Source organism: Eptesicus fuscus, chromosome 15 (genome assembly GCF_027574615.1).
Source record: "Eptesicus fuscus isolate TK198812 chromosome 15, DD_ASM_mEF_20220401, whole genome shotgun sequence".
NCBI lineage: Eukaryota > Metazoa > Chordata > Mammalia > Chiroptera > Vespertilionidae > Eptesicus > Eptesicus fuscus.
The window spans coordinates 39,366,633-39,499,097 of NC_072487.1; the positions used below are offsets into that span (position 1 = coordinate 39,366,633).

The following is a 132,465-nucleotide window of genomic DNA, read 5'->3' on the forward strand; positions in this document are numbered from 1 at the left end:
TCACATTAGCATTTGCATGCAAGCAAACCCACAGTGAGCAGTTCATCTTTTTAAATGTTATTCTGGTGATTTTTCTTATTTTAAAAGAAAAGAAAAAAGCACAACACAAAAATTTGAAATCAAAATGTATTTGTTTTCAAGTTCCATTCCAGGTAACAAACAGCTAACCATTGAATCAATGTCTTTACTTTGGCCCTTGGACAGGCAAGCTGACTCTTTCCATAGTTGAACACAGCACTGAACTGAGTACCAATAGATCCCTGTTGATTTGCAGAATAGGATAAAGCAGTTAAGCCCTGAAAAGGGCATTAACATTTTATCCCCATTGCCAATCAAGAAACCACCCAATTTCCTGCCTCCCACCACCCCCAAGATAAAAATAAAATGGATATAAATTAGCCCTTGTGCAACTCACACTTACAAGAATCAGACATGATCCTTGGCAAACTAAATCCTTGGCTTTACATCCCCCTATGCCTAGGCAAGGTTTCTCCTGAAGGATAACCTAAGAATGCAGGAGTGTTGATCTAAAAAGCAAGCTGGCCAATGTAAGGCCTAATGATTAAGGTGAATTTTCTCAAACTGAGGTTTGTTGCTGGTTGGTTGGAACACTCTATATAAAGGAAAAGGAGATGCAGGGGGGAGAAGAGAGAGGATCCTAGCCTTCGTCTCCTCCTTGTGTGAAAGGCTCATGCTTGTTCTGAGGTAGGGCAACCCTGACAGTGCAGAAGGGAAATGACTGATCCCCCAAATGTGCTATAAGGTGTAGCTTCTAAGGACCCCTCCCTCAGGCCTCCAAAATGATACGTTCTCAGGCCAGCCTTAAAAATATACCCAGCACTCATTAAGCCACAGGAACTCTACACTGGAGCGAAGCAAACACCTCAAAGCGTATTTTCAATCAGAAAACCATCTTTCCTCATAGGATTTTTCCCCATAGGAAACCCATCTTTCCCCATAATGGAGAGTAAGTTAACCTTTAATATTGTACATACAGCTTTAGAAAAGGGAGTGGTGTTTTAGAGGCTGGCTTAGTCAATTCTCTAACTAATAGTACCCCTGAGCTTAAGGGAAGGGAAAACATTTCTTAATAATATCTAGTTTTGCATATCCCATTCCCCTTTTAAAAAAAGAAAGAAGATGCAAGGGCATTTGTTTATTTCCCTTTCCCCTTCTTTCAGAGAAACCTGAAATGCCCAGGCATCATATATGATTCCCTGACAATATTTCCACCCATCAAGACTTCACCAGAACACTAACTTTTTGCTGGTTGGGCAGTGCAGGAGTGTGCTTCAATCTGTGCAAATACACCCTCATTCCATGGTGTTCCTTATTGTTGTTGTTCAAAGCCCCACACTGCGGGAGAGGAGAAGGGAGGAAGTCCAATAACTTTTTTATGTACATCTATCTACAGAAATACAATATGTTGGTGAGGTGATGAACAGCAGTGGGGGTTACAGTGTGCACACATAGTGAGAAAATAAATTAAATTCATCTCCCTGACTCTTTACTGCCAGCATTCTGCTCCAAGGGATCTTCGAGACCAGCTAAAGCAATGCGGTGTGAAGGAGCAGTAATCCCAGCTGGCTCCGCCAGGTGTCTTCCCATGGAATCTGAGGATGACAGACGCAGCACCCTGCACGCAGGTCAACATCTAGGAGGACCCATTCTTCCCACACAAATGAGGTCTTTAGGCAAAAGGAGGCATGTCCCTCAGGGCAAGGCCATCCTGACAGCTCTGACGTAATCAGTGTTCTGTCAATCAACCTCTGTTACCATAGAGTCGTTACCACAGGAGGGAGGGCAGGGGCGTCATCTTCTTACTTCTCCCCTTTTTACAATCGAGTGAGGTCTTCCGAAGGATTACCACCCCTTTCCCTTGCTGGAGGCCCCTCACCTGGTTCTACTTTGCTTTCAAGTCCAAAGGTGGGATTTATCCTTCCAGGGGAATAGTCGTTCCTTTTTAAATCTGCAAGGCAGACAATTAAGATGGTCATGTGGATCCTCAAAAGCATGGTGCTCACACACGTCAACTGAAATGGAAGCTTTCCTCAGTACTCAGCACAGAGCTTCCTCAGGCCACCAGTATGTGAAATTCAAACCATCGGCCACGTCCAAACCACCTGCCCCGTGCCCACGTGTGACTCGAACCCCCCAATGCTGTTCTGGGCTTGTGCTCACTGGGGCCAGGGAGGAAAGGTTTGGTTGCTTGATGCAATGAAATGCCCTCTAAGGCCTGGCTAGAGTTCAGTGAGGCCAAACTGGAAACAGGGCATTGCACCGTTGAACAAGGGGCAAGGAGTTCAGCCCAAACGGTGATCTCAAGATTTCAGTAGTCAGCTTTCTACAACAAAGCTGTGCTCGGGGTGACGCTGGCTCTGAAAGCTTCATCCAGTTATTGGATCCTGTGCTTCCTAAAGCCTCCTTCTTCCATTTGAAAAGGAAACATCAATAGGGGGTAATCTTTGGGAGGAAATGTAAGGAAGAAAATGGGCTTTCAATGTCTATGTACCATTTTGTGTTATATTAAATCTGTTAGCTTTAAACATATATTCTGTGTATTTTTAATTAAATAGGGATTATTTGGCCCAGCCAGAATGGCTCAGTTGGTTGAGCGTCATCCCAAAAGGCTGCCCATTCAATTCCCACGGGGCACGTATGTAAGATAACCGATCAATATTTCTCTCTCTCTCTCTCTCTCTCTCTCTCTCTCTCTTTCTCTCTCTCTCGCCCTTTTTCTCTATCTCTTCCTCTCTCTAAGTATGTCCTCAGGTCAGGGTTTTTAAAAATGGGGATTATATGGACATAAAAATAGTTATAGTTTAATAATAACCGAAAGTTATTGACATATCCATATATTACCTCATTCCTCACACCAACTTTATGAGATTGGTGCTATTATCCCCAGTGTACGGATGAGGAAACTGAATCCCAAGGTCACATCCTTGTAAGAAGCAGAACTGGAATGTGAGCTCAAACTAGCCAGCCCGCATTCTTATACACTATCCTAAACTCTGTCTTTAAAAATAAGTAGATATGTAGCTAGATAAAACGTTATAGAGCAAAAAGAAAAACCATCCCTAATCCTGTATTCCAGACTAAACTTTTTTAATTCAAATAACCAAATAATTCAGTAACTGAAGATGTTCTTTATATTCACTTAAAATGTGCTAACTAAGGTTTTTAAAAGAACCATGGATAAAGTCTAGAGATGGAGGAATTGAGTTACTCAAAACTCGCCAGTGTAGGTTTTTAAGAAATGATCTCCACCTTAATCACACAGAACAGCTAACTGGGCTCAGGGGGGGAAGCGGTGAGTGATGCCTCAGGTCTCCCTTTTCCTGGCTGATCAGATGTAGCCGCTATGTCTCCAAGAATGAGAGGCACCTGGTCCAGGGTACAACGAATCAGACCTGGGAAGAGGCCAGCGCCTGAGGTACTGACTTAATGGGCCAGACTCCAGCCTGCAATCATGGGCGACTCAGAATCATGTCAGCACCTGCCTCCCAGACTCCGGCCTGCAATCATGGAGGACTCAGATACATGTCAGCACCTGCCTCCCACAGGACCCTCAGTCCAGCCCAGATCGTTCCTGGGTTCCTTCTGACCAGAGAGGATGCCAGCGGGCAGCTCAGCCAACGTGCTGGGGACTGATCTCTTTGCCCAGGTCTGCTGTGTAGTTTGTGAGAGCAAGTCCTGGGCAGCTAGACGATGAGCGTGACCGCCGTCCCCGCTTTGCTGCTCCCGTCTGACCTCCCCACCCCATGTACAGCCCTGACCACCACCTCTGTCTGACAGGCTACTTCTCACCGAACCGGAAGCCTGCTCCCAATCCCAGGCCTTTGCTATGTCTTGCCCAAAAGAGCATCTCGACAATGTTCTACTTCTAACACTAAGAAGATTAGAAATTGCCCTTTTTTGTTGTAAATTTACACCCACTCCATCCCAAGTTATAATGGGCGATGATCTTTTACTGATTTCCAATTCAGGATATGACCATTTATTAGCAGGCAGGAAGGGATACTCTGCTTAAAATATGTGAAATTCCATTTTAAGGGCGAGTTTGGTCTGATCTAAGGAAAACAGTGAGCAAGCTGAGACAGACATCAAGTGTCCCTTCTGAGATAAAAGGAAAGAATGAAACAGAGCTGAGGCTGCCCACGTGGGGAGCACAGACCTCCAGCTGCTGGCTTTTATGTGAGGCATACTTTCTGTGGTGACTATACTGGTTTCAGAAAAAGTGTGTTATATTAGCAAATCATTTAAAATATAGACATGTGTGTTTAAAGTGGCAGGTTTTTGTAGTGAAAGGCACTATTTTAATTGACAGCTGTGTTTCCCTCCATTCCCCACCCTCCCAGCGTCCGATGAGTAAGTAAAAATAGAACAGAAATCCTGTGGGCGCCACCCAGGACCCACGGGTGGGGAGTGGTGCAAAGACCTGCCTCAGTCCACTTCTTCCCCAATTTGTCTGTAGAACTCCCCCCTTGGACAGACCATGACAAATGTTGGGCCCAGTGTTTTATCGCATTTTGGCAGAACCTGAAGTAAATCCCTGTCCTTTTAATCCCTTTAGAGACTTGAAAAAAAAATCTACAGTCAGAAAGTCAGGCCTCAAGGAGATAAAAATGTGATTAAGATTTTCTACTCTATCCCTGGTTACAATGGCCGCTGTTCTATGAGAGCTCTCCTTAGAAAGAAGTAGAATTGTCTGGGGCATACCCGGGAGTTTGAGCTTCCGGCAGCAGGCGTTGCAACGATGTTTTGCAATGAAGTTTCTAATTGCATCTTCCCCTAAGTTGGCTGGTCCAAACACCATTCCTCTGGATCTGGAGGAAATAATCAGAATATCAATGAGATCACAGCTAAGAAAAAGGGGCCCAGCTAGGATTCTCGGAGGTACCGAACAGTATCCCCTAGTAACCCGGCAAACTTGAGGGAGCCCACAAAGAACAGCGCACTTGGAGGAAACAACAACGTTAGGTTTGCAAATTTAAAATTCAAATGCACTTAAATCTGTGTACTCAACCCCAAGGCCTACTGTGAAATTCATTTTAGCACTAATCTGATAGAAGAGTGAATTTTTCCACGTACCACGCCAAACCAAAATACCCCGAGACTCCTTTTAATGCGTATGGGGTGACGGAATGACAGTGACTGCCCCATGTTCTACTAGAATACCAAAAGGTAAGGTATAAAGTTTATTTGCTATTGAAACACACCTTCTAAAAGGATTCATATATATTCTTTCAAACCCAAATACCTTTCTAAATATGACCACGTCCTGGAAAACAAATGCCAGACAAAAACCCTACGTCAGTGCAACTGGCTCTTTCGGCATCTGCTTCCTACCCTGCAAACCGCTGTGTCTGGGCTCTTTGTGGAAAGACAAGATTGCTGTGGTTTTGTGGAAGCAAACGACATATGCTTCAGGTAGGTGACAAAAGTCACAAACAGAATCAGCACATATGTGGCACATTTTGAATGCTCTAATTATAATAGATCCTCCGCAGGTCCCAGGACCAGCAGCGTTCATCCATTGTCAGATCACCACACCCATCATTCCTCAGGCTGACAGTCGGCACGCCACGGAACACAGCACACAGAAACACTTCCAAAGGAACTTTACGAAAGCTAATATTTTATTTTAATGACATGCAGAGTGGAAAGAGCACATGTTAAAATCTGAACTTAATTACCGCTCTTAAATACCACGTCTTAAGAAGAAATAAAAGCAAACTATCACAAAAGGAAACAATAAACTTTGCTTCTAAGGAATGCGGTTTTTCAAAAAGGGACGTGGTGTAAAAATGGACTTTTTTCCCCCATCCAAGTATTGAAACATTTATCTCAATTTCCACTTCCTTTTGGCAGAATAACAGTAGCTGCTCTGAAGATGTGCCAAGCTCAGAATGAGGGCTGATGTCAGTTTGATCTCGGATTGCCTCTTTGCTCTGAGGCGAGAAGGTGGAGGAAATCTCTTGGGAAGACAAAGTGAACAGGCACCCAGGATTAATTTTCCTGGTCGCTCAATCGCCCTCACAAAGGACCGCTCTGGTGGCATTTACCCGGCTGCATAAGCTGCCTCTTGTTAACTATTCTTCTTTTTCAGTCCTTTTATTTTTGGTAAAAAATAAAAAATAAACACTTCAAATAAGGTGAAACCAAATGTGGCAACAAAAAGTAGAATCACTCGATATTTAGTGCCAGAACTCTGTGAAGCCGATAAAGTGAAAAATGATGGTGGTTTCTTTCAATCATTAAAATGGAAGAATTCCTTTCATCGTCTCTCCGGCAGGACCCTGTTGGGATATTTCACTCTTGCACATTCCATACCTGCTACTGCTTTCCTCCCAGAAAAACAGGAAACCCCCCAGCTTCGACATGCAACCCTGGTTCTCAGATAAAAATTACAAACTAAATCATTTTCCTCTATGAGCTCTGCGAAAGGTAAGGCAAAAGAATCAAAATTACCATACATGTATCTATCAGGAATTGGCTCCCTGTGCTGGCGAGGGGGGTCCTGAAGGAGGGTTGTTAGAACATTCATTTCGTCTACACCCTAAAGCATATTTATAACCTTGTAATCTCAGATAATGGAAGGGTTTTTTTTTTAATATATTTGTATTGATTTCAGAGAGGAAGGGGAGAGAGAGAGATAGAAACATCAATGATGAGAATCATTGATCGGCTGCACTGAGCCCGCAACCCAGGCACGTGTCCTTGACCGGAATCGAACCTGGGACCCTTCAGTCCCCAGGCCGACATTCTATCCACTGAGCCAAACCAGCTAGGGCTCAGATAATGGAGTTTTAAAAATAAAAATAAATACAGCTGCTTTCCAGATTTTTCACAGCACAGGAAAAGCAGGTGGTGGCCTGGTTCCACGTGTGAGGAAACGCTAATTAGTGCCATGTACGCACAGATTTACATTGTCAAATGCCCAAATGCATCAAGGCAGTAAGTGAAAAGATGCAGTCCCAAACTACCAATACCTGAGGCAGCCTTCACTGCAGCTCATGACCTGAGAAACCAAGAGAAGTGGCTAGAGAGGATTGGGGGTACGAGGGGAGTGGAGGAGGCCTGATGAGCTTGTCTTCACGTGCAAAAGGTTGGGGACAGTTAAGAGGCAGCAAAGACAGTATCAGAATCTGCACAAGAACATCTTCTCTTTCATGGACCCTCCTCCTGGTGGGCAAGGTGGCATCTTCACTGAGCTTCAGTGAACTGGGATTGAAGCTGCTGACCTCCGACCATGTTGTTAAGGGTAAAATGAACAACACGTGAAAGCACTTGCTTACACTGGGGCTTCCCAAACTCTAATTGCAGTAAATCAGAGCAGCTCCCTATTGCTGGAGAAGAAAAGTGCCCCGGATGCTTTCAGGATTAATTTATTCAAAAAGGAAGTAATAGAAAAATACTCAACATACAAAAGTCTTGTGAAGAAAATGAAGGAAAACCACCGAACATGCCAAAGGCCGGGGAAGACCACCCTTCAGAAGATGCGCACAGGAGGCAGAAGGAAAGCCTCCGCCTTCCGAAGGAGGTGTAAGCCAGGAGGCAGAAGGAAACCTCGGAAGCGGGCTGACGTGGCAGGCACTGAAAGAGGACACTCCTGCTAGGCATTTGGACCCTGAGGAAGTGCTAAGAGGAGGAGAGGAGATGGAAAGGCTTCGGGAAGAAATAAGAAGAGTAAGAAACAAGTTTGTGATGATGCACTGGAAGCAAAGACATTCACGCAGACGACCTTATCCTGTGTGCTTGAGGCCTTGAGTTCTTTTTTTTATCTGATAGTAAAACCTGGCCCCTGCTTTCTGTTAGCATATTCTGATGTATCTTTTATCTCCCTTTTCCTTTATTTTTTTATCGATTTCAGAGAGGAAGGGAGAGGTAAAGAGAGAGAGAAACATCAATGATGATAGAGAACCATTGATCGGCTGCCTCCTGCATGCCCCACACTGGAGATGGATCCCGCAATCCAGGCATGAGCTCTTGACCGGAATCAAACCCGGGACCCCTCAGTCTGCAGGTCAACGCTCTATCCACTGAGCCAAACCAGCTAGGTGACCTTCATTTTACTTTTAATCATCTGGTAGAATTTTGTTTTAGCTAATTTCCTTGTTAACCAGCACCTTCTTGGATTTTGTATTTTGACCTATTCTCCAGGTCTATTTTTCATATGTATACACAAATGCATGAAAATATGTTCATTCCATATTGTAAAGCAACGTAAGTTGCAAAGCATAATTAGTATCAGCTCACATATGTACAACAAAAATCCCAAATTGTGTGTGTGTGCGTGCCTGTGTGTATACATACATACATAAAAAAATTAACTGTGCTCATTTCTGTGTGGTATGAGTTTTCTTTTTGCTTATATGTATTTTTTAATGAACTTGTGTCACAATTAAAAATAAGAACGAAATAATTTGCAATCAGCTTATAAGGGTAATGGGGGCACTCAAACTCTTGATGAAATAACTATTAAAATGTAAATCTCAAATCACCTCTGGATCTCATAGCCAGAGGCATAAAACTGGCAATTATTACAGAAAAACAAACAAACAAATAAATAAGTAAATAACAACAAAGCAGCTTAGGATCTTGTGAAAATTCAGATTCGGATTCAGGAGCTCTAGGGAGGGCCTTGAGATTCTGCATTTCTCACAATGTCCCAGGTGATGCGGACATGATTGGTCCATGGCCCATGCTTGGTGCAGCCAAGGTTTATTAACACACCGAAGGCATCTGAAATGTGAGCCTCACTGAACTAGTTCAGTGCAATCTGCCACCGTTGCAAAAAAATAGCACTTCTAGTTACCTCCGCCATGAGGACCAACTGCACCCAAAGTTAGGTGACCCCACAAAACCAGGCATGCTACCAGGATGCTGTCCCATCAGGTTCCAGAGTTTCTATCCTCAAGTCACAAAAAATAAAGTCTGCCATAGAGAGAGGTTCCCAACCCTGACTGTCCATTAGAATCACATGAGGAACTTTTAAAGCATACAGACATCAGGGCTCTCTCTTCAGAGATTCTGATTTGATGCCAATGCTGAGCAGCTTATTTTTTAAATTTTCCCAGGTGACCTTAATAGAAATTGAGACCCACTGGCCTATAGAATGCAATTAAGTACTCGACTGTCAAGTGGGATAATATAATCTTAGCATTCTAAAAGATAGAACTATTCAGGTCATATTAAATGACATATCCAAAGGTCAAAATTTAATAAATGACAGAGTATACAAAAACTTGGTTCATTATATGCGCAACTTTTTTTTTCACTGCAAAATTATAAAGTACTTGTGGTACCAGGTTCCTACTACAAACCCTTGAGCACACAGAGCTGCTGAAGAAATAATATTCTTCGCTAAAAACACTTTCACTCTGCTAAAGCCTTTATCTGTACCCTAAAGGTCACAATATGGACGGCATGGTCAGACAGCGTAGGAATTGGATGCAGCAGAGCAGCAGGTTCACCTTTATTGTCTCCAGCTCCCACCTCATACACAAAAAGAGCTAATACTTTTAGATGGGCCTCTGCATGGAAGCTTACAGATCAGACCATAATTAAATATACTTTTTTACTTATTTTAGAGAGGAAGGGGGAGAGAGAGAGAGAGAGAGAAACATCAATGATTGAAGAGAATCGATCATTGACGTCCCATACTGGGGATCAAGCCCAAAATCCAGGCATGTGCCCAGATAGAAATCAAACCGTGACCTCCTGGTTCATGGGTCGACGCTCAACCACTGAGCCACGCTAGCGGGGTGAGACCATATTTAGATTAGGTCACTCCATAAAAGAACAGAACATAAAGCAATAAATATTTACAGTATGAGGCCTATGGGAGGGAAAGTAAAATGTTCAGATCTTATTTTATAAGATTTCCCACTTACGCAATTTTATATAAATATATTACAATCCAGAGCCAAGTATAGACCCTTGGGACAACTAAGAAATAACAATGTTGTATGTTAGCCGTTCTCCAGTGTGGTCTGGGGTCAGCTGCACCACCAGAATCATCTGGGAATTTGTTAAAATTTTTTGGCCCCACCACAAACCCACTGAATCAGAGAATGGGCTGGGGAGGCCGGAGGCTCCAATCTGTGTTTTAACAAGTTCTCCTGGTGATTATGATGCAATCTCATGTTTGAGAACCACTGTCGCCCGCCATATTGATCAGTCCTTAATCAACACCATCACTTCTTTCTTCCTCCTCCGCCTTTAACAGAAGAACAAAGCCTCCGATCCTCTACTGCCAAGTCTTCCCAAAAGTCTGGTTAGGCGGTAAAATACCACAGAAATTCAAAGGACAGGCAGATGACTCATCCCTCCATATAATTTAAACTTAGCCTTTCGTTAACAGATGCTCCATATTTAAGCCCTAGTGTTCTGACCCCTCACAGACTTGCCATTACTGAGTAGCGCACTTTATGCCCCAACCTTCGTTTTACAGGCTTGCGATGGAAGACGCTGCCCATGAGAAGATGCAATGGCTCCGTTGTGCGGACAACAAAGGAAACAGTGCTTCTCCTATGACATTCATTGTTTTCATGTCAAAGCCTAGAAAGGCTGCACTAGCCTGTATTTCTCTTTTGTCTGGGTCACTGGAAAACTCAGAGTCAAATCTGCAACAAAGTTCTGCCTACTGCATTGGTCTTTATAATTTCCACTTATGTGTACTAACTTAACTCCAGATTTAATCTTACGTTATTTCCATACTGTCTTTTTGCCCCCATTTCCTAATCTATGCTTTCTTTAAAATCTTGTTGTATTTTAAATCTTATTGTATTTTATTGTAGTTAATATACTAGTATATACAATTATATACATACACATATATAATATAGAGAATAAAGACATGGATATGGATAAAGATATATAGATAAAAGCAGCCCCAAAATCCTTCTAGGATCTAGGCAAGAAATATAAATGTTTAAAAATTATTTTTGAAAACCATGCACATTGTTAAATGCAATTTTCTAAAAGACAACATAATAAATTAACTTACTGTTTGTCTTCAGGTTTTATAACAGATGGATCTGTCAGATTTTCTCCAACACCTCCAAGGAAGAAAGAAAATTCACTTAGCAAATGGGAATTTCATTTTCTCAGATTTCCAGAAAATAATAATCAAATTTTAATTCTTTCTTTAAACCTCTATCTATCCTGTAATAAATCAAACAACATGTGAATTAACCGTACTATAAAAATTTTCTAGGCATGTGGGAAAATTTTAGTTAATGCTGTCTCCCCAAACTTCCTCTTAGGCTATTGTAAACTTTTAGGTCCCAAGTGAATGTTTTAGGAGTGTGTTCAAAGTTACTGATAGTAACACCCATCACTCATTTACTATTTACATGTACCAGACATTCTAATTTTATTTTCTCTAATTCTTAGCAATCATGAAAGAAAAGTATTAGCATCCTCATATCCTTATTTTACCAATGAGTATGTTGATGTTCAAAGAGAATAAGCAATGTGACCGAGGTTACAGTGTCCACATGTGGTGCCAACAGGATTGAAGCTGAGCCAGAGCTTGTGCCCTCCCACCCGTGCATGGTCTCCTGAAGGAGTCCATCAGTGCTCGGCAAGGTGCAGGGTGCTGTGGGGTTCTGCAGGTACAACCTCTGCTGCATCAAAGACACCCATCAAATGCCACATGTAACATTTAAAAACAGTAGGATCCAAATGCTTGATTTGGGCTGCTGGTTACACCTGTGTTCAGTTGTTAAAATTCTTTGGGATGTATGCTTAATACTGTGGGCATGTTCCTGAATATAGTTTGTTATTCTTTTTTTTCTTTTTCTTTTTTTAATCCTCACCAGAGGATATTTTTCCATTGATCTTTAGAGGGAGTGGAAAAGAGAGGGAAGACAGAGAAATATCGATGTGAAAGAAACACATCGATTGGTTGCCTACTGCACGCACCCCGACCAGGGCCCGGGCTGGGGAAGAGCCTGCAACCGAGGTACATGCCCTTGACTGGAATCGAACCTGGGACCCTTCAGTCCACAGGCCGAAGCTCTATCCACTCAGCAAAACCAGCTCAGACGGTATGTTATTCTTCAATAAAATTCACCTTTTAAAAAATGACACCAATGCATAAAATAATAACGTATGTAACTTAAAGCTAATATTTATCAAAAGAGATCGATCAACACCCAAAGCGAATCTCTGTTATGAAAAGGGAGTGGTGAGGAAACTGATTTCCAACACAATGATGTGTCACAGGCAAGCTGATCAGACAGACAGGTGAATGCACCTTGTGGGCACAACTCAGCGATTTCTGAGATCCTCCTTTGTGGGAAAACTATTTTTTAAATATTATAAAATCTATAACTATTTTTTAAAAGTTTTGCTACATTCTGTATGTTTTAGCCTATTCTAAAGCTTTCACAAGAGAACATAATCCTTACAGTTTAGTGACCTTTCCCTAAAACACCGACTTCCTTAGGAAAATAACCTATGTAAGTACGGGGTTTTAACCCTTTTTCATCATAACCCTTCTCCCCCCTCCTTTGTTAGTCTGATGAAGCTAAGGGACTCTTTTCTCAGTATAATGGTTTTTTTTGTTTGTTTGTTTGTTTTTAAATATATTTTATTGGTTTTTTACAGAGAGGAATTGAGAGGGATAGAGAGTTAGAAACATCAATGAGAGAGAAACATCAATCAGCTGCCTCCTGCACACCTCCCACTGGGGATGTGCCCACAACCAAGGTACGTGCCCCTGACCGGAATTGAACCTGGGACCTTCCAGTCTGCAGGCCGACACTCTATCCACTGAGCCAAACCGGTTTTGGCAAGTATAATGTTTTAAAATGCATAATTTAAATCTATAGGACTACAAAAGAAACCAATGATACTGAAATATAGTTACCAAAATATTTTTAAATTATTGTATTGAATACATGTGCTTCTTTATTAATATGTTAAGTAACAGAATCTAGCACAAGTCTAATAACTGTTAGACCATCCAACAATAAATATGAACAGTTGTTTCGAGATATCTGCCAACACATGTGCCATGTTAATATCTGTAATTGTTCATGCTAATACCACCATTATAATGAAAGGAAATTATGAATTTCAGCTACCGGATAGTGAAAATAAGGGTGCAATTTTGTTTCCCATCAGAGTTCACAGACCTTCTGAATTCTATACAGGGATGTTTTAGAACCCCTAGCATAGAGTCTCTCTCTACACTGATTTTGATTAGGGAAAGAGACACTAAGGGTGCAACACAGGCTGAAGGGCAAGTGCTTTGGTGATATGAAGAGCCCAGCCTCTTCCTAAGTGCTTTTCTTTGAAAAGTCATAGGAAGAGGCTGGGCTCTTTATACTTCTCTTATTCAGGTATAGAAAGGAACAGCCTAGAGGACCCTGCTTTTTGAACTATGTGGTAAATAAACAGAAAGACAAACAGACTGATATCACACGTGCCACCAGTAGAGAGACTAAAGGCTACAGGTCCTTTCCATGTTAAACTCAGACCTAACTTTGAGCCTGAAAATTCCAGAGCTGATGAAAGCTTTAGACTGATATCTGAGTAAACTATAAATTTAAGCTGGGAATACTCACAGTGCCTAAAGAGGCATATCAACTGGGGGGAAACGGAAGCTTTATAGGGAAAAATTGTCTACCAAAATCCCATCAGTTCCTGTTTACTTTAAATCTTGTTGCTTGTTACATAGGCGGGAGGTCAAAGGATCTGGTTCCACTCACAGCCCCATCACTTTCTAGTTGGTGACCTGGTCACCCTGGTTAATGTCTCTGAATCGCAGTTTTGTCATCTGAAGTGTGAACAATATCGCGCCTTATCTTATAGGGTTACTGAAAAGATTAAATGAACTATTATACACAAACTGCTTAGCAAAGTGTCTGACCCAGAGAGTGCTAAAAACTGTCAACTGCTATTTTTATTATCTTAATTCTATAAAGACATTTTGTGACGTAAAATTCTATTTCTTTTATCACTGCCATGTTCAAATTATCCCATTTCCCTAACGTACTGTGTTTTCTAATGAATACATTCCCCTGTAAGAATGAGGGTTCTATACCCACAAAACTTTATATCCCTACACTCAATCTGACAGTTCAAAGCTTGACAATAATATATTTGGGGGCCCCCAAATGGCAGAAAGGGCATTGCAACGTGTGACAAATAGAGAGCAGCCCAGGGAACCACTCACGCCGCACCACCTGCACCACCACCACCCACCCTGCCTCTCCTAATACACAGGAATTGCCCCAAAGGCAAATTTTAACATCGGTGCCAATCCTACCCACATAGTCTCCTAGATATTTGAAAACATGGGAGAAAATAAGACATTTTCATATTTTAAAATCCAAATGATACATCTTTACCGGCTTTAATAAATACCCGCGTATAAGGTAATATGCAGCATGCCCTCATGAGAAACCCAGAAACTTACATTCTGATGCCAACCACCTTGGGATACATCAGCGAACCTCTATATCTGTGGAAAGAAGTTACCGTCTTTGTAGCAGCGGAATTTCATCATGATGATGTTGATGCTAATGTGGACTTATTCCAGAAACTGCTTTGTTCAATTAAAAGAAAAAAAATCTAGTATCTCCAAAAGTTCTTTGAAAAATACAATGAGTTTTTTAAAAAATGTTCCGGACAACTATAATTTGAAATGCAATTGTATTTCATTCCCATTGCAGGGAAAGAAAAGTTGGATTTCAAGTGTAATGATGATGATTCAGGCCCTCACATGTAGGATTTTTAAATGGAAAGAGAAGAGCCGACTACAGTATAATTACATGACTGGAAATCGATCAAGCCTCTCCTTAGAATTCAGCTTCCTGGTCTGGTGCGGCAGCTCCTGGGTTAATGATTGGTCATCCCTTGGAAGGAAGTAGGGGGAAGGGGGGAATAAACTGCCATAGTTGTTCCTCATTCCTTCTTTCCCTCAAAGCAATCATAGGAAGGCACAGCAAGCTGACCAGGGCTTCGTAAGCATGTCAAACTCACGGCTAGGTCTCTCTGCAGTACCACTGGGATCACATCGCTAAGGGCAGACTATTCACAACTGAAGATTCACTTCCATTTTAAAGAGCACACACAGATCAATACTAACACAACAACAATACTTACAGAGGGCTTACTGTGTGTCAGGAACTTGTCTCATTTCAACCCCTTAACAATCCTATGAGTTAAGTGCATATTATTTCCTTCAATTAAATGAAGGAAGTTGGGACTCAAAGAGGTCCCCCTCTAGTCATGCAGCTGGCTTGTGGGAAAGCCAGGTGTCAGATGCTAGCACTGCGGTGACTCCAAGCTCCTCCTAACTGCTGCCATCGGCCTCTCCATCTCCCGTCCCCACCGCCCAGATGATGCACATCATCTCTCCAATGACTGGAAATACTCATCAACCCAACGAAACCCAAAACCATTATGACAGTTTAAGAAAATATTATGCTCTTCCCATTTTTCCTTTCCATTAGAACAAAATAAGTACTTAGTAAATGTTAGCTAGTAGTACAGGTATTATAACTGCTTATAATTACTGTTTTAGGATTTGTGTTCTTCCATAAGTTCAGGCCGAACCAATTGACCAAAACTCTCCAGTAAGTATCTCAATTTCTTCACATTCAATCTACGATGTCCTCTCTTCCCTTCTTTGAAGGTCAGTGTTTTGACATAGTTTATTTGGAGTGGCCTGTTTCTGCAATTCACATAATTGCCCAGTAAAAGAATAAAGTTAATTCCCTTCTCCCCCCAACACGACCAATGAGACATTTGTTCTGTTTAATGTCACTGTGGATTACTAAGAGACATAAAAATCCCCAAACATAAACATCATTAAACAAAAGCCTATTCAAGTGGAATACAAAACACACTAAAGAGTCATCATTAATTCCTTAAAGTTTTTCTTTGGTTGTTTTTTGTTTGTTTCTTTCTTTTCTTTTTTTCTTTTAAAAACTCCACCCAAAACTCAAAGCACAGACACTTAAGTGCAGATGAAAAACATCAACCTCTCCCAAACATGAGCTACCAAAGCAGATGCCTTGGGGATGAGCATGCTGGGCTTACATGGATCATGGACTTGCTGGTTTAAAAGATGAATCATCTTGACTGTTTTAACTTTGTTTATACTGCTTCCTAAAATATTGTGTTTGAGGGTTAGAAATATAACCTGTGAAAAGCATAGATCTGAAAGGACAGAAGAACTTATATAGTTTAAAAAGTAGATACACACCCTTGAGCACATGGCACAATTTTAATCAAAATGGCTTTGCAGTCTTACTAGACATTGCTCACAATGCCCAGGGTTGCCCATTTCAACTGTCCCGTCTCCAAGCCTGGCTTTCAGCACAGAATCCCAGGACTGAACAGGTGGGAAAGTGAGAGAACAAGAAAAACGCCCAACCTGCTTAAATGAACCATAGCACGATTAAGGATAGAAGAGATGGTCAAAACAGCTTAAGTCTGCATCCTGGCTCCACCATTAAGTAGCTGTGCAACCTCGGGCAAGTTATTTAAACTTTCTGTGCTTAAATTCCCCATAATATCTACCTTGAGGTGCTGCTTCTGGGATTAAATGAGATAACTTCTATGAACGTTCCTGGTCTAAATCCCTTATTTAAAACCAAAGCCCCAGTGAGCCAAGGGACTAAACTTTGACCTTAATTCATATTTCGTCCTGTCCCTGCAAGGAAAGCCTGCCCGAGACTCTCTGTTTCATGCTGCAGGATTATAGGTCACGTGTGAGGTGTTGATAGTGGGGAGATGCGCTGATCAAAGGCTTCTTTCCATTCAATAAGAGTGCCTTACGCCTTCTCAGACTGAGTCTGTACTTTTGTGAACTGTCATATCAAGGCACACAGCAAAGAGAGCAAGCTAAATTATAAATTGCTAAAGCAATGAGATCAAAATCATGAAAAATGCAGGGAAATTAAACTTTCCTATGTGTATAAATGCATACTTAAGTGTTCTTGTGAATGTAAGTCCAAGATAAAGCCATAAACCTAGAAAATTTGGTGCATAAGTCAATCTCCCTTTAGATCAAAGTTTTAGCTGTTTATGTTAGGCATCTAATTATCTGCCTATATTTTTCCCTAGATCTCGGTGGGAAACAACATATTAAGTGCTCATGGTCATCATTGTGCAATGTCTGAAATAAATGGCCCCACCTCCCTTCAAAACTAAATAGAACAACTCCATTCATTACCCATCCCAGTTCTTGCAAGATCTCTTAGGACACCTGTCTGGTTATTGCCACTTAGAACAGTTTCACAAATAATAAATAAAATCAGAAAAAAATAATCATCTTTCCGTTTTCAAGTTAAAAAAAAAAAAAAAAAAGGAATGCCATGGAGTATCTCCATTGAAAGATCTTCACCATGGCTTTGAGTAAAGAAAGAGCTGAGGTCAAATGTAGGTAACCATGACACGGAGAAAGCAATCCCTAGTCAGTGTTTCCTGAACTTGGCCTCATGCTTGTTATATGAAGTTCTAGGCTATCAATCACCTTGCAAATCTAAAACCAGCAGTTCTCCCCGCGTATACTCATAGGTCCAGTGAGAGAAAGCCAACATCAGCTCCTCCAAGGTGTTGCTGGGGGCAATTTCATCGCCATTGTTGTTGTTGTACTTCTGGAACTCCCCCATCATATACTTCTCAATGGTGAACCACTGGTTGGCGGAATAGCAGTAGATTAAGAAAACTTCTAGGAACCTACGAGGAGGCAGCAAAGGTGTGACTTACATTACTGAACAGTCAGCAGCAGGAGAGGTCCCCTAACTCTGGTCTGGTGCAGCCTCAGTGCACACGCCCTTGCCTTTCTATGGAATGCAATGATTGAGGGGTTTTCCCACCTCCCTTTCTTTCAGGAAATGTCCCAACTCCTATATGAGTACTAAACTCAACTTTCCCTACCATGTGCTATAATATTCCTTGTAAATTAAGCAATAAAACTTGGCTATAAGTCCTCAGCACTGAATTACGATCTGTCTTGCTAAATGAATGCAAGTGTATGGAGACACTCAAGTGAACATAATAACGGTTCATTCTTTAAAAGTTTTTAATTTCTATAAGATGTTAGTGAAAGAAACTATGCTTAAAACAGAATTTTTTTTTATGCCATAATGTTCCTGAACATTAGTAACTACACCCGGGATCTGCCTGTTTCACACAGAGAGGTCAATCCTGGCCTCTGCGTGAACTTCTCACCTCCACTCACATGAGTTCAGTGATTTCTGTATCCCTGGGATGGCTAGTTCTCTTTTACCAGTCTCCAGAACTCTGGAAAGAAGAGCTCAACAATGAAGCCTTGGAGAACTTCTCTGTGGGCCTTATATTTCTCAGAAGAGGCTGAGAAGAATTGATAGAAATTCCTACTTAACATGAAGGGCCGGGGTGCCAATTATTTCCTCACCTTGGTGTATAGGGAATGGTTTGTGGTTTCACTTGGTTGAAGGTATAGATTAGTTTTTGAGCAGCTCTTTGTTGTTGAATTTCCTACAAAATAAAGAGCATTAATCAAAATATTGGTTTACTATCACTAATGATCACAGAATTACTAGAGGCCCAGCAAGTGTAATTTTCAGCCGTATTCAACTCCTATCACTCCCCACTCCAAAAGCAAAAGCTCTATAAAACAAAATTAACAAAATACCACCACCTCCAAGAAAGAATAGGCCGCCTGGTTGGTGTGGTCCAGTGGTTGAGTGTCAACCTATGAACCAGGAGGTCATAGTTCAATTCCTGGTCAGGGCACATGCCCAGGTTGCAGGCTCCATCCCCAGTAGGGGGTGTGCAGAAGGCAGCCAATCAATGATTCTCTGTCAACATTGATGTTTCTATCTCTCTTTCCCCCCTTCCTTCCCTCTCTGAAATCAATAAAAATATATTAAAAAACAAAACAAACTAGGCTATCCTTTGGGTTGAAGATAACAGCCTTTGAAGTGTAGCCAGGTCTTCTTTCTTTGGCCATTCCTTCTGGGCTCTGGGTGTCTAACTTACCCTGAGGCAGAGATGCAGTACAGTGCTCTCCTGGAAGATTTTGTGCCATGTCTGCACAACCTCAGGAAGGAAGGACTTCACAATGAAAACCTGTCCCGGCTTGAGAACGTCATCCTCAGACCAAGTGCTGATGACTCTCATGGCTTTGCGGAGGCCGCCGTCCATCTCCTCTCGGGACAACACCTGGATCATTGCAGTCCTCCCGCGTTTGGACCAGGAGGACATGCTTTTATCGAGATTTAAAGGGGAACTCTCCTCCAGCCTGTAGACAGTTACTTCTTCCCCGGCTGCAAAGAGAAGTGTAGGTGAGGCATTCAGTGAGATCTCAGGCCTGTGATATGAAGGACATCCTAAAGATCAATTCAGAATCAGTTCGGTTTCCCAAATGATCAGAGGAGAATGAGAATTTCACCTATACAGGAACTGCTAGAAAATAAAGACATGGATTTGGCCATGTTGTTATGTTATTTATTGTCCAATAAAGAGGGAGAGGGGGAGAAGGGACAAAGCATCAGATGATACACAAGAATTAAGTTGTTCTTATTATAGACTATATATAGCTGGACAAAATCAAAGTAGTTAAGACAAATACTTCTAAAGAGATAGTTTAACCCCATGTTTTTCATTATCTCCCTTATAAACATTTTTTTCTAATTGCCCCTCCCATGACATTTTAATACCAAAGATATACTGTGTATCTGTGCTTTATACATAAAAAGAAAAGGATGTTTTTGCGCTCTAGGGGATGATATCACCCCTGTTGAGAATGCAGAGTCTAACCCAGCTGAGTTAGACGGAGTCAAGGTCATACCAAACTAGCCAAAATGATGGTCTACAGCTGAGCTGAAAGACACAGTTATAAGGCCTGGAATGTGGAGTCTGGAATCCATACCCCAGAGACACTCCCTCCTACCTTTGTTACTTGAAGCCTTACTTCCTTTATCAGTAAAATGGGAGTGAATGTAGCGTTCATCTCTTTGGGTTATAAAGATTAACTATGTTCATCTGTCTAATGTAAGCTAGAACCTCAGATACAACTCAATCCCACTTAAAAAAATTTAGACACAAAATGCTCTTTAACTGCTATATAGCTTCCACTTTCAGGCTGTTGAACAGGTAACCAGTCTTACGCAGTCTAGAGCCCATCTAACTGCAGTATTTAATGCTTCATAACAGAAGTAATATATCCTATACACAACTTCTGCCCAGCCTGTGTTCCATTTTCTCCTTTCACCTCTGCCACAAATGGCTGTGTGTGTGTGTGTGTGTGTGTGTGTGTGTGTGAACACTGTAACTAGTTTACCAAGAAAGGAATCTATTTGTTCATTCTTGCACTAAACTGCTAACTAAAAAACATGTCTAGTAAATGCTTAGTAACGTATTTTCAATTATTTATCCTTAGTGCCCAGATAAATGCCACTTGAATATTTCTCTGGAGTTCTAAATATTGAGATGATTTAGAACAGAGTCACTGGATTGCAAAGCCAGCCGTGGAGCCAAGGGGAAGGAGAAGGCCTCTGTATCCACCATCAGAAGCCACCTGACCTCTCCCCGCGTGGGGACTGTGGGGAGAATCAGCGTCCAGGACAGCGTGGGGACCCTTGCTGTATTGTCGATTGGCCGGACAGAGAAACTCTGGTAGCCTTGGCTAACGTGAGCTTGTTTTTCTTTACTCCTCCAGCCTTTAAAAATGATGTTTGCTCTCTGACCTAAGAGCAATTAGTCTCCACAAAATAAAACAAGTAAAAAACAATATACAAAGCGTTTCTCTTCAGATGCCTGTCAGCTTTCACTGTATTGACATGTATCGCTTTCTTCCCTGTTTATTACACATGGTTCGTTGGCTCTTTTCTTCCCCACTTGCTTCCAGCCTTAAATCAGTGAGTGCCAGGTGCAGCACTGCTGCTGTTTTCCCAACTGCTGCTCATTAGAGGTCCCATCCCCATGGTATTAGACATTGATCCTAGGTGCCAGCCAGTGGTTAACAAGAGTTTCCATTTTAGAAAATTAATCTCACTAAACTACAACCACTGGCAAAACAAACTTTTCAACTAAAGTGATGCAAGTGGTTTCCCCTTTGATTTCCTCGTGTATTATGCCTCTGCCCTTGGCATAGCCTCAAGAAGGTAGAAATGCACTCACCAAACAGTTGGATGGGTGTAAATGGTATAGTCTGAGAAAGCCTCATTAAATTGTTCCTTTCAATGGCTGCAAACAAAGACAGAGTAACTGTTTTTAGTATGCATCGGTGGGCTGAATCCACAGCAAGCCTCCACGCATCAATATATTCATATAATGCCAAAGTATTTCATTTCCAAGACCCCTAATATTTACCTTTATCAAAAATATTATATAGTACTTCAAGTATGCCTTAAACAGGATATCCCCATCTTAGGAACAAATGATAGGATATTATATAACATGGTCTGTGGTAGGGCTATCACCTCGACTCTCCTGAACACCAAATCACATACTAGTTCAGACATATATGAAACTTCCTTTTAAAGCGTATTCTAATCTGCGGTCTTCAATCCCTGCTTTTTCTTTTCCGGAGCAAATCTAATGCACAGTGGACTGTGGGGACATCTACTGTTGGCTTTGCACAGTTCACCTTCTTTTCCCAGAGAGAGCTGGAGAGACCAATTTTAATTAGAAGCAAGTGATCTGCATTTTCCTGTTAAGAGCCGTATCCTAACAGATCAGAGTCAATAGGAGTTACCAGTACAGTATTCCTCACCAGAGACTTTCTTAAGTTGACAACTAGCCAAAATGATGGTCTACAGCTGAGCTGAAAGACCCAGTTATAAGGCCTGGAATGTGGAGTCTGGAATCCATCAAAGCACTCTTCACCAAGTAGGGGAATTCGGGAAAAGGCAGTCTAGTACTGGACCCCAAACATAAGGCCTTGACATCATAATAATAATGGTAATTATCACACCATTACACTCTCATTCATGTACCAAGCTTTAGACTGTGTAAAAAGCTGGCCCATTATTATCTCACCGAGTGCTGCAAGCAATGATGCCCAAAAGACCACCCAATGGCACGAGTCCTGTTGATTGTTAACACTGCTTTGCATTTTTAGTGTTTCCCTCTTAATTCTCAACTAGCCCATTGGCAGATTTTTTTCCCCAGGAAGGTCAAGTACAATGATTCCCACTTTGAAAGAAAGACAACTGAAGCACTGTGAAGTTATGTTGCTTAAGAGAGTCAAGAGCCTTGACCCCTTACTTAATAACAGCCTTGTAAGGTGTCTCTGTTGAACTTACTCTGCAGCGTTGGCATTCATTCAGCGGTTACGTTCACTGAGGGCCCAGTGAAGGTACAAAACCCTCCCTCAAAGAGCTAGTCTCAGGCCTGTCTCTTTCCTAATCCAAAATTTGGAGAGCTCTGCCTCTGGGCTGGCTTTGAGCTTATAAGGAATTTGTCATTCTCAAGGTCATCTTTCCCCTTCACAATATAAGCTTGCCAATACAAAAATTTTTTTTTTTCAAAAATTTTTTAAAAATCCAAATTCTCTTAAATCTTGTTTTCCCAAGTCAATGGCAAGGTAAGAAATCTAAATGTTCTCATCAGAGCGAACAACTCTTTGAGTTGGGAACCATATTGATGCTACAAATTTGTCAACACTTCTGTGTACAAATGCAGAATCACAGATGTTTAGCTCAGTTGACATGTGGCTGTGCATGTGCATCCTACCTGAATAATGATGGTGAGGCTCTTGAGGGCTTTTTAAGGAGGCTGAGATTTCTGAAATCATAGAGAAGATTGGCATTTTAATTACTTGGCTGGAGATAAATACATGCTCCTGAATATATTGCCTTCAAAGTTATTATTGAACAAGTTAATCAGAATGGCTTCTCAGTATTCGAAAAAGATTGCCTAAGACCCTTTAACCACATTATTGTGCATGGTATCCTGACAGCTTCCAATCATCAATGCAATATCTCCAAACATATTTATATAGGGAATTGAAGAAAGACAGGTAATATTAGCCTCAAAGATCTATTTCCTCTGAACCAATTATACCTCTGGGTTGCAGAAGGCACTCAGCTGCCCATCACACTTCACGACATCCCAGAAGCACAATTCTCTGAGCTCCCTACCAAGATGCAGTGCCCATATAAAGACATTATTAATATCAAGTTATTAGCAGACTACTTCCATGACCTAAAATGACAACAAAATGATGAAAACACATTATGAGGTATAAGCAGAAACAAAGGAGTGGGTGGAGAATATGACACCAGGGATCTGTTTGGTTACAGAAGGACTGTGTGTTGGGAACACCTCCTGCAAGTTTAACTGGTCTCTATTATGTGCTCAAGTCCTAAATTACAAGCCTCCAGAGAAATCCTTTGCAACAGTTTTGCCATTTCATAAAATCAAAATTAAAGTGGAGAACTTCAGTCTCATGGTGATAACTGCTTTATACCTAGTAGAGTATGCAGCATAATGAGCCCAATTTCATAGATCTCTCCGGCTCCTTGTTGCTGGAGAAGGAAAGGAACAAAAATCCCTTCCTTTGGGGGTGCTTGGTAAAAAGTAGAATCAGCAGAAAAGACTCTTCCTTTCCAATCTCATGTAATAATAATAATAATAATAATAATAATAATAGTATTTAGCTCCCACCGTATGTAATGCTAGGTGTGAGAAATGTGAATAAGATGTGTCTTTCACCCTAGAGAAAAGCAAATATGAAATAGTGGGAGAGAAAGACATGTGAAACATAATCACAATACAGTTTGCTAAGTTATATAATAGAGGTGTCTACAGAAGCTTATGGAAACTTCACAGACAAATAATATGAAATACTTTAAAGAGTATGGGCATCTAAGTGTGATAAAGCTGAGTTTCAATCCTGGCTTTACCTCTGAAGGAGCTATGATATCTTGACTCAGTACATATTTTTTGAACACCTACTATGTACCAAACACTGGTCTATGCTCAAGAGGAATTATATTAATGAACACAGATGAAGACTTTGGCTACATTCTAGTAAAGGGAAGTAGAAAATAAACTAAATATATAATCTATATAGTGTATTACATATACACTGAGTGGCCAGATTATTATGATCTCTGAACGCATAATAATCTGGCCACTCAGTGTGTGTGTGTGTGTGTGTGTGTGTGTGTGTGTGTGTGTGTGTAGATAGATAGATAGATAGATAGATAGATAGATAGATAGATAGATAGATTAGAGGCCCGGTGCATGAATTTGTGCATGGGTGGGGTCCGGCCAGCCTGGCCACGGGGAGGGGACATGGGCAGTTGGCCGGCCTGCCTGCTGGTCGAACTCCTGGTTGAGGGGACAATTTGCATATTAGCCTTTTATTATATAGGATATACACTGAGTGGCCAGATTATTATGCGTTCAGAAATCATAATAATCTGGCCACTCAGTGTATATCAAGTTAAAGGTTTAGGAAGTATGGGGGATAGGGAGTTTACTATTTTACACAAGGTGGCTAGGCTAGACCTCTTTGATAAGGTGAAATTTGAACAAAGGCCTAAAGAAAGAGAGGGGGAGAATCATATGGATAAATGTAAAGCATTCGAGGCAGAGGTAACAGCAAGTGCAAACGCCCCGAGGCAGGGCCATGCTTGCTGTGTTAAGGAAGAGAAGTGTGGCCCCAGTGGACTATGCTGAGAGGAAATGAGGCTGGAGCATTGGAAGAGGAGGAGCAGATCAATAGGCCCTTGTAGACTGGATTTTGCTTTTACAGAGTGAGATGAAACACTATTTCAACAAAAGAGTGACTCAACTTGACTTGCAGGTTAGAAGGGTTATTCTGGCTGCTCTCTGGAAACAGACCAGAGAGCCGTAGTTTGGAGGCCATCCTGTAAACCAGGGAAGAGATGAAGAGTGCTGTGTGGAGGTAGCAAAGTGATCAGATTCTTTGAAGGACTTATTGATGGGTTAGACACGGAGATGTGAGAAAATGGGAGATAAGTAGGATGACAACACTTTGGCCTCAGCAACCAGATGGATGGAGTTACTATTTCCTCAGATGGAGGAGAAGATAGGTGGAGCATTTTGTTTGCAGCGCCTTCTAGATACCATGTGGAGGTGTTAATAGGTGGGTGGTCATATTCCCCATGGCAGAAATACTGAATGAAAGGGCTCATGAACATGAGCCTGGAAACTGGGACTGGAACCAGGCTGTCAAGATCACAAGGAAGACTATGCAATTTGCAGCCTATCCTGTAGGAGGTAAAGGAAAGCATAGAAGCGATGATTTATGGCTCAGAAAGGTATTTCCAGTCGGAATGTGGGCAAGTTTAAAGGGAGAGAAAACAACCACGATACTAACACAATATCAAGGGCAAAATGAAGTACATGCTTTTTATTTAGGAAAATAAACGTTGGAGGCTTGAAGGCAGGAGCAGTGGGGTAGAGCAAAACAGACAGCTTCTACAGATGGAGGTGGAGGTAACAGAGTTAGAAGACAGCTGAAAGCTAAGAGCAGTGGTGTGGAAGGGCACAGCAAACGCTGAGGTTTCCAGCTTTGGTGAAGGAAGAGGAGGCTATCAGAGAGACCAAAAGTCAGTCAACAAAGAAAACGAAGAAATGTAAGAACAGCCAGGGAAGAGTAGCCTCAAGGAAACTTAGGAGATGGATAAAACGGTCCACATAAATGCCACTGTTTTGATGAGGACTAAAAAGAGGTCATGTGGCTTAGCAGTTAGCACTGGACAGCAGTAGCGTGGTGGAGACAGACGCCATGGGCTGATGAGCAAATGTTAATACTGTTTCAACCCATCTGGAGAGGAGGAAAAGGAGTGGCAGCTTGAAAGCTATGTAAAATCAAGGACATGATTATTTTCTTCTTTTGTATAGAAAATGGCTTAAATTTGTTTGTAGGCAGAGGAGAAGGAATCGACTGTAAAGGGGCAGTGAAAACCCAATAAGTAGAGTGAAACAGACCATAGAAGAGAAAGAGACCCAATCTGCATCAAGGGGTCAAGAATATGGAAAAGAGCTCATACAGTGTGGTGACGTTTAAAGTTAGCTACTGAGAGTGGCTTTACCAGGGAGTTTTCTCACATGACAGCCCTACTTAGCCAGTTGGGTAAGAGTCCTACTGAAAACATGTAGGAAAGGTATCCACATAAAATCTTATGAATAGCTCTTAATGAGTAACACGTAAAAAAGTAACAGTGGTTGAGCAGTCTAAATGAGCTCCGTGGTTTTACCCTCACTCACAGAGAAAACTGGAAAATCACAGTTAAAAACAGGTGATTCAAAACTAGACATCAGTCCTGATGTACCTGGAGAAAGACATTCAACTTTCTACTTTTATGCTGAACTTTCTACTTTGCATATTAGGCAAGTCATAGATAGAATTTCAAGAACTACAAAAATCTCAAAAGAAGAGTAAATCTCATCATTGATAAGACAAAAAAATAAAATATTTAAATACAAAAACTTACTGCCAACTCCATTTGAACTTCTCAACCTGTTGAAAAATTAAAAGTTGTTTAGACAATGCTTTACATTTTTCAGTGATCAAAGGAAGGAGATGTGAAACAGTAACAATATAGTCTATACATATATATGTACTAGAGGCCTGATGCACGAAATTCGTGCACTCAGGGGGGGGTCCCTCAGCCCGGCCTGCGCCCTCTCACAGTCTGGGAGCCCTCTGGGGATTTCCGACTGATGGCCTACTAAGTTGTCAGTCGGACATCCTTAGCACTGCTGCGGAGACAGAAGAGGCTCCCGCCACCGCTGCTGTGATCGCCAGCTGTGAGCCCAGCTTCTGGCTGAGCAGCACTCCCACTGTGGAAGGGTACTGACCACCAGGGGGCAGCTCCTGCATTGAGTGTCCCCTGGTGGTCAGTGCATGTCATAGCAACCAGTCGTTCTGCCGTCGGGCCGAAACTGGCTCTCTAACATCCCCCGAGGGGTTCCGGGTTGTGAAAGGGCACAGGCCAGGCCAAGGTACCCCACCAGTGCACAATTAGGCCTGGGGAGGGATGCTGGAGGTTGGCCAGCTGAGGAGGGACCACAGAGGGCTCCAGGGCATGTTCAGCCCATCTCGTTCAGTCCCGATCAGCTGGACCTCAGCAGCAAGCTAGTCTGCCCCCTGGTGGTCATGCACGTCATAGCAACTGGTTGACCGGTCAACTGTCTGCCCCCTGATGGTCAATGCACATCATAGCGACTGGTCGACTGGTTTACTGTCTGCCCCCTGGTGGTCAGTGCACATCATAGCGATCAGTTGAGCATCCTTAGCATATCATTAGCATATTATGCTTTGATTGGTTGAATGGCCAACCAGACAACTGGACACTTAGCATATTAGGCTTTTATTATATAGGATGTATATGTGTATATATTTCATTGACAGAAAAGTACAGTTACCTTTGACTCCTATCATTATCAACAGAGAAATAGTTCAAATATTCATGTAATTCATCTACTATGTAGGACCTAAGCTAACTGAAAAGCAGTTGTTGGTTTTTGGTTTTAATTAGCTATGATCACACAACATATATAAGATTAACTGTGTTTGTGTTGTTCTGGATCAATTGAACTAAAAGGTCCCTGAACTATGCAAAGCAGATGCCTACAAATGAGTCTGTGAATATCTCCAGACAAACCTACAAATCAGTTTCATTAGCCCACGCGGCCCCTAAATGTTCACAGGCTGAAATTAGCTTTAAATTGTTACTTGCCCTGCTCAAGTGCACAAGTGGCCATGGGCAAGTCTGAGTAAATGCATTTAAAGAATATCTCCAGTATGTAAAGTCCTTGGGGGGAAAAGTACAATTACAATTATTGTTTAATTTCATGCTGCAATAACCCACTACTCTGCATGTGCACAAACTATTGAACCTCTGGGAGAAGAAAGTCACGTGCGCTTTACGTCTGGAGGCAGGCTTGCACAAAGACCTTGATAGGAGCTCCAGCAGAAAAGGTAATCTCTGATGGAGCTGGCTACTCCCTGAAAGTCACATTCCACCTGCTTGGTAGCAGCTGGCCCTGTGTAGAATAGATGGTTTTGAATTCTGCTTCTATGGCTGTATGGATAGTGACTTTGATGATATATCTGGAAAAGTCCAGAAAATACTACAAATAAAATAGAATAATCTTTGCTCGTTTCATTTTAAAATTTTATTTCTCTGACTAAATAAAATTCCAGGATTCTCAAGTCAACAACCAGGTGTCTATCACCTCCCCCCCCCCCCCCCGCCCCCGGCCCCCCGATCTTTCTTCCTCTCTCTGTATTTCTCAAATTTGCTACCTTGACAAACACTTAAGATTTTAATGAGAAGCCAAATATTAAAAAAGATCAACCTCATAAGCAAAAAAGAAAAAAATGTTTAAACAAGAATTATTTTTAAAACTAAAGAAAAAAAACACATAATCAGTTCTTTAGTCTCAGTCTTTTTCTTTAGGCAAGACAGCTTCATTTCTACTCTTTAATGTAAATCCCACAATCTTACCTATCAGAAAAGATGTGGTACTCATTATTCCATGTGTGCTTTTTGACATGAAAAAGACAAATGGTTAATTTGCTGTAGTACCAGGTGCTACATTATCATCTTAAGAGGCACTGAGATGAGACCTTGTTGCCAGAAATGGGAAAACATGGAGAATAAATCATTTTCATTTGTTGCTATCAAAAGAAAAATACTGTCATTGGACAAACACTATTTTTCTCCTTTTCTGACCAAATTAAGCCTGTGTTCCCAATACGGTTAAAAATAAAAACAGAAGCCAAAGATGCTAAAGACAGACATTTAGAAATACTCACAGGGAGTTCCTATTGAGGTTGGTGCTCCAGGAATTCCACAAAGAGTTTTTACTCAGATCCTGAGCAGAAGGGAAAGGTTATTATATGTTCACCCAACATTTTCTTACCCCACGCTTCCAGGAACATGCTTGCAAAACACACTGCTTGAAAAGTATAGTCCTCCCCCCTTCCTATAGCTCATTATTTCTCTTTTACTTAACATACTAGACCTCGGCTAGAAAGATGCATAATGTTAGCACAAAATCTGAGTAACTCAATCTGCTGATGGACTTCAACAGAATGAAATTACTTTTATGGTGACAGCCAAGAGAAAATGTAATATATAAAGGTTTTTACAGAAATGAGAGTGAAGCACAGCTGGTGTGGGGTCAGTGGTTGAATGTCAATCTATGAACCATGTGGTCACAGTTCGATTCCCTATCAGGACACATGCCAGGGTTGCAAGCTCGATCGCCAGTCAGGGGCGAGCAGGAGTTAGCCGACCAATGATTCTCTCTCATCATTGATATTTCTATCTCTCTCCCCCTCTCCTTTCCTCTCTGAAATCAATAAAAATATATTTTAAAAGAAACTAATATTATTTTTTAAAAAAGAAAAGAGAAATGAGAGCGAACATATAAAATCAAGAAGAAATGAAGGTCAACATTGACAGGAAACATCAATCATTACATCATTATGTCCTATCATCAGTAGACTTTTGTTTCAGTTGATTATTTAGAATAACCTTACCCTGAAATTATCTCATTCTTTTTCCTATTCTGATTCAACTATTATTTCTTGAAATTTAGGACACTCCAGTCATTACTCTAGGCATTTCCATTAGTGTTATTTTTGTCATCCACTATCAATAATCTCATTAGCCCCATTTTAGAGATTCAGCTCCTGAAGCTCAGAGGTTAACAGATGTATATAGCTTTGAAACCTAGGAAGTGGCAGAACCAGGATTGGACAGGGCAGGCAGATCCCTGCCTCCAATTACCTATCAAAACCTTTTACTATCAAAACCTTTCACAGCCTGGCCATGGCTCAGTGGTTGAGCATCTACCTATGAACCAGGAGGTCATGGTTGGATTCCTGGTCAAGGCACATGCCTAGGTTGCAGGCTCGATCCCCAGTGTGGGGCATGCAGGAGGCAGCCAACCAATGATTCTCTCTCATCATTGATGTTTCTATCTCTCTCTCTCCCTCTCCCTTCCTCTCTGAAATCAATAAAAATATATTTAAAAATAAAACCTTTCACAGGTTACATTCCTTTAAGAACATCTCAGCTGTTAGTATACATTCATACAGGTAATGTGTACATAGTTCCCACATTAGAGATAATATGCAAACCAAACCAAAATTAGATTTCTTGGTTTAGCTAACTAGATCATACTTCCCACATGGGAAGTAAAGCAGGCACGTGTTTGTGGATGGTAAAGAAAACAGACCACAAATGAGGAGAGCCTCAGTGTTGCAGAAACACTGAGGGCCCTTTACCCTGCAATGCCCAAATCCCCTCCAGCACATCTGCAGAGGTTTGCCTCAGCCTGTCTGACTAACCACACGGAGTGAGGAAGCTAGGACTTCCAGAAATAAACCATTCCATCCTTGGAAAGCTCCACTTGCTAAAAATTCTTCCTCGAATTGGGCTGAACTTTGTCTCCCAGTAGCTTCTATATGTTGATTCTAGATGTACCTGGTAAAAGTGTATTGAAAAGAGTTTGAAAAATTCCTAAGTTCTTTCTCTTTCATGCCAAAAATACACAGGATAAATTATTGGGTGAATAGGCAAATTACATAAAGAAGAACAAGCAAAGCATAAAATGTGGGGGCGGGAGAAAAAACTGAGCAAATATTCAAAGCAAAGATTTCAGTGTAATACACAGAAGCCAATAAAGGGACATAAAGATAAAACAGACACACAGTCAAGGAGTTATGTTGTGTACATGAATGTTTTCTTACAAAGTATCACGGGAGAGGTTTTACCTCTGGAGACTGCTTTAGATAATCACTGACTTGTACAGCATGCCGCTCCATTCCTTTAGTTTTTGTTTTCTGGTATATGTTAGGTTCTAGACCTTGTTAAAAAGAAGAAAAAAAATTAGAGAATACATGAAAATGTGTTGCTTTCAAATAGAAAGATCTGAACAGAGTGTATTCATCTAAATGTGAATACAGCTTTTTTCCCTTTTGAACAAGTTTTAGAAAGATTCTTTTGTCCTTATTTTTCTCAAGTGGTTGAAAGCAATATATCCTATTTCTATTCTTCAATAGTTACCTTGACATTTATAACATTTATACTTGTCTATTAAGTCAAAAACTTAAATTATCCATAACCTGTCCTATAAAACATGCCTTCTGTATATTCTTTACACTCGCTTTCCCCTGCACCCTACCATCCATGCTTTATTTTAAATATGTGAAATTTTAGTTCTAAATTGTTGGGAATCCTTCCTTAACAACTGTATCAAGCATCATAGTGGGCTACGTAAAAAAAAAAAAAGAAAAAAATGCCAGCAAATGGATTTAATTTTTAGACTTTTCTTTAAAAAGATGATGAGAATTAGTAGTAGTAGTAGTTATACCTGATACCTACAGAGTCAATGGCATATAGCAGTTGGATTAAATCTGAGCATAATACTTATTAAGAGTCCCTGACTAAACATAGGAAATAATAGTTGTATTTTTTTTTCTAATGATTTTGTGCTGAAAGAAGTACATAAGACATACAGAAAATCTATTAGAAAAATCACAAAATTTCATATATATTTGTCAAAATATCTAATCTAATAATAGACAAATATGCAAATTACCCATACCTCCGACACACCCACAAGCCACGCCCACAAGCCACGCCCACCACCCAATCAGAGCGAGTATGAAAATTAACCCAAACCAAGATGGCTACAGCCACAGAGAGCAAGGGTTCCTAGCTAACAGAGGAAGCCAAGCTTTCTGCCAGCTGTTGCAGGCCTAAGCCTCCACTCAAGCTACAAAGTTTCAATTATAGAAGGTAAACAAATTCAAACAAATGGCGGCAGAATGGAGCTTGAGAGAGCAGGCCAGGGTTGCCGCCGGCAACAGGGGAAGCAAAGCTTTCCACACACCCTGGCCAGGCCCACCCGCTTAAGGCAACAAAGTTTCAATTATAACCCCAACACAAATGGCTTCGGGCCTCGGACGGAGCCCCAGGCTTGGCTCTGCTCCAGGCTACAAAGTTTCAATTGTAGAAGGAAAATAAATTCCAGATACCAGGGCCTTTGCTTGCGTTGCCAGGGGGCGTGGCCAACCTGCAAACCACCACAGGCCCCTCACTCAGGCCGCCCCACACCCCAAGGGAACCCCCACCTGATCAGGGACACCCTTCAGGGCAAACCAGCTGGCCCCCACCCCTGTACCAGGCCTCTATCCTATCTAATAAAAGAGTAATATGCAGATTGATCATCACTGCAACACACAATATAGCTGCCCCCATGTGGTCAAAGATCCTGCCCCCATGTGGACACAAGATGGCCACCACAAGATGGCCAGCAGGAGAGGGCAGTTGGGAGGAACCCGGCCTGCAAGGGAGGGCAGTTGAGAGGGACCAAGCCTGCAAGGGAGGGCAGTTGGAGGTGATCAACCCTGCAGGAGAGGGCAGTTAGGGGTGACCAGGCTGGCAGAGGAGGGAAGTTGGGGGCAAACAGGCTGGCAGCAGAGTGGTTAGGGGGTGATCAGGCTGGCAGGCAGAAGCGGTTAGGGGCAATCAGGAAGGCAGGCAGGCAAACAGTTGTGAGCCAGCAGTCCTGGATTGTGAGAGGGATGTCCGACTGCCCCAGGGATCGGGCCTAAACGGGCAGTTGGACATCCCTTGAGGGGTCCCATATTGGACAGGGTACAGGCTGGGCTAAGGGACAACCTCCCTCCGTGCACGAATTTCGTGCACCGGGCCTCTAGTAAAATTATAATTATGGTTGCAATTGTAACAGAGTATTACAATTAAAATAAAATACCTATAGGAAAAGCTAAAAAGTATACTTTTCCTTTTCATTGTTAATTTCCTCAGAACTTTTATTTAAAGAGAGCTAACTGACAGAGCACCTCCTTACCCTCACTTATTTATTTTTAAATTATTTTTAAATTAACTCAATTTGGGCAGGTTCCAAAAAATGAAGATTCTCAACTCACGATATGCTTCAAATCACTATGTTGTATACCTAAAACTAATACAATGTTATATGTCAACTAGAGGCCCGGTGCACAAAATTCATGCGCTGGGGGGAAGGGGTGTCCCTCAGCCCAGTCTGCACCCTCCCCAATCTGGGACCCCTCGGGGGATGTTTGACTGCTGGTTTAGGCCAGATCCCCCAACTGCCCTCCCCTGCCGACCTGGTCGCCTCCAAATGCCCTCCTCTGCAGGCCTGGTCGCCCCCAACTGCCCTCCCCTTCTGGCCTGGTCGCCCCTAAATGCTCTCCCCTGCCAGCCTGGTAGCCCCTAACTGCCCTCCCCTGCTGGCCTGATTGCCCACAACTGTCCTCCCCTGCTGGCCATCTTGTGGCGGCCACCTTGTGATCACATGGGGGCGGCCATCTTGTGTGAGGGCATGATGGTCAATTTGCATATTACCTCTTTATTATATAGGATTATATTTCAATTTAAAAAAGAACTTAAATAAGGATGATATATAATAACCTAAATATCAGATAACTGATTAAAATATGTAATAGATACTAAATATACATTAATAAATAAAATGAATACATTTATAGTTAGTCCTAGAATCATATATTTAGGTATGAGATTTGATTTATTCAAAATTATGGGCTCTAGTAAACTGTGTGATTTAAGGCAAGATAATTAAGCTCTCAAGCCATGTCTGTAAATTGAGGTTGTTCTGAATAATTTAATTTCTAATGTCTCTTTCCACTTAGAGCCCTCTTGATTCACAGTGATTTAACAGACAATTGAGTATTTTTTAAAATATAAATCAGAGTTTCTCAACTTTGACATTGACATTTTGGGCCAGATAATTACTTGTTAGGGGTGGGGCTGCCCATTGTAGGATGTTTAGCAGCATCCCTGGCCACTACCCCTTGGTTAAAAACCACCCTGTATAATAAAAGGCTAATATGCAAATTGTCCCCTCAACCGGGAGCTCAACCGGGAGTTCGACCAGGGGGCAGGGCCAGCCTGCCAGCTGCCCGAGGCCCCACCCCCTGACCAGCCTGAATTCGTGCACCGGGCCTCTAGTCAACTATAAAAGCAAGCTTAAAGAAGCATAATAACATAGATTTCAAATACAATGTCTATTTATACCTTAAGTTTGGTATATTTCAAATAATTTTAAATCTTCATGAGTTCTTACATAGTCCCTTCTATTTAAAAATTAGTAAATTCTCTTGTTATCTAATGCAAGAAGTTCAAAGTTCTGATCACTGCTCTCAATTCTGTTCATAGTCTGTCCTCATCTTACCTATCTAGGTTTATTTCACATTGTATGCCTGGATCATAGTCTTCATTCCTAGCTGGCTGACCATCTTCTATCCTCACACACAACACGCTTATTAAACTTAAGGGATCCTTGCCCATGGAATGAACATTATTTGTGGGCAGTTGTAAATAACCAAGTACAACTCAATCCACTGAGCTCTGTGTAAGTGTCCAAATCAATGTCACATGAGCCTTAACCCTTTGCACTCGCTTGCTTTTTTCTCGATTCCTTTATTCTACTCGGGATTTAATTTTTTAAATACCCCAGATTTTACAAAGCGCGGCAGTAGAATAAAAAACTGGAGTTTCTTTTCATACAAACTTATTTATTTGGATTGTTTTATATTTCAAATTATTGATACATTCAAAGAGTAATTTTAATCTCGATGCTAACCGTGTGGAGTCACACTCGACATCCGAGTGCAAAAGGTTAAGACTATAAAATTAGACAACCCCTCCCCATAAATCAGACTAAATGAACACTGAATAAAACAACTATTCAAATCCTAATTTTTCTTTTCTAGGTTCATTAAACACATAGAAATTTTGTTCCTTTCGTAACAATTAAAAACAGAAAAGAGCCTTTTTCCCCAAAAGGGTGTTACCACTCTTTCATTCCCTCATCTCCACTTGAAAGAACATCAAGGGCCACCCGTGGTCTATAGATCACAGCTTGAGGAGACTCTACCAGAGGTTTGGGGATCCAAGAGGGCAGACAGTTACATACTCAACTGACTAAACTTGGACACTGTCAGCCAGTTCCTGTTGCACGCCTCTTCTTTGGAGATGTTACTTTCTCCTGGTTCTGAATTTGATTGGTCACCTTGAAAACAGGCATCGATTGTTATGACCTGGAGAGAAAGATACTCATTGGAACACAGTGACATTAATCTGAAAACACGGAGTCACATTAATAGAGGGACCCTGGTGAAGCGCCTGGTTGTTAACGTTGGCTGCACATCAGAATAACCGGGAAGCTCTGCGCTCCCATCACTCATGCTGACAGTTCATGAGCATCAGGTGACTCTCCTAATGGCAGTCATGAATGAGAACGAGGGTGGGAAGCAAGGCTTCTCAAATGTAAGTGTGCATCAGAATCGCCCAGGACTGTGTTAAACCACAGATCATTGGGTCCCACGCCCTGGAACTGTGATTCAATGAGGGGAGGGAGAATGTGAATTTCTAGTAAATTTCCATGCTGCTAGGAGACCACAATTTGAGAACCACTGGTATAGAGGAAAAATAAACAAACAAGGCTGGGATCCAAAAGAACGTGTGTTGAAATTCTAGCTCTGCCACTTAGAAACTACATAAACTTCGGCAAATTATTTAATGTCTATGAGCCCCATCCCCTTTACCATTAAAATAACAGGTAGCCAATAATAATGGTGCTCTATGTATTTCTCAAGGGCAGAGAAGAAATGGAGAAAACTGATAAACTACAAAGCAATAAGCAAATGCATGTTATTAGTACTTAAACTCAGTTACAATTCCTAGTTGAAATCTAGCCATTTTTAACTTTTTCAAAAAATAAACCTACTTAAATTATTATGTCATGGGATTTCAGCAACTCATAGCATTTTCCCAGAGTCTTTTTAGCAAGTCAATTTCTCCCCCTAAGAGGTAATTTCACATCATTTTCTCAATATTTGTATTTTTGCTTCTGATTCCCAAAAGAACAGAAGTGCTTTAAAAAATGCATTAAGCCCAAGCCGGTTTGGCTCAGTGGCTAGTGCATTGGCCTGCAGATTGAAGGGTCCCGGGTTCAATTCTGGTCAAGGGCAGGTACCTTGGTTTCAGGTTCCTCCTAGCCCCGACTCTGGTCTGGTCTCGTGCAGGAGGCAACCAATCGATGTGTTTCTCTCACATCAATATCTCTCTGTCTTTCCCTCTCTCTTTCACTCTCTCTAAAAATCAATGAAAAAATATCCTTGGGTGAGGATTTAAAAAATGCATCAAAATCACGGGGATATAAAGTACACCTAAGAGATATAGTCAATAATACTTTAAAAACTATATACGGTGCACAGTGGGTACCGAAAATATCAGGGAGAAATATATGATTGTCTAACCATTATGCAGTACACAAATACAAAATAATACTGAATGTAAACTGTACTTGAAAATAAAATGTTAAAAAATAAAAGTTATACATAATACTTAAAATGCATTGAGATTATTATTTTAAAAAATATATGTAGAATAGAAAAGTAAAGTAAGACATTAAAACCATGAAAGGTGAAGTCCTATAGAATAGCTAACTCAGATCTAAGGCTTCCAAATAATAAATAAGAAGATTCACTAAATGAAAATAAAGAATTTGTAGGATAGCTAAAACACTTATTGTAGGAAATTTTATAGCACTAACTGCCTATATTAGAAAAGAAGTCTCAAATCAATAACCAAAGTTTCTCCCTTAACAAACTACAAAAAAAGAGCAAATTAAACCCAAAGTAAACAGAACAGAGGAAATAATAAAGATAAGAGCAGAAACCAATGAACTAGAATCCAGAGAAAAATCAGTGAAAATAAGAGTTGGTTCTTTAAAAGATCAATAAAACATAAACTGTAGCCAAACTGATCATAAGACAAAAAAGGAAAACTCAAATTTAAAATATCAGGAATGAGACAAGTGGTGTCACTACAGATCCCATAGACAGTAAAGGATAATAATATTATAAACACTTTATGTCAATAAATTCAACAAGTTAGGTGAAATGGACAGATTCCTTGAAAGATACAAAGTAAATCTTACAACTTAATAACAACCCAACTTTTTTAAATGGACAAAAGATCTGAACAAGCATGTCACCATAAAAAATATATGGATGGTCAATAAGCCCATGAAAAGATACCTAGCGCTACATCACTATGGAATGCAGATGAAACCACTATTAGATGCCACTACACACCCACTGATAAAGCTAAAATTGAAAGGACTGAGCTCACTAAGGATTGGTGAAGATGTGGATTGCTGGGATGCTCATAAAGTATTACTCAGACGGGTGGGAATGTAAAATGATGCAACCACTTTAGAAAGCAGTTTGGAAGTATCTTCTACAACAACTGCTTACCATATGACTCTGACATTCCACTCCTAAATGTTTATGGGAGAGAAACTGAAGCACATACCCTCACAAAGATTTGTGTGCAAATGTTCCCAACAGCTTTGTGTGGAACAGCCAAAAACTAAAAATGAGACAAATGTCAACATGTGAGCTAATGAATTATGGCTCATCCACTCAAATGACTCTTACATTTATATCTTCACAGTGTTATTTTGTGTGTATGACACTTTAGACAAAAGAGAAAACAAGCTAAGATTGGCTGCTATCTCAATTGCCAAAAACATAGACTGAGTGGCCAGATTATTATGATCTCTGAACTCATAATAATCTGGCCACTCAGTGTGTGTGTGTGTGTGTGTGTAGATAGATAGATAGATAGATAGATAGATAGATAGATAGATAGATAGATAGATAGATTAGAGGCCTGGTGCATGAATTCATGCATGGGTGGGGTCCGGCCAGCCTGGCCACGGGGAGGGGACATGGGCAGTTGGCCGGCCTGCCTGCTGGTTGAACTCCTGGTCGAGGGGACAATTTGCATATTAGCCTTTTATTATATAGGACATACACTGAGTGGCCAGATTATTATGCGTTCAGAGATCGTAATAATCTGGCCACTCAGTGTACAAGGCACTTACGGGCACCTGGAGTCCTTGTGTTTTCTTCTTTTTCTTTGACGATCTCCTCTCCTTGGTTAGCATTTTTGCTTTGATCCATGCTGACTGTCCCATCGCTGAAGATCTTGAACAATCTGTGAGGGAAACGGTTTACACGACAAAGTTGAAGATGGTATGGGAACTATTTTGTCTTACTGGAAGGATGAGAGAATGGAGAGAATGAGAATGCAGCCAGAAGTCATAGACTTTTTAAAAATAGTAGCAAAGTGCCCGGCTAGCTCAGTCGGTAGAGCATGAGACTCTTAAAAATAGTAGCAATGCAAAGAATTTACACTGGGTTTTTTTAAGTGTTTATGTCTTACTTGTAGCCTTACAGGTCTTCAGTTTCTCCTCCTTGTGTGTTCTCAAACTCTGACTCCGAAAGAAGGGCCTGTCTCTGCGGAGAGGATTGATCCAAAAGGATGTGTTTGGCTGGAGTCTTGGTCCCACCTCTGGGCAATCACTATGATGGGCCCAGCCTGTTGAGGTATCAGGGAGGGATCTGCCCCAGATCTGCCTCTGGCATTGTCCACTCTCATTAGAGTTACTGTTACAAGTGGAAGCCAACCAGGTTTGCCATTTTTTATTGATGCTAAACACACCAGTTTCATCACCTTCCGAAAATGCCCAGTTCACATATCCACCTCCACTTTGCACACTCTCGGCTTTCGTGGGTGCAGGGGTGCAAATCAAAGTGGTTAGGACTTTCTCTCCCCTGCCTTGTCTGGCTGGTATTTGAACAACTGGCTCATACGGATGCTCCTTGTGTTCAGCCACTGAGCTCTGGGCTGAGACAACTGGGGTCTGCCAAGTCAGATGAACAGGGACTCCATTCTGGGTGACCTGTTCAGGTGCCAGCACACCTGTACCCACTTCCACAGGTGATCTGGACAGAAGCAAGTCAGTTTCTGCAGAAAAAGGAACTTGCCTTAGATGAGAAGGGACCAGAAGAAAGTGGCCATACTTTGGGTGGGCTTGCCTGTCAAGGCAAGAAGCAACTATACTATTTTCTGTTTCTTGCTCTTCCTGGTCATTTCTTACATTTGAAGTCTCTCTGTGACGGTCTGGAATCTCAGCAAGGGGTCCCCTCTGCACTCTTGAGGGATGCTGGCCTCTGGCCAGGCTGCGCAGCAAAGAAGGCGGCATGCTGTAATACTGGTATTTCTTTTGCCCAGACATCTCCATGTTGCCTAGAACCTCTGCACAGATGACATTGCTCCAGCTGTGGGGAAGTTTTCTGCAAGTAGGAAGCTTTCTGTTGGCCAGGAGAGCCTCATCCTCTTGTAAAGTGTCAACCGCAGAAAGGACATTTAGGGTGTCCACTGTCAGGGCAGAGAGGTCCTGCAGGTGTCCCACCTGGCTGTCCAAAGACAGTAAGGAGTCCTTTATAAAAGATACCTTTTCATTCATTTCTTTCAGTTGGAAGTACATCTCTGTAACCCTAATGGTGAAGGGAGGAAGAAAGCCAATAAACACATTAAGCCAAAGGGAATTTGCCTTATTCTCTTCGTGTCCTTCCATCCTTAGGTAGCTCCTCAGCCTAAGCTGCTTCCCAAAGTTAGGTGTGTCTTCTGCCATCTTCCATCTCCAATATATACTCTCATTGCAGGGGATCTCACCTACTCTTATAGTTCCCACTATCACCCCAATACAGAAAAATTACAAATCTACATTGGCCATTATTTCTATTATTTCAGAACCATATGTTCAGCTTCCTATTAGTTATCCCTTCAATCATCTCGCCAATCAGCCCATTTGTAATAATTTATATATTCATTAATTTATATAACAAACATTTGGATGTCTCCTATTGGCAAGCACTATGCTATTTTGGTAAGGAAAGGATATCCTGAGGAAGAAATCAGAATGATAGGAACAGCATCAATAATCAAATATGCAGTTAGAAAAAAAATGTTTTATAGATTTTTTTTTAAAAAATTAAAATCTATATCTCAAATTGGTTTCCCAGGTTTCAAACAAACCCTACTTTAAAAGACCTACATCAGCGAAAACCTGAGGCAATTTTTAAAAAAATTACTTTGGCCGAAACCAGTTTGGCTCAATGGACAGAGCGTCGGCCTGCGGACTGAAGGGTCCCAGGTTCAATTCCAGTCAAGGGCATGTACCTTGGTTGCGGGCACATCCCCAGTAGGGTGTGTGCAAGAGGCAGCTGATCGATGTTTCTCTCTCATCAATGTTTCTAATTCTCTTTCCCTCTCTCTTCCTCTCTGTAAAAAATCAATAAAATATACATATTTTTTAAAATTACTTTGAATACTTAAACCCAACATCATGATGTACAGCCAATGATTCATGTCAAAGCAACACAAGACAGCTTCAGCTATGCAAGTATAAAAGTAAATTGCAAGTAGAGTCTAATTAAATGTAACAACTGATTTTATTTAGAGAGAAAGAGAGAAAATGTTGGTTAATATTTATCTATATATATCTCGGTGTGGGGATGGGTTTTGTTTTGTGTCCCCCCGAAAGAGAGATGTTGAGTTCTAACCCCCAGTACTCCCAGAGTGTGACCTTATTTGGAAATAGGGTCTTTATGGAGGTAATCAAGTTAAAATGAGACCATTAGGATGGGCCCTAAGTCAATATGACCGGGGGAAAAGGAGAAATTTGGACACAGAGGGGAGATGATGTAAAGATACACGGGGAAGACTGCCCTGTGGCTGGGATGATGCATCTACAAAACCAAACCAAGGACACCAAGGGTTCCCAGCAAACCTGCAGCTAGAAGAGGTAAGGAAGGACTCTCCCTGGAGCCTTCAGAAAAAGCATGGCCCTGCCGGCGTCTTGATTTTGGACTTCTAACTTCCAGAACTGTGAGACAATAAATTTCTGTTCTTGTGAGACCCCCCGGTTTTGGAACTTTGTTATGGCAACCTTGGAAAACTAACATGGTTTCTAAGCTTAACAAGGAATATCATAAATTATAAAATATATCATATTTGGTTACATAAACTCAGAGATAAAAATACAAAATTTTAAAACAAAAAATAAGTTAGAGATTATTCTAACAAATATGATGAGGTGTCTGTATTCCTTAATAAATCAAAACTTTTACAAATTGTTGCAGAAAAAAATTTTACAAGGACTCCAAAGAACATGAACAGACAATTCACAAAAGATAAAAAATAAGGAAACATAGTAAAAATATTCAACTGCATTAGGTAAGCAAACAAGGATGCAACATTGGGCATTCAATTAGGCAACATATATAAAGAAGTTCACTATGCTAAAGTACACAGATATGCTTTACATTGTGAGATAAAGTATTCTGAAGCCATTAAAAATCAAACTTATATTGTTGATAGTTTCTTTTGGCTATTTCTAACAGCAGGGGTGGGGATATAAAAGTTAGTTATGTTCTGCAATATATACTTTTAACCTTTTGCACTCGGATGTGGAGTGTGACTCGACACAGTTAGCATTAGAATAAAGGAATCAAGAAAAAAGCAAGCGAGTGCAAAGGGTTAAATGTGGTATGAAAAACTTTGTAAGTAGAGAAAATAAAAGTTAAAATATGTTTACAAAGACTGGTTAGCCATTTCAAGAAATGTTTTTGATGTATAAGGTTGAAGCGAGGGACACAATACAAATGTATAATTTTAATTAAAAGTATAGAGAAGACGAAATGGAAAGAGACCAAAATTTTCACAGTGGACTCTGGCTTATGACATTGTTCTTTCTCCCCCTCCCTCCCATTTTATTATTTTATTTGGAGAAGGGAGTAAGCTTTACAATTTCTCAATAATGAAAACCTTTGAGAAATAGGAATAAAGTAAAAACAGCAAGACAGGGAATCTAACCAACAGTGTCACGGCGGATATGACCCTATGCAGAAATACAAAATGGCCCCCAGTTTTATTTGGAGACTGGAAGAAGCAGTGATTAGACCATGAAGAGTTGTATCAAGTACTTCCCAAAATAGTATTACACATTCCCTCTCGAGAGCCTCTCAAGTCACATGGTTGAGAAATCTCCCACTTCTTCTCTCTGGTAGCTTTGCACAGAAGAAATAAATAATAACGGGGAGAGGGGGCGTATTTTCCATTTTTATTATCGTCTACGCGGGTGGCACCTTCTCTTTCTTGTGTCTGCCATAGAATTCAACTTCTATAACTCAATAGAGGCTTAATAAATGCTTCCTGACCTTCTGGAACCTGCAAAACTAGAATTGGCAAGGCTGATGAAGGAGAAAGTACGAAATATATGTATATTCCCCCTCCAAATATGCTTAATTAGAGCTTCTCATCCAGTGCACTGTTTCATCTCATTCAAAACCAGTACAGTCTGAACAGCAGTAATGGAGACTCATTAAGTGCCATTAGCAGCAGCCACATCGCATGGACACAATAGAAACCAGCAACCATTCACAGCAACAGGTAACGTGCTACAATGCAGACCTATTAGACAAATAACCTGGTCACCCTCAAATCGGGTCCTCTGGCTTTTACAGGCACTTATTTTCTAAAGCATTATGTCCTGTGAACCATATTTTAATTATGTTCCTCAACCGCAAACTACATTAACTTAATCTATCCTTTCAGTCATTCTGACACATGAAGCACATTCTTACCATTTTCATTTCCCCTGTGCAAGGTTTGAGGATGGAGGGGAGACCAGGATGGTTCTTGTTTTACGGTGGGCCTTTGGACAGGATATTTTAAAATGATATTATAACAGGTATAATTATAGTCATCGTGACAATTGTAATATTCAGTGAGTGGTCACTACGTGCCAGGCATTTTCCAAAGGCTCTACACTATTCTTTTATTTAAGCCACATGCCAACCCTATAAGATAGGCATTACTATTATCCCTTTCATGAAAAGAGGAGAGGTCACATGGCCAGTCACATGACCGGTGACAGAGTGAGGCTCAGACCCAGATAGTCCGACTTCATATTCAATGGCATGAACCACTGTGCCCCTGCACCTCTCGGCAACTCAGCTGGGATCTAGGCAAAGTTCTCTGGGGGCTCCTGGAGTGCCATGAAGTGCTAAGTGAATTATACCAATGTTCCCCATGCTGGGAGGCCTTTGGTCACAAACGTTCCTCAATAAGGTTTCACAGCCAAATAATGACAGACCTGCTCAGCCTGTAACTCTACTGGGTCACAATGCACTTTAGGTTAGCGTTTGAACTTTCTAAAAAATGCAGCATTTCCCAAATACAATAGACCAAGCATGCTTCCTATGGAGAAATACCTAATGAACACCTTACTTCACAGCGCAGAGAGGGAAATGCTCACTTATACCACTACGTCAAAAGGCAGCCAGCATTCCACATACAGAAAGTAAGACATAAAACAGACCTAATATGTCCTCCTTGTCCACCTTCACAGCTCACTTCATTCTGTAAGGACAGGTCTGATCTCTGCTCTCGAGGCAGGCAAACAAGCAGATAGCCTCCTGATCTCCTTGCCCTCCCTCTACAAATGTCTGTTCAGCTACCTGAGAAAAACATTCTTCCCTCCCTCCCACACCTCATTTTTGAGCTCCCCGAAATGACCTCAACAAAAATAACCATGTACAAGCAGGGCTGGTAAAACAGCACTATCAAGAGGGAACACTGATTAGGTGTTGAAGTTAAATTAGAGCTTCATAATTACATTGTAGAACCCTTGAAAGCATCTAGAGTATTTTCCAGAAGCTACATATCCATCTACCTTCTAATCCTTCTCTATTTGATCCCAAGGGAAAAAAAAGAAATCAAGAACCCTGGCTGGGTGGCTCAGATGGTTGGAGCGTTGTCCCATACACAGAAAGGCTGCGGTTGGATACCTGGTCGTAGCACATATGGGAGGCAACCAATGACACCTCTCTCTCTCTCTCTCTCTCTCTCTCTCTCTCTCTCTCACTCTCTCTCTCTCTCTCACTCTCTCTTTCTCTCTCGTATCCCCCACTTGCTCCCTCCCTTCCACCCTCCCTTCTACTCTCTCTAAAAATCTGGCCAGTGTTGTTCAGTAGTTGAGTGTCGACCTATGAACCAGGAAGTCACGATTCAATTCCTGATCAGGGCACATGCCCTGGTTGCTGTCTCGATCCCTAATAGGGGGTGTGCAGGAGACAGCTGATTAATGATTCTCTCTCATCATTGATGTTTCTATTCCTCCCTCCATCTCCCTTCCTCTCAGAAATCAGTAAAAACATATTTTTTTAAAAAAATGCATGCCAATGCATGCCATCCTCCCTATTTTAACCCACCGCTGGGTACCCACAATTAGCAGTACATCCACAATAGTTTGGATCCTGCTACAGTTTCTGAATGTGTTCACTCTCTCCAACACATCTTCTCCTCTCTCCTCAAACCTCTGAATGGACTCCCTGCACTGTCCCCGCAAAAGCGCACATGCCCACAGGCGCTCTCGGCCGGTCACTTTGCTATGAGATCCGTGTTCCTAACCCGTGCGTCCCCTTCACACTGGCCACGATCTCTCCTGCCTGCTGCTCCATGAACCCCCTTCTCCAGGATTCCATGTTAGCAAATCACCTCCTCCCTCCTCCTGCTCCCGCAGCTTCTCCTTGCTGGTGGATCATTCCCAAGACCATCCACACTTCTGTTATCACCACATGAAACAAAAGAAAAGAAGCTTACGGTGTCCCCAAATCCCTCCTTGCTTCCCTTCACAGTAAACCTTTCCACAAAAGCTGTCATTGCTGTCTCCACTTCTTTTCAATTCACTGCACAACTAACTACTGGTCAGGCGCCCTGAGATCCTCATGACTCTCCATGCCACCAGCATGGTACACTGGACCTCCTCCGGACCTGCCTGCAGCCCCCACGCCCTTGCTGCTGCCTCAGGCGCCTGCATTTGCTGCTCCTTCGGCCAGGCGCGCCATGCCACCAGCTGTCTCTGCCTAGCCCACCGCCCTCAGTCTCCCCCCTCACCCACCTCAGAGTGACCTGCCTGCACCAGGCTACCGAAAACTGCCCAACCCATCCCTCAGCTCTGGCAGACCCCTTGCCACCATTGTTTTCCATTCTTTTATAATAGTACTTTAATTTTCTTCATGGCTCTTTTACTGCTGAACATTAAATTACATATTTCTCTTATGCGTTTCCTTTATTTTTTTTCTCCTTCACCTCCCTTACTCCTCCGTATGCACACACTAGAATGTAAGTCCTATGGAGGTAGCGATTCTTGTCTCTTATTCACCATTCACATCCAAGTAGCTAGATTTAATAAACATGCATTAATTACATAAACACTATATGTTACTAGAGAACATTTTAGAGAATCCAAACCTCTGTGTTTCGAAAGTAGACCTTTGTACCCTTGTAGACATTCTAGTAGAATCAGGTTTGGGTGGTCGTTTAGGGATGGAAAATACGTTCATCTTTTACCTTTCTGCTGTCACTCGGATTCGTTCCTCACAACTACAATTCAGACCTTCCATCTTCTCATGGAAATACTTTTCCACACACTGTTCTTCGAAATCATGAAGTTTTTTCAGATCCTCCTCACTCAGGTAGAGTTCTGTGGAAATAAGTATGTTATACAAAAATAACCATGATTCACCTTGAATAGGAATCAGATACAGGGTATGAGTGGCTTTTCTTCTACTTGTGCTGTAATTTGATAAACTGCAGCTTGTATGGTAAAACTCGGCTGCCTTGTCGGACTGTATTCCTTTGTTAATGGGGATGCAGGATATAGGAACAGCTGGAAACGTATGTCTGGGGCTTTCCTGTTTGTCCTATTAACAGGCATGGGAATCTGAAGATGACTCATGGAGAGCAGACACTTCCTCTTCAATCTTTTAGTAGGTTAGAATGTTTTTACACATCAACAAAAATCCACTTCCGCTCAGTCGAAAATCCATGTATAACTTTTGACTTTCCCCAAACGGATGGTCTTTTTCTTCCCTGCCAACTGTTTTATCATTCAAAAGGACAATAAGTAAGCTACAGGTTAAAATCAAGGCTGGAAGACAAAGTCTTCTGAAATTAATCTGGTAAGTGTAAGAAAGCTTGACCTTCTTAGACCGACTGTGCATATACTAAATTCTACTGGAAAAAGATACATTATTATCTGTCAATCACCAATGGAGGCTAGCCCCCTTCCCTGACAGAATTATAATTCAACTCATCAAAAGACGCAGACAGCATTTGGTGATGCAACTCTACGTCAAACTTCAACGGTCATTCAGTCTACAAACTTGGCTGTCATTCTGACCTAACTGGAAAATACACCTTTTGAGCAAGTTTCCAGTACTTAGAAAATATAAAAATGGTGTTGAAAGGGGTAAAAGTGGAAGGTTCTCTTCCTTCAATCATTTCACTTAAACTAGGGAAACAAAGAATCATTAGAGTTCTCCAGGATTTATTAGAAGTGAAAGTGTTCCATTATTTTCCCATAAAATAAGAGACGAACATATGAACTTTAAATTGAAAAACACAGCTAACAGAAAACAATATCCAAGTGCATAATGTTTTCTGATTTCATGGTGTGGAAGACTCAAATACTAAAAAAAAAAAAAATCCATTATTCCCCCAACTCTCAATATATGTTTGCATTAAAGACTCTCTCCTATGAATAAGAACCTTTACAATTGTCATGACTTGAAACTCCTGTGCATTCCTGAGAGCAAACAATCCACAGAACAATTCCAGTGACTGGTGGCAATGGTGGCATGTGGCGCGTTCTTGGAACTGTCCGCCAGGTGGCACTGCTGCCCTATATGCACACATCTTGCTCCTCAATACAGAGGAGTGGAAGCAATCTCACAAAATTCAGGACTTTGCCAGAGCTTGGAGTGAACAGAAAATTTACTTGAGTTTTATACCAGAATCATCTGATAATCCCAGACCCAGCTGAACCCAGGTATGGTGCTAAGAAATCTGATCAAATCCTATTATTCCAGCATCTCTCAAGTGGTTCACAATCTATTAGGTTGTGATAGTTCTGCAGCCAATGACTGGGATGGAGCTCTATGTAAAGCCTAAGAATTACAGTATAATTATAAGCCTTTAAATGCACTTCAATTGTCTTTGACTTCCTTGCAAAGATTGAATCTCTGGTAGGGAAATGGAAAAGAAAAATCTCCAACGTGACTCGAGAGGAAAAATACTTCACATAACCAACCACCAGGAACAAAAGAATATCACCCTGTCAACCTTGCAGTTACACCTGTCCCCCTGAGGACTCACTGAAATGAGCAACCTCCTATCTAAAACTTCTGGAACCAGGTATGTGTTAGTATTTATAATTCCGTTTATAGTTTTAGGAAAGTAAAAAAGGCGTATATACCACAAATGAGTAAAACCCTTAGTTAGAGCAGTACCTACAATCAAACACATGACTATTTTTGCAGCAAAATCGATGAATATTCACACTACATGGGGTAAAGAGAATAAGTGGGCTCACATTAGTCTTCTAAGCAACTTTTATCCAAATGAGTCTTCCCACAACCTACGAAGAAAAAGGACCTTCCATTTTCAGGGGTACTTTGGATTTGCAATTTGTGATAAAGGATTGTGGATTTACACCACCTATTTCCTCTACAGAATTATATAGAAATGGACCTGGTATCAATTGTGGGATTGCTTGTGAGGAACTATAGAAGATCTGTAAAATCACAACAAGGAATGTTCTCTTGTGACAATTAGTATGACAGTCATAGCATGCAGCCAAGATATGGTTAAGCAAAATGACCTAGGGAAATCTCAAAATATGTAGACTTAAGCTTTGGAGAGAGAGAGAGAGAGAGAGAGAGAGAGAGAGAGAGCCCATTCTGTATCTCCATGCTCAGAAGAACGAGAGAACTGACTGGTTAATAACTTAAACAAAATGTCTTGTTTATCGATTTTCCTTAGACCATGAATTTCCAGGTCAGCATAGAAAGCACAGGTATTCCATAAATACCTGCGTAAAAACATAAAGCCTTTACACATTCAAACAGATTCTGTTCCTACCTATTCCGTTCTTTCAAAGTATCAGTTAATCAAAAGGCACTATGATCACACAATGACAATGTGTTTCCCTAGACCCAGCTCTTCAGCTGACACTCTGGTGTCAGTGAATCCCCAGAACCTTCCATCCTGTGCCCTGAATCTAACTGGCAATGCTCTGGTGTGCCTACACCTTGGATCTCCACTCCCTACTCTCCTCCTTCTGTCTCATCAATAAAAACTTACTTAATCCAACATCACCCTCTTCTTGGTCACTTGGAGCTTGATGGTGGCAAAGACAGCGAAGGAAGAGGCCAACATGGCTCAGCAGGATGAAAGGTGGGGGCAGCCATGGCTTCTCGTGGTAGGTCATGATGTAGCGATAGCGATTGTATTTCCACAGTTTATTTGAAATGGATTTCATATCTACATAAACATTACTGTAAATTTTAGAAGGAGAGGGACAATTTTAGAAAGAGAATCCTGAAATAGAACAGATTTTTTTTCTTTATTTTCAATCAAATTTCATGATTGATTCACCTGACATTACCAGCAGCTAGCCAATGAAAATAATATCCACTGCATTTCTAATTCTTCTTACACCCAACAAAATACATTAATCACCTTCTACAATAAAGCATGCTAGTAAGAATCAAAAACAAAGGTAGAAAATACAATCAAAACGAAGAAAATGCTAACATCGTAAATGCAATAAAAAGAAACGGCCTTCTGGAACTTAACACTATTCATGGTTCCCATCTCTTCTCACATAAGCTCTTTTCAGTCCAAAATTCAACATTCATGGTAAACAGCTGTAATGTTCCTATATAAGCAACTTTATGAAGAGATTCTCCTAAAGTCAAATGTAAGAACTGCTAGAATAATCCTATTTAAGACACCCAAACAACACAATATTAAAAAGAGTCAGAGAAAAAGCATCAATTCATCCTAAAATAAATCAATAAGTCTGTATTTAGAAGCTAGATATATTATTTAGATGAACTTTATAATAAAAGTAATTGCTTACTGGTAGGTCACCTTGGATTTTCCCTTTAATTAAATCAATTTTAATATGCAGGCAGCGCAATAAATATATTGATATTACATAACTTTCAATGAATGTTGTAGTGGGTAGTAGTTATTCAGTTATTCTAGATAATATATCATCTTTAACTGCTTGGCTTTAAGTCTATAATGTTAGGAGGCTGTAGCACAACAGAATGTCCATCTTAACACTGCACTTAGGCTAATATAAAATTGAGTCTCTTGGGAGAAAGATGGCAGAGAAGTACTTGTGGGGCAGCCAAATTAAGTTTAAAAAAATATATATATATATATATATATATATATATATATATATATATATATATAAAAATATATATATAGAGAGAGAGAGAGAAAGAGAGAGAGAGAGAGATGCAACTCTCAACTGGAGTAATAATAAAGAAAAGGAGAAAACCAGCTTAGGATAAGAGGATGGGGACATTTCATAAAGTTGAGTCCATAAAGTAGATGAAGAAAACGGACGACTGGGTTTTAATAGTTCTCAAAGTGTGGTCCCTGAACCTGAAGCAACGGTGTCACCTAAAAACTTGTCAAAAATGTAAATTCATGGGCCCTATTCCAGAACTATGGAATTGGGAACTCTAGCGTGAGCATCACAGCAACTTGCAGCTCAGCAAGCCCTTCTTCAGGTGATTCTCCGGCATGATCAAGTCTGAGAACCACCAGATTACATGCTACTGCCATTCCAGGTTTGACTACGGTCTGCCCAGCAGCAGGTAAAGATAGCCACAGTGTATTTCAGATTCTTGGTAATTAATTATAGGTACAAAGAATCTGGGAAGGGCTCCTAGACAAGTAGTCAGATCTTGGCTTTCTCAGCATACGTGGTCCTCAATTGTGTTCATCTCTAAAGTGAGAAAATTGGTTCATGTGAGGATTCTCAACCTCTCTCAACACCTGATGTTTTTGAGAAATAAAAATCTAATGCCCTTCTCTTAATATTATTTGATATATCAAAATATAGCAATAATTACTAAACACCAATAAATTTTAAAGTTCATAAAATGCTGGAGCTACAAGTGATCATAGCTATCATATAATCTTGTAAAAAGCAGGAAGGTATGTCCTCCCCATTACATGCAAGTCATTTTTTCTCATTTATTTTACCTCCCTCTAGCCTTTATCTTCTCTACTTTCTTTACTTAGATTCCATACATTGATTTCCCTTTTCTCATATTTTCAGTACTTGGGATAAATTCATAAGCACACAAAAACACCAACTCGTCCTTGAGGAGCTTTATGTCTATCTGAGAAGACAGACATAAAAATACAATATATAAATTATAAAATATGTATAAGTGGGTAAAAGAACGAAGAGTAAGGAGGAGCAGGCGTGCCAAGGAGACAACTGAAGGAAAAGGGGCTGCACTTGTAAACATCATCCTTAGATTAGACCTAATTTAAAAGGGGACATTTGAGCAAAGGCTTGAGAAGGGGTGAGGGAATGAACCACACTGATGCCTGGGAAGAGCATTCCAAACAGAGGGAGCAGCAAATGTAGACACACCTGTGTTGACTGAGGAGCCAATGTGGTTGGAGAGAAATGGATGAGGGGAAGACAGTGTGATGCGTGATTTGAAAGGTGGAAGGGAAATCAAATCACATGGAGTCCTCTAGGTCGTGGTAGGAACTTCAGCTTTTACCCAGAGGGAAATGGGGAGATGTTAAAGAATTTGGAGCAGAGGAGTGACATCATTTGACGTATGTCTGTAAAGGGTGATTGTGTTGATAACAGAATATAGGGCCACCAAAGCAGCAGATAAATAAATTAGGAGACTCTACAATAGCAGTGGGTAGTGAGAGGTGGCTGGATTGATTATCTATTTGAAGGTAGAGTCAACAGGCATTCCTGGCAGGTTACAGTTGCAAGTACTAGAAGCATTGAGAATGAATCCAAGGTTTTTGGTCTGAACAACTGAAACGATGAAAGAGAACTACCTGTGGTCTTCCTCATAAATTTGGGAAAGACTACAAGTAAAATAGGTGCATGCTGGGAAAGAGGGAGATCAAGAATTGGAACATTAAAATTTTTAGAAATCTATCATATACTTGCCTGGCCATGAAAGGGGCAGTTGGATCTACAGGACTGAAGTTCAAGGGGGGGAAATGGGGCTAGAGATATAAATGAGGATTTGTCAGCATATGCAGGAAACTGATCAAGATCACCAAACAAAGTGTAAACAAAAGACAAGCAAGGTCTGCCCCCAGGGACCTTCTAATGTTAAAAGGTTAAGGAGAAGATGACCCAGAAAAGGAGACTGTAAGTGACAAGTGACAGAAGAAAACAGAATGAGACACATTGGGAGCCAAGTGAAAAAGGACATCAAGTACTCCTTAGCCATCTGTCAACCTCACCAACTGTGATTCTTCCCTGATTCTAATTATTACTTCATTACAATGCACAATTCCTTTCACTCCACTTTCATTTACTTCCATTTATTGTTTTTCTCTTCTCATGCTCTACTGCCTTCCTAAGAGTAGTTTCATGCCCGTATTTTAAAATATGGGACACACAAAAACCAAAGGCTACACACTCAAAATACATGTGAATCTACCCAAAATACCTGCTCCCATTTTTATTTCAACAAAATAACCATATTTAATTAAAATAACCTACTTGAAGAAAGCAATTAACAGGTTCACCATGATGATATATTGCACAAAGAGGTAGACAGCTTGGAGAAACGGAGTAAGAAAAGAACCAGGAGGGCAGGACGGCTTGCTTGAACAAACTACAAAAAAAAAAAAAAAAAGAATTTAAAGAAGGAGGTAAGATGAATCACAGTCCCATGATTCTAAGTAAATATTTAGCACATTAACTTAGCAGAATACCATACTTTTTTTTTATATTTTTTAAGATTCAGGTGATTACTTTCCAGATTTTTATTTTACTCTGAGCATCTACAGAAGTTCAATTCTGCTGCTGATGAACTCTCCCACGCACCATCTATGTCTGATGCGTAGACTTCTCCGTACATCATCCAGTATGGCTCAAACACAATGTCCCGTGCGAGGCTCCAGGAGGGGGGCTCCTTGGGCGAAAGAATGGCCTTGCGTGCCACTCCGAAGCTCAGCAGGACTATGGCCATTATGATCACAATGTAGAACATGTTTGCTGTCTGCAAAATAGTATCGCACAACAAGAATTTTACCACAGATTTGAAATTTAAAACAAATAAAACACTAGCAACCATCATTTTTATACCTGCCAATAATAGGACTGTCTAGGCATTGACCAAAATGCCCTCGTCCACGCACAGCTGGCTTTCCTTTGGCTAAACCACTTTGTTTTTCCTGCACAGTTATGTGTTTCATGTCAATGTGGCCTATGGAGTAGCATAAATTTGCTAGTGGTAGAGAATCGTGCTTCTTTTGTTAAGAAGTAATGAAATGTGAAAAGCTTGTGATTAGCTAATATCCAACTTTTCACCAATTGGGCCAGAAGTTAGAAAAAAAAAATAGAGATACTCAAATTAGTAAAATATGTTTTTTATTCCCACAATTCTCCAAGGATATTTGTTAAATACAGGTGTGGACAAAAGTAGGTTTATAGGAGTTCATATAGAAAATAATACAATAATTAACAAATAATAATACAAGGATAAATTCTGTGTATCGTGTACTCATAACTGTAAACCCACTTTTGCCCCATCCTGTATGAGTTTGTGGTTATTAAGAAAGCAGTGATGAAATGATCTTATTTTCTGTGCCTCCATAAGTAATTTCAAAACTTCAACTATTGAATGTGAACCATGAGAGCAGGCAAAAAGCATTGACAAGTGCACCAGAACGCACAAGCAGGCAGTACTCACCATCTTTGCAATCATGGTCACATACGGACCTGCATGTTGGTTCACAGCAAAGAAGTCCAGGAGTCGTGAGAACCAGAATATGATGTCAATGCAGTAGATGAGCCTTCCCGCTGTGTGCAGAGGAGGGTCCCCCCACCGCAGGCCGAAACCAACCAAAAACAGGCCGGTAGCCACAGTTTCCATGAGGTTCCAGTACTCACTAATCCATACCTTTACCTTCTGAGTAAACTTTTCAGGTTCTGAACTACAGACCTAAAAGGAGAACAAACGGGGGAAACTTAGTGCATGGTATAATTCAAGACTCTCATCAATATCATCTTCTTTAATGTATCAGGTGCTTCATGTAGACAGTGATTTAAATCCTTGGCCAAGAAACAGATCACAAGGGGATTTTGGAGACTTTAAGTTAGCCTTGGGTAATTATTTAAACAATTTTATAAATATACTTTAATGTCACTGTTAGAGTTAGCCAGCTATTTGAAACCTCAAACAGAAGGTTTTTTGTTTTTGGGTTTTTTTTAAAAAAGGTAGTGTTTCTAGCTTTCATTAATCCTAAACTAACACAGGGAAACACCTAGACATTTTAGAACTTAACACTGCAATGGATCTATATAGCTGCAATTCCATTTCATGAGGTATAGTCGAGTGCAAAGAAGACTGGTTTGAAACCAAGGAATTCTGTAATCTGGTCCTACTACCGCTCTCTAGTGAGTTGCTGAAAAATTACTCAGAATGTGATATTAGAACTCACTATTATAAGAAGTTACCCTGCAACAGAAGAGCAGACAAACTGAAATGTAAAATAGAAAACTTATTTTCCCTGAAGCATAAAAATGGTAGAATTTAGATAACGTTTTTCTCCTGAATTGTTTTCTATAACCTATAAGCCCAATAGTAACTAGCAGACAATATAAGTATAATTACTCAGAATATATTTTCTTAGTATATAACGTTGGTCACATTAGCTCTAGGAGAAAATCAATGTATGTAAATGCATAGGCATAGAGGTACATATACACCGATATCTAAAACAGCCTGAGTCATAGCTCTATGTGATTGCAGTTATAACTGAATGGGAATATTCTCTCTCTTTTTTTAAGTGACTCATTGCAAACTACAAACAAAAAAGAATTTATCTTGTTTTGTTTCTTGGACTACTTACCCCAGAAGGATTTTCAGCTTCAATTTTCAAAGGTATTTAGCAAAATCTTTCGAAAACTATAAATTAATTCTTTACCTATTGTTCAACTTTGACCATTTGTGTGCCACTCTGAAATGAACTGATAATAAGCAAGTAATGCTAGGCTATGAACAATCAATCTTACCAAAAAAAAAAAACACAACACATTTTCAGGAAATCAAAAAGTTGGAGGGTCTAATAAAAATTAGATAACATCAAAAAAAATTAGATAACATCGCTCTAGGGCTGATAAACACACTAGGATATCCTTGAAAACAACTACTTTCAAAGAACAGCAACCAAAAGAAAGTATTTGGCTAGGACAGTGGTCGGCAAACTCATTAGTCAACAGAGCCCAATATCAACAGTACAACGATTGAAATTTCTTTTGAGAGCCGAAAACCGACTTCTGCGCATGGGCCACGAAGTTTCAATCGCACTGTACGTACGCGCCCGCACGTGGTATTTTGTGGAAGAGCCACACTCAAGGGGCCAAAGAGCCGCATGTGGCTCGCGAGCCGCAGTTTGCCGACCACCGGGCTAGGACAAAGGTTTGCGATCAGAGATTTTTCCCTAAATACCCTCCCTGCAGCACACAAACCAGAATCAGTACTGTCGGTCCGCCCTTCACCCCTGACCTGTCCATGTTCATCACCAGAGCCCATAACACCTCTTGCAGAGGGATGCAGAAGGGGAGAAGGGGCAGCTCACCTCCCTGACTTTCTCGATGGCGTTGGTAAAGATGTAAATGATAACGAGCCACTCCTGCACGCTGGGCTGAGGCTGCATCTCCACCAACACGGTGAAAGTGAACAGCATGAGGAACGCCAGATACACCATCTGTGAGGGGGACACACATTCCCTGGACGTGAGTCATGTGAGGAGGCCGAGCAGACATGGGCTAAGCTGGGCAGGTACACACATGTGACCTTCCATGAGATAACGTGAAAATACAACTGGGACCACCCTCTGGTTACGGATGACCTAATATCGAGAAAAACACAAGAATCCAGTTTTCTATTCTAGGATTGAGCGACAGGCGTGAAAGTCATTGTTCTCAAATGCATGGGAAGGGGTCACTGTCTTGTCCTGTGAGCTTCTGACCAGAACTTCGGGAACACTGCACATTCCAGAATGGGCATTTTCAGGCTAACAGCAAGCCAAGACCGACGCACACACCTTCCCCTCCATTTAAATATAGAAAACGTGTGAGTGCCAACCACGCCAGACGAGTACCGTCAGTAGGTGCCGATTTCCAAATATAAATAAACCATGGCATTGACTACTGCTGGGAGTTCTACTTTATGTTGATTAAAACATTCTGGTTGGTGGGAAAGTATTGTCCAGCTTTAAATACATTAAAGATTGTTGATGTTTTGATTTCAGCACTTGGCCTGACACATGGTAGATATTCAAATACATATTTAATCACTAACTGGGTCTATTAAACATAGATTTCCAAACTCTTCAAAGAATTAAAATACAGTAAACACACACATACATATGTACTAGTGATAATAGCTTTGTAATCTTTTCCCACATTTTACCTTCTTAATATATATTCCCAGAAGTAAAAGAGCTGAGCACACACATTTAAAACTGGCACATGTTACCAAATTGCCCACCAGAAAATTGCCATGATCACCAACAATGAGATGGGGCAGCCCTTTATATAGCTTCAGAGACAATACACAATGCTAACTGATCAACACTTATATTAAAAATCCCAGATAAGTAGAGAGAAAAATGGGTGTATGTGGGTTTTTGTTCATCTTATTTTTAACTTACATCCCTGTTTCTCATATCTTTTTTAGCTCCACCTATGTTTTATCAGTCTTCTAAGTTTAGTTCTACATAAAGAACAGTTGAAACCACTTCGGATTTACAATGGTGATAGTATATACAATAGGTGGTATTTTTAGGCAGTCATGGTGGATATTACTGCCTATGAGCTAAAGAGCTGCAATAGAAAAGCATGTAAGAAAGTTAAGGTAAAGTCTATTAATTCCATACTTCCCTGGGTCTCTGTCTCCAAGTCTGAATATGTTTGATGACCCCTTAGGGATGTAAGATAATAAATTTGTTCTATCTAGCAGTTATTTTTTACATTTTAGTCATTATTTCATGGTGGTCAGACACTGTTGATTGTTATATTGGTGGTATTGCTTCTGACTCTTTTTCATCCCAGTTTTTAAAAAAGATCTGAAAATGTTTACATTTTTCATCATAACATTTATAACAAGACAGTGTTTTAATGAAGCACACAGGCTGTAATCTAGCATAGCAATGTGACAGCCAAGACTAAAATGCCCGAGCTCACCATCAGTTATGGTGGGAGGATGTGGCTGGCTTATTTGTTCTATTGGTTAGCAGTTTTTGTTGTTATTGTATTTGCTTTCTCCTGTCTCTAAGAGTTCGTAAGCTGTGAATTTCTAAGGAAAGAAATACCTGAATACTCTTTCTCCAGTGAAGTGACTATGGTTAAAATTCTCTCAGAACTACTATCAGAGTCTCTGGGATATTTTATTTCATATTCACAAAAATGATGAAATATCATTTGAAAGGAGATTTGACTTCTGAAAACAGAAGAAAGTCATTCAGAGCTATGTCCTTACTCAATCTAATCTAATAATAGACAAATATGCAAATTGACCACACCTCTGACACACCCACAAGCCACGCCCACCATCCAATCAGAGCGAGTATGCAAATTAACCCAAACCAAGATGGCTACAGCCACAGAGAGCAAGGTTTCCTAGGTAACAGAGGAGGCCAAGCGTTCCACCTGCCCTTTCCAGGCCTAAGCCTCCACTCAAGCTACAAAGTTTCAATTATAGAAGGTAAACAAATTCAAACAAATGACAGCAGAATGGAGCTTGAGAGAGCAGGCCAGGGTTGCCGCTGGCAACAGGGGAAGCAAAGCTTTCCACACACCCTGGCTGGGCTCACCTGCTTAAGGCAACAAAGTTTCAATTATAACCACAACACAAATGGCTTCGGGCCTCGGAGGGAGCCCCAGGCTTGGCTTGGCTCCACTCCAGGCTACAAAGTTTCAATTGTAGAAGGAAAATAAATTCCAGATACCAGGGCCTCCGCGTGGGTTACCAGGGGGCGTGGCCGGCCTGCAAACCTCCACAGGCCCCTCGCTCAGGCTGCCCCACGCCCCCAGGGTACCCCACCCTGATCAGGGACATCCTTCAGGGCAAACCAGCTGGCCCCCACCCCTGTACCAGGCCTTTATCCTATCTAATAAAAGAGTACTATGCAGATTGATCATCACTGCAACACACAATATAGCTGCCCCCATGTGGTCAAAGATCCTGCCCCCATGTGGACACAAGATGGCCACCACAAGATGGCCAGCAGGAGAGGGCAGTTGGGAGGCACCCGGCCTGCAAGGGAGGGCAGTTGTGAGGGATCAGCCCTGCAAGGGAGGGCAGTTGAGAGGGACCAGGTCTGCAAGAAATGGCAGTTGGAGGTGATCAACCCTGCAGGAGAGGGCAGTTAGGAGTGACCAGGCCAGCAGAGGAGGGAAGTTGGGAGCAAACAGGCTGGCAGGGGAGCTGTTAGGCATCAATCAGGCTGGCAGTGGAGTGGTTAGGGGGTGATCAGGTTGGCAGGCAGAAGCGGTTAGGGCTAATCAGGAAGGCAGGCAGGCAAGCAGTTGGGAGCCAGCAGTCCTGGATTGTGAGAGGGATGTCCGACTGCCCGTTTAGACCCGATCCCACTGGGATCGGGCCTAAACGGGCAGTCGGACATCACTCGAGGGGTCTCATATTGGAGAGGGTACAGGCTGGGCTGAGGGAGAACCACCCTCCGTGCACGAATTTCGTGTACCGGGCCTCTAGTAATTATATAAAATCCATGTGCAGTTGAGCAAGTAAATATTTTGAAATATAACACATTCAGACAAATATCCTTTTATAGTCCCATTTCAAATGTTTTAGAAACACAAAAATGTTGGCCATGAGCAATTTACGTATAAATAAGCATTAGAAAAATAATGCTATTAAGTAAAAGTTAAAAGCAATCAATACATTTAAAGTACAGATACAAATCTCTTATGGATGGCAGAGATACAGAGAAAGCCTATGAGCTAAAGAGCTGCAATAGAAAAGCATGTAAGATTTTGTGGTATTTTGTGGAAGAGCCATACTCAAGGGGCCAAAGAGCCGCATGTGGAGGTATGTGTGTGTGTGTGTGTGTGTGTGTGAGTGAGAGAGAGAGAGAGAGAGGAGAGAGAGAGAGAGAGAGAGAGAGAGAGATGAGCCTAGTCTTAGACATATTGCTGAATCTGTATCTCTGCCATCCATAAGAGATTTGTATCTGTTCATACAATTAACCTTCTACACTTTTACTGTTCTCTATATATTTATAAACATGTCTTGAAGGGGAAAAAAAAACACTTGCATTTTGTAGATTACACACTATTCCTACAGGGAAAAAATTTACTGAACTGCTGACTTTTTGCTCCAGTTAGGGAAAAGAATCCACCTCACCACTGTTTCTTGTTAATCTTATTGTGCCACAAAGCTTGACACGCTCAGTTCCAGCCTGCTAATGGGACGCACTCAGCACTCGAGAAAGAAGAACATGCTTGTTCCCTCACTCCCAAAGTGGGAGAGCTCTGTGCTACCTTTTACTCACCTCCCTCCAGTCTTCTTTTCTACTCTTTGGTACTTCCCCCCTCCCTCCTTGCCCCCCCCCCTTTTTTTTCACTGCAATTCTAGATTTTGTCACAATTTGACAAATCAGGCATATCACCAATGTTATCATTAGCGATTAACCATCAGAAATTGTTACGACAAAACCAACCGTATAAAACCAAAACTTGACGATTGGAGCGCTGTAGAACTCATAGACCTTCCTGGTCAAGGGGAGGGTCTGGGGACCACTCCTAGCAACAAAGTGATGGTTTTCATCTAGCTTCTCATCAGGGCCCCTCTCCATATCACAGTCTTTCTGTAAAATAAACAAATAATTTATTGTCAGGGGCTTATCTAAAATATGGGAATACCCAAGCATCCAAAAAATATCATAAACATATGTAATAGACATATCAGAAATTAATTGGGCACCCACCTGCCAAATTATAATTTTAATCTTCAAAGGAAAGAAAAGTACATGTATTAGATAAGTCTTTGACCAGGTAAGGAACACAGGGTATTCCAGAAATGCAATCTGAGTCTCTAATAATCAAACCTACTCAAACTTAGGGTAGCAGCAAGGATTTTTAAATGGTCCCTGATCCTGTTCCATTTTGACTCCTTTACCAGTATTTGGATATTCATAAAATTCCCACAAAATCAATAACCAATAATATAATTATTTTCATCCTATAGGAGGGCAAAATGGATACTCATTGATAACACATCTGTGCCAATTCCTAAGAAAGTTGGATGCTGAGTTAGTTTTGGGACTCTGGCTTCGAGAGTTTCTCTACTCCTTTACAGCAAAGGTTCTTTCTTTCCCTGAAGATCATGGACCCTATGAACTTCATGCAAGTATTTGTGTTGTACATGCATTTTTCTAGGGAAAGCATCAAATCTTTCATCATTTTCTCAAAAGATATTTGTCAGCCCAAAGGGATTAGCCCTGCAGGTGATGAGAAATATGTGTCTGTGTGGCGGAGAAGTGTTTGCGTGAAAAGTGACTACATAGGTGCCCACACAGGAGAGCCTTTAGAAATAGGGGCAAAAAGAAATAAAAAGAAAAAAGCACCTGCAGCCTGGTTGCTTTTAAAAAGAGAAAATTCAGGGATAATGAAAAAGAAGCCAATGAGATTTCACCCCCAATTCTATAGAGTTTTGTGTGGTTTTAACATTTAAGCAGAAAATGCATTACTTTTGTGATTTTTAAAAAATTAAATAAAAAGAAATACTATCTAATGCTTCTCAGACCAGTACATTTCTTCAATCCATCCCCAAAAGATCTCTCTCTAGCGTTAGATCCGCAAGATCAGCAAGAATTTTTCAAGCTAAGAAATAAATCACGTTTTGCATGTTGTCCATATAGTTGCAGGAAAATGTAATTTTGAGGCTTCAGCATCTAGAAGGGTTACGTCAATGCCTGATGTGAGTGTCATTCACGTCACTTTGGGCAGTAGAAGTAGGGTTGTGACTTAGAGGTGCAGGAGGACCTGGTTCCTACAGGTCTGAACCGGCCCACAGTTAAAATGGCTTAGAACAGATTACAAAGTCATCATTTACTATGATTTTAATGACATCACTACCACTGCAGAAAGACCCCAGAAAGCAATTTAAATAATGACCTTGTCATTAACTTCCCTTACTGTTTTTTCCAGGAGTGTGTCATTAGGTCTTTATTTATTCTTGGCATTTTTATTACTATGAAGTACTAATTGATCCTAAGTCTGAGCTGAATTCTAAGATGTCATCTTCTATAACAACAACAAAAACAAAAACATGGGAGTATAAATTTGAATTCAGGACCTTTTTTCCCTTAGAATAAGGTAAACACCAGGATATTTTTCTTACCTTTTATTCTACTCAAATCTCTCTCTCTCTCTCTCTCTCTCTCTCTCTCTCTCTCTCTCTCTCTCTCTCTCACACACACACACACACACACACACACACACGCACACCTCCCCATCTTCTCTCCCTCCTCTTCTTCTCTCTCAAACAGGAATCTGATACCAGCAAATACACAGAATAAATTTATAACTACAAAAATAAGCTCCACTACAATTCGTGCCTAATTTCTACTACTAGTATATTACAGTCACCATCCCCACTTAATGATGCTCTGATAAAAGAAATTATTATTCAATTTTTAAAAATACTTTTGTGATTCAGCAATATGTCTAAGACTAGGCTCATCTTTCCTCTTAAAAACCTGCTCTTTTTCCAGTCATCTCTAGATCCCTTTAAAGATGGTCTTGTTTTAACCATCAACATCTCAGTAATATTTGCTATCTCCCTCTTGCCCAGGTCCCATGTTCAGGCCCTATTTGACCCTTTGTTTAAAATCTGTCTTTTCTTCTCCATGCCCATTTTATCCACTAACCCTGGATAAAAACCCTTATTGCTTCTCACCTGGATGGTCACACTATCTTGTTCTCTCCCTGCATCCAGGAGTCTTCTTGCTGCATCATCCTATACACTGGAGGCAGAATAATTTTCCTAATAGATCACCTTGCCACTCTGGTCATATATGTTCACTGGCTCATCATTACCTACAGAATAAAAACCATATTCCTTCATAGGATATGCAAGAGTCTCCACGATCTAGCCTCATGCTTTCCCAGCCACACCTGCTGGGAAATATTCCCTCCTTGATCCATGTCCATCATAACCTGGACACTAGCCACACCATACAACTTACGATGCTTGACATACGCCTTCCACTTCCTGCCTCTGGGCCCCTACTTGCAGTCTCCCTCCACTGAAATGCTTTTTTTTTTTTTTTAAATTCCCCATGCTTTATTTTTTTTTTTTAATATGTATTTTATTGATTTTTTACAGAGAGGAAGGGAGAGGGATAGAGAGCCAGAAACATCGATGAGAGAGAAACATCGATCAGCTGCCTCCTGCACACCCCCCGCTGGGGATGTGCCCGCAACCCAGGTACATGCCCCTGACCGGAATCGAACCCGGGACCCTTGAGTCCGCAGGCCGACGCTCTATCCACTGAGCCACACCGGCCAGGGCCCTGAAATGCTTTTTTCCCTCTCCCTATCCTCAAGTCACAGTTCAAACACTACCTCAATCATGAGGCAGTCTGCAGAAATGGGATATTTTGCTTAATTATATATGGGAGTTAATTCAATTTATCATACAGATTATATTTGGCCATTCTGTAATGTGATTGTGAAATCAATGTTAAATAAATAACCTTTGTGCATGTGTGCACTGTGTGCAGTCAATGCCATGAAAACTCAGTTTACTACGACAGTGCACTAACCATAGAAGCATTCTCCTTGGTACTGCTGGGGTTCTGGTCACCATTATGCCACGCAAACTGGAAATCCTGGGACTGGGGAACATGGGACATCTCCGCTTTGCTTTTAAATTCCAATGTCAAAATGGTGGGTGGTAAAAGAATACTTATGATGATCTTTAAAAGAAAACAAAGCAAAATAAGTAGTAGGGGTTTAAAAGGGCACAATATTATTCACATAACAAAATTAAGATTTTAGTGTATATAAAATGTCAGACCCATGACCAATTCAATTGATATCCTGATTCTATACATACTTTTTAACTCAACAATTCCAATTCTAGAAGCATCTCCTTAGAAATACTCATGAATGCATATATGGATAGGGATGTTCGTGGTAGCGTTATTTGTGATAGGAAAAAACTGGTGTCAACATAAATGTACACCTATAGAGGGACAGCTGGTGTGGGACAACCTAACAGTGAAACACCATGTAACCATTAAAAAGACAAGAGCAATTTTGAGTATGATGAAAAGGTATCCAAGTTATATTAGGTGAAAAAAGCAAGTTAGAGAACAATGTAGCATGATTCCATTTTTGTAAAAAAATAAAATAAAAGACAAAATACATATGCATATACATATATTCATTTAAAGGTTTTAAAATACATACATAATGATCCCCCTTACCCACAGTTCCACTTTCAGTTACCCACAGCTAACCATGGTTGAAAATATTAAATGAAAAATTCCAAAAATAAACAATTTATAAGTTTTAAATAGCACACCATTCTGAGTAGTGTGATGAAACCTCGAAATATCCCACTTTGTCCCACCAGGGACACGAATCATCCCTTTTTCCACATAGAATAGATATGGAATAATTTATGAGTGACTTTTATCTTATTTCTGCAATCTCATTAGTGGAATTAAAATGTGCAAGCTCTTTTACATATTTTATATCTTATATCTTTTATTTCTTTGTGTTTTCTATAGTGTGTCCACCAAAAATATATTTTTAAGAACAGACATTCTATTTGGGACACACCGTATTTTTAAGATCTGTAGGAAGAATAAAATTAAAATATAAATTATAGTCTTACAGCATTCTTAATGCTCATGCTTTATCCCTTTTTTTTTTCAGTTTCATAAGCACATGCATTTCTTTTTTAAAAAGCATATATTTTTATTGATTTCAGAAAGGAAGGGAGGAGAGAGAGATAGAAACATCAATGAGAATCATTGATCGACTGCTTCCTGCATGCCCCCTAGTGGGGATCAATCCCAAAACCAGGCATGACCAGGAATCAAACCATGACCTCCTGGTTCATAGATGGGACACTGAACCACTGAGCCATACCGATGGGCAGCACATGCACTTCTTAAGCTTAACCATAATCTAAAGCTGTAGGCTAAGGTTTAATGTCAAAAGTTAAATGTCTTTAGTAGTTAAGTCATTACTCTTGATAATTCAAGATGAGAGATGAGGCCAAACTGTAATGGAACGGAAGAATTTGGAGATAGTGGTGTGAACAAGTGTATTTGAGGGCAACTTTATAAAACAGCCATTTATTCCCTGAAAGATCACATTGAATGAGCAGAATAACAGAAATTGCTAATTTTATTTAGTTTGTTATCAGTTACTATTCTTAAGCTGAGCAAAATTTCACTAAAAAAAAAATCTCATTTATTTCTGTTGTAATTATCAGCAACAGCAAAGTTTGCTACTAATGTAATTTTGCATGTGTTTGCATGTTTTTAACGTCTTCTAGCCACCTTCGTGAGTATGCCTTTGTGATGGGACAGAGCTGGTACGATTATCCCACTTTTTAAAAGAAACTGTGGTCATAGGAGACAAAGTAGTTGTCAGGTCTCAGCTCATCTTCAAGAATCAATGCTATTAATTGGTTTTCTGAAGATATTCTTCTGGAACCAGGGAAAAAATGAACCCAAGAGTACAGACCGTCAGACGAAACTAATACTAAGCTCTATAAAGCAAGTGAAGGTACCTTTAACCAAGAGATCTTCCTCATTTTCAGGCGCCCCATCCACATGTCCGTCAGTAGCATTTGGGTACAAGTATGCGAAACAAAGGGCCGTAGCCCTCCGGACACGGCCAGTTTCAAACAAGTAGAATTGCTCCAGTTCTTGAGTTCGTAGGTCAGCAGCTTCATGGCCATTCTCTCATTCTGCTTGAATGCCTTTTCCAGCACGTCCAAGGCAAGCTGGCCAAACTGCCTGGAAGGACACAGTGGTGAGTGACCAAAACAGATGCAGGCGGGAAGCCCGGAAACATTCGAAAAGATAAGATCGGAGACTCAGAAAAGACCGACAGGAAAGAGCAGACAGCAATTTAATGATCTCAGTTTGCAGAAGCGATTGTAAAGGGATCGCCGCTCAGGAAATGGATTGTTGTCCCTTTCCTGAAGGAACAGAACTGGAGGGCTTACTTCCCTGTGGCAGGGAATCTGTCCACACCAGGAGTGCCTGAGCTATGCCTGGAAGAAGCCACTTCACACCACGAAACAGGCAACACAGAGCTTGGTGAGGGCTCCCTGATAAGACCTACTAAAGAATTTTTTACGGAAAATACTGTTCAAAACTGGCTAGCAATTAAGGGAAACTGTAGAGCTACTTTTTAAAAAAGATTTTATAAAATATATAGATGATTTGAGGAAGAAATCAGACCTAGAGCCATTTTTTTCTGGAATTTTCTGGAAGGTTGTTTTCGCTGAAAAGTAGACACTGTCATTCTCTGGAACTTTTTAAATCAAAATTATAAATGTGTTTCTATTAACTTCAGCTTCCATTTTTCCTCACTACTATAATGCTTTCATAATAAATAAAAATATCAAAAGACATTTCTAACTTTTCTATCTTCCAACATCACACTCTGGTTCTTTAATATGTAATACACTTATTTGTTTTTCTGCCTGAGAGATACTTAAAGTAAACCACAAGTTTGAATTTAACTTAGTATCCAAGAGTTTGAGAGTTGAGAGGGACTTTCTAAATCATTAACTGGACATTTTGCAATGAGGAAACTAAGGTCCCAAAATCTACTCAACTGACTTGCCCAATTAGTAGACAGCTGCCCTAGAATTAGAACCCAAGGCTCCTGAGTTGAAGTTCCATCTCTCTTCCCTTTATTCCACAAAGCTCCTTAAAATACCTAAAAACCTTATTTAAAGGTTAGTGCGCGAAATGCCAGGGCAACAGGTCCACTCATCTCACAAGTTCTAAGGTGAGGGAGATAAAAGTGTCTAACCGTTCTAAAAACTGTTGATGTTTAGTATGTAGTGAAGAGAGAACTCCTACTTTGAATAATTTTTCATCTCTTCCGAGGCATCATCCACCATGTTGCTCTCCTTAGCCTCACGGGCCATGGCTCGGTAGAGTATATAAGCAATCACTGCCTTGACCATGGCCTCCTCTCCGTGCTGCCAAAAGAACATGGCCATCTTCTGCCTTTTCATCAGCACAGCCCAAACCAGCAGGTCATTGTAAGGGTAAATAAAGCCAGTAGACTCAGGGTCATCAGATAAATTTTGTTCTTTTGACTTCTTCCTTGATTTATGAAGGACTATAGGCTTTTCCTGTTGGGAAATAAAATAGGAAAGGTTTCCAAATACTCAGGTACATGATGTTCTACCTAATGAAACAAGTCAAGTATCCTAGAGATGGAAATAATAATAATAGAACTTTAGATCCCACACATAAGTGAAATCGTATGGTATTCTAAAGAACAATATAAACAAACAACAGAAACAGGCTCACAGATACAGAAAACAGAAAGATGGTTGCCAGAGGGGAGGGAGAGCTGGGGGACTAGGCAAAAAAAGGTGAAGGGATTAAGAGGTGCAAATTGGTAGGTATAAAACACTCAAGAAGATGTAAAGTACAGCATAGGGAATATAGTCAATAATACTGTGATGTGTGGGGCCAGGTGTACTGGAAATATCAGGGAGGAATGCTTTGTAAAGTGGTTGTCTGACCACTATGCTGTACACCTGAAACTAATACAAAGTAATATTGAATGTAAACTGTAATTTAATTAATTAATTGTCAAGAGCAGTTAAAAAAAATAATAGAACTTTATAAACCAGAAACCAAAACTTTGGCCTCTAAAGTAATCTATTGCTTGTTGTATCTAGGGTCCCTAAGCTGAGATACGCTAAGTTCATTTAGTACAACTTAAAACACTACACCTTTGGAACAGAGCCATTGAATATGTGATGACTTTTAATTTCCCAAGGAAATGGGTTGAAATAACAAACTGGATAAGTGGCAACTATTAAAAAAAACAACAACACTTTAGCTCGAACTGGTTTGGCTCAGTGGTTAGAGCGTCGGCCTGAGGACTGAAGAGTCCCAGGTTTGATTCCGGTCAAGGGCATGTACCTTGGTTGCGGGCACATCCCCAGTAGGGGGTGTGCAGGAGGCAGCTGATTAATGTTTCTCTCTCATTGATGTTTCTAACTCTCTATCCCTCTCCCTCTCTGTAAAAAATCAATAAAATATATTTTCTAAAAAAAAAAACACCTCTAATCTCACCTTACAAATGATTCATATCCCCTTAGAAATATATCATTAGTGTTGCCAACATGCATCCAAATAGATTGGTTTTAGGTTTTCTTTCTTTATTCTGATTATATTCCTCTAGTGAGGGGAATGGGTAATGATGAAATACTATTCTCCACCTGGTAAACCCATCCTTTAAAGCTCATCTCAAATGTTGCTCTCTAACCTGCCATGTTCATCTGTAACACTGTGTATGTGTCTCAAACAATGTCCATCCTACTGCACTATGGATATTACTTTGGGGAGGGGAGGACCATTTCTCAATCATTATATTTTCCCTAACCCACTTGCAATCCAAATTCAATCAAGCACCCAACATAGTGCCTGGAAACTAATAAGATTCAATAATTCTTTTTTATTAAATGGGAGGGGGGTGGTAATAGCAAAAATTATAACAAGCTTCCTCTATTTCTATAAATAAAGCAAGTTTGTATTCATTGATGATAAGTGAGGGTAATTTTATTTTAAAAGATTTTCATTCTAGGAGCTGTGGACAGCAAATCTCTTTCAGCCAATAGAGGAACCATTTATTTATATGGAAACTCTTGAGCAACGCATTCATCCCCAGAGGCAAGTGGGACTGAGGTTGTATAGCAAGAGGGAGAATAACCAAAAAAAGAGGGAGGGGGATAACAACGTTGTGTACATGCATGTGGGCGCACACATTATCATTTTCATACTGTAACAGTAAGCTAAAATTAACTTTAAGAAAGCCTCAAAGGGCGGAAATTAAGATGCAAAAGAATAATCAAAGAGAGAAGTAAAGGAGAAGGAAGTGGTCATATCCAATTAGCCGCAGGGAAAGGGTCTGAGGGTTTGGTGTTGGGTTAACAATTACATTTTTCATACCATCCCATGGACCGCCTTCCTGAGTCACCTTCTGGACCAGGTGGCAGTAGGAACAAGGAAGACAGGCTGATGTGCCAAGCCTGGGTATTACTTAGTTCCCAGGGCTCTGTCCGAGGCCTTTGCTCATTGTTACAAGGCAGTTCTGTTATGCTTTCATTTGCACCATCTGTTTATGGTAGCTGTAAATGGGTCCTCTATTTGTATCTCCCTTTCTCTAATTTTAAATGAAGAAAACCTAAAAATAAGTAACAGTACCTTGAGTTTGTAAGGCTGGGCGGTTCTAATGAACTGGGAATGCAGTGTGCTTTCTGCAGATTCCTTTCTATTTCCTGAGGCGCATCTCCGGGGAGCAGGGGGCTGGGAAAGGCTCTGAGCAAAGCTGGTCACTCTCTGGCATGTAGTATTTTATTTTTAAAATAAAACAAAAAGGGAAAAAGAAGATTATAATGATGACAATTAACACTGTATTTCTAGACAGTAATAAAAAACACATATAGTAATGTGTCCTACCAAATATCCATGGCATTCTCTCATCCGTGATTAATAAGTAATCATTAATCAGATTAATTACTCACTGACCCAAAAAGAGCCTCCCATGATCTCCTTCTTATTAAGGGCACTGTTATTTCCACTAACACCTTAGAAAACGTGCTCTTTTGTTCCCTATTCTGGATCTGCATTCCTCCTCAGTGTGGAAATTCCATTAGAAATCAATGGATGTTCCATACCTGGAACACGCTCAGAATAGGCAATAAAGATACACAGTTCTGATAAGGAAAAGTCCCCACTCACAAACAGCTGCAAGGTTAAGGTTAAGTTAGAAAGTTATGGAATTTCTCCACGTGTTATGTAAGATCACCACTGGAATTCCAGTGACTAGGCACAACAACATAACTCATTGCGTGAACCTTTAATCAATGAGAAAGAAAAACAAAGAGAAGCATTGGTAAAGGGACAAATATAAAATTTATGATACAAACCCTAGGCTTTGAACTATTTTATTTTAGTTTTTGTTTTATGGATATAAATTACACATAAAAGTGATGGGGTGAAGACTTTTTAAAGATAATACTGAACTTATTATTATTGTGATAGACAATTATTTAGTATCATCCATGATAATCATGAGAATTATTATTAAGTTACTCGATACCCTCTATGAAAAAAAAAACCTAAAATACGTTTTTTTCAGATATTACTTTATTTAGTCCTTTTGATAAATTTACAAAAGGAATATTGTTATTCCCCTTTTATAGATAAGGAAACTGGCACACAGAGAAGTTGTTTCTTGCTCAAGATTACTCAGCTACTAATGAGCAAAACAAAGATTCAATTCCAGATCTTTCTGACTCCAAATCATGTATTTGTAACTCCATGAGCTAATTTATGAGGCAACACAATAAACTCAGTACTTCTTCACTAGAAAATAATCAGAGAAATGGGTCATTTCTAGAAAGGGCACTAGGACATGTGCCTAGCCTGCTCCCCCCGGGACTGCACTGAGGCCACAGTCAGTCCTGGTGCCGGCCACTGGTAGCCACACAGCAAACTGTATTTTGTTTAAACGAAGAAGCTGACCCCTCAAGTGTATCCCTATGCTTTTAAAATTTCAATAAAGAACACTTTCTCTGTGCACATTGGGTTTCTTTTAGTTTTGTTATTTCACTTCCTAAAGCCAAGTTGGGCTTTCATGTCACCTAATTCTTTATGAATAAAGGTCAAAAGAAACCTTGGGCAGCTTGATATTCACGTGACCTTAGTCCCAACTCACCTTTCCAGTCTCATCCCTCACCACCTCCTGGCACTTCCCCAATGACAAAGGTCTCCTTACCACTACAAAAACATCCCCTGACATCCACATCATTGTGCCTTTCACTGTCTCTGTTCTTCTCAAAAATGCCCTTTTCCTAACATTTCAATTATCCTCTAATAAAAATTAAGTCTCTTCAGTTTACTGCTCTGTAAAGGCAGTTTTAAGAAACAAGCAATGTTTTCTCTGTTAGCCAGTCTGATTTCACATTCCTAGACTTTTAAAACTATGATGAAAAATAAAGTAAGTATTTTTAAGTACATTCTGCATGCATCTTTCAGTATAATCCCCACATTGGTCCCAAGTTTGTCACCTCCAGACTATGGACTACTGTGAGTTTATAAATCAAATTCTATTAAGTTTTAGACTTCTGGATTTTCAAAAGAAACAGAAAGGAAAGAACTGGTCATCCCTCCCCCTAATCTTTTTCATCACATTACTTCTATGTCAGTATAGCACATATTATAATCTGTGCTGTATCATGGCCAGTTATCCATAAATCTTTTCCCTCTATGAGTTTCTAAACTCCTAATCGTATGTCCATCCCAGGCCAACATACCAGCACAGTACCTCACATACAGCAAATACTCAAAAAATGTTGACGCACAGAATGCCCATTTTAGCAGCTCTTCCCATCTGAACTTCCCAAGCCACTTTCATGAGCTATCCTTAATTTTAGGGTCTTTTCAATTGTGCTACCTTGTGTTTTCTGTAGAGATTGTAGAGGGCTCTGAAATTTTTTCTAGTGTAGCTGCTGCGATACGCTCCACCAATGAGGTACTCTATTACCAATCCAATGTCAATCAGTGTTATTCTGTAGCCTGAAAGAAGGGTATGCTGAAACAAAAACATGTAATCAGTTATAACTTTCAGTTCTCTTTCTCTACTTTTTCATGCCATTAGAGCATAACCAAATCAACTGCAAAGAGATAGAGCCATACTTGTCAATCATCTTTACAAACTCATCAATTAATATGACCAGCTACTGATACAAACTCCTTGTTGAGATGGGAAAGGGAACTTAGCTTTAATATGGTTTTAGTTTTGTAGGCAGTGAATGTCTGCTTATATGTGCTCCTTCACTCTCTTTTTCTCTCTCTCATGCACGCACATACTTTAGAATAAAATACATTTAAGTATAGTATTAAAAGTTGTTTTTAACTGGAAATTACATAATGACTACAACAGAAGTAATATTACTGGGAGATATATTGAATGTATGTGATCAAAAATTAACAATAGGTTAAATCTTCAGCCTCTCTCTTTATGAAAATGGCTATAACACTTTGCATTGTGTTGGCATCATCATACGCAAAACAAGAATACGGAAGGAAGTAGAACACATAGAAATAAGAAACATGAAATGGCAGAACCAAATGAGATGTCCAAATATGAGGCTGTGCCAAGACAAATGTTATGGTTGGTAGGAGAGCCTAGCAACAGATTTCTAAGTACCTGGATCTTAGTCTAAATGAAACTTAGTTCAGCCCCTAAAAGCCCACCGTACTACCTCTTCAAAAATGTTATTTCTGAAGGGTAATTCACAGGATATTTTTAAAGGCACACAGCGCACTGAACAAGCTCTCTGTAAATAACGTTCATGAGGCATTGAACAAGAAATAAGGTGATGTATATATATTTATGTAAATGTGTGAATGATTTAATTTCCCTTATTCACATTCATAATTTATGTTTTTCAAGAAACGATAAAAATTATGCTCTTATTTGCTGCTAGGTTAGAGCCAATTTAACCTGTTCCACTCCTTTTTCTTTAGTTTACTGTGATAGAATCCGAGTTTAAGTAAATAATCCAAGGAAAAGCATTTTGATCTATCACAAATCAATGCAAACTGCATTTACATCGGCCCAGACACTTTTGCTTGCTACTAATTTGACAGCTAAATGTCTTCTTCTGCATGCTTCCCTCTGGCTCTCCCACCACGTCAATATAACCAGAAAGCCCATACTCTCTCCCTCAAGGTATTAGACCTCAGAAAAATGTGGAAAGAACTTTCAAACTCATCATGGATGGATATTAATCATGGTGACAAATAAAAGGCACTCCCAGTGTTCTGCACATGTGAATAAAAGTTCCTAGTAATTAAAAGAGAAATAATTAAGGCGTAAACATCTGTTAAAGTTGAGAAGTTTTGGTAAGTAATGGGACAGACTATTTTAAATCTGACTTCACTCAAAGTTCAATAAAAATACAATCAGCAGCCCTAACTGGTTTGGCTCAGTGGATAGAGCATCAGCCTGCAGACGGAAGGGTCCCAGGTTCGATTCCAGTCAAGGGTATGTACCTTGGTTTTGGGCACATCTCCAGTAGGGAGTGTGCAGGAGACAGCTGATCGATGTTTCCCTCTCATCGATGTTTCTAACTCTCTATCCCTCTCCCTTCCTCTCTGTAAAAAAATCAATAAACTATATATTTTTTAAAAATACAATCAGCAAATTATGAGGAAGGGTACAGAGCAATGGGGTTCATCCTAGACCCCTAGAACAATGCTTAGACTAAAAAAAGAAGTGAGGGCCTCCAAGCTATCAACCAAGGTATCATTAATAGTCAAAACAATAATAACAAAAACAATGGAAATCACATGTCCAAGAAGTGTATCTTTAACAGATATTATCATCATCTTTGTCAATACTGCTGTACCACACTGAGCTCTAGTTCTGATTAGAAGTTTTTGTGTCTCTGATTGATATTTTATGAGAAAATAATTATTAGCTTATGATACTTACTTGGTGGATCAAATCTTTTATTTTATTATTTTTATTTTTTTAAAAAATATATTTTATTGATTTTTTACAGAGAGGAAGGGAGAGGGATAGAGAGTTAGAAACATCGATGAGAGAGAAACATCAATCAGCTGCCTCTTGCACACCCCCTACTGGGGATGTGCCCGCAACCAAGGTACATGCCCTTGACCGGAATCGAACCTGGGACCCTTGAGTCCGCAGGCCGACGCTCTATCCACTGAGCCAAACCGGTTTCGGCTACTTGGTGGGTCAAATCTTTTAAAACACAGAGTAAATTTATAAAAGTATGCTTTGGTGATGAAATTGTTCAGTCACTAGCAAAGAGGGTAGGGGTAGGTGATTCACTAGAAGATCCAAATCTACATTTTACAGAGCAATATCTGGTGGAACCTCCATCAAAACCTAAGGCAATGCTTAAAGAAATGTGCACAACTTCGTAACTAGGTTACCTGTTTTACATCTCGGACAAGATGATGCAAGAGCATATTAGTAGGTCCTTGTTTCTGTAATAAAGAACAAAAGGAAGAATTTTAATTGCCTTTTAATTACCAGGGGGCGGGGAAACCTTATTTCAGAATGCATGAATACTCCAGAATACTGAAAATTTTCTTTAACATCTTTAGGAATGCAGCTTAAGCCACATTAATTCTAAGGAAGATGTTTCCCAAGAGAAGATGTAATTAGATTGAAATACTTTTAAAAACAAGATGTATGTGTATAGGTAGGTAGTAAGGACTTACTTTTGTGACAAGTCAGAAATTAATTTTAACTAATTTGTAACTACCCTTTAACATATATAAACCACACAATCACAAATCCCATCACATAATTCCTTTCTACCAACAAATATTTATTGAACACTTACTATGTTCAAACAAGCTTCTGAGAGAGTCAATGAAGAATATAAGTACCGTATTTTCCGGCGTATAAGACGACTGGGCGTATAAGACGACCCCCAACTTTTCCAGTTAAAATATAGAGTTTGGGATATACCAGCCCTATAAGATGACACCCGGCGTATAAGACGAGCCCCGACTTTTGAGAAGATTTTCCTGGGTTAAAAAGTCGTCTTATACGCCAGAAAATACGGTACTTTCTCTGCAGAGTTTTTACAGTCGAATAGAAAAGAATGAGTACTGCCCTAGCCAGTTTGCTCAGTGGCTAGAGCGTCAGCCTGCCGACTGAAGGATCCCGGGTTCAATTCCGGTCAAGGGCACAGGCCCAAGTTGCGGGCTCGACACCCAGTAGGGTATGTGCAGGAGGCAACCGATCAATGATTCTCTCTCTCTTCCTCTCCCTTCCTCTCTGATATCAATAAAAATGTTGTTGTTGTTTTTAAAAAAGAAAAGAATGAGTACTTACACAGAAAAATAACCAACAATATGAATATGGGTGTGCTCAAGAGTTGAAAATAATGTGTTCTATAGGGACAGGTCAAAAAGACAGGGCTTGAATAGGGCTTTAAAGAAAGGCTAAGATTCAAAGGACAAGGAAGGACATTTCAAGAAAGGTGCATGACTCAAGCAATTGGTGTTTTTACAATGAGTCAGCCAGTTTCGTTACAATAAGGGGTGCATAGAAAAGTTACAGGAACAGAATTTTAACAGTGGCCTTAAAATGCTTTGAGTAATCCAATTAAACTAATTTATTCTTATTCACATCTGTGGCATTAATTATGGTCTTACTACAATATTTTCTTGAGTTAGATTACATCTCTATTCTGTGTAGTTAATGATGGGAAATACAAAAATATCCCTAGGATCAAATGGAATCGGTAAGACTAGTTCTTTGGTTGAAAAGTCTGTCTCTCTATAAGCTATATTTACACATGAACGTTCAAGAAGACTTGAACATTCAAGCTAAATCTTAAGGTAAATTTTAAAGGAGGAGACTGATGAAATGTTCCAATACTCACTGTGTTATAGAGCTCCTCCAGTCGAGGGATGGTGAGAAAGCGATGGAGGTTCACTCCGTATTCTATTAAGAGCCTCACAAAATCCACCCGATCCATCACTAAAGCATCTAGCATTGCTTGCTCCAGTGAGCCAGGCTTCAGAGGGTAGGAATAAATAAAAGATATACAGACAATTAAGAAAGTAGAAATAACTAAAAGATTACATGTATCTGAGCTCAAAACTACACCAACAGAGTAAATACAAAATACAATCTTATTTCAGCACCCAAATGAAGAAATACTGTAATGAAAAGTGAACCTGAAGACATAAAGGACATCTTGAGTAAATTTGCTCTTGGATGGGAAAACTGACTATTACAAAGATCTCAATACTTCCCAAATAAAAGTATAGGTTTCATGCAGTTCTAATAAAAATCCACTCTGTGGGACTTTTTTTATTTTTTTGTAACTTGGCACGTTTCCATTTAAACTGCACCTGCCTTTTGGGTATAAATGATACCCAAAAGTATAAATGGCAATTTAAACACATCCTACCTAAACTTCATTAAAACTACAATAAAGGAATTTTTTTAAAGAAATGAATCCACTAATATAAGTCGAGAGTGCAACATTCTGAAAGTTGGAAAGCAGATAGTCAAGTGGTAATTGACTTAGCAGTCTCCAGAAAGCCAGAAAGTGGAAGTCCCCAGAAATTGAAACAAAAAAGTCCACAACCAAACAAGCCTATGCCACAGAATTCTGGCAGCACTAGGCTGAAACAAACACACCGATGCTGAATTTCTCATGTTGGGACCTTCCCAGTCCTCTTCCTCCACTTGACTTCCATAACACTAGCAACAAGGCTTTACCTTGGAGGCAGGGGATTGCAGGATTCTTTTCTGTTATTGTGACTAATACAAGAGAAAAGATATGAATGTGCTGACTGCTCAGGTCCACCAACAAATGGCAGCCAGATCACCCCGCTGTGAAGCTTAAACCTAAAGGCTTAGAATTTCTCAAGAGCTTTCTGTCTTCCACTCTTAAGTAAAAAGTCCAGAACAAACAGACCACAAAACATCAACTAAGAGGAATCAGGCAATGAGGAAGAAGAAAACTTCTAAAGAACCATCATTAATATCCTCAGAAATAAAAGAAGATAGTTGTATTCAGGGTGCCATTTAAAAAAAAAAAAAAAAAAAAAGACAAGGAACAATTTGCTCTTAGAAGTTAATGGCCTGCTACCAGAAACGAACAAAAAAAGCTACCTGCAAGGCATGAAAATTAAAGCTGAAGAAACATACCAAAGAAAATGCACATTAGATAAGAGAAATAAGATTAGAGAAGCCATGGTCCAACATTTAATTAATAGGAATTCCAGAAAGAGAACAGAGAAAACAGGGGAGGAAATTCCCCAGAATAGAAACACATGATTGCCAAATTGAAAGCACATGGTCAGCATAATGGACCTAAAGACTCAAAATAACACATATATTTGTGAAATCTCAGAACACTGGAAAAACGGAAGATTTTTTTTTAAACTTCCAGAGGAGGGAAAAATGGTCACAAAGGATCAGAAAATAGAAAGATTTTTACTTCTCAACAGCAATGCTGAGTATTAGAAGCAACACATTCAAAATTCCCTAGGAGAGTTACTTCCAATCTAGAATTAAAATATATTAAAACATGTCAGTCCTCAAAATCTTCTATACTCCCTTTCTCAGGAAGTTACTGAGTTTGGTGAATGATGCACATCACCAACATAAAGGAGTAAATTAAGAAAGAGGAAGATAAGAAATACAGAAAACAGGTGCTTGACAAAGAGGGATTCCCAAGACAATAAAGGATGACAGTCCAGCACCAGGAACCGCAGGCAACGAGTCCAGACAGCAGCAATGAGGACCACAGGCAGAAGTGCTGAGCTGTCTCTAAAACTGATGAATCAGAAGACAGCAATATGACTCACTGTAGTAGGCAGTTAGGCATGAGCAGAGCAAGGACAGTGGACCAAGTATGGAAGGTCACCAGGGAGGAAAGTCCCAGGTGCCTAGCAACAGACTGTTATAGGGTGGGATCTCATCCCCCAGGTAACCTTTTCTCCCCTTTCCATTTCACTGGTAATATGGGGTTCGGACCCTCCCCTGACCTTTCTTCTCCTTGCATGTCGCTAGTCAGGTGGTCCACCCCCTTAGAAGAGGAACAAGGGGGCCAGAGCATAGCCTCATCTGACCACCATACAAGCTCTTGCATGACCACTCCCTTAAGCATTAAGACCTCAGGACAGCCCTGGTCGGGTGGCTCAGTTGGCTGGAGCACCATCCCATATACCAAGAGGTTTCGGGTTCGATAACCGTTCATAGCACATACCTAGGTTGTGGTTTCAATCCCTGGTTGGGGCATGTATGAGAGGCAACTGATTAATGTTTCTCTCTCACATCAATATTTCTCTCCCCCGACCCCCTTCCTCTCTCTCCAAAAGAAATCAGTAAGAACATATTGTGTGAGGGTTAAAAAAAAAAAAAGACCTCAGAACAATGAAGTTCTGACCCACATCAAATAATCTTAGGAACAAAGCCTTAGGTTTACCGACCACAGAGACCGAATTTTGGTCAAACTAGAGATAACATCTAGGCTTCAGTTGTATTTCAGCTCCAGGCCCAGAAAAGCAGCAAGACCAGGTGGAGTAATACCATGGCTTATCTCAGGACCAGTTGTGATGACTAATGACTCCCTTCCCTGGCGCTGACCAATCAGTGGAGACCACAACCCTGAAGGGACACACCTGGAAAGCTGATGAATATTCTACTGAGATCCTCCCCTGGGAACTCCCCTAAAATGCCTACCCTTAAAAGTCCTTAGAACAGAGAACCCAGCTCAGCTCTCTCTTGAGCATGCCTACGCCTTTTCCCACTCCCTTATTTCCCCAGCACACTCAAATCTTTCCCCCCTTTTCTTCCCTCAGGTACATGTATCCTTGCTTTTCTACTAAGTTCCAAGGGCCCTTCTTTTGTCGCTGTAGTTTGTTTCCTGAGCCCATTTCGTCTACAACTCACATCTACCTCTGTGACTTTCTAAATAAATTTTCTCTTAAAGTTTGAGTCTTGACTGAATTCTTTCTTAGCCAGAACTCAAGTACCAAGGTTGCTGAGCCAAGGTCCGATCTGACTCAACCAGTCTAACACCTGATGCCATTTCGCCAACATTATTATTTAGAAACTAGAGACCCGATGCACGAAAATTCATGCAAGAGTAGGCCTTCCTTCCCCTGGCCGGCACCGGCTTCCCTCCTGCACCCGGGTCCTGGGCTTCCCTCCTCTGGCCGCTATCAGGCACCCAGGACCTGGCCGGTTTCCCTCCGGCCCCGGCTTCATCAGGAAGGACATCTGGAATGACATTCGGAAGATGCCTGGTCTAATTAGCATATTACCCTTTTATTATTATAGATATGGAGGTTTATAAGTATCAGAACAGTAAAAAATGTTAAAAGTACTTGGCTCTGATCTAACTTCTGGAGGAACCAAGATGGCGGCATAGTTAAGCAGCTAATCTGCTGCCTCACACAACAATTTCGAGAGTACAACTAAGGGACAGAGCGTCTACCACCCAGAACCACGGGAAAGCTGGCTGAGTGGAAGATTTACAACTAGGAAGAGAAAGGAGCACAAACGCTGGGGAGCTGAGGTACGGAGGCGCGCGAATCAGGCTGGCAGCGGGCGACTGGGTGCGCGGTTTTTCTTCAACCCGCAGGGAGACAAGCTCCAGATCACTGTGAAATCCAGTTTCTGGGGACACGCGGGGGACCCAGACACCTACGGGGAGAAGCTGGATTCTCGGCAATCGGGTCGGAAAGTGAGAGTGACTTTTTTGCGGTGGTGCGCCCAGCAATCATTGTTTACTGCGCTGGAGCACGGGGCGCAGGGACTTGGAAACGGGAAAGGCAGAGACGGCTGACGCCAGCCATCGCCGTTGGCCACGCCCCAGCCTAGTGACGCCCTGAGACCCCGCCCCGCCCTGAGACCCCGCCCCGCACATTCTACAAACCCGCCCAGGCTCCACACAGCGGCTTTTGCATATAAATGGCCTGTTCTGTGGCAGCTCAACCAAATTAACTGCAGCTCCAGTCAGACTGCTCCAAAACCGCCCAAGCAAAGGAGGAGAAAACTAGTTCTTGCTATAGCTCCTGCTGGGGGACACACAGTACACAAGGGTACACCAAGAGTTTCCACCTCAGGTAACTGGGAGGCTGACCCATTGAACCAATAGGACACCTAGTACACAAAGCTACCCTACCAACTCAGGGAAGCAGAGAATATGAGAAGGCAAGGAAACAGATCACAAACCAAAGAAATGGAGGAGAACAAGCGACTGGACATAGAGTTCAAAACCACAGTTATAAGGTTTTTCAAGAATTTCATGGAAAAGGCCGATAAATTCAATGAGACCATCGAGGATATGAAAAAGGACCAACTAGAAACTAAACATACACTGACTGAGATAAAAAATATTATACAGAGACCCAAAAGCAGACTAGAGGATTGCAAGAATCAACTCAAAGATTTGGAATACAAAGAGGCCAAGGACACTCCTCCAGAGAAGCATGAAGAGAAGAGAATTCAGAAAGTTGAAGATAGTGTAAGAAGCCTCTGGGACAACTTCAAGCGAATCAACATCAGAATTATGGGGGTACCAGAAGAAGAGAGAGAGCAAGATGCTGAAAACCTATTTGAAGAAATAATGAACGAAAACTTCCCCCACCTGATGAAAGAAATAGACTTACAAGTCCAGGAAGCGCACAGAACCCCAAACAAAAGGAATCCAAAGAGGACCACACCAAGACACATCATAATTAAAATGCCAAGGGCAAAAGACAAAGAGAGAATCTTACAAGCAGCAAGAGAAAAACAGTTCGTTACCTACAAGGGAGCTCCCATACGATTATCAGCTAATTTCTCAACAGAAACCATGCAGGCCAGACGGGAGTGGCAAGAAATATTCAAAGTGATGAATAGCAGGAACCTACAACCAAGACTACTCTACCCAGCAAAGTTATCATTCAGAATTGAAGGGCAGATAAAGAGCTTCACAGATAAGAAAAAGCTAAAGGAGTTCATCACCACCAAACCAGTATTATATGAAATGCTGAAAGGTATTCTTTAAAAAGAGGAAAAAGAAGAAGAAAGATAAAAATTATGAACAACAAATACATATCTATCAACAAGTGAATCTAAAAGTCAAGTGAATTAAAAATCTGAGGAACAGAGTAAACTGGTGAACTTAATAGAATCAGAGGCATAGAATGGGAGTGGATTGATAATTCTCAGGGGGAAAGGGGTGTCTGTGTGGAGAGTATGGGAAGAGACTGGACAAAAATCATACACCTATGGATAAGGACAGCGGGGGGGAGGTAGGGGCAGAGGGGGGTGGGAACTGGGTGGTGGGGAGATATGTGGGGAAAAAGGAGAAACAATTGTAATCTGAACAATAAAGATTCATTAAAAAAATAAATAAATAAAGTTATCTAACTTCTGACCAAAAAAAAAAGTACTTGGCTCTTGGGATTAGCAGGGGAAAGAACTACTGTGTGTTTTTTAGCAGACTTTTGGTACCATTTGATGTTTTAAATAATATGTATGATTGGTTTGACCCCAAAATAATCTGCCTGTCATATGGTAACAACTGTAAACTTTAAAAAATGAAATGTTAATAGTAATTTTTATTACCACTATAGGTAATTTTTCTTCTGTTTACTATTCTGTTTTCATTAATTTCTACTATGAGCAATTATTACAATTTAATGCAAAAATATATAAAATAAATTTAAACCTTTAAATCCTATATAATAAAAGCATAGTATGCAAATTGTCCCCTCAACCAGAGTTCTTCCGGGAGTTCGACCAGGGGGCGGGCCATCCTGGGAAAGGGAGGGAGGCCCTTGCCCTTGCAGGTGGCCAGGGGAAAGGAGGGAGTACCCGGCTGGCAGCCGGCAGCCGCTAGGGACTCTACCAGTGCATGAATTTTGTGCACTGGGCCTTTAGTAATAATATAAAAATCTGCCCATTCAAAAAAGAAAAAAATCCTTCTAATCTGTGTTCCCCCAAACTTTGTCAGCTTCAATTAGGATGTAGGAGCCAATGAGGGAGGGCAATATTATCAGGAAGGCAGAGTAGATGAAAGAAATGTTTTTTCGATCCCTGAGCACCTAACTACAGAGATGCTACCCCCACACCCCTCTGAAGTCAATGAATCTCCCCTCCAATTTCCTCTTTCACCCCTACCTAACAAACCAACACAAAATATTTTTTCCAAATAACTTCATTCTCATTATACCTTCCAATGTTGTCCATGTATTAGGATATGTTTCTTGGCAATGTCCATTCTATTCCAAGCCATTGCCAGATTTAATTGTTCAGATGCTGATAAATTTGTGCCTAGAGTAACAGAAAGGAACAATCATATATTATATTTAAAATGTCAACATATAAAGCACAAAGTGTCATTGAATATGAAAACAGGAAGTGAGAAACAGATGTAACCCTGTCAGACACTCACCTTTTAGCAGAGCTGTTAGGATTGCTAGGTCAAGGTCTTGCAACTCCTCAGAATCAGCCTCAAATATGATAATCTATAACAGTTGAAAAACAGATAGCCATACATTTTGGAAACTAGCAAAGAAATGCTTTCAAGAGTACCCACAAAATTCATGCTCGAGCTAATGAATTGAAGAAAACAATCTTCATTAATCCCTCAGTTTATAATATATATATATATATATATATATATATATATATATTTTTTTACTTATATAAGAGAAAATTTCTATGTAGGGTAATGGAGAATTGTGGACATACAGGGGAAAAGAACAACTAAAAAAAAACATCATGTATCCTAGAGGAAACTTACATAAAAGAACATTACTACATTAATTTACTGTATACATGCTATAAAGAAAAGAAACTCAGTTCAGTTCCTTGAGTAAAGGAAATCATTCCTCATTTTAAAGGAATACCAAGTGAGATCCTTCTGTTCACCTTGCCTTAGAAACTAAGACTTTTGCTCTTTAATGACAAGTGAATCCTAAAAGATTTGTCATAAAATAAGTGAGTCAATTACAATGCACTCAATGAGCAAGTACAGTGGACAGCACAGGCTGCCATCATAATGTCAAAGTGTCCTATGCATCCCGGCATGTGACTAATGTTTTTAAGACAAATAAGGACATTATTTATTACTATAAAAGGTCTCCTGATGGTAATGAATGTATCTCAGTCTTTTCAAATGAAAATATATTTTATATAGTAGAAAGGGCTGTTCAACAAAAACAGAGCCTAGATTGGCAAGTTCTAGGCCTACATATGCCACTAACTAGTCAAACTTGGGTCAACATCTTATGACCCTGAATCTGAGGTTCCTCACCCACATAATGAGAGGCACCTTAACCTCCAAGGTCTCATGAAGACAGAAAAACTATGCTTCTACAATTCAGACACTGGTTCCCTCCACCTTACAGCCCCTCTGTGTACATGAGTAAAGTCCAACTTCAATTACAAAGGACCTGAGAACCTAGTTCCTGTAATGTGCAAATCCTTAGTTGCCTCCTCTAGTTCCCTCTTGGTATTACATCACCACTCACTGGTAATTTTCCTTGATGACAGGAAGAGGCAAATATAAGGGTGATCTCTTTAGCATGTCCTTTTCTTAAAAAGTGTATAAAATTTCAACTCTGAGCTCAAGTTTCAACTCTACTATTTCATAACTTCATACTTGGGGTAAATCACTTAATTTCTGTAGGCTTCAGCTCCGTCTTCTCTGAAACTGAGATAAACAATCACCGCCATAGTGAACTCACTCATGGGGCTATTTGGGGTGAAATACATATCTGAAAGCACACTGCTAATTATAGTCATGGTGTTACTTTTGCTGTTATTAGGTCAACTAAGACCCCAAGGCTTTTTCACTTATGTTTAGCCACGCTTTGTCTAGCCAGAACTTGCTCAATTGGTTTTTTTAAGGCCAGATGCTTAAAGATGATCAAAATCTTGTATAATTGAGCCCAGCCTTCAAATTCTGGAAAGATCACTGTAAACCATAATATATCTGCATATTTACCGTAATTATCATCTTCATATTATTCAATCATTGATAACAATTTTCATCAAAGTACCCTAAAACACTAAAATATTTTCCTGACTCCACATTATGTTTGCAGCTCATAGCGTATAGACTCCGTTTTCTATCCCAAAGTATCCGGTCACATTTCCCATTGCCAGTGGGGTCCTTAGATTTCCCGCAGGATTTACTCAGGATGCCTGATGAAGTCCTCTGGCCCAGCACACTGGAGATCACTTAAGACAGGAAGCTGTTCCTTTAACCACTGAAAAGACGTATGTGTAATTTCCTCTACATTGATCACTTTTATGTACTATTGCTGTGCTAAGTGCTTTTTCCTAAATTCCTTGGAAATTTGAGAAAGGGGGTGCGGGGTTAAGAAGCCAGGTTACTCAACTAAGGGTCAAGTTCTGTAGAGTTACATACAAAGTTAAAAGTGAAAAAACTTCATACTTTAAAAAATTATAAAAATAAACAGTACAATTGTTAAAAATTAGCATTTTTTAAGTCGATTGAGTCATCACTTCATCATACTCACAGAATCCCTGTGTACCATGCACTCCATTAGAATTTGAAAAAGGTGCTTGGTCTGTTTAAGACTGAAGTTGAAAGTGTTCTGAATCATGCAGGTGATCTCCTCCTTCACCTGAGGACGGAGGGTCCTGGGAGAGAGAGAAATGGCTGGGACTTGACACAATACAGAGAAGGGAACAGTCAGCAACATCAGTACAAGAAAACCAGCCGTCTGCCCGACCTGACTGAGAGGTTTCTATGCACAGTTCTGCCCAGGAAGAAAATGAGCAGGAAGCAAAGAGAGGCAGGGGCACCAGAAATCTGAATTTGAAAGTGAGAATAGACTGATCGGCCATGATCCTGGAAAGACTAAACTTGGGCAAGGTTCTCGAGCTGGTAGATTTCCAGGAGGCTATCAATCTTCCGAAGTTATGGACATAGAATTCTCAAAAGGATCTGAAACCCCAAAAAGTACAAGAGCCACTCATAGAGGGAAAGGGAAAGGCGTGAAAGGATAAGGAAGAGGGTGGAGGGTGAAAGCAGAGAGCCGAGGGCTGAAAAGGAGAAAACCGGTAAGGAAATAATCGTCAGAAAGCAGTTACAGCATAAGCATGAGTGTTTATTAAGTAAATTAGCAGGATCAATATTTTAGTTCATTAGCACTTTAAAACGGGAATGCTTTTGAAATGGGAAGAACCATAGTGGATATAGGGATGGCTAGACAAAAATCACCTTATTTAAAAGTGGGGAAAGAGCCAGGCCGGCGTGGCTCAGTGGTTGAGTGTCAACCTATAAACCAGATTACAGTTCAATTCCCAGTCAGGGGCACATGCTTGAGTTATGGCTCAATCTCCAGTGTGGGGCATACAGGAAGCAGCCGATCAATGATTCTTTCTCATCACTGATGTTTCTATCTCTCTCTCCTTTTCCCTTCCTCTATGAAATCAATAAAAATATATTTTAAAAATAATAAATAAATAAATAAATAAATAGGGGGAAAGAATTAAAAACTAAAATGAACACAAAATACGTTATATAAACGTCAGAATGTTAATTTCTCCAATTCCTGCTATTTTCTTTGAAGGTGATCTTGTCACAATGGTTTCCTCACTCACTGCAGAATTTTTCAGCCTTAATGGCCATTTGCAGAAGCATCTCCTCCCTCACTCTCCCTGCAATGCTTTTCCCAGGAGCTCAGACACGCCTCAAGCGTACCTCAGAGGCAGGCCATTCTTCAGTTCGGGGAAACAGCAACTTGCATCACTGGTGAGCATTTTAGTTGATAAATACAAAAACCACTGAAAAATGAATTCCAGTCTCCACCTATGCCAAAAAAAACCACCAACGAATCTATAATAATAAAAGCATAATATGCTAATTAGACTGGATGACCTTCCAGACAAAGCCTTGGCGGCGGGGGCCAAGGCAGAGGCAGCCACCGGGACAACGAGAGGCCGAGCCCCTTGCCCAAGGATATCCGGCCCACATGAAAACAGAGCTTAAAGAACTAAAATGAAGGGACAGTCACGGCAGTTTCTGAAGTGAGAGCCAACCACTTACCCTTCATCTGCCAAGTGTTTGTGGGTGAAGGCCAGGAGGTCGGCCGCCCTGCCAGTGCCCTCACACACCACCACTGGGTGTTTGTCTTTCACAGTCTCCCACACCGAGAGGATGACATTGGGACCTCCTTCCACCACCAGCCCCACCATGGGCACGCCTTGTCTTGAGCCTATTTCAGATGACAAACAATACAAAAATGTTACAAAGCAACCTATCTTGGCCGACCAGCCATTCTATTTCCGGACACAACTGGAAATGTCACCACAGACATTTGTTACCTGGTCTACCCCCTCTCTCTTTTTGACTCAGGCTGGCGAAGTCCAAGACAAGCAGAAGCTTGGACTTTAAATAAACATAGTATCTTCAAACTTTCTCTGGTTTAAAAAGATAGCTAAAGGCTTTCAGTCATTTTTTTTTTTAAATAAGTAGTCTTCAAGAAATTTTTAACTTTTTATAGTAGAAAATTTCAAACCTATATGAAAGAAGGCAAAATAATATAATGGATCCCAATATACCCATCATTCTTCTTCAAAAATTATCAACATTTTGCCAATTCAATCAACTTTTAATGGTGATTATTTCTATAAACAAGATGGAAAGGGTAACACTCAAAGACTTACATTTCAATTTATTACATTTTTCACTGCTTGAATTTCTTATCATGACTATATATTACTTTACTAAAGTAAGGAAGACAAAAAAAGACTTTGGAGTCATTCTTTTTTGAAAATATTAAGTCAACAAAAGTTATGAAATAAAATGCATAGTATGATCCTATTTATATTTTTAGAACCATATACATGGGTATATACTGGGTATCCCCAAAAATGTAACACACTTTTACATTTTGAAAATGAAACGTATTTTAATAAACACTGCCTTTATAATTATTCAAAGTGTGTATACATTTTTGGGGACACCCAAATACAATATTTCACCTCAAATTAAAAACTCCTGGAACAGCCATCCCAGAAAAGGGCCCCCTCACATCATCGACGGTTGGATGGTGAAGAGATGCCAAGGCATGTGATCTGTCCTAGAAGCTTGCAAAACAGGAACTGATATTAGCCACATTTCAAATGGCTGAACCCAGAGATTCCTATAGCAACTTTTTACTTCAGTAAATCTTATTTATTTATTTGTTTGTTTGTTTGTTTGTTTACTAGAGGCCCCATGCACGAAATTTGTGCAAGGGGCTCGGCCCCCGCTATCTCGGAGGCCGCCTCTGCCTTGGCCCCCGCCACCAAGGCTTTGTCTGGAAGGTCATCTGGTCGAATTAGCATATTATGCTTTATTATTATAGATTTGTTGTGTGTTTTTTGGTAAGTACTTTCTGCCAATGTCAAAGATTTAGCATGGACGCCAAGAAGCCCAGCTTTAAAATAAGATTAAGAAATCACCCAAATATTTAAGTATTTTCATTATATCCAAGTAAATCCCTTTTTAATCACATCAATGACAAATATAAACATAATAGCCTTCTAGTGATCATGGTAGGTATAAAAATCAGCTTTGATAACTAAGAATGTGGGGTTTGTTAAGGGCTTTTACCTCCTTCCTTTCTTCCATGCACGTGTGTGTGTGTGTGTGTGTGTGTGTGTGTATGTTTGTGTGTGTGTATGTTTATATGTGTGTGTATATGTTTGGGGGGTGTGTATGTGTGTGTGCGTGTGTGCTGGTGGCTTACTATTTTTGCTGTTTTAATATTGGTTCTCCATAGAATTTATAAATGTTAACAGTCCACTGATATTGACTCCACATTCTTCCTGCACAAGCACTGAAACCCTCCTAATAAATGTGAAGTTTCAAGGTCTTTGAAAGCAGGAATGTTCCTTGCCAGTATTGGTAAGTGGCTGCTTTCACTCATCCGCAAATGGGAAATCGGTAGGAAATAAGAAAGACAAAGACTTTGCTCTCCTGGGGCACACATTATAGTGCTGTACAGACCCCTGAACAATTTCTGTGGTGAACACAGGTCAACAGTGGCAACAGGACATTCCAGGTAACTGATATTTCAGATCCCTTCAGGGCAATCCCTGACCTGTCCTCGTCTCTGTGGCTCTCCCTTCCCCTATCCACCCCCAACCCACAGAGGGCCCCACACCTGATCCTCTCTCCCCTTTCCTGACCTAAAGGTAAAGGAGCCTCCAACCTTCATTCACACTAAGCTCTAAGTGGGCACAATTCCCAGAGTCCAGTGCACGCCCCCCAACCCAACTAGGAGATGATCCCTGTACCAAAGAAAAAGGAAAGAAAGAAACAGACACTGGCCTCAGGTGTGTAGTTCCAAGTGAAAACTCCTGTGCTCTTGGTTTAGAGATTAAAACAGAAAAAGAAAGGAGAGAGGGGGGAAGGAAGGAAGGAAGGAAGGAAGGAAGGAAGGAAGGAAGGAAGGAAGGAAGGAAGGAAGGAAGGAAGGAAGGAAGGGAGGAAGAGACATTTATTGAGGACATACTATGTATCCAGCACCATTCCAGGTACATCTAACACATTTTATCTCCATTAACATTCCCCACAAAAGGTAGAAGTGGAGAGTTCCTTGCATTTTATATTAAGAACACAATTTGACAGTTGTTAACTCTATTGTCCAAGGTTTCAGGGAATAAATGACAGAGCTTTGATCTGTCTGACCTCACTAAATTCTGCTGCCTCAGGGGATCAAGACCCCAAATTCAAAAGATGTGCAGCCTTTCCCAGCCGAAAGTCAAAGGCTGAAGATGACTTATGCCCACCGAGGCCTTCCTGCTCCCTGGCCCTCTGCCCCAAAAGGTGGAATGTTTTGTGGAAGATTTAACTCATCAAAGAGGCAGCATCCCACCTCCTGCTGCCTTGAACAAAAAGTCTCCATTTCTCCAGGCAGCACCCAGCCCTCCTCCTCCCTACAAGGATTCCCACCTCTCCACTCAAGGATGCTCACCGAAAGTGGCCCTCGCTCACCTCTCCCTCCTGTAGATACTACCAAATGGCCATCTCAAAGCACCACTGTGAGCAGGGCACAGCATGGATACCTTCTATGGTTCCTATTTCTAAAAGCTCTGTCTGATTTCAACCTCTTCCCTGTCTGGGGCAACCCTACCCACATATAAAACGTCATCTCCCCTGAGTATCAAAGGTCACACCCCTGGTCTTCTCAGGCCAGTCTCCTTCCTGCTCTTCAACCAATCCCATCCCCTCCTTTCTTCCTCCATGCATCCAATCCTAAAAACTCCTAGACGCTCTGCTAAAGTCCCCACTCTTCCACAAAACCTCCCCGGTCTATACTGTCCCTCATAAAATACTATATATTTTTCCTTTCTCCCAACTGTCACTCACAGCTCCGTACCACCGCACATCCTGTTTCCTTCTGGTTGTGGGCTCACACACATTAAGGCAGGGGCTACCTTGGACCTCTCCCCTCTATACAGATGGCAATGGAGCAGCCAGCTCCACAGCAGGACCTGCTGGCTGGACCCCTGTGGTACTCACAGCTGTGTATTTTCTGCAGAGAAAGGTACTTTTCCAGGTTCCTCCTGAGCTTCATCTCATTCCCATACTTGCCCACAGTCCCGTCATCGGACAGGATGAAGTAGGAATGCATGCTGTTGAGTGTAGTGAGCTTGCTGAGGGGGTTTCCCAGGGTCTGGTACAGGCACACCACCTGCAAGGACAAGGGAGGGTCAGAGCTCAAGGTCCTTCCCTCAGTTCCGCTGCTCCAAAGGCCTGTCTCTATGCACTACAGAGGTTTGTTCTTGTTGAGGTTGAAAAGCACAACTTGCTAGCAAGAACAGTGCTTTTCAAGCTATCTGTGGGGAAGGATCAATTTGTGTGTTTTTTAAATTTCCCATTTTTTATGGACCGATATGTCCTACTATGTGTGACTAGTATGCAGTTCTGCTCCTGAGACTCAATGATGCAAGTTCAATAGCAAGGGCACACCCCTTGCTCAGCAAGATAAGCTTGGATGTCACAGCACTGCCACATTGCTAAAAATGGTTCTGAGTACTTCTTTTCAATTTCAGTACTTACCTTGCTTCAGAAGATTGAAAAACAGTTCAAGAATCTGCATCTTTACACAGATTACATCATTGTCCAGAAAACATGCCTTTAGAAGATCTATTCCAGAATAATATTTTGACAGTGATTTTTTTTCTAGTATTCCAAATGAGATGAGTAGCAGCAGACAACCAAATGGCAATTCATTCTATATAAAACATCCAGATCGTTAACATTTACTGACTCTTCCTTATGCTCTTCCCATTCTTAATTGTTTTTCAAGATGAGAGGACAGGATTTGGAATTGGAGAGCCCAAATTTAAGTCCAGACTCTTCTAACTACTTCTAGGTAATCTCTACCTCCTTTCTGAGACTAATTTTCTTCATGTATAAATGAAGATGGCAAGAATTTCTACATCAGAGACTTAAAAAGAAATAATGAATATAAAAAGCACTATAAGCTTTACAAACATTATTCCTAAATAATGGTCAGTAGGCTTATCTTGCTGAGCAAGGGGTGTGCCCGTGCTATTGAACTTGCATTATTCTTAAAAAGTTACCTTTATAATTTCAAAAGGTAACACTGAGGCCAGAAACAAAGAGCAAATGATTGACAGATTTAATATATATATTTTTATTTATGGAATGATCATAAATGATATTTTAAAAAACTGGAGGAAACTCAGCATACATGACAAACAGAAATGTGAACAGACACAATATAAAAGGTCTTTCAAAAACAATAACCATGCTTGAAAACGCTCAGAAATGCCGAAACTGGTTTGGCTCAGTGGATAGAGCGTCAGCCTGCGGACTCAAGGGTCCCAGGTTCGATTCCGGTCAAGGGCATGTACCTCGGTTGCGGGCACATCTGTGCAGGAGGCAGCTGATCAATGTTTCTCTCACATCAATGTTTCTAACTCTCTATCTCTCTCCCTTCCTCTCTGTAAAAAATCAATAAAATACATTAAAAAAAAAAGAAAATGCTCAGAAACAACATTAGTGTTCAAAAGACATGTAAGTAAGAACAAGTAGGTGTTATTTCATACCGATCAAGATGGCAAAGTTTTTCAAAGGCCAGAATACCCAGAGCTAGCAATGGAACAGAGGATTGGACACCCTCACACCCTATTGGTAGAAATGTCAATTGTTACTACCTTTCTGGAAGCCAATGAGTAACATTTTGAAAGGTGGATGCCAACTAGCCAAAACACTCTACTTTGAGAATTACTTTGAAGGAAATAAAGCCAGCTAACTTCAAAGATTTATATATCTTATGCATAGCCCATGGACACAGACAATAGTGTCCTGGGGTGGGGCAGGGGCTAGGTAGAGGGGAGTAAATGGGGGGTGGGGATGGGGACATCTGTAATACTGTCAACAATTTTTTTTAAAAATAAGGATTCTGTAAAAGTTGGTTTCAACAGAAGCTACTCATCTGTAAATACAATGAAGTACTATTAAAATTGCAAGAGAAGATTTATATATCTTATTACAACATTAATATCATTTTTGCAATAGTGAAAAACAGGAAATCATTTAAATGAATAATACTAGAGGAGTAGTTAAATAAATTTATAGTACTTTAATACAGTGGAATACTATGAGGCACAAAAAATCAAAATGGACTCCTAGCCCTCCAGAATTTGGTCTGTTAGTACTATTTCCCACTAAAAGCACACATCCATTTCTCCAGAAGCAAAAAATATATACAATGAGCCTGGAACATTTTTTATACCAAAACGCCAGGAAGCTATGAAAAATGACTAGAATTATTTTTGTTAAAAGAACTGCAGAGACAACTCAAAAAGGCTCCACTGGGCAAAAGGAGACAATGTGAGCACGACTAAGAATAATAACTGTAATGGATTCAAATATATTAAATATGTTTAAATTCATGAATTAAAAAAATATATCTATATCTATATATGGCTCACCTTGGAGGATGGTAGATAACAAACTTATTGTTTCATAAACTGGTAAATAAAGAGAAAGAGTCAAGCATTTATTCTACCCTCTTCTATACAAGTGTACCACAAGGTAAATTATGGCTAATAATAAAATGTTTTCCTCTATGGAGTGTTCAATCTAATAAATGAAGAAAGAAAGAACACTATAATATATATAAGCATTTTGCAACCCTATTGAAATAATGAATGTAGGCAATGACATCATAAAATGAGATATCATATGCTACCAGGGAAGGACACATCTCCTCTTGTGGTGTAAACTTGCACAAATAGAACCTGAATCTGATCATATCTTTGGATCAAACTACCAATTTATAGGAGACAGAGAAACAGACTAAACCCTTCTATAAGAGGTTAAATCTGCAAAGTCCAAATTGTGGGAAACTCTTTAGGACAGATGACCCAGTGTCTTCAACAAATAAATTGACCAAAAAAAAAAAAAGGAGATGGAGGGAAAAATCTATAGATTAAAGGTGATTTAAAGTGACTCAATTAAACAAATAAGTGACTCAAAGTCTTATCAACCCATCACAATGCAGGGAACTTTTTTGGATAATGAAATCAAACAACTAAAAAATTATAAAACAATCAGAAACTTGAACACAGACTGGATATTTTATGATATTCAGGAATTATTGTTAATTTTTAGGTATGATCATGGCAATGTGACTACTACATTTCTAATTGTCCACATATTTTAGAAATACCTATTAAAATATTTACCAATGAAATTATTTAATGTCAGGAATTTGCTTCAAAATAACAGAGGAAGGAGGTGTGGAGCAGATAAGGAAATAGATGAAATAAAATTGACTGTAAGTTCATAATTTGAAGCCAGGAGATGGGAATATAGGAGTACATTATTCTAATCTATATACTCTTTAATATGTTTAAATTTTCCAAAATGGAAGTTAAAATAAACCATAAGCATGTCTATATTAATTGACATAGAAAAATAACTATGCTAAACAGTTAAGCTAAAAAACAGATTCATAGTAGTGGGTTTCTATTATTACGGTACCTGACACTCTATTCATGAGAGAGACTTGGGTGAAAAGCCTATTTACTATTACCGTATTGTCCGGCGTATTAAGACGACCTTTTAACCCAGGAAAATCTTATACGCCCAGTCGTCTTATACGCCGGAAAATACGGTACTTATTTTACATACAAACTTTTTTTACTGTACATATGCACATTTATACATATGGAATAATACACACCAAGGCATTAACAGGAGTTATCTTTCTTCTTCAGACCTTTTGTAATATCTGAGATTCTTACCAAAAATATTCATTAGTCATAAACCTAATTAGACAAGTCTATTCCCTTTAGAAAAACAAACTAATGGAACCAGAGAATCAATACACAGGAATGAATGAAGCAGAGAATAGTATGAGATGAGAGAAGAGAAGGGCCAAATCATGATGTCCCTTATTTCACTACATGCACGCCACAGCAAGAAGCTTGGCTATTAATCTGCGTGAGACTGGATCCACTGAAGGATTTTTCACAGAGTAGCATGATCTAGTTTATATTTTAGAAGAATCATCCTGGCTACTGTGTTCAGAATAGACTGTAATAAGAGACAAGAAGGAAAGTAGAGAAGGCTTTAATATTCATCCAGGTGACAGAAAATGGTAGCTTGGACCTGCTCAGTAACAGAAGAGGTCAGATTCTGGATATATTTTTAAACTAAAGCTGAGATAATTTAGTGATCGATCAGGTCTGAGGCATGAAACAGAGATCATTCCAGGATGAGTCCAAGGTTTTTTCCTTGAACAACTGCAGGGATGGGCTTGTCATTTTCGAAGGTAGGGAAAGGGAGGCAGTAGGAGGCCAGGAGTTGGTTTTGAATATATTACATTCCAGATGTCCTTTAGATATACAGGTATAGCGCTAAGTTGGCAATTGGATACATGTCCGTTTCCTTTTGTTGTGAAAGGATTGTCTACTTACATCTTTTCCAATAAGATCTCTCTGGTTCTCAATGACACCCCACGGAGGGATTCCAACTGTCCAGATTTTTCTCAAGCACTGGGAGAAATGTGCTTTCAAGGCATCCCCAACATGTTTGGACACTCCTATGAACAACCAGTTTAGAAGTTAAGCTTTAACTCACAAATCATGAAAAAAAATACCATGAGTCCCAGAAAAAGACAAATTGTACAAAAGGCCATTTTAGGAAAAGTTGTTGACACAGTGGAATTAGGTTCTGTATCTTGGCTTCCTCTACTCCCTCTTGACACCTCTTATTCCTCTCACTGACCTCTTTACCTGAACAATTCTCCTCTCCTACCACCTCAGTGATGTTATGGCCCCCACACTTGTCTGACCAGAATGTCCTGCAAAGCCCAGCCCTGAAATCATAAATGCTCTAAGGATTTTTTCTTCTCTAACCTTCTGCAATGTCCCAGGAAAACATTCTTCAGATTTGTCCTGTGCTTCATTGAGGCAAATTATTTTAATAGTTTTATATACACAAAGATTCCAGAGCTAATCTATAATAATAAAAGCATAATATGCTAATTAGACAGGATGTCCTTCTGGATGACCTTCCAGACAAAGCCAGGGCTGTGAGGGAATCCTGGGTCCCAGGTGCCAGAGGGAAGCCGGTGCCGGCAGCCAGGGGAAGGAAGGCCTACGCTTGCACGAATTTCGTGCATCGGGCCTCTAGTACATTAATGTTTGCCCTTCTGGGATTACTAGTAGCAATAATCATAACAGCCAACTCTTACTATGCACCAGATGTTCTTTTTAAGTGTTTTACATGTATTTACACTTTAAGTAGAAACTTTCTTTGTACATTAGTCAATTTTATAGATAAAAATTAAGGCACAAAGAAGTTAAGTTAACTAGTTCAAGGTTATAAAGCTTGCAATTGTAGATCTTGGATTCCAAACCAGGAAATCTGATTTTTCTTAAGAGAGAGAACTACTTGTTGTAACCACTTATTTATGTATTCATTGGTTGATTCTTACATGTGTCCTGACCAGAGATTGAACCCAAAACCTTGGCATATCAGGATGACTAGCCAACTGACGATCAAGCTAGGGGGAACCTAGTTATTGTTTAAGGAAGCTCCAAGCATGTCTCATTTCTCATTTCTTTGTTCATACAACCTATTTCAATAGTCTTCCCACTCTTATATTTGTGTTCCTTAATTGATCCTAACCTAAAATGTTAAAAAAAAAAAAAAAGGCAATAACTAAAATAAAGCACATAATGCATGATGCAGTTAGTTAGCCTTGCCCAAGCCTACCTTTTTCTGAACTCTGCAAAACTTCCCAAACCACCCCTTTTGTACTGGAAATAAAATAAGTACTGGACTAAGAACTCAGCCACATTCACTGTCTTCCAAGAATCTGAAACAATAATTACCTCAATAAAATGTACACGAGAAACAAGCAGATTACCCATTAATGACAAGCCAAATCCCTTGGTTATATTTTGCTTTGTTTTCAACCATTTGCTTCCTTCATTCCTTTCAGTCAGAAGAAATGATTTGTTAAATCAGCATGTGTTGCTCAATGCCCAGCAGAATTATAGGCCCTGGCCTCTAGCTCAAAACCAGGAAGAGAGCTAATACACAGACTCATCCATACCTATACAGAAAAGCATAGAATGTTACAAGTGGTATAGGCAGTAAACGCTATGGAGATTAAGAGGCAAAAGTGAGTTGAGATAGAGAATGCTTCATGGTTATGTTGGCATCCAATGTAGCTCTTAAAGGATGGGCTGAAATTAATAGGAGACAATGGCTAGGACCAATCAAAATTAAAAGAGAGAGAAATAAAAGAAAAATGAAAAACCATGCTGTGATACTGTGATGCATAATAAGAAATATATTCCTGACACAGAGCTCCTTAAACCCTTGGAAATTCTTAAGTGATGAGAGTAACAAAGGTACCTATGTTAATGAGGTGACTTTTGGACTGCACCAAAGGATGGGGCTGTTTGCCAGGACAACCAACCAAGCGTTTTGAGGGCTGGAACTCTCAGTTCCACCCCCTGACCTCCAGGGATGGTAGACTGCTGAGATTAATTCAATCAGCACTGGCCAATGACTTGATCAATCATGCCAATGTGATGAAGCCTCCATAAAAACCAAATGGCCAGGGTTTAAAGAGCTTCCAGTGGGTGAACATGTGGAGAAGAGGGGAGGGCATGGAAGCTCTGTGCCCCTCCCCCCCACATAACTTGCCCTATGCATCTCTTCCAACTTTTGTCTCTTAATCTTCATAGTGTTTACTGCCTATACCACTTGTAACATTCTATGCTTTTCTGTATAGGTATGGATGAGTCTGTGTATTAGCTCTCTTCCTGGTTTTGAGCTAGAGGCCAGGGCCTATAATTCTGCTGGTCATTGAGCTACACATGCTGATTTAACAAATCATTTCTTCTGACTGAAAGGAATGAAGGAAGCAAATGGTTGAAAACAAAGCAAAATAAAACCAAGGGATTTGGCTTGTCATTAATGGGTAATCTGCTTGTTTCTCGTGTACATTTTATTGCGATAATTATTGTTTCAGATTCTTGGAAGACAGTGAATGTGGCTGAGTTCTTAGTGCAGGATCGTCAGGACTAAAATATATATTTTAGTACACATCTTATGATTCCATTTATATAAAATATAAAACCAAGAAAAACTAATCATGGTGTTAGAAGTCAGCATAGTGGTTAACTTTGGAGGGGGCAGAGACTGGGAGGGATTCTGAGTTATATTTTTTAATAATAAACTGGTAATCTAGTGAGTAAACTGGTTTCCTAAATTCTGTGATCCACTCTAGCAAATTAAGTGAACCAAAGAAGTGTGCTTTGGGGACCTCTGATTTCTAGCCAGTTGGTCAGAACTACAGGTAACAACCTGGACTTATGATTGGCATCTGAAGGGGGGACAGGCTTGTGGGCCTGAGCCTTTAACCCGTGGAATCTAGTGCCGTTTCCAGATAGAGTGTCAGAATTGAGTTGAATTATGGGACACCCAGCTGGTGTCAAAGAATGTGTTGAGAAAGAATCCAGACCTCAGAACTGGTGCCAGAATCATAACAAGAGATTGTTAACAGAGGAGGTTAGTAAAGTTGCAAGTTCTCAACCCTGGCTGCACATTAGACACACTTAAAAAGCTCCACCCTGAAAAACTCTAATCTGGGGTCAAGTCTGTACATCTGTATTTTTTTGAAGCCCCCAAGTAAGTCTCTAATGTGAAGACAGTTCACAAATACTGATGCGAAGGAGTAGCGTTAGAGGTTCAGAGACGACTATATAAAGTCCTTGAATGTCAGATTTCAAGGAATATGAAAGAATCAGTGATGGAGACAATGAGTGAAATGACAATCGTGAAGTTAATTATCTCCACATGACCAATACACTCAATGCAATTGCTGCATGCCTCACTGATTTCCATTGCCTTGGAACTTAACCATGGTGAGTTTAGCTCATGTCCATGCCCACATACTACATACTTGCGTGGATTCCATGTCCTTTTTAACCTCACCATAGTCTGAAGCACATTTTCCTTTTACCAGAAACTCTTACCCAACGTTATATAAAAATAGCGTATTTTAACAATAGTAAAAACACATTCCAGGAAAGGTCTAGGGTTCTTCTGGGTTACTTTGCCAGTCACTATGCTTTTCATCTTTCTTCCTCATGCCACCACATCCTGGGAGCACTGCAGAGTGGACATGAGCTGTCATACTGCTTGATTCACAGTTAGAAAGAGGGAATTGAAAAAAGATGTGTAACGAGGGAGTGTACTTTACCAGAATTAATGCCTTCAGTTATTATCCACGCTCCCGTTGTCTCCGCAGCCTTGACCAGACCCTGGCTGAAGATCTCTTTGAGTTTGGAGGGCATCTTGAAGTTCTGGATGCCCCCGTGGACAGAGATCACCAGCTTTGGCAATTCCATCTTCCACTCTTTCAACATCAAATGTAACAGGTGATCCAACTTTGTATCATAAGAAGTTCTAATATACTGGAAGATAAGCACATACACATGTGTATAAAATAGTGAGAAACACATGCCAGGTAATAATAAACACATAGAAAGGCAATTAAAATAACCAAAACTTGAAAGGCAAGGTCTGAGATCTCTTCAAAAGTTCATCTTCACATAATGGAAATATTTACTCTGAACGGAGCCCACACGCCCTTTCAGTTCCTTCTGGGAATTACAAGTCACAGTGGGAAGCCTTCCTCTGGTTTCCAAGGTTGGCCCACCAATGTTCTCAGAAGGTCTCAGGTGAGGCAGAAACACTTCAAAGTGGCAAAAATCACTACTCCAGCAAACCCGCTTAAAAAAGTTTTTAGAGTCATGGCTGGTGTTGCTAAGTGGTTAGAGCATCAGCCTGCACACCCAAGGGTCACGGGTTCAATCCCCAGCCCTGGTCAGGGCGTGTTCGGAAGGCATCCAATCAATGTATCTCTCTCACCTCGATGTTTCTCTCTCCTCCTCCTCCCTCCCTCCTTCCCTTCCACTCTCTCTAAAAATCAATGGAAAAAATATCCTCTGGTGAGGATTAACAAAAACGAAACAAAACAATAAAGTTTTTAGAAATAAGTGAAACAGGATTTTTCATAGATGCTATGGCTTGTAATTTACTTGACTATTTCATATATTTGCATAATTTAAATTAAGATCCACGAGCATGCACATTTAATTTCTTTTTTTTTAAGTTGTTTTTTAACATTTTTTATTTATTTATTTCAGAGAGGAATGGAGAGGGAGAGAGAGATAGAGAAACATCAATGATGAGAGAATCATTGATTGGCTGCCTCCTGCACGCCCCCTACCAGGGATCGAACCCAAAACCTGGGCATGTGCCCTTGACCAGAATCGAACCCAGTACCTTTCAGTCGGCAGGCCACCGCTATATCCACTGAGCCAAACCAGCTAGGGCCACATTTAACTTCTTATAAATTTTACATTCTAACCATTTCCTTTATGTATAATTATCCCAAAATAAATACTTTTTACAAAAGGGTCATATTTTTTATTAGCCAATATAACTGAAAGAAGAGGAAGATCCACACCAGTGGTAGCCCCAGAAGCATTCTGCACTTTGCCCAAGGTTACAGTGTCTGACTGGCTTTCTTTCTCCAGCAGAAGCAGCCACATACGGACCACTAAAATCACATTAAGACAAGTTGCCTTCCTCAAGCATAAGCCAACCAACAGCAAGAATAAGTCAAATTTACAGGAAGAAAGCGGGGCAATAAAAAAAAACATAAATTAGCCCAGCTGGTGTGGCTCAGTGTTTGAACATTAACCTATGAACCAGGAGGTCACAGTTCCATTTCCTGTCAGGGCACATGCCCAGGTTGTGGGCTCAATCCCTAGTAGGGCGCATGCAGGAGCCAGCTGATTAATGATTCTCTCTCATCATTGATATTTCTTTCTCTCTCTCTCTCTCTCTTCTCCTCTGAAATTAATAAAAACGTATTTTAAAAAAACATAAATTATAAAATTATACCAAAAATAACCACAGGTGGATACACAAATCAGAATTATCATGTTATCCTCCAGAATGTGATAGCAATTTAAAACAATTTTCCATTTACCTTAGAAATTCATAAAACATAATCCTATTATGTCATAATTAAAATATTGTAATTTGTGAACATCATGATGGTGCAGCCACCACAGAATGTGGGTCGTAGAAAGAATCTAAGGACAACTAGGATTCAATTTACAAGTGAGAAGACTGAATTGTCATGGCTTTATTATATAATCAAGTAATAGGAAAAAGGTACAAGTTGGCCTTCATGAAATGAGTTATGTTTCTCCAAATAATGAATAAGGGCAGAGGGGGCAGCTCTGGTTTAGTTCACCTTTTTTCTACCCCAACTTTCTCCCAGATGCCCCTTCCTTTCCACTATAAGTCCTAGAAGATATTTCTCCTTAAGATTTCAGGATAAACAACCTTGATTAACTAAATTATCAGCCACCAGAGTCTTTCTCCCCAAGGCTAACCAAAGACTGTGCTAAAGGTTAATGACTCTTTCCCCACCTCCTCCTTTATAACTAACTCCTTTCCTAGGTTAGGTAGACGCAGCCTGGCCAAGATTCACCGCCAGTTCTTTGTGGAATGTGGTGGTAGGGAGAAACAACTGGGAAGGCCAATGCAGTAGAGGAAGATGAAAACCCAGCTCTCCAAGCTTCCCTGCTGCTCACGGTAAACTTGAAGGGCAACTCTGGGCTTAAATATAAAGAACAGACACTTCTCTTCTGGAGATCAAATAACACTCACTCAGCTGCCATAGGATGGAACAGGAGCCAAATGCTAAGTGTGAAATGTATTTGTGATCAGGGGGTCTGTCTAACCATATTTTCAGTTCTCCCAAATGTACCTTGGCCTTTGCACAAGGTATTGCTTTTGCCTGGAGTTTTCTTACCCATGAGCCTCACCACACACCCAACATCTACTCATCTTTCTGGTCTCAGTGTAGCTGTCCCTACTTTCAGATGACTTCCTTGCCACAGCCTCAGAAAAGCAGGAGTTAACCTTTTTATTCCCTCAAATAACCTGTATTCCCTTTGCAGAGCATCCCCACCCTCTGTGGTAATTGTATATTTATTTCCTGTTTCCTTCACTAGACTGGGGTTCAGATTGGCCACCCCAAGATGTGCCTCCGTGGTATGCAGATTACTTTGAGCTAAAGGCAATTTTAGCTTCAGGCTCAAGAGAAACTTCAGCCCCTCCGTTTAACTGCTATCTATAGGGCAGGACAAACTTCTATTTACTAAATGTCTGTTCTTCTTATCACCCTGCAATGATCTGTTGAAGTCCCCAGATGCATTACCTCATCCCTAGCTCAGGATGTCTTATATACCAAGATCCACCTTTCTACTCTGAGCCATTCCTGCTTGTGGGGCTCTGACTCTCTCACATATGCAGGGTTCCTATACATAAGTATGTATTAAATTTGATTATTTTCTCTTACTGATTTGTCTCATATTTATTTGACTATTAGACCAGCCAGAGAACCTTGAAAGTAGAGGAAAGTTTGTTCCTCCCCAACAAAACCAATGTTAGTACATGGAACACATGCTGTTTGGGGCATAGTAAAATATGTGCACCCAATAAATATTTGTCAAATAGATGAAAAAAAATTATATATATACAGTGTAATTACATACATATTAAGCATCAGCTTCCAAAAAGGATTAGAGAGGAGAATGAAGGCAGTTTTCCTGCCAGCTAAAGAAAACGCACAAAGTTAAATGCAAGAGTGTTAATAACTGGAAATGAAGGTTACTATAGAACTATATGGTGAAACTATATTATGATTGCAGTATGAAGAACTGTTGTTTCAAACCCATCAAACTGATGGTCACACTCCAGAATCTAGCTGATTCTGAGCTTTCCACCCAGCTTTTCCCCTGGGAAAACTGCCTCTAATAAATCAGCATGTGGTTAACAAGCTCAAGAGAAAACATCTGGGAGATAGCTAACCTGTCAATACTATGCAAATCGCATGCAAATTTACCATATTAGGAACACTAGAAAAATTGGCCTGGAGAGCCCAGTACTAGAATTCAGGGCAGAAAGAAATTCCCCCATTTTCTTCCTGAGAAGAGGCTCTCACGAGGACACAGCAGGCATGACTAGCCACACGTTAGTAATAATTGCTAGAATCATGCTTCAGCTAATGCCTGCTGTTTGGTAGTAACTTTCTGCATTCCATAAGAGCAGCCCTTTGGCAACTGTCTCAAGAGCAATAAGCCCTCTTCCACAGAGGGCACAAGCTTGCTGAGAGAGCTCAATCCAAAAAAGAGCTGGCCATACCACACTTGGGAAAGGAAGAATGCCTCTCAGACATAAAGGAAATCAGGTCAAGAGGCTAATAACATGGATCTACTTTGCAATAAAACCTGGTCATCTGATCCTCTAGACTTGGTGATATAATTAGGAGATAAACTGTGGAGGTTATATCCTCTGTGAGAAACTAGTAATATAATGTGGGTTATGAACCAACCTTGGCATGGTGGATGTGCTCGCCATCTTGGAAATTAATAGTACCAAAGGTATCTGTAGGGCTCTTTGTTGTGTGCTTTTCAACAGACCATTGTTCTTTTCCACCACCACTGGCAGCTGACATGGTCCAGCTATAATCCATCCCAAGATGGTCTCCAATCAATCGCCCACAGTAACACCTGAAATTTGGGGTAAAAAAAACATTTCAAAATAGAAAGAACACAATTTCAGAATAGAAAATAGATATAATGTTTCTACATTTCTCTAATGCAATGTATAGGTGACGTACATTAATAATTTTTAAATGCCTCGTTAAGATTTATATTGGATTTTTTCACACTGGATAATCTTCTAAGTTTAGAACACCCTCAGTGGTTCACTTCCTTAGCTGCACATTACAATGATTCAGAGAATGCTTTAAAAAAATACTGAGCCCAAGCCAGTTTGGCTCAGTGGATAGAGCGTCGTTGGCCTGTGGACTAAAGGATTGTGGGTTTAATTCCCGGTCAAGGCCACGGACCTCAGTTTCAGGCTCAGGACAGGAAGCAACCAACCCATCTATCTCTCTCACATTGATGTTTCTCTCTCCCTCCCTCCTTCTCTCTCTCTCTTCCCCCCTCTACCCCCCGAAAGTGAGGATTAAAAATTAATAATAAAATAATTAAAGCCCTAGCTGGTTTGGCTCAGTGGATAGAGTGTCAGCCTGCGGACTGAAGGGTCCCCAGGTTCGATTCTGGTCAAGGGCACATGCCTAGGTTTCCGGCTTGATACCCAGTAGGGGACATGCAGGAGGCAGCCAATCAATGATTCTCTCTCATCAGTGATGTTTCTGTCTCTTTCCCTCTCCCTTCCTCTCTGAAATCAATAAAGATATATATTAAAATAATAATAAAATAAAATAATTAAAATAAAAACTAAAAATCTCCAATATACATGGGCACAGAGCTTCTTAAACCTACTTGGAAGGAGTGATAAAAGGTTCTGCAAGTTCTCAGTCGCCAATGGCCACTGATTTGATCAATCATGCCCATGTAATGAAGCATCCATAAAAAACCAAAAGGATGGGGTCAGAGAGCTTTGGGTTGGTGGATACGTGCAGGTGCTGAGAGAGTGGCACACTTGCAGAGGACATCGAAGCTCTGTGCTCCTTCCCATATAACTTGCCATATGCATCTCTTCTATCTGGTTGTTCATCTGTATTCTTTATAATATCCTTTATCATAAACTGGTAAACTTAAGCAAATGTTTCTGAGTTATGTACGCTGCTCTAGTAAATTAACTGAACTGTGGAGGGGGTCATGGGAACTCCCAATCTATAGCCCAGCCGTCAGAAGCACTGACAATTTAGGCTTTCAATTGGCATCTGAAGTGGGGAGTAGGAGGCGGGGAGTAGTCTTGAGCTCTTAACCTGTGGGATCTGACACTTGGTGTTGGAAAAAACACACATCAGAATTAGTGTCAGACTTGGAGCCTGGTAGACACATACATCACTTACAAGTCATAAATTAAATACAGTGTTGTATGTGCACAAAGCATCTTCATTATCCAAATAAAATGCAAGATAATAAAATGAAAATGTAATGCTTTATAAGTACTTCAATTGGTAGAAGCTCTTGTCAAGGGCCTTTAGCCATTTACATGTCTGGGTAATTCAAGTAACCTATTACATTCAAATAATCATTCACGCTTCTTCAAAAATATCTCATATTTCATTTTTAAAATTTTCCTTGGAAAGGAAATAAAATGCACCAATAAAGCCCTTTCATTGAGTCCATTCAAGATGTGTGAAAACTATTCCGATGAATTTGAAACACAGTGCCTAAAAATTGAAAGAAATCTTATTTATCTGTCTTACCTGATTAAATTCTGGCAGACCTGGCATCCTGCAGTACATCTATATTAAAGAAATAATATCTGTTATAGTTTACTGATGTATTTGAGGACATATTTAATGCTTATACAGTAAATATCTGTTATCTTCCATGGAACATCACCCATCAGCTGTCTCCTGCATGCCCCTCACTGGGGATCAAGTCCGAAACCTGGGCATGTGCCCTGACCTGGTTCATGGGTCGATGCTCAACCTCTGAGCTCTACCAGCCAGGCTCAACAGTATTTTTGATACAAGGCTGGGAACCCACAAATGAGGAAGGCCAATTACATTCACTATTCTATGCCATTCTATATAATAAAGATATAATATGCAAATGGTCATTACCCCGTGAAGCATAACGACTGGATCACAGATCAGCAGGAGGGTGGGGCAGTGAGCTATGGGGGAGGGGCAGCGGGCGGAGAGCTACTAGAGGGTGGCAGCAAGCTACTGTCCAGCTACTGGTGCACGGATTCGTACGCAGGGCTACTAGTTTTATATAAGAGACTGGAGCATCCATAGATTTTGGTAGCCAAAGGGGTCCTGGAATCAATCTCCCTCAGATGATGAGAGAAGTTAAGTTTTTTTGTGGTTTCTTTTTGACCGGAATTGAACCTGGGACCCTTCAAGTCCGCAGACCGACGCTCTATCCACCGAGCCAAACTGGTTTAAGATTTAAGGGAGTCAAAAGTTATACATTTTGCCCTGGCCAGTGTTGCTATTTAGTTTGACATCAACCTATGCACCAAAAGGTTGCCAGTTTGATTCCCGTTCAGAGCATGCCTGGGTTGTGGGCTCGTGTTTCTTTCTCTCTCTCTCTCTCTCTCTCTCTCTCTCTCTCTCTCTCTCTCTCTCTCTCAGTAAAAAAATATATCTTAAAAAAGTTATACATTTAGACAGCACAGGTGATCAGTGCAAATAACCCCCACATTGTTCAAAGGTCAACTATACTGCTCTTCTATTTTCCTTTAGTAATTTATTTTTTCCAAGGACAATAACATGCTATCTTATTTCAAGGACCTAACCACACTGGGAGATGTTTTGTAACCCATCCTGCCCCTATGTTTCACTAGCTGCTGTTGTGAATTTTGTTCTAGCAGTGTATCTTCCAAAGGGTTATCAAGAACTCGGAGTAGTCAAGCTCTAGTCATTTTATTCCACTGCCCATTATCTGCTCAAGCAAAAAGCCTATGGGAGGAAAACAGAGCTGAAATTAACTATTTGTATACTGTAATCTGAGCACAGTGTCCTGAAATATCCCAGTTACTGTTCCCACAGACACTTTAGTGGAGGATAAAGAACATTCACAATAATTTGAATATTCAATATTCAGAAGTTGTAAATTTTTTAGCCAAACCCAATGGAATAGATGTAAACACAAGATATTTCCTGAAATCTACCTCCCACTAAGAAGAACAGGAGCATAAAAAATAAAACAGGAAAATCTACCACAATATTAACAGTGGCTCTTCCAGGGTGATGTCATTAGGATGAATGTGTTTTTCTTTATATTTCATTTAGTCATTAAACAGATGTTTTTCAGGAGCCTACTATCTGGCAGGCACTGTCTATAGGCCCTGGGACTGGAGTGACGTACAAAATTGACAAGTTCCTGTTCTTATGAGATTTCTCTAGTAATCATGTACTATTTTTATAAAGACACACAAACATCACGTAAGAATTAGTACTAACTTTATAGATCTTAAACCCTTTAAACAAGTCCTATCTCTTAAGTTTCCACAAATAGTCCTCCAAGCAGTGTTACTTTAAAAATAAAAATGGAATTAAAAATTGTACCTGTGAGGGTCTTTGGAGCTGGGTATGATTTTGTTACATTCTCTCTTGTCGAACACACCTTCAATCCAGGATTTCTGGGACTGAACAGAGAGTATGGTTATTTTTATATTTCAATTAAGTGAGAAAGCAGTGTGACCACAGCAGTTCAGGTAGGCAAGATATATTTAGGTAGTGTGATTACTAATTGAAATGGCAAGACCAGCCCCAAACAGGCCAAGCATTTACTGGCTTCTATTACAGACAACATAGACGCCAATAAGGCAAATGTGAACACAAAAATATTCACAAAGTTTACTGGTTCATAATCTCATCCTAGCGAAAGATCCTTAAATGCAAAAACTCTAGCAAGGAAGTAAAGATATAACTGTTATGTTCCCTTAATTCTGCTATAAATCATTTTTAAATCTGACAGCATAATCCTACAGAGGGAATATCAAGCTCTCAAACTTCAAAATTCTCACTCATCAAGTCCCACAATGGCTAAGATTTCATAGGAAGCTGGCAAGAGTATCAGAGGAGAAATGCAACTTCAACAAGCTTCTGTAAAAAAAAAAAAAAAAAAATTCCAATATAACATGGGACCAGAGGATATTAAATGGAGAATACACCCTCAGAAGAATAGAACTTAACTGAGAGACTGATTTCCTGCAAATGCCTGATTTTCAGAAGACTGAGACTTATCTCCTGACCAGTGAACATCTGCCAAGAATCATTTCCCATCCTCAAGCTGAGAAGGCTAACCCCTATTTTGTAAAACTACTGTTTGGAATTCTCTGCTATTTTTTAGACGGCCTCTTATTCTAAAAAATAATAATAATAATAATAACTCTGCTTTCCAGCCTGCTTTAGCCTGCTTGAATAATGAGGAAGATAAACTTACCTGTCTGACCTTGTAGGCCAGAGACTAGATACGCCCATACTCTCAATGCCATGCCAGGTGCATTTTTTAATTGGATAGAACTGTGTTGTTTTCAAGGCCAGCAGCGAGATAACCACTAAGCACACACAGGGCTGGCTCTTTAATAAAAAGGGAAGTTGTACTTGTAGCTTTGCTTAGAATTTGAATTCATTTTCTCTGAGCCCACCTGGGTGACTCAAGTGTGACTCCAAACTCTCCGAGCATTGCTTGATTTATTCCAGTTCTCTGTAACAAAGCCAATGAACTTACTGCTTGGACTCTGGGTGGACTTCCCCCCTCATGTCACACCCTACCCACAAATACAGCCTGTCCCAAACCCTCAGTGAACTTGCCTGTAGTTTGCAATAGCATGTGTTCCACAAATTGTAATCACTCTGCTATTCTCCAGTAAACTCACTTTCTGCTAGTGTGAGCTTGCCTCAGTTTACCTCTTTATGTAGGTTTGTAATTCGTTACACAGTCTGGAAGCATGGCTTAACATTGGCTGTGTTGCTTCAGATTGCACGGCCTATAACTGTCCCTAAATTCAAGTGGAACCCAACCAAGCTCATGAGAGAGAAACATCGATCAGCATGAGATGAGCGTGGCCTTCTTATATGAAGATATTTTAGCTCCATATGGCATAAAAATGTGTGTGGATATAACTTTATCCAGTCAGTGAAAAATAACACCCAAACCTGTAGAAAAAAAAAATTTATAAGAATGCATTTGAGCCAAAACCAACAACAATTGCCAGGAAGCAAGATCTCAAATGCTCCCCAAAGTGAGAGTTGTGTAGTTGCCTTTATGCATTGGGAATTAACCCTTTGCACTCACTTGCTTTTTTCTCGATTCCTTTATTCTAAGGCTAACCGTGTGGAGTCACACTCGACATCTGAGTGCAAAAGGTTAAGGAAGGGAAGGAGGGAGGGAAGGAGGTCACTTGAAGATGGAAGAAAGCAAAGGAAGGATTGTGTTACAGGATAGTTAAGATTATGTGCTTTCTTGAGGGGTCTGGGGGAAAAAAAGGGATTACTCTGACATTTCAAAGGTGTTTTAACCTAGATGCACAAGACAAATGGATAGAGCTTACTTAAGGCAAAGAGAAACTTTTTACTAAAAATGTTATGTCTGAGGCATGACTACCCACCATGACCTGCCCAGTTAGGAATTTATGATCAGACTAGAGGCTGGATGTACAAAATTCGTGCACTGGGGGGGGAGGGGTGTCCCTCAGCCCAACCTGCACCCTCTCCAATCTGGGACCCGTCAGAGGATGTCCAACTGCCTGTTTAAAAACAGGCAGTCAGACATCCCTCTCACAATCCGGGACTGCTGGCTCCCAACTGCTCGCCTGCCTGCCTGCCTGCCTGATTGCCCCTAACTGCTTCTGCCTGCCAGCCTGATCACCCCCTAACCACTCCCCTGCCAACTTGATCAACGCCTAATTGCTCCCCTGCCAGCCCAATTGTCCCCAACTGCCCTCCCCTGACAACCCGGTCACCTCCAAATGCCCTCCCCTGCATATTCCCTCTTTATTAGATAGGGTTTTTTCTTTAACATGTTGGACAGCCCTAACTGGTTTGGCTCAGTGGATGGAGCGTCGGCCTGCAGACTCAAGGGTCCCAGGTTCAACTCCAGCCAAGGGCATGTACCTTGGTTGGGGGCACATACCCAGTGGGGAATGTGCAGGAGGCAGCTGATCGATGTTTCTCTCTCAGATGTTTCTAGCTCTCTATCCCTTTCTCTTCCTCTCTGTAAAAAATAAAAAAAAATTTTTTAAAAAGAAACATTTAAGATTCCTCCATATCTGCCTGGCTGGTGTGACTCAGTGGTTGAGACCCCAGGTTGCCGCTGCTGGGAGGAGGATCGCGCCGTGGGTGTGCGCACCCCTCCCAGGCTGAGACCACAGCCCAGGCTACCGCCTGGGAGTGAATTTGTTTTTGTTTTGTATAAAGGGTCAGGAGGGCCTCTGGGCAGCATTCCGCCAGGCCGGTTACTCTGCTGGCTCTCAGTGATAGCCCTCCTTGAGACTGGGGGACTCCGGCGGGGCTGACAGGACTGGGCGTCGCCATCTTGTAACTATGGGCGCCATCATTTTTGTCACGGAGTGATGGTTAATTTGCATATTACTCTTTTATTAGATAGGATTACCCTGTGACATTACTTTCTGTCACTGGACTTGTCAGGTTTTTTTGTTTGCTTTTTAAATATTTTTATTGATTTTCAGAGAGGAATGGAGAGTGAGAGATGTAAACGTCAATGACAAGAGAGAGTCCTTGATCAGCTGCCTCCTGCACGCCCCACACTGGGAATGGAGCCCACAGCAGGGCATGTGCTCTGACTGGGAATCAAACCATGACCTCCTGGTTCATAGGTCAATGCTCAACCACTGAGCCATGCCAGGTGGGCAGGACTTATCACAGTTTTATTACAGAGCCCCTTTTTTTGTCCACAATACATACATATGTATTACAGCAATGATGAAATGGCAGTGAGCATTCTAGACTCTAAAAGAGGGCTTTTTCTTTTTTTTTAATAAATCTTTATTGTTCAGATTACAGTTGTTCCTCTTTTTTCCCCCCATTACTCCCCTCCACACAGTTCCCACCCCACCCTCTGCCCTTACCCCCGCCCCACTGTCCTCATCCATAGGTGTACGATTTTTGTCCAGTTTCTTCCAGCACCCCCCGCACCTTTCCCCCCGAGGATTGTAAGTCCACTCCCTTTCTAAGCCCCTGATTCTATTATATTCACCAGTTTATTCTGTTCATCAGATTTTTTATTCACTTGATTTTTAGATTCACTTGTTGATAGATATGTATTTGTTGTTCATAATTTTTATCTTTACCATTTTCTTCTTCTTCCTCTTCTTAAATAATACCTTTCAGCATTTCATATAATACTGGTTTGGCGGTGATGAACTCCGTTAGCTTCTTCTTATCTGTGAAGCTCTTTATCTGCCCTTCAATTCTGAATGATACCTTTGCTGGGTAAAGTAATCTTGGTTGTAGGTTCTTGCTATTCATCACTTTGAATATTTCTTGCCACTCCCGTCTGGCCTGCATAGTTTCTGTTGAGAAATCCGCTGACAGTCGTATGGGTGCTCCCTTGTAGGTAACTAACTGTTTCTCTCTTGCTGCTTTTAATATTCTCTCTTTGTCTTTTGCTCTTGGCATTTTAATTATGATGTGTCTTGGTGTGGTCCTCTTTGGATTCCTTTTGTTTGGGGTTCTGTGCGCTTCCTGGACTTGTAAGTCTATTTCTTTCGCCAGGTGGGGGAAGTTTTCTGTCATTATTTCTTCTAATAGGTTTTCAGTATCTTGCTCTCTCTCTTCTTCTGGCACCCCCATAATTCGGATGTTGGTACACTTGAAGTTTTCCCAGAGGCTTCTTACATTATCTTCAAATTTTTGGATTCTTTTTTCTTTTAGCTTTTCCAGTTGAGTAATCTTTGCTTCTTTGTATTTCAAATCTTTGACTTGATTCTTGCGTTCCTCTAGTTTGCTGTTGGGTCTCTGTATAATATTTTTTATTTCAGTCAGTGTATCTTTAATTTCTAGTTGGTCCTTTTCCATATCCTCAAGGGTCTCTCTCATATCCTCGAGGGTCTCGCTAAATTTATCGGCCTTTTCTAGAAAATTCTTGAAAAACCTTATAACCGTGGTTGTGAACTCTATATCCAGTCGTTTGCTTTCCTCCATTTCTTTCATTTGTGACCTGTTTCTTTGTCTCTGCATTTTGGCTGCTTCCCTGAGTTGATAGAGTGGCTTTGTGTGCTAGGTGTCCTATAGGGCCCAGTGGCTCAGCCTCCCCAGTTACCTGAGGTGGACACTCTTGGTGCACCCCTTTGTGGGCTGTGTGCACAGTCTTGTTGTAGTTAAGCCTTGATTGTTATTTGTTTCACTGGGAGAAATTGACCTCCAGGCCAATTGGCTGTGAGGATCAGCTGTGTCTACGATGGGAGAACTTCTGTGCTGGAGACACTCTTATGAGGCAAGACTTGCTTCAGTGGGGCTTTGGTGCTCACTGAGTCTGCCCCTTGAGTGTGTCCCTTATGGATCTGAGGAGTTGTAATCTATATGGTCCTACTCTGACCCCTGGGTATACTGGCTCTTGGATCTCCAAGGAGGTGCTAATTTAGCCTCTGTCTGAGGCCACCCAGCAGGAGTTACGGAGAGATCTGCAGATTCCTCTTCTTTGTTTGGGGTTTGGAGATGCCCATATGAGGCCCAGCTGTGAAGCAATGCATGCTGCTGTGGGGCCTTGGGCCTTCTTTTGGATGTTCTGGGTCTCTCTGACTTAGCTGCAGTTTGTTAGGTAATTTTAGATTTCAAAGGACCAGGCCATTCATATGCAAAAACCTCTGCACACAGCTTGGGTGGGGCAGGGTCTCAGGGTGGAGCAAACAGCAATGGCTGACCATCAGCCCTGCCCTAAGAGGCCCCCGGGTCTCAAGTGTCACTCGGTAATCACTGCAAGCACCTCTCAGAGAAAACCGCCCTCGAGTTCTGCCCGATGCCAGACAGTCCAGTTTCTCCCCATATGAGTCTGAGTCCCCAGAGTCTCACCCGGAACTGGAGTTCAGAGCAGTCAGGAGCTTGTGTCTCCCTGGGGACTGAAAAAGACAGCCACGTACTCAGTTGCCAGCCCTTTCCGTGCGCTCGCCTCTGAACCTCTGCACTTTACTTCCACAGATCCTGAGTCTCAGCGTGCTTTTCTCTTTCCTTCTCGTTGTAGAATTTCCACTCAGCCAGCCTTCCTGTGGTTCTGGATGATGTCCGTTTTGTATTTTAGTTGTAGTTTTGAAGTGGTTGTGCAAGGCAGCAATTTCAGGTGTTTACCGATGCCACCATCTTGGTTTCTCCCTAAAAGGGGGCTTTTTCAAACCCTACATTAGTGCAGTTCCCACCCCACTCTTATACCTCCTCTCATCCTACAACTGAAGGAAATGCACTGGGCCAGAAATCATGTTACAAATCCAGCTGTGAAACCTCATTATTACACTATCCATAGTTTCCAAGATGATTATGAAGGAGCTCAAGACATGCCACCCTGAAATATGCTGCTTGGGTATACTGTTTATTCTCAGCTGCAGGTACTGGAAAACCAGCAAATGCAGAGAGGCTTTCTCTGAACTCCCCTTACCACCTAAAGACAGATCCTCCAAAAGGAACTCAACTGTCAAAGAGTTTCTCTCTGGGAGCCTCAGCAACCATCTCTTCACTAGAAATGTGTCACAGGGAAGATAGTATGACCTCAAATAGCTCTTCATTCTGAATTTCTAAGTATCTGAATTCATTCAACAAATATTTTGGGATACTATGCTGCACGCTGGGAATCCTATCTAATAAAGAGGGAATGTGCTAATTGACCCTCACACCATCGCAAGATAGCAGTGCCCACAGCCAATAAGGCGGGAATATGCTAATTGACTGCCCCACCCTCAAAGATGGCAGCCCCCACAGCCACAAGATGGTGGTGCCCAGTCCCCTCAGCCCCGCCAGGGCGGCAGATGCGCAGCAAGGCCGGGCCCACCCCCAGGTGGGTCCAGCCACTCCGCGCACCTGCCTCCGGAGTCCCCCAGTCCCCTCAGCCCCCACAGCCGCCCAGGGCCAGCCCAAGACATAGGCAAGCCTCAGATGGCGGCTGTCCAGCTGCCCAGGGCCACCTGAGGCTTAGGTGACCAGGGCCGGCCCAAGGCGCAGGCAAGCCTTGGATGGCGGCTGCCCAGCTGCCCAGGGGCTCCGGAGGATCAGGTAACCAGGGCCGGCCGAGGCTTGTGCTGCCAGCAGCGGCAGCAGCAGAGGTATGATAGGACGTCACCTTTCCCTGATCGCCGGGTCGCCTCCCACCCCTGAGGGCTCCCAGACCGTGAGAGGGGACAGGCTGGGCTGAGGGACCCCCCCCCTCCGCGCTCCAGTGCATGAATTTTCATGCACCGGGCCTCTAGTTCTAGAATAAATAAGACAAGCTCTGAAGAAATATAGAATAAGGAGAAAGCAGATAATAAATGAATCACTAAGCTTCAGGTGTACCAATAAAGTATTAAAAACAGCTCCAAAAAGGGTCCCTAATTCATGGGCTGTAGACAAAAAGGGATTCTAAGGAAAGTAACCTTCCAGGTGATCTGATCTGATCATGGTGGGTAATCACTCCCTAGACATATAACTTTTTTACTACAAGGTTTGTCTTTGCTTCAAGCCAGCCCTGTCTATTGTTCTTGTGCATCTAGGTAACACACCTTTGAAATGCCAGAGTAATCCTCTCTTTACAAACCCTCTAGAAAGAAGCAGCCACCCTCAAAAGAGCACGTAATCTTGCTCTTACAGTTAACTATCCTGTAATCCCAAGAATGACAGTTTCGCCATTTCCTTTATGCATTTGAAATTCAGGAGGGGGAACTAAAGAAAATTACTTGAGGGGGAAGAAAGCAAGGCAGTATTGGATTACATGAAAGTTAACAAGATTATGAGATCTTGCTTCCTGGCAATTGTCATCACTTTGGGCTCAAATAAGCTCTTACAAAAGTTCTTTACAGGTCTGTAGGTTTTCATAAAGGCCAGATATACATCTGGACTCATACTAAGAAATTTTTCCCACATGAAGTCAAGAATCCACACACTACTGGCTGGCCCTAGGCAGACCCACTCAGGGCCAGGTCCCCTTTCCAGTTACAATAGGGCTGTTGAAAGCATAGATAAATTAAAGGCTTTGCATTCTCTCTGGGACTTACTAAGACTCAATAAAATTTAACTGACCATTGGTAATATGAAAGGTAAAATTAGCTTTTGGTTGGTGGCCTGGGATCTTAACTTTGATGTTGTTTGTTTGTTTGTTTGTTTGTTGATTTCAGAGAGGAAGGGAGAGGGAGAGAGAGCTAGAAACATCAATGACGAGAGAGAATCATTTATCTGCTGCCTCCTGCACGCCCCACACTGGGGATTGAGACTGCAACACAGGCATGTGCCCTGAATGGGAGTTGAACTGTGACCTCCTAGTTCAGTGGTCGGCAAACTCATTAGTCAACAGAGCCAAATATCAACAGTACAACGATTGAAATTTCTTTTGAGAGACAAATTTTTAAAACTTAAACTTCTTCTAATGCCACTTCTTCAAAATAGACTCGCCCAGGCCGTGGTATTTTGTGGAAGAGCCACACTCAAGGGGCCAAAGAGCCACATGTGGCTCGCGAGCCACAGTTTGCCGACCACGGTCCTAGTTTATAGGTCGATGCTCAACCACTGAGCCACGCCAGCAGGGCTAACTTTGCAGGCTAACATTGATGTTTTTAATTTTCATAGAAAAGTACTTCCTGACCTCCAAACTTTCCACCTAGGGCCTCTCATACTTCACATGGCTTTTACGGGTCTACTTTCCCCCACTAGACTCTAGTTTCCACAGGCCCCGTCCTTTCAGTTGCCCCAGGGCCCAGCCCAATGATTGCTGAATGAGCAACAAAATGAACACACTTAAAATAGAACCTCAGCACTCCTATACAATTTCCCTCCAAAGGTGTAAACAGGAAACCTGTGTGATTAACAAGACCTTGGAAACTTTCCTCCTACAACTCCCTTATCTCAGTAGTACAATCTATGGAGGACAAATAGCCAAAATGCTGTCTTCTACCACAGGAGCAGTAGACTGTCAAGGTGGTGGCAGTTGACAGTGGAGATTATGCCATTTCTGCAACTGTAGTGGCCATCTTTATTGACTGGGTGTGTGTTTTTATACACAGGGAGGTTTTGTTTTTTCATTGTCGTTATTTGGGAGAGGAAAAGGCGGAGGACAAAGACGGGAAATAGTGTTGGTCTCAAGCTGAGTGTTAGTCATAATTATGCCTCAACCTAAAACATAATAAATTTTAAATCCAATTGCAGATCTGAGACCAGGGTGGGAATGGCAAAGACATGTCCAAAGTCTAATCCTCTAGCAGTACCCACATGAGCTATTCCTTCAACTGAAAATATTCCTGCACTGGAGCTTTTTAGGGTGTCCAGATTATAGATGATTTTTCTCTCAGAGGATCTCTGTTCCAATTTTATGTCCTCCATACAATTTTCTCAGTGAAGCACAGCAGAAAGAACATTGCAACAAGATTTTACTTCTTAAAATCTGATCGTGACACAAACCACGTTTGATGTGGACAAATTCAAAGTCTTTGCTAAAAGAATAAGAAAGAACTAGAAAAGGAAACGTGAAAAGAAAAAAGGGTTTTTTTAAATGTTTTTATTGATTTGAGAAAGAGAAGAAGGGAGAGGGAGAGAGATAGAAACATCAATGAGAGGGAAACATTGACCACATATTAGTATACAAAACAAGTCTCTACAAGTTCAAGAAGACTGAAATTATATCAAGCATCTTCTCAGATCACAACGGAATGAAAGTAGAAATCAACTACAATGAAAACACTCAAAAACATTCAAACATAGAGGCTAAATGAAATAACGAATGGGTTACCAATGAGATAAAGAAAGAAATCAAAAACTTCCTGGAAACAAATGAAAATGAACACACAACCCAAAATCTTTTTTTATTATTAAAATCCCAAAATCTTTGGGACACAACAAAAGGAAATTCATAGCACTACAGGCCTAACTCAAAAAACAAGAAAATTTTATAATAAACTACTTAAAGAATTAGAAAGAGAACAAGAAAAGGAAAATTAAATGCCATAGAGACTAAAAAAAAATAATACAAAAGATCAATGAAACCAAGACCTGGTTCTTTAAACAGATAAATAAGATTGATGACTATTAGAGTCAACAAGAAACAAAGAGAGAGGACCCAAATAAATAAAATCAGAAATGAAAGTAGTGAAGTAACAACTAACACCACCACAGAAATACAAAGGATTGTAAAAAAAAAAAAAATACTCTTAAAAACTATATGCCAACAAGCTGGACAATGTGGTTGAAATGGACAAATTCCTAGAAAAATACAAATGCTTAGGGACTTAAAATACTGCTGGGAGGAAAACCCAGTTTTCTAATATTATAAGATTTAATTTGCCATAAGCTCTTGGCTGGCCCAGCTGGTGAGGGTCAATGGTTGAGTTGATAAACCTATGAAAGATTTAATTTGCCATAAGCTCTTGGCTGGCCCAGCTGGTGAGGGTCAATGGTTGAGTTGATAAACCTATGAACCAGGAGGTCACAGTTTGATTCCCAGTCAGGGTATATGACCAGGTTACAGGCTCGATCCCCAGCCTGGGTCCTGCAGGAGGCAGCCGATCAATGATTCTCTCTCATCATTGATGTTTCTGTCTCTCTCTCCCTCTCCCTTCCTCTGTGAAATCAATAAAAAAATATATATTTTTTAAAAAAAGCTCTTGGCTCTGCCAAAACTGGTTTGGCTCAGTGGATAGAGCGTCGGCCTGCAGACTGAAAGGTCCCAGGTTCGATTCCGGTCAAGGGCATGTACCTTGGTTGCGGGCACATCCCCAGTAGGGGGTGTGCAAGAGGCAGCCGATCGATGATTCTCTCTCATCATTGATGTTTCTGTCTCTCTATCCCTCTCCCTTCCTCTGTGTAAAAAAATCAATAAAAATATATTTTTAAAAAGCTCTTGGCTCTTTGAAAGATCAATAGAAGGTATCTATAGTCTCCAGAAAGAAGAGAGATATTTTCACAAAGATCAAACTGTTCCACTCTAAGATAATAACCTGGTCCATTCTGTAAAATAATAGGAATAGCAGATATCATAGTAGACAGTTGGGCTACTCTAACAGAATATCATACATTGGGTGGTTTATACACACACACACACACACACACACACACACATATTTATTTCTCACAGTTCTGGAAACTGAAAATCCAGGATCAGAATGCCCTCATTCTCAAGTTCTGGTGAGAGCCCCCTTCCTGGTTTACAATGGCCACCCTGTATCTTCACATGGCAGACAGAGAGATCATGTCTCTTGTGTCTCTTCATATAAAGGCACTAATCCCATTCATGAGGGCTCTCCCCTCAAGACCTAATTACCTACCATAGGCTCCACCTCCAAATACCATCACATTGCGGATTAGGGCTTCAACACATGGAAATCGGAGACACAAACATTCAGTCCAACCACTGCAGCAGGTTAACAATTTATTCAGCACATTCTATGCACCCACCGAGGCAATGCAAAGGCTTTGTTTATATTAATTCTGCCTCGGTGGGAAGTGGGGGCAGTTATTGCCTTTTTACCAATGAGGACACTGAGCCAGAGAGGTTGAGTAATTTGCCCAAGAACATAATAATTCATACAAGTGACACTAGAGCCCTTGCCAGTGTGGCTCAGTTGGCTGAGCATCGTCCTGTGCACTGAAAGGTCGCCAGTTCCATTCCCAGTCAGGACACATGCCTGTTGCAGGTTCAATCCCTAGTCATAGCACATACAAAAGGCAACGATCGATTTTTCTCTCTTTCAGTCATGTTTCTCTTTCTCTCTCTACCTTCTCCCTTCTTCTCTCTCTAAAATAAAGAAAAAACATCCCTGGTCAGTTTCACTCAGTGGTTAGACTGTTGGTCCACTGACCAAGGGGTCACAAGTTCAATTCCGGATCCAGGGCACATACCTCGTTGCAGGTTCTCCAGCCCTGGTAGAGGAGCCTTCCAGAGGCAACCAATCAATGTGTCTCTCTCACATCGATGTTTCTCTCTCTCCCCTTCCTTCCTCTCTTCCACTCTTTCTCTACAAATCAGTGGTAAAAATCTCAAGTGAGGATTAAAAAAATAAGTAAAAACTTTTTTGAAGTGACACTAGGATTCAAACAGAGGCACCTAAACAACTTCATTTCACCATCACTTACTTGCAGAACTTGCACCTATACCAATCCCTAAAAATGTGTAGTGTTTTAGAGTTTACAAAATCACTTTCCTGAACATCTGATCTCCACACAAATCCCATGAGGTCCTCAGTAGGTAATAACAAGTAATATCTAGTGTAGACAGCGCCTGGGAAGGCACATGGGCATTTAATTATTGTCAGCTGAAACCAAGGCGACAGGCAAAGCCACACCCTGGGAACACGCTTTGCCAAAAAGGCAAGAGTGTTATCAGCTTGGCCTTTATTTCAGCCCAGGTGTCTGGGGAGTGTGACTTTGATATGTAAATCCAGTCAAGCACCAGGAATGCTCGAGCCTACTCAAGAAAGCAAATGATCTCCTTTGATCCTAACTTTTGGTGAAACTCCCTGGTATTGGGGGGTATAAATAAACTCGCTGTATTGGCTCAGGGTCCCTGTCCCTCCATCAGAGAGGACGGTGGTCCCACCTGGCTCCCAGCTTTTTCCTTCTATCTTCCTGTCTTGTCTCTTTCTTTCTTTTATTTCTCAATCCCCAGCTCCTCTACTCAGGAACTGGACCCCCTCTTTTTCCATGCTGGACGCAGAAAGAGAGAAACACCTACATTCTAGCATATGAAATGTTCAGAAAAACCCCCACTGTACAGCATGCCCTCTGTGGGTATCCTCAGACCCACAGAGTGATAGCAAGAAGGTCGTGAACCCCTACATACTGTATAGCAAGTTTTGTGTGGGTGTGAATATGTGTATTTCTCAGGAGAAAATCTCAAGAGCTGGATCATAAATCATTGCTGCACAAAGGATCTGAATACAACTTATGTAAAGAAGATACACAAATGGCCAGTGAACACATGCAAAAGCTCTCAACATCATTAGTCATTAAGGAAATTAAAATCCAAACCACAATGAGATACCTCTTCACACTACTAGGATGGCTATAATAAAAAATTCAAACAATACAAAGTGTTGGCAAGGGTGGGAAGAAATTGGAATTCTCAGATTGCAGGTAAGAATGCAGAGTGGTGCAACTGCTTTGGAAAACAGTCTGACAGGTCCTCAAAGTTAAACATAGAATTACCATCTGATCCAGTCTTCTTCTAGGTATCTGCCCATGAGAAATGAAACCATATATCCACACAAAAACTTGTACACCAATGTTCATAGCATCATCATTATTCATAATGGCCAAAAAGCAGAAACAACCTAAATATCCATCAAATGTGGAATAAACAAGTAAAAGTGTGTTGTATTCATATAATGGAATATTAAATAAAAATAAAAGTCATGCATGCTACAACATAGAAGAGCCTTGAAAACTAAGTAAAAGAAGCTAATTACAAAGAAAAACATATTGTTTGAGTCCATTTATATAAAATTCGCAGAATAGAGGCAAATCTATAGAGGCAGAAAGTGGATCAGTGCTTGCCTCGGGCTGGTGGGGATAGAGAGACTGGGACAGACATCTGAGGGGTATGAGGTTTCTTTTTGGGATGATGAATGTACAGCTCTGTGAATATACTAAAGCCACTAACTTGTACACATTAAATGTGTGAATTATATGATGTATGAATTATATCTCAAGAAATATCAATAAAAAAGTTAAAGGGGGAGTGGAAAATGAGGGGAAAGCCAACCCATAGTGGAAAACAAAAGACACATATATTTCTGTTCACAAGCAGAAAGCAGTTTTGTTCAACTCATAAAATATGTTTAAAAATATTTGGAAGCACCTAGCCGGTGTGGCCCAGTGGTTGAAGCATCAACCTACGAACCAGGGGTTCAATTCTGGTCAGGGCACATGTCCTGGTTTCAGCCTGATCCCCAGTAGGGGGTGGGCAGAAGGCAGCCAATCAATGATTCTCTCATCATTGATGTTTCTATTTCTCTCTCCCTCTCCCTCCCTCTCTGAAACCAATTAAAATATATACTTTTTTAAATCTTTTGAAGCAATTAGTAAAATGTAAAAACCAAGAGGTTTCACATTCAGGAAAGAATCTGTACATCTGCATTTCCTTTAACAAGGAAAGACAAAATAAATTTAAAAAGACAATCCTAGGTTTGTATTCCAACTTGGGACCAGTCTGCTGGGGCCAGGTGGACAGCCATTTATCGACATAGCTTGCACTCACTAGCTCACCTTAGTCCCCCCCAGGCAAGCTCTCCACTCTAGTTTGTTTTTCAGCCCCTGAGCTATTGCTTTCATCAGATTTTCGAAAGAATCTCTGACTCAACACATGCACAGCTCTCAGATAAGGAGACTAAGGTAATCTACTTTATAGATAAGGAAACTAAGGTAATCTACTTGAGGCCAAGAGGCGTGTAGTCAGCAGTAAAACTACCTTTTCTGACTTTTGGCTTCTTTCATTACTCTTCCACCACCCTTGCTAATATTTCTAGACAGTCTATAATTACTATATTCTGTTCCTTTTATGGTTGCAACTGAGTGAAATCAATGAGAGAGTTAAAAACATGCTCGGCAGCCCTGACCAGTGTGGCTCAGTTAGTTGGAGCGACATTCCATACACTAAAAGGTTGCGGGTTCGATTCCCGGTCAGGGCACATACCTAGGCTTCTGGTTTGGTCCCTGAACAGGGTACATACTGGAGGCAATCGAAAGGCAGAGGATGGTGGCCCTCACTGGTTTGGCTCAGTGGATAAAGCCCTGGTCTGGGGACTGAAGAGCCCAGGGTTCGATTCCGGTCAAGGGCACAAGCCTGGGTTGCAGGCTCAATCCCCAGGAGGGGATGTGCAGGAGGCAGCCGATCGATGATTCTCTCATCATTGATGTTTCTGTCTCTCCCTCTCCTTTCCTCTCTGAAATCAATAAAAATATAATTTTTTAAAAAAAAGAAAAAGAAAGGCAGAGGAAGGTAGGTGAGTGGGAAGAGATCAACCAAAGAACTTGCATGCATATGCATAACCCATGGACAATGACAACAGGGTAGTGAAGGCCTGGGGCAGAGGGCGGCTAGAAGAGGTCAATGGGGGGAAAGGGCAGCATATGTAATACTTTCAACAATAAAGATTTTTTTAAAAAATAGAAAGATGTTTCTCTCTCTCTCTCTCCTCCTCCCCCCCCCACCCCCTTCACTCCCTCCCTCCCTCCCTTCCACCCTCCTTTTCCCTCTCTCCAAAATCAATAAACAGGTCCTCAGGTAAGGATTTTAAAAAAAAAAGATGCTAGGCATTCCAAAAAGGCATGTGATTTTCAGAATCTATGATCTTCTAAACACAAGCAACATTTTGCTTAAACCTAGTAAGTCCCTTTGTTAGGGTGAGCAACTTGAGTGGGACCTCTTGGCTCATGTTCCAAGACACCCAGATGCTAGGAAAATAAAGAAAAGGTTAAACTTGCACCCAGAGCAGGAGGGCAAATCCTAAGAGCATGTTTTCTCCAAGGTCACCCAGCAGACCTGGCACAGAAAGCACACATTTCTGACAGGCAGGGTGTTTCCTCCCCTGGACGAGGTGGTTTGCTCAAGTCAAAAATGATCTTTTGTAAGAAGCTCCAATTCCACAATCAGTAAAGTGAGGGGAGAAGTTTGGTTGCCCACAGTCATCCATCCCATTGGGCTTGGAGTCTCCCTGAGAGAAAATTCTGTATAACAACCACACATAGTTTAGGAAGAGATAGGTGGGGGGAAAAAAAAGAACCAAGAAATTCACCAAGCTGGTCTCTTCAGTCAAAACACACAGCACAGTCGCAATCTGGGATCCGTAACCCTTATCTGGTCCAGGACCATTTCAGGACCCAGAGCCAGCATGCAGAGCAAATGCCAGCAAGAAAAACGGAGAAAGCACCTGTCTGTGCTACCGAATAAATGACTTCATTTCCAATCGTAATGGACAGGGATGCTCTTGAAGAGACCCGTGCTTCCAAACCCTGAGAAAGAACGCAATCTGTGAGGCAAACACAATGACCACTCTCCCTGCTCCAAATGCATGTCACTCAGAAACAGTCACTCCAAAATACTCATGGAGTTTATCTGTAAACAACAGACATATGGAAATACCAACACTCATGAGGAGAAAGGAAAAACAGCATTGGGCTGCCCCCAACAACGGGACCCACCCAAGGCCATCAGAAGAAAGTTTCCAGGGCGGTCCACTGCTACCCCACTACACAACCCCAAAAAGTCATGGATTCCAGGCAAAAGCTGAGCCCAGCTGAAAGCAGTAGGCTCAATCACTGCATTCAGAGTATAGGACAAATCACATTATGGATTTTGTGTGAAAAAATCTCTTTTTTCCTTAATTGTGGTAAAATACACATAATGCAGAATTCACCCTCTTAACCAGTTTTAAGAGTCCAGTTTGTTACATAGCTTGAACAAAGTTCTCCTCGGCTTCATGTCCCTCCCCTCCCGTAAACCAGTGAGTCACACCGGGTGATATGTAAACCTCATAGGATTATTATTGCCAGAATGAAATAACAGTCACAAACTCTTGCAACCTGCTAAATATGCTAGGCATTCTTATAAGCACATTGCGCATACAGCATCTCACTTAATGTTCACATGGTAACTATGATCCCATTTTCCAGATGAGGAAGCCAAGGCACTGAGGTTAAGTAACTTGCCCAAGATCACAGCTGGTGGTGGGAAAAAACGAACTCAGGTGATCTGGCTCCAAAGAAAGAGCCCTTAACGACCAGACTCTGCCGAAAGGAGCACACGTTTGCCAGGAACTTTGTAATGTGCCTAAAATACAATGCGCTCAATAAACAGCACATGCACATTCCGTGCGCCAGTCCTGACAAAAATGTGTAAAGTGATAGCCAGGAAGAGGTTTGACCGCGTGATGGGAGCCCAAGGCCCGACTGACCAGGGTCTCCACTCCTCTCCCTAACGCCCTAACTCCTTTCCTCGGCGTCCCCAGCTGCAGGGGTCGCCCTCCCTTTCCGCGCCCTGGGCGCCAGCTGCGGAGAGAACCCCGCGCGCCGAACCCCAGGCTGCGAGCTCCCGGCGGCGCCAGGGAGGGGACCGCGCGGCGGGGAGGGCGCCGTTTACCTGGCCCTGCGCTCGCAGGGCTGCGGACTCCGGCGCCGGGCGCGCGGGGACGCTCAGGGTCCAGCGCCCCGGCCGCCCTGAACCGCGCCTTCCCTGCTCCCCGCTCCTGGCTCGGCACGTTCGGCCTCCTCTGCCGCCAGCCGGAGCGGAACCGGGGTCTTGTCCGCGCCGCCGGAGCTGAACCCCCGGCCCCGTTAGGTTTCCGTCGGACCCGGCTCCGCGCGAGCTCCATGCCCGCTCCTGGGCCGGCGGCTGCGGGACGCGCCCCCGAGGACGTGCCCCCGCGTTGCCGGAAACCCCAGATAGGATCGTCAGCTTCGGGGGCCGACCCGAGGGCTAGAAGGCGCATTTCGTAAGTGCCCGCTCTTCCAGATCCCAGGCGGAGAGCAGTGCGTCCGGGACCCGGCCCCCGGGGCTCCCGCGCTCAGAGCCGGGGGATCGCCCGAGGCCCTCGGCGGCGCCGGCGCCCCCAGCCCCGCGTACCTGTAAGCGCCCCGCAGCAGGTGGAGCTCTCATCGCTGGCTCGGGCGGCCACCTCTGCCGGAGCCTGAGCTGGGTCTGCGACTTGTGGAGTCAGACCTGGGCTCCACCTCCACGCGCTGCCTTCTCCAGCTCCGTGCTTGTGCCACAATACCTTGTGGTCTCAGGCACCTCCGGGGGAGAGGAGGTGATTCCGACCTTATCGAACTCAAAGGAATAATATCTTGTAGGTCGAATGGGACGTTGACTCTCATCCCAGGTTTATCTTACGGTGTCGCATTGTGCTTGCTGAGGCCGTGGCGAGGGAGGGGACCCAGGGGATGCAGCCACACAGCTGGACGACCTCGGAGGTGACTGGTTGTGCAAAGTGGCCTCTGGGCCTGCGTTCTTATCTCTCTGCGCTGGGATGATGACGAATAAGCTCACCTTCCTCAGGTTATACTGAACAAAGGAAATCTATAAGGTACCAGGCAAATGCTTTCCTGATTCCTGTTATTTTTTGTGGGTTCCTCTGGCTAGGTAATCTTTTGTTTGTTTGTTTTTTGTTACCCTAACACGAGGATATTATTTTCATTGCTTTTCAGACAGAGTGGAAGGGGAAAGAGAGAGAAACATGGATGTGAGAGAGACACACCAACTCCTCTTGCCTCCCGCGGGAGCCCTTGACTCCGAATCGAACCTGGACACTTCTGAGGGCGGGGCCAACGCTCTAACCACTGAGTCACACCGGCTAGGTAGTCAGGGACTGTGGATGGGTCCCACCCAGTATGTTGGCAGAAGTGACACTCACTCTCACAAGTGTAATTAACAATGCTAGCCATTCTTCCCTGATAATTGACTTCAAATTAGGGTCACCTACCCATGCAGTCTATTCTACATATCTGCCCCGTGAGCTCACATTTATTTGCAGACATAGTTAACAGGCCCTCCCCAGCCCCCATTTCTCAATGTGGTTTTAATGAACATTTCTTCATTGGAATACTTGAACATCTCATGTGTGTATTAACATTTTGTTGTTCTGTGGTTTTTTTTCTATTAACATATTTAATCTCATTTCCTCTCTGATTTACCCCCTTCAAAATGATAATGGTTTGTAAGCAGTTAAAAGGTTTAGAAAACCCCCTAAGGCAAGTCAGCACCTCTTGAGTGGTGTTCACCTGCGTACACCTTCCCTGTTATGTTAGGTCTCTCACAGCGCTGGAGACTGGGAGCTCTCAGAAATCTGCAGGCCCACCAAGAAGACCAAACATTTGGAACAAGTGTCTTGGTGCGCTGTGACTGCCACCTCCTACTTGAATCTCTTTGGTAAATTTACGTGGTAGGACGGCCAGACATTCTTTTCAAATCAAGCTTAAGGGACAGAGTTTAAAATAATAGGACAAATCCCAGGGCTTAAAGCATCTGATGCATTGGTTTACAAGCTGCCTTTGATTGCCCAGCTGTATCAAAAACACCTGAGGCATTTGTTGAACGTGCTGATTCCCAAGCCCCACCCAGACCATCTGGATTGGAATTTCTAGGTGGGACCCAGAAATCTATCTTTTTTTACAATCTCATCAGTTAATCTAAAAGCTTGTCTTTAAAAGTCTCTGGCCATAAATATACCTATGCCCAGAGGCTAGCTATGATATTTAAATTTTAGAATGTTCGTTAGTAGTCCAGTGTGATTTGATTCAGACCCACAAATATTTCCTGAACACAGACGGTCTGTCAAGTGTCCTGCTGGGCGCTGGGAAAACAAAGATGAATAAGACATTGTCCAGCCTGTAAGGTGTTCAAGTTTGTAGGAGGAGGAACAATAAAAAATGAAACCAAAACCGGTTTGGCTCAGTGGATAGAGCGTCGGCCTGCGGACTGAAAGGTCCCAGGTTCGATTCCGGTCAAGGGCATGTACCTTGGTTGCGGGCACATCCCCAGTAGGGGGTGTGCAGGAGGCAGCTGATTGATGTTTCTCTCTCATCGATGTTTCTAACTCTCTATCCCTCTCCCTTCCTCTCTGTAAAAAAATCAATAAAATATATATATAAAAAATGAAACCATACCTGAGACACCGTTGGTAACACTCCTCGACATAAACAGGGCTTTATTTTTCATTGGTTGCCCTCCCTATCCCTTCCTTCCTCTTTCCATTCTTTTCTCCTGTTTTCTTTGTCAGAACTCCTTAGTTTGCCCTGGATATTGTAAATGTTTTATTTCTGATCTAATATGATTTAAAAATACTGCTCCAACTGTTAAGGTCAATCTGATAATTTCAAAATGGAGAGGAACAGTTGATTTTTCAGTGGACAAAAAAAAAGTGGGCATAACAGAAGGATTTTTTTTAATTTGTAAAGATCTTGAGTCTCAGTAATTGGAGGCCACTAAAGGGTGATTTCTAATATATGCATTCTTCTGCTGAAGAAAATTGTTTCAAGCTTGGATTTGGTTTTGGTTCAGTTTCCTTTGTTTGGGCAGGGGTAAGGGTTGTTGGGCTTTTGCACAGTAATACTTCCAAAGTTCTCTGGATAGCCCAGAGAAAAAAATGAGAAGTACTAGTCGATAGCTCTATTTTGTTTTTCTACCAGGAAGAAAGGGCACCACGGGAAACTGCTTGCCCAATCCGTCAGGGTGTATTATCATCTCTGGTTCACGGTCCTAACTTTGAGGGGGAACCACTTCCTTTCAGAAGCATAAAGAAAACAAAACAAAGGTGGTAGTATTCTGAAGTCAGGTCTTATAACAGAGAATTATCCGTTAATGTGCTAAACAAGAGCCAGCCTAGCCCTGGCCGGTGTGCTCAGTTGGTTGGAGTGTCCTCTACACCAAAAGGTGGTGGGTTCAATTCCCAGTCGGGGCGCATGCGGGAGGCAACCGATGGATGTTTCTCTCCCACATCAGTGCTTCTCTCTCTCTCTTCCTCTCCCTTCCTCTCTCTAAAATCAGTTCTTTTAATGGTCAGTCTATTTGTGACAACTCCCAGACATGGCATCCCACAGCTTAATATGCTCTAGTTAACTGTCACCTGAAGAACCCTCTGCCACCAATGTCCGATTTTTATTGCCCACCTGGGAAGAGGAATCTTGGACTCTAACAATCCCCCAAAGTAAAAGTCTCTACTTCTCTAATGACCCTGTATTTTGTTTTTTCTTCCATTACCCATCCTATCTAATAAAGAGGGAATATGCTAATTGACCATCACTCCGTCACAAAGATGGCTGCACCCACAGCTGAGGCCAAGTTCCCATAAGGAGCCTTAACAAGCAATCAGCAGGGACCTGAGGCTACGCCCTCCCCCACCCCCGTGGGGCTTGACAGGGGACCTCAGGCCACACCCCCACCCTAGCACCAGGCTGGGGGACCTCAGGCTGCACCCCCTCCCCCGCCCCAGTGCTAGGCCAAGGGACCTGAGGCCACGCCCCCTGCCCGGCGGGGCTTGACGGGGGACCTTAAGGTGCGTTTCCTGTCCTGGTGCTCGGCTAGGGGATCCAGGCTGCTCCCCCTGCCCCAGTGCCAGGCCGGGGGACCTCAGGCTGTGCCCCCCCCACCAGGTGGGGCTTGACAGGGGACTTCAGGCCCCGTCCCCCACCTCAGCACCGGGCCAGGGACATGAGGCTGTACCCCCCTTCCTGGCTGGGCTTGACAGGGGACCTCAGGCTGTGCCCCCCACCCAGCGGGGCTTGACGGGGGACCTCAAGGTACACCCCCAGTGCTGGGGGACCTCAGGCCATGCCCCCTGTCCTGGCACTGGGCCAGGGGACCTGAGGCTACGCCCCCTGCCCAGCAGGGCTTGACAAGAGTGGGACTGGCTGGGTCTGGATCTGGCCCAATGCGGGCTGGGGGGGGGGGGGAGCGGCTGGGTCTGGGTCTCACGCGATTTTGAGGTGCATGTGGGTGGGTGGGGACATGACTCTGGGTCCTGTGGTGTGCCACAGACTCTGAAAGGAGGAAGGTTTTCATATACATTTTACTAATTTTCTTTCATCTCTGACACTTCTATTATAGAGAAAGGGTAAAAGCAATATTAAATTATTTCTTCTAATTCCCTTTTAATGTGCACGAATTTTGTGCACCAGGTCACTAGTTTAACTTATAAAAGCCTATAGTAGAATTGCCTCCTGATCATGATGTGTACTAGGAAGACAGTGCCCACTAACCATCCATCTTCTTTTATGGTGCTCTTGTCAAGTTTCTACCATCCTTGTTATTAGTTCACTCATGTCCCCAAAAAAAGATATGTTGGTGTAATAATCCCAGTACTTCAGAATGTGAGTTTATTTGGAAACAGAGGCAATCAAATTTAAATGAGGTCATTAGGATAAGCCAGTGATGGCTAACCTATGACACGCGTGTCAGCACTGACACGCGTAGCCATTTCTGATGACACGCGGCCGCTGAGGTTTATTAAATACAATTATATATAACAATTATACATTTATGTTATTTAAACTATAAATATCGCAAAATAATGTTTTTTCCTCAAAGTGACACACTATCCGAGTTATGCTCAGTTTTTTGGCGAAGTTTGACACACCAAGCTCAAAAGGTTGCCCATCACTGGGATAAACTAATCCAGCATGATTAGTTGTGAAGGAGAGCAAACCAGGAGATTGAAGAAATGGACCATGGGAAAGAGACATCGATGGGAGAAATCCCTGGTTATCCATCTACTTCTACGTGGCGAGCGGTGGCCCGTGTCCTAGATGTGTATGGACTGCCGCATGAGTTCAGGGAAGCCCTGAAAACACTGGCTGGTCTTAAGCATTTGAGGAACTTGACATACTGTGGCAAGGAAGGAAACCACGTGGCCGCAACTGTGGGCAGGCCCCTCTTGTGGGCAATTGGCTGACAACTGACGTCCAGCTGGAGGCAGAAGCCAGGATTAGAAAATTAAAGAAAGAACTGAAACTAGAAAAAGATATTAGAGTATCTACAACTCTGTTAGCATCGGGACTGACTGATGGAGTTGAAGAGCAAAACAGCTTTAGCTTGTAGCTTTGCCAAACGCAGGGCGCAGGCTGCCACGACTTAAGGTCCATGGCTTGTGACTAAGCCAGGTTGGGCCAAGTTTCAGCAAAAGACCAGAGAGGGTATTTCTGCCTGGCTAGTGTAGCTTTGGGACACAGGGGAGATGGAATTTCTCTAACAGGGCAGAAAACAGGGGAAAATGGCTGCCTGGTGCTCTAGGGATCATTCTGTCCTGCAGGAAGGCCTAGCCAAATGAGGGAGCTCCTCATAGGCAGGTGGATCCTTAGAACTCTATAGAAGAAGTGCAGCAAATTCTTAGAGAGCTGGGCATGTGCCAGGCATTCTGTGCTCTGGGGCCACTTTTACAGCAGGAAGGAAAGCAAAGGTTCTGCAGAGAGTCCCTAGTACATACTTATCTCCATGCTAAGTCCTGTATCGAGGCTGTAGTAGGCAGTTAGACATGAGCAGAGCAAGGATGATGGACCAGGTATAGAAGGTCACCAGGGCAGAAAGCCCTGGGTGCCCAGCAAAGGACAACTTGTAGGGTGCGACCTCGTCCCCTGGGTGACCTTTCCTTCCCTAGCATATCGCTGGTCGTATGGTTTGGACCCTCTGACCCTTCCTCCCTAGAACTAACATAGGCCTCAGTTGTATTTCAGCTCCAGGCCCAGATAAGCAACAAAACCAGCCACAGCTGACCTCAGGACCAGCTGCGTTGAATAATGACCCCCTCCCTGCCCTGGTGCTGGCCAATCAGGCAGTGGAGACCACAACCCTAAAGGGACACACCTGGGAAACTGCTGAATATTCTATGGAGATCTTCCCCTGGGGCCTCCCCTAAAATCCCCACCCTTAAAACCCTTAGCATAGAGGACCCAGTGCTCTCCCTCTGGGAGCATGCCAGCACCTTTTTCTTTCCCTGCCTCTCCCCCCAGCACACACCCCCCCCGCCCCCCCCCCCCCCCCCCGTGCTTTACCATTAGTTTCCTCTCTCCCAAGCTCCAAGGACCCTTCCTTTACCTCTATAACTTGTTTCCTAAGCCCACTTTTTCTACAAATTACTTCTACCTGTGATTTTACAAATAAATGTTCTCTTAGAGTTTGAGTCCTGACTCTGAATTCTTTCCTAGCCAGAATTCAAGTACTGAGATTGCTGAACCAAGGTCCAGTGTGACCCTACCGGTCTAACACTCGGAGACATTTCCACTGCCTACAACAGGACAAGACACCTATGATGTCAGGCAATCTATTGCAGATCTGGGGGAAACCAACCTGTCTCAAGATTGTGTCTGGCCCTAGCTGGTTTGACTCAGTGGATAGAGAATCGGCCTGTAGACTGAAGGATCCCAGGTTCGATTCCGGTCAAGGGCACATGCTCGGGTTGCAGGCTCTATCCCCAACAGGGGGCATGCAGGAGGCAGCCGATCAATGATTCTCTTTCATCATTGATGTTTCTATCTCTCTCTCCCTCTCCCTTCTGCTCTGAAATCAATAAAAATACATAAAATAAAATAAAAAGACTGTCTGAACTATGGGGACAACTCAAAACTCAGGGCAAAGAAAAGGAAGAAAGGTCATTTGAACTTTTTCCACTTCTCTTTTGGAAGCCATGAGGTCTCTGTTGGCATGTTAGTATGTTCACTGTGTCTATATAAGTATTATATTTTCTACCTCTGATGGTTTACTAATTTGTAAAAAAATAAAATAAAAAACAGCTCTAATTTGCCTAAACCAGAGATGAAACTTTTTTCTGCCAAGAACCAATAGGATATTTATAACATCATTTGAGGGCCATACAAAATTATTAACTTAAAAATTAGCTGCTATATTTGATCAAACATTTAATTAACTCACCCCTAATACCTTGGCAGGGCCAGACCAAATGATTTCAAGAGCCTTATATGGCCCATGGGCTGGCTGTTCTCCATGCCTGACAAACAAATGCTCATATAAATTCTCAAAAATTTTAACAGACACTAAACCAAATGCTTTACAAGTTCACGTAATTTAAGATTAATCTCTAGTAAATGAAAACTAGTTTTAAGTTTAAAACAGATATGTCTTGCCCAGCTGGTGTGGCTCAGTTGGTTGAGCGTTGACCCATGCACCAAGATGTCACCGGTTAGAAATGTGGGAAACCTCAGATAGCATCTTTGTTCCTCCAGGCATCTTCGCAAGCCCCTTTTCAGTCTGTGCATTCCTTCCTGTACCATATGGGTGAACTTCACTCAACTGCCATTCAGTATGGGTTATCAAATGTTCTTGTAGTTTTATGTCTATTTTCTGGATGAGTTGAAGTCTTCCTCACAAATAAGCTGTCAGAAAATGCCCCCCCCCTCCCCCGCCAGGTTCATAGCAGTGCAACTTACAATAGCTAAGATTTGGAAACAGCTCAAGTGCACATCAGCAAATGAATGGATAAACAAGCTGTTGTACATTTATACAATGGAATACTATGCAACTGTAAAAAAGAAAGAACTCTTACTATTTGCAACAGCATGGATGGACCTGGAGAGTATTATGCTAAGCGAAATAAGCCAGGCAGAGAAAGATAAGTATCATATGATATCACTCATATGTGGAATCTAATGAACAAAATAAATTGATGAACAGAATAGATCCAGAGACATGGTACAAACAGCGAAGGAGTATCTCTGAGGGAAGGTAGGGGAGGATGGGAGGTAATCAACCAAGGACCTTGTATGTATATATGCATGGCCCATGGACACAGACAATGGGGTGGTGAAGGCCTGGGGCAGAGGCAGGAGTGGGCTGGAGGGGTCAATGGGAAGAAAAGGGGGACTATATGTAATACTTTGAGCAATAAAGAATTATTAAAAACAAAACAAAACAAAAAAAAAACAGTGAAGGAGTAACTACCTCTTGGATTTTGGTCCCAACTATGGGAGGGGGCAGAGATCAGCTATGCCCCAATAGAACATCCGTTGTTGGCAGTGCATACAGTGCTCCTGCAGGTGGAGCCTCTTACTCAAGAACAGCTGGCTACAGCAAGAACTTCCCCTCCCATCAAAGGGTGGATGGACAACATGTTTACCGACCAGCCTCCACCATGACTGACTAAATGGCATGCCTATTTACAACAGAGAAATGCTCTATTAAATAGTCCTGTCTTTAGAGATCCAGTAACTATTAGGCCCTGTTGAATATATAGAATCTCCAAATGTTCCTGTTCCTATCCTTGTGTTAGCCCCTGCAACCTGCAAAGAAGGAATAGGGGAAATTCTGGCTGGAGCTTAGTCCACCGATGGCCTTAGCTGGGGCAATTTGTCTACCTGGATAGCAGCTGCCATTCAACCACCCACTGATACAGTCTAGATAAAAACAGGAACAGATCCCAGGAGCCAATGGGCCACGTTGAGAGTGGTCTAGTTGGCAAAGACCTTATATGCATAACCCATGGACACAGACAGTGGGGTGGTGAGGGTCTGGAGTGGAGGGAGGGTTGGAGTGGGTCGATGGGGGAAAAGAAGAGGCATATGTAATATTTCAACAATAAATATTTTTTAAAATATATCTTTATTGATTTCAGAGAGGAAGGGAGAGGGAAAGAGAGATAGAAACATCAATGATGAGAGAGAATCATTGATTGGCTGCCTCCTGCACGTCCCCTAATGGGGATCAAGCCCACAACGCAGGCATGTGCCCTTGACCAGAATCGAACCTGGGACCCTTCATTCCGCAGGCTGATGCTCTATCCACTGAGCCAAACCAGCTAGGGCAGATTTTTTAATTTTTTTTTAATGAGTGGTCTGGTTGATAATCAGGCATGAACCTTGGCTGCTGACCCTATGTGCTGACAGTTGTGCCATTCTAAAACTATTGCCTGTGGCTCAGCCCGTGTGACTCAGTGGACTGAGCATCGTCCTATGCACCAAGAGCTTCATGGTTCGATTCCAGGTCAGGGCACATGCCCCGGTTGTGGGCTCTGTCCCCAGTAGGGTTTTTGCAGGAGGCATCCAATAGATGTTTCTCTCCCATCGATGTTTCTATCTCAATCTCCCTCCTCTCTATCTAAAAAATCAATAAAAACATATTTTTAAAAAGGATTGACTGTGGCTCCATATTCTACCTCCTCTCCTTCCGACCATACTAGGAACTGCTTCAAAAAATTGCATGCACCTTTTTCATTACAGAAGCATTCTAATTTGTCTGATTATAAAAACAATACATCCTAGTTGTAGAGAATTTGGAGAATTCATAAAGGTGAGAGAGAGAGAGACAGAGAGAGAGAGAGAGAGAATGAGGGACAGGAGGCAGAGAGCGAGGGAGAGAAAGAGAATACAGAATTAGAAGGAGAGAGAGAGAATATAAAGAATGAATCACTGGTAATTCCACCATAATACAGAGAAAACGTCTGTATTATTCTGGTATATTTCCTTCTAGAAGCTTTCTTTTCAATATCTCTCTGCCTAGTTCTCATCAGCTCCTTGTCTTCCATTTCCTCTGTCATCTTTTATTGAACTGATAGCTAAGTGGGTGAATACTTGAATTAGAAAAGATTTTACTTTGTGTAATGAAACATGTCAAACGGGCTTTTCTTTTAATATTACCCACTGTATACAGTGGCAGTTTTAGCCATAGAATGGTACCTATTAAGACAGGAGTCCCTCTGAGTAGCAGAGTCCTCCTCCCTAACTCCCACCACTACCACCATGTACAGCGATGATAACTATTGCTCTGTGTAGAGATTGGTTACCTTATGAGTTACATAGGCCTGGACATACACCAGGGAATCCACAACCTATGTCCCTCTGCTCCCATGGAAAAATCTGTTCTGGGTTCCAAACTACTAAATTACAAACTGGCTTACAGAACATAAATGATTTCTCATTGGGAGACTGGATCACTGGTCTAAGAGAACAGGAGGAAGTGCTTGGTTAACATTTCTGAAGAGGTGGTGGCAACCAGCCAGCCCCCGGTGGGGAGGGCAGTGTGGCTGATTTACAAAGGATTATGTGGAATGGTTCTGAGTTAGAAGAGCAAGGAAAGAGGACAATTCGAAGTCACTGCCTCTGAGGCTTTGCTTATCTCTAGTTTTTCCTCATTCCTCTTCTTTGTCTATTGGTCTCGTTTCTCAAAGCTCAGCTCCCTGTGTGCCTATAAAGCTGGTGAAATCTGAAAAAGATCTAGAGATTGTCCCAAAGTCAATATGCTGGTTTTTCTACTGTGTTGTAGTTATATAATACGTTACCATTGGGGGAAACTGGGGGAAGGGTGCATGGGACCGCTTTTTACTGTTTTTGCTACCACTTATGAATCTATAATTATTTCAAAAGGCACCGAAAAACCCAGCTCTAGAACTTATTGCAGCACCAAGTCTTACCTGACAACCAGACAACTGCTTTGGCTCATTGTCCCTGCACACAGTTTTCATACTGTATCTTGCCTGTTTTCTAATTATCTATGCCATACCACTTAGCATATGTGTGTATTTTATATATTTATATGTGCTTACATACACTGTGACTTAAACACACAGACTGTATAATACTGTCGTGCTCACTAGCTGTTTCTCATATGTGTATATCTCGTGAATCCCCAGCATGACTGTAAGCTTTCTGTCTTTGTACCTCCTATCTTGGTACCGCATGGTAGGTCCTCAATAAACACTACTTCAGTGACTGAAAAAGTGAGAAACATTAAAGGAAATAAGGAGATAGTTACAACACTTGATCAAGTTTGTTGTTTTTAACATACTATAATGTAGTGTCCAGAAAACATTTACTACCCCATGATTAGAGTTTAAAGGCTATAGAAGACAGTACATCTATCTCCTTTAATCCTAGTTATTACCATGAACAGGTGGTTATTGACCTAGAAGCACAAAGGTTAGTCACAGGTGTGTTGTTTTAACACTTGTCATAAAATATCTCTTTGAGTTCATTCAGGGAAATGCTGAAGAAGCATTCTTCTAACCCTGGAATCCACCTTTCCCCCAGTTAATCTTATCTGAATCAAGGGGTGAGCAGGTTTGTTTAAGCTGAAAACTTGGGTGAAAAAGAGAACAGGTACATTTTAAACTCCATGAAAAATGTTACCTTCCAATCAATGTGAACAGTATCTCCACATTGAGAAATTAGAAACATAGCCACTGATTTAATAGAGCATAATCTTAGAAAACCTACACAAGTGAATGTCTTAGTGAATTATTATAAGGTAAACGTTCTCATAACTGCCTACCAGGTCAAGAAATAAAACTTTGCCAGACACTCAAAAGCCGCTCATAGACCTGTTCCCTCCTACAAAGTAACCACTAACCTTGACTTTTATACTAATCATTTCCCTCCATTAACATGGCTTTGATAACTCCTTTGCATTTTATAATTTTATCAATATAGTTTGGGTTCCTAGCTGCAGCAGTCTTGCCCATTAAAAAAAAAAAAAAGATGGGGAGATGAGGGGACAATGGGGGGATAAAGACACGTTTGTAATACCTTAATCAATAAAAAAAATACATAAAAAAAGAAAAGGTCTTTTATGTCTCTTGTAATGTACAGGTCCCCCCTCCTTTCTTTTCTTACCCTTTTTCTATTGAATAACCCAGGCCTTTTGGCTTATAGAGTTTCCCCCAGACTGAATTTTGCTGATTGCACACTCACAGTATATCTAGTTCGACATCTTCCTCCTATCGCTTTTTCAACAAATTGACAGCTGAATCCAGAGACTTGATCAGACTCAGGTTCCGCCCCTTTGGCAAGATCTTGGTGGTGATGTGTTCTTTCATCAGATGACACATAATGTCTGGTTTTTGTTCTTCATTGTCAGCAGCATTTCATATTCGATGTCTAGAATCTTTAATTTATTGAGGGTTGCAGTATGGTAATAATCCAATCCTATCACTTTACTTCATTA

At 41.3% G+C, this 132,465-nt stretch overlaps 1 protein-coding gene and 1 pseudogene across 1 annotated transcript; one reads left to right on the plus strand and one right to left on the minus strand.

Moving 5' to 3' along the window:
• Nucleotides 1-1,835: 1,835 nt before the first annotated feature.
• TRPM6 (transient receptor potential cation channel subfamily M member 6) lies at nucleotides 1,836-112,124 on the minus strand. The gene is made up of 40 exons (XM_054726988.1): nucleotides 112,102-112,124; nucleotides 105,611-105,626; nucleotides 103,470-103,549; nucleotides 101,655-101,693; nucleotides 99,801-99,978; nucleotides 95,583-95,796; nucleotides 91,777-91,901; nucleotides 87,341-87,512; nucleotides 83,876-84,044; nucleotides 82,341-82,464; nucleotides 80,246-80,318; nucleotides 80,024-80,124; nucleotides 73,721-73,855; nucleotides 72,255-72,308; nucleotides 69,742-69,879; nucleotides 67,488-67,589; nucleotides 65,121-65,398; nucleotides 63,812-64,040; nucleotides 61,827-61,979; nucleotides 58,719-58,865; nucleotides 54,615-54,743; nucleotides 52,724-52,975; nucleotides 51,856-52,030; nucleotides 51,529-51,643; nucleotides 48,093-48,286; nucleotides 45,300-45,432; nucleotides 38,262-39,379; nucleotides 37,921-38,033; nucleotides 34,942-35,065; nucleotides 30,731-30,822; nucleotides 28,763-28,821; nucleotides 26,433-26,458; nucleotides 22,696-22,746; nucleotides 21,139-21,204; nucleotides 18,997-19,283; nucleotides 18,410-18,492; nucleotides 17,504-17,709; nucleotides 11,015-11,066; nucleotides 4,723-4,829; nucleotides 1,836-1,969 (listed from the first exon to the last, which is right to left on the minus strand). The coding sequence occupies exons 1-40, from the start codon at nucleotides 112,122-112,124 to the stop codon at nucleotides 1,836-1,838; spliced, it is 6,066 nt and encodes a 2,021-aa protein (XP_054582963.1).
• Nucleotides 5,274-7,773, plus strand: LOC103286553 (transcription elongation factor A protein-like 8; annotated as a pseudogene).
• Nucleotides 112,125-132,465: the final 20,341 nt, after the last annotated feature.

Bases quoted from the DNA above. Each gene is read 5' to 3' on its own strand.
- TRPM6 (XM_054726988.1), bottom strand. From the start codon at position 112,124: ATGAAAAAACAAAACCTCCCTGT. The intron at 99,979-101,654 runs GTAAGACAGATA...CCCAAATTTCAG, and splicing joins GTCTGCCAGAATTTAATCAG to GTGTTACTGTGGGCGATTGA. The intron at 4,830-11,014 runs GTAAGTTAATTT...TATTTCCTCCAG, and splicing joins ATAAAACCTGAAGACAAACA to ATCCAGAGGAATGGTGTTTG.